This window comes from Rutilus rutilus (genome assembly GCF_951802725.1).
Source record: "Rutilus rutilus genome assembly, chromosome: 19".
NCBI classification, from domain to species: domain Eukaryota; kingdom Metazoa; phylum Chordata; class Actinopteri; order Cypriniformes; family Leuciscidae; genus Rutilus; species Rutilus rutilus.
In genome coordinates this window covers 28408213-28552391 of record NC_140232.1, presented here as the reverse complement: position 1 = coordinate 28552391, position 144179 = coordinate 28408213, and the positions used below count along the sequence as shown (strand labels likewise).

General features: G+C 36.5%; 9 protein-coding genes across 19 annotated transcripts in view; 5 read left to right on the top strand and 4 right to left on the bottom strand.

The window, feature by feature from the left end:
• Positions 1 to 32297: 32297 nt before the first annotated feature.
• LOC311278874 (uncharacterized protein) lies at positions 32298 to 37960 on the bottom strand. Its single transcript, XM_084389961.1, has 6 exons — positions 37658 to 37960; positions 37067 to 37210; positions 36234 to 36296; positions 35904 to 36113; positions 35383 to 35517; positions 32298 to 32752 (listed from the first exon to the last, which is right to left on the bottom strand). Exons 1-6 carry the CDS (start codon positions 37772 to 37774, stop codon positions 32537 to 32539), a joined length of 885 nt encoding a protein of 294 aa, XP_084246087.1. The 5' UTR covers positions 37775 to 37960; the 3' UTR covers positions 32298 to 32536.
• A 1144-nt stretch (positions 37961 to 39104) lies between these two features.
• Positions 39105 to 46104, bottom strand: slc2a6 (solute carrier family 2 member 6). The gene is made up of 10 exons (XM_084388857.1): positions 45939 to 46104; positions 45684 to 45837; positions 45390 to 45596; positions 43425 to 43524; positions 43081 to 43292; positions 40957 to 41103; positions 40710 to 40818; positions 40444 to 40617; positions 39779 to 39924; positions 39105 to 39553 (listed from the first exon to the last, which is right to left on the bottom strand). The coding sequence occupies exons 1-10, from the start codon at positions 45995 to 45997 to the stop codon at positions 39392 to 39394; spliced, it is 1470 nt and encodes a 489-aa protein (XP_084244983.1). The 5' UTR covers positions 45998 to 46104; the 3' UTR covers positions 39105 to 39391.
• Positions 46105 to 47566: 1462 nt separating this feature from the next.
• On the top strand, positions 47567 to 61774 carry kif2a (kinesin family member 2a). 4 transcript variants are annotated; one of them, XM_084388769.1, is made up of 21 exons: positions 47567 to 47789; positions 49694 to 49808; positions 50250 to 50372; positions 50463 to 50517; positions 52425 to 52559; positions 54787 to 54887; positions 55026 to 55121; positions 55549 to 55603; positions 55723 to 55885; positions 55980 to 56070; positions 56216 to 56279; positions 56366 to 56457; positions 56699 to 56841; positions 56985 to 57189; positions 57315 to 57425; positions 57501 to 57568; positions 57844 to 57927; positions 59324 to 59474; positions 60183 to 60284; positions 60461 to 60596; positions 60706 to 61774. In XM_084388769.1, the coding sequence occupies exons 2-21, from the start codon at positions 49731 to 49733 to the stop codon at positions 60789 to 60791; spliced, it is 2139 nt and encodes a 712-aa protein (XP_084244895.1). In that variant the 5' UTR covers positions 47567 to 47789; positions 49694 to 49730; the 3' UTR covers positions 60792 to 61774. The 4 variants fall into 4 exon arrangements, with proteins under 4 accessions (XP_084244895.1, XP_084244897.1, XP_084244894.1 ...); XM_084388768.1 differs by having other exon boundaries at positions 47580 to 47789; positions 49714 to 49808; XM_084388771.1 differs by lacking the exon at positions 57844 to 57927 and having other exon boundaries at positions 47569 to 47789.
• A 661-nt stretch (positions 61775 to 62435) lies between these two features.
• Positions 62436 to 73974, top strand: cept1a (choline/ethanolamine phosphotransferase 1a). 2 transcript variants are annotated; one of them, XM_084388574.1, is made up of 11 exons: positions 62455 to 62689; positions 62797 to 62903; positions 66070 to 66485; positions 68038 to 68185; positions 68729 to 68870; positions 69348 to 69432; positions 69724 to 69855; positions 70138 to 70296; positions 71206 to 71331; positions 72121 to 72281; positions 73759 to 73974. In XM_084388574.1, the coding sequence occupies exons 3-10, from the start codon at positions 66135 to 66137 to the stop codon at positions 72256 to 72258; spliced, it is 1281 nt and encodes a 426-aa protein (XP_084244700.1). In that variant the 5' UTR covers positions 62455 to 62689; positions 62797 to 62903; positions 66070 to 66134; the 3' UTR covers positions 72259 to 72281; positions 73759 to 73974. The 2 variants fall into 2 exon arrangements, with proteins under 2 accessions (XP_084244699.1, XP_084244700.1); XM_084388573.1 differs by having other exon boundaries at positions 62436 to 62689; positions 72121 to 73974.
• A 1253-nt stretch (positions 73975 to 75227) lies between these two features.
• dram2a (DNA-damage regulated autophagy modulator 2a) lies at positions 75228 to 80431 on the top strand. Of its 3 annotated transcripts, none has more exons than XM_084388577.1 (8): positions 75228 to 75373; positions 75532 to 75729; positions 76683 to 76750; positions 78380 to 78522; positions 78605 to 78782; positions 78878 to 78960; positions 79759 to 79851; positions 79995 to 80377. In XM_084388577.1, the coding sequence occupies exons 2-8, from the start codon at positions 75599 to 75601 to the stop codon at positions 80115 to 80117; spliced, it is 819 nt and encodes a 272-aa protein (XP_084244703.1). In that variant the 5' UTR covers positions 75228 to 75373; positions 75532 to 75598; the 3' UTR covers positions 80118 to 80377. The 3 variants fall into 3 exon arrangements, with proteins under 3 accessions (XP_084244703.1, XP_084244702.1, XP_084244701.1); XM_084388576.1 differs by having other exon boundaries at positions 75242 to 75348; positions 79995 to 80431; XM_084388575.1 differs by having other exon boundaries at positions 75245 to 75729; positions 79995 to 80424.
• On the bottom strand, positions 80378 to 103930 carry dennd2da (DENN/MADD domain containing 2Da). Of its 3 annotated transcripts, none has more exons than XR_014625370.1 (16): positions 103592 to 103930; positions 95710 to 95763; positions 95469 to 95546; positions 95248 to 95325; positions 93390 to 93485; positions 92380 to 92555; positions 91173 to 91285; positions 91012 to 91081; positions 90643 to 90720; positions 89857 to 89997; positions 87233 to 87381; positions 86967 to 87138; positions 86826 to 86872; positions 86634 to 86715; positions 83566 to 83814; positions 80378 to 80919 (listed from the first exon to the last, which is right to left on the bottom strand). XR_014625370.1 is itself a non-coding variant. In XM_084388570.1 (16 exons), exons 2-16 carry the CDS (start codon positions 95753 to 95755, stop codon positions 80855 to 80857), a joined length of 1644 nt encoding a protein of 547 aa, XP_084244696.1. In that variant the 5' UTR covers positions 95756 to 95763; positions 103592 to 103930; the 3' UTR covers positions 80378 to 80854. The 3 variants fall into 3 exon arrangements, 2 of the variants coding, with proteins under 2 accessions (XP_084244696.1, XP_084244697.1); XM_084388570.1 differs by having other exon boundaries at positions 86822 to 86872; XM_084388571.1 differs by lacking the exons at positions 95248 to 95325; positions 95469 to 95546; positions 95710 to 95763; positions 103592 to 103930 and adding an exon at positions 94063 to 94446 and having other exon boundaries at positions 86822 to 86872.
• A 189-nt stretch (positions 103931 to 104119) lies between these two features.
• On the bottom strand, positions 104120 to 120541 carry spag17 (sperm associated antigen 17). Its single transcript, XM_084389931.1, has 39 exons — positions 120251 to 120541; positions 119689 to 119829; positions 119535 to 119594; positions 119207 to 119338; positions 118713 to 118878; positions 118365 to 118559; positions 118004 to 118176; positions 117404 to 117565; positions 116764 to 116809; positions 115642 to 115760; positions 115319 to 115453; positions 115108 to 115218; positions 114753 to 114897; positions 114479 to 114664; positions 114328 to 114365; positions 114124 to 114222; positions 113823 to 113977; positions 113413 to 113549; positions 113220 to 113284; positions 112869 to 113117; positions 112656 to 112770; positions 112430 to 112543; positions 112154 to 112323; positions 111896 to 112010; positions 111355 to 111515; positions 111074 to 111212; positions 110253 to 110431; positions 110043 to 110175; positions 109836 to 109963; positions 109583 to 109753; positions 108589 to 108692; positions 107384 to 107514; positions 107100 to 107230; positions 106684 to 106875; positions 106004 to 106117; positions 105852 to 105900; positions 105157 to 105244; positions 104874 to 104927; positions 104120 to 104788 (listed from the first exon to the last, which is right to left on the bottom strand). Exons 1-39 carry the CDS (start codon positions 120359 to 120361, stop codon positions 104638 to 104640), a joined length of 5064 nt encoding a protein of 1687 aa, XP_084246057.1. The 5' UTR covers positions 120362 to 120541; the 3' UTR covers positions 104120 to 104637.
• A 24-nt stretch (positions 120542 to 120565) lies between these two features.
• On the top strand, positions 120566 to 136588 carry sap30bp (SAP30 binding protein). 2 transcript variants are annotated; one of them, XM_084389590.1, is made up of 11 exons: positions 120566 to 120716; positions 121847 to 121971; positions 122980 to 123024; positions 125550 to 125592; positions 129464 to 129552; positions 133046 to 133137; positions 133262 to 133322; positions 133402 to 133453; positions 133547 to 133605; positions 133751 to 133835; positions 135236 to 136588. In XM_084389590.1, the coding sequence occupies exons 1-11, from the start codon at positions 120623 to 120625 to the stop codon at positions 135412 to 135414; spliced, it is 924 nt and encodes a 307-aa protein (XP_084245716.1). In that variant the 5' UTR covers positions 120566 to 120622; the 3' UTR covers positions 135415 to 136588. The 2 variants fall into 2 exon arrangements, with proteins under 2 accessions (XP_084245716.1, XP_084245715.1); XM_084389589.1 differs by having other exon boundaries at positions 120585 to 120716; positions 135233 to 136245.
• Positions 136589 to 143188: 6600 nt separating this feature from the next.
• itgb4 (integrin, beta 4) overlaps positions 143189 to 144179 on the top strand; it is a 27298-nt gene continuing 26307 nt past the window's right edge. For both annotated transcript variants that reach the window (XM_084389048.1, XM_084389047.1), the window contains exon 1: positions 143189 to 143806. The gene's annotated coding sequence lies outside the window, so the exon portion shown is untranslated. The remainder of the gene's footprint in view (positions 143807 to 144179) is intronic.

The following is a 144179-nucleotide window of genomic DNA, read 5'->3' as shown; positions in this document are numbered from 1 at the left end:
AGAAACAATCTGTGTGGAAAATGACAAAAAACATTTCAAAATGACAGAGAAATTGGATGTGGGTTGAAATAAAAAATGAACTGTGTGAACACTTTTTGCCCCAAAATGACTGAATGTTTGGGTGTAAAAAAAATACATGAGAGGGTCTCTTTTCAAGCTATGATCTACAAAGGAATTGTTGCGAACTATAGGCTAGACTCTGTATTCAGCCAAAATAAAACACTTTTTTGACCTTTGTTCAATGAGAGTTTTTTTTTTTTTTTTTACATTTACAAAACAATTATTTTCCTGTAAAGCCAAACTTCAGAGAATCCCTGCATTGAGTTGATGAGTTGATTTTGAGAACCAGATCGGTGAATAAATCCTATTTAAGTTGGTTCTTTTCAAAGAACCATTCGATCCAGTTTATGAATCTGACTGGTTCGTTCATGAGGTCTCAAAGATCGGATCGGTTCTTCAATTAACAGCTCATTGGTGGGAAAGATCATCTGTGAATAACAACTTAAATTTCGGTCTGTTTAACAAACATTATCGTATTATCAATGTTATTAAATTAATTTATTGCATGTGGAATATAAAGTGTCATATGGGTTCACAATGACATAAGGATGAGATGAAGATGCCAGAATTTTTATTTTTGGGTTTTATTAACAGGTTTGTTTCAATATTAATACCACCAGTGATAATTGGATGTACTTTTCTATCCTTCATTATCTAGTTGTGGTTTTTCACACTATTAAATATGGCATCCTATAAATACTTCATTATCATACTTTATAAACTGGTTTTGACCAAAATTGTGAATTGTGAATAATGACCTATTTACACTGATGTGACGACAGTGGAGGTGATGGAAAAACACATTATATTAACAGACGCCTCTAGTGATTGCTTAAGCAGGACAACTTGAAAATATATATTTAAATATCACACTGCATTATTATAAATTGTTTGTGTGAAGGCAGCAAATCCAGATTTTAATAAATAAAAAAATAATACAAGCGTCTTATCATGGCACTCAGCATAGCATTTACATCCCGCAGGTCAAAGGTTGCCTCCATTGAAAATACCAATGAGCACTCTGGCAGTTCGGTACCAAAAGACTCTTGTAGCCTTGGCCAGTTTCTGTTCTCTGCTTATGAATTCAGTGCATTTATAATGTACTGAGGTCACAGGGGCACGGATGGGCCAGCTTGCTAAGGACATCAAACATCCTTCAGTGTCTTTCTCACTCTGTGTCTCTGAGAGGTCCATGCATTTATTAAACAGCCATCAGATATGCTGTGCAATCAGGCATCAGTTTGTATTGAAGTGACTGGGAATTTAAATAAAGAGGCGGGTCATCTGGGATAGTTCACCAAAAAAAATTGTGTTTCTGTCATTATTTACCAACCCTAATATCATTCAAAACCTCTGTGTAACACAAAAAAAGTTATTTATAGTAAAATATCCAAACTGCTCTTTTCCATACAATGAAAATGAATGGTGACCTCAGGCTCAGCTGTGAAGCACTTAAAAATTATGCTTTTTTTTTAAACATTTTCAACTCTCTTTGATGTGTAATGTTGCTGTTTGAACATGAAAAAGGTCTGCAAAGTTACAAAGCACAAAGTCGCTCCAAAAGGAGTTCTCTATATCAGTGCGCACTGTTTCCGAACTCCCTGAAACGCCTTGATTGTAGTCTTGAGTTTTCTTCTGGGAACGAACATGTCAGAATATTCCTCATTTAAAACATTCTCAAGTTCAGAAACTTTGTATTTTTTTACTATATTATACACTATATTTACAATATTCAGTATTTAACTACTAAATACTAAATCAGTATTTTTGTTCTCACAACAATAAACTTACAAAAAAAAAAGAATACAAATATAAAATGTATCCATAATTATAAATTATTATTATTGATATAAGAAAAAAAAAAATAAACGTAACAGATTTAACATTAACAGACACTTTTTTAGGAGTGACCTTCGGTAGATTTAAATGTTGCATTAACAGCAACTTTTTAAAAAGTCTTTTTAATACGACTTTATAACCATACTGGAAGTACTGCACTCCTCAGCAAATAATAATGTCAGCTGTGACTTTGTTACAGATAAAGAGTGTCATTAAGATTTTTTTTTCTCTTCTCAAAAACATACTATGACCCTTTGATAGTCCTCGTAAGTTGGAATCAACTCAGGATAAAGCCATTTTGAGTCAACTCAAAAACGCCTGTCAGAGCTGACTGAATGTGTTGCCTCAACAGACAGTGAGAACTAGCGTGGAATAAAAAGCGAGTTCATCCTCGAAAGCCAGAGGCTACAATTACGCGTTGGGAGAACCCCTCTCAAAAAGCCCCAAAGGACAGCAAGCGGATGTCATGTAGAACTCAGAGTCTTGTGGAGATGAAACGGGCCAAATTCCTAGTCAGTAATTAAGAGGTCAGCGATATCAAAGGAGTGTAGTATCTAGCTCTGAGCAGTTTTGTGAGGACCCAGTGAAGGACTTGTTGGCATCAGAGCTTGTTTACCTTTATCAGCGTGAGAAACCCCTTGCGTTTGTTCATACAGCATGTCCCCTTAAGGCCAAAAGGAAAGAAACATACAACGCTTCAAAGCAGAAGATTCACTTGTTGAAACAGCAATACCTACATGTATATCGGACACAGTAACTTGACAGCTATATTTTACATTTTACAATGGAGCTTACCTGTGCAAAAGTAGCAGTTACGAAGCTAGGGTGCTGAGGGTGGTTGCCAGGGCGTTGTTATGCAGTTACTTAAGTGTTTTCAATGTTTCAGTGTACTAAACTGTTCAGAGTGATTGTTGCCTATTGCTATGCAGTTGCCAGGGTGTTGCTATGCAGATGTTAAAGTGTTCACAGTGTTTAACATGTTGCTATGCAGTTCTCAGGGCGTTGCTATGCAGTGATTAAACTGTTTAAAATGATTTTTAGCCTGTTGCCATGCAGTTGCTAGGGTAATATGGATGGCTGCTTACTGGCCCAGGTCAAAAGAGTTCTCCCCTCAAGTCTAATCTTAAGAATGTTATATCATCAAAAATCGTAAGTCTGATCACCTCTCCTCAAAAAGTTGAAGAATTTGTGGTACCGCGCTCAGGTGAAACAAACTCATTACGCAAAAAACTATAAAAGTTTAATAATAACCAAAAAAAAAAAAAAAAAAAACGTTATCCTTTGCATTACTAAGCAGGAGTGCAACATTTCTATCCTGAGGCAGGCATTCCTATTTAAACACAGCCCTGAAATGGAATAAAATCTAAACCCATAATTCATTCACTCCCATAAATAGGGTATAATAGATGGTTCATTTCATGCTATCAAACAACATTACACAGCTTTGTACCTAATATTCTTCTGTCTGTGTTCTTACTTCCTGCTGATCCTCTGAGTCAGGCAATGTAAACACTGGCAGTGAGGAAAGAGAGAGAAAACAAGAAGCTGTCAGATGAACAATACATGAAATGATACCCAGATTCAACTTGTGCTTGGGGAATGTGTATGTACTGTATACGCCAAAGTGACAAGGTACAGTTTTGATTGAAACAGGGATCTGAAAAAAAAAAAAAGTATGCATCAGAGAGAGCTTTTGACTGGTTTATTCTAAGTCATACCTTGACTCATCTTGAAAAGATTTGAGGTTTGTTGAAGTCCTGCTAGGGTGTAGCCAGACTTTTTAAACTTCTTCTAGACAAACTCCACACACTTACACTGGAAGGGTCAGTCCGGGATTCATCAGGCTCAAATTGTGGAAGAATGGTTGGGAGGGAGTATGAAGAATCATTTTCACGCATGAATTGGCTCCTCTGAGTCCAGACATTAAACTCATTGAAAGTCTTTGGGATGTGGTGGAGGAGACTTTACAGAGCACTCGACTCTTGCATTGTCAATAAAAGATCTTGACCAAAACTTGATGCACCTGTTGATGGAAATAAATGTTGTGATGTTATTTCCATCAAGAGGTTCATACACTGTTGGTCAAGATCTTGAAATGTATTCTTCATGCTCCCTCCAAACCATTCTTTCACAATTTGAGTCTGATGAATCTTGGCTTTGTCATCCTGAAATATGGCCATGATATGTCTTTCCTACATGGTTGTTTGAGAAATGAAAAGCTTCACACTCCATCAATTACTTTTTGGATGGATGGATGGATGGCTTTGTAAGAGTTTTGTAAACACACAATATTGTTAAAATATCAAGATTGTAGCAGTGCTAGATTTCAGTTTCAGCACATATTTTCTCTATGCAGAAGAAACTAGAGGCTGTTTATTCCTCACTGAGATTTGGGAGCTGTGATTATCTGTTCTGCTCTTTAATGAGCGAAGGAAAGCTCAGATCGATGCATTACCTCCAGCTACCCTGACACCCTGTGCTGCTTGTCTTCCAAAAGACCAGTTCTAAGCTAGTGTTGACTGACAGCTCGTGATTCCTGGATCTCTGAAGAAGGAACCTTCAACACAGATACAGAGAATTATGGGGGACCATTTTTACTGGGTCCTCTTGACTGAGACCTCAGCGGGGATAAAGTGTCCCTCCCCAGAATCACGACAGAAATCAAACCACTTACACATGATCAAACCACTTTTATTAAGAATATAGCCTAATGATTAATTGCTGCGGATTTCCAAAAACGTCAAATAAGACCCATAAAAACACCTTTCAATCACAGCAGCTCTCTCGTAACCCATTGGAATTCAGCAAACAAGTTACATGGTCAACTTTTAAGGTGTTTTTTGGAGCTTGACAGCATCATACAATATGACCAAGAAGCAAAACCATAAATGTTATTTAATAGATATAACAATCCATTTAGTTAGTAACAGGGGGATCGTTTGAATGTAAACGATATTACACGGCCAGCTTTCAAAATGCATGAGAGAGCAAGCAATCTGTTGGAGAGAGACAAATCCATTCACTGTTTAATTAATTAGCATGTTAAATGTGGCCATTTAAATTCCACTGAAGTTCATTTCTGCTGCTCTATGGTCTAGAAAGAAAAACTATTAAGTGGACCTTTAAATATTATTTTAATTGCGGTAGTAATAGTGGCAAGTCGACGTCGTATAGTGGTAGTTACTGTATTGAAGTAGTGGTGGTAGAGAGAGAATGTATTAAATGATGGCATACATAATTATAAAAATAATAGCTACACTTGTTTGCTGACCTCAAAACATTCAAATTATCATATTAATGAGCCAGGCCTGCTTTGAATTTATGCATCTATTATAATTATAATGTTATATATTACTTGATCTCGGTGCGCTTTTGGTGAAAACACACAGAAACACCTAAAGCCAACATGAAATGCAGTTTGCAAGCAATGTCACTTTCATAATATGGTAATACTGATAAAGTCAACCATTTTAGTTTATTAGGAATAATGTGCACTGATGAATAGTTCACAATACGACCAATATGTAAGAAAGCAAAAAAAGTCTGTTTTGATTTCATGTCAACTTTAAATTAAAACATACGGGTAGGAGGACTAAAGCGTGCCCACTGAAATCGTTGATTATTTGATTATAGTTCATAGTTCACCATGATTGACCAAAAAAAAGAAAGAAATGTAAATTAGGTAACAACAACCCAATCTCAAGATATGCCCGTTATAACGCTCTTCTCCATGAATAACAGCTGCTACAATCAATAGAAAATAGTTTTGAGGGCACGGCACACAAAAAAAAAATGATGTGCCACAATTGTTTGGTGAATTCACCCTGTTATTTCTCTCTGTAGTTGGTCCTCTATGGAGAAAGTGTTTTATATTGTCAGTTGAAGTTCACTTCCAGAACAAAGAGTTACTGTGGTTGACACACTCAGCCTGATGGTAATGAAATTCAGGAAAAATCATCCCTGAAAACACTGTATCATACTCGCTATATTTGAAGCTTAACAGTAAACACATGAAAATGTTTTTTATATTTTATATATATATATAGAATACAGCTATTTCACTGTGAGATGTCAGCCTATCTGCCTCGTGGCATTGGCAGGCATGTTGTGATGTATCAGTGCCAAGGTCTGGATAGACAATAAACATTAAAAAAAGATCATAAGTACCTTTTACTGATGCCACGCCGACTGAAAAAGCCCAAACAGATCTTTGTTGGCAGAGGCAGCTTCCATATGCTTAAATAAACCATCAGAAAAGTGTTTTGTACAGATAGGGTCAGGCGGAAAGACGACGAGGGAAATCGCAGTACAAACTGTTCTTGAGATGGCAACATGTATTGTTGTTTTAAAATACTCCAAAATACATGATGATACATCAAACACGAACAGAAAAATCTCTCCCTCAAAATCTGTACCAAGGCCGATTCCCCCTGAAGAGCCAAAAACCAGATGAGAAACCTAAATCAACAAAGCAAAAATACTGAAAATGCACTTTATACATAGGCCTACTTATAAAAAATAAAATAAAAAAGTCATTATGTTAATTAAGATTTGACAGATGAAATGATGCCTTGATTGGACGTATTGTAATGAGACTTCCCATAATTCACAATTCTTGATATTTCAGAAACTAGCTGCGTTTACATTCACCCTAACAATCGGGGGTTTTTAGGGGTGGGCATTTTTTTCGATCATTGGCAGGTCTCAAAAAGGGGGGGTATGCTGACAAATAAAAATATGACATGAAAACATTTCTATGAAAACATGAATGTATGACTAGAAAAAAAATAACACTGCTAGATTATGATGCATCGATGTCATCGACATTAAAGCTGAAGAGTAAATGATCTCCAGTAAACTGAAGCCCGTTCAATGACACATCCTAATAGATTAATAATCAGATATCCTAGATACATAAAATAAACGTAACATTACAACTTGCATCTGCACGAAAGGACGTGAATGCGCATGGGAACTTGACTGTGCTCGTTTTTTTTACAGTCTATGGTTTGAAAGGGAAACTCTGGATGCACTCCCCGCTGATACACATGTAAAGCACAGAGAATACAACATTCAATTACAATCCTGTTCTCATTATAATGCTATATATGGCAAGTATTATGTAACAATTTTCCACTGAAGGCAAGTTTGTAGAGAACCCAAGCCTTGCAGTTTATTTACAAGACGTGATCAAACATAAAACAAAGGCATGGCAAGGACATGGACATGGCGCTTACCACAGTGATTACAAGGAAATAATAGGCCTACTTGACAAAGACACATGGAAAACATGAGGGCTTAAATACACAAGACTAATGACTACAAGGGACACCTGTGAACAATGAACCAAAGTTTACTAAAAAGAAAGGTTTTGTACGACTCACTTTATCAGTTAGTGTTTCCGGTGGCTGGAATTTTGTCAGTCAAAAGTAGTCGATCTCCGAATGCAACGTAATTAACTGATTCCATATGAGGAAATGTCATGAACTTGTCATTTCAATGAAAAGCATGATAACTTAGATAAAAAATGATCCGTGAATTTGTATGGAAACAAGCATTAGGAGCTTTCCATCTTTACTCTCCTCATGTTACGTTGCATTCGGAGATCGACTACTTTTGACTGACAAAATTCCAGCCAGCAACTGATAAAGTGAGTCGTACAAAACCTTTGTTTTTAGTAAATTTTGTGTGCACAAACAATGTAGTCAATGCTCAAGTTCATGTGTAGTAGAGCCCCTGGTGATACTTTGAGCACAGTTTTATGTTGTGTCGAGCCTTCTTAGTGTTTTAAAAATAGCGATTTTGATGCTATCATAGAAGTGCCCCATGCACTCCCATTCAAAAGGCATTTTGACCTAAAACGAAAATACAGTCAAACTTAAAAGTTGTGTTTCCATTCTAATTATGCTTTTGCCCGAATGTTTAACTCGGGTAGATTAACAAAAAGAGCCTATAGGTTCAATTTTGGCGAGAGTTACCCTTTAAAGCTCTTGCCTGGTCATTCATCATAACCCTTCTTCATTTGAGACAAGACAGTACCTCCACGTCGCAGTGTTTGGCTGATTACTCCGCCATTGTGATAATGCCCCAAAAAAGATGTCAAGTTCTCAACCAGCGTGCAAATCCACAAGCATGGATTAAACTGATGAAAATGCACATATATTACAAAGTAAACAAGTCACCCACTCAAATAAATATCACAACTTTTTTTAAACAGAACTTGGAGTGAGTGAGCTGTTTTTAACAACCTCTCAACTTAAATCACAGCTGCACCTCCAAACCTGCCATCAAACACCATCAGTGTTTTCCCAGGATATATGATGACTTGAGTAACGATCTGAAAAGGTGACTAATCTGAAATATGCCATTTTTGCTGTTTTATTACTGTATATTGGTTATTTAAGTAATTAAAAATGTTTAATAATGCACCTCGATGACTTTGGTATGACTTTATTTGAATAAAAAGTAGCCTAAATACATACATAAAACTTTTCCATCTCATTTTCACAAGGAAACATCAAATGTAAATATCATTGTGTATTTATATTCACAACATTAATCTGTACAGGGGACTCGCACCAAACAAGTCGACCGCATGCAAATCTTTTCACACGTTACTGTATGCTGATTTGCATACTGTTTTATCATATCATGATGCCAGTCTTCCTGCACTATTCATTTGCTTGAAGACTTCTTGGTAATATAATTCTTTTTTTCAGAACTCAAATAGTATGACTAACTTGTTTTTGTAGTTCTTGCAGTGCAAGTGAAGCATGTCTTTTAATTACATTTGCAGGCTGGGAAATTACAAGTGCCAGTTCTAATCAATGCCAAATACTGGCCATTTAAAAAACGGCCTGTTACTCTCTCATCGCCTACCACTTTGTCACCTTCAAAATTAATATGATTTTATTTCAAGTGCAAAAGATGAGTGCCTGTAGTGTAAGGAACACACAAGCTATATAAACACATTCTCTTTAGGTTATTTTGTAATTATTGCACATATAGGGGTCCAAAAGACTGAGACCCCAAGTGACAATGCAACATTAATACAACATTCATTATAAATTATATCATATAATATTGAAATATAGAAATATAAGTTAAATGATATCCATATAAAACGTCTTTATTTTCTATAACCAAGTAAATAAAAAAAATATTTAATTTAAAGTATTCCTTTTCTCCACAGTTCCTCTCTTACAGTGTACTTTTTTACTGACTTTCCAGACATTTTTCTTGAAGTAATCAAAAGTAGCATTTTTTTTTTTAAACAGAAATTTCCAATAAACAAAGCCTTGTGACTCACTTACGAAACTGAATAGGTATGGCAACACATGCTTAGGTTCTGCTCCCCTGTTATGCTCATGCATGCATAATATACTTAATAAAAGACTGATTTAAAATGTAGATGAAAGCTGAAAAATCACAGTTTATTTCACAGTTTCTTGGTTGTCATTTTCACCACACAGCACTGCAGGCAAAATTTAAACATGGCTCTCAGTTAGACAGATACACTGAGTAATTGCCCTGCTCCTTTCCTAATTTATGTGACTTTTTAAATCAGTTATCAGGTAATTACAATACCTCCTTATCAGCAAAATGGATTTCTACCCCATTAGCGCTCCAATAACTGCATGTATCTTAAGTTTGCCTTGGCAGACACCATTTATAACATCACAACACCTGGTTAAATGAGTCTGGCTGCCTCATAAAGCCATTTTCCATTAAAAAACATCTTTTCATTCATATTCCAGAGGAGGTAAACGAGCACACGCATGTTTATCTGAGACATTATCTAAATGAGGGCATACCATAGACTTCTTTTATATATATATATATATAAAGCCAATTAATTACTGCAGACTAACCCAAACTAAACCCCTAAGAGAAATTGTTTTTAAAAGTGCAAAACTTTTTCAAAATGTTTTTTAAGTGGTTTGCTTCAAGACACAGATGGTGATCCATCATTCTTAATTGTTATACAATATATATATATGAAGACTTCAGATGCAAAAGCCTCTAAGTCCGTCTAAAGCTTTTGTTTAATATTAACATTTTTATCAGGCTCCTATGTATAGGTTTCTACCCAAGTACCGGCATTTCTGAATGGGCTAAGGCTGGGATTTAGTGAGTTTGAAGTGAAAGTATTTGATGAGCTTATGTGCGGACAGCATTCACTCAATATTAATATCTCATTTTTGACAGAGGTGGCTTTATAGAGGCTTTTGCATCGGAGGTCTTCATATATATATATATATATATATATATATATATATATATAAAATTGAACATGGCATGCACAATTAAATATTCAATATAAGCTGATCAATGGGGGAGGGGCGGGCATTATTTTTAGCTGCTTAATAATATACAGCATTATTTAGCTGCTTTCTGTAGTTGTATTTCAGGTGGGGGGAGAGACAGGATTTAACAGGTTTTACTGCATTTGGGGGACATTTGGTCCCTTCAAAGATATCAATAATTTACACAAAGCCATTCAGATTTGTTCAGCCTTTAAAACTCAGTGAAAAGACCAGAGAATGCTGTAAAAATATGAATCCATTTTCCTGCTACTGACCGCATAAATAGCACACGCAGCTGAATTTACCACATGCCACATTTGTCATCACTCTTTCCTCGAAGCTTTCCAAACAAATATTAGCATTTAGCCAAAGTTGGAAGTATTCATTTTGCTTGATCTCACTTGGAAGATCATTGCTCTGTTTCAAAACCTAGCGGGCTGCCTATAGAGTGAGCATTTCACTGCGCCACAGGCACAAAAGCTGCTCCAGAAAGTAAAAAATCGTAATTATGCCTATAAGATACCTTGCCAATTTCTACAGCAGTATTGCAAATATACTTGGCAGAGAAAGCAATCCCAAAATGCAACAAGAAATGTGACAAGCTCTGTGATAAAAGATATATGAAAAAAAATATATATATATTTCAACTGATATTATTTTTGGTGTATAGTTAAAAATGATTTTGAGTATATTTGCATTCATCTAACACTCACTTAATCTTTAACAACATTAATAATTTAATTTACAATTACAATTTACAATTTTTTTTTGTGTGTGTGCAAACTTCTGCCTTTATGTATAAATTTACATATAGAATTTAAAACAATTGGTTTGATTTTTAGGTTGTCTATAGTGTCTTATTGTCACGTTGGTTGAAGCAGAGGAGGAAGCAGGATCCATGTGTAGCAGTCTTTTATTAAATAAACTCAAAACTTCACAAATACAGACTCAAGAACAAGACTCGGGAACGGAACAACCAACATAGTACAACATTAACATACACAAACAAACCAGAGAGATAACAAGATAAGACGAGACACACCTGAACAGAACTAACTAATCAATATGTAACCATAGAAACAAACAGGGGCAGAGGAAGACTAAACTGAACTAATATACAGATAACCAGACACCAACAAGAACAGAAATCAAAACAGACTGCCAGTGTTACACTTATGTTGTTAATTAAAAATATATATATTTTATTAATAATAGTATGCATTATATTATATTATATTATATTATATTATATTATATTATATTATATTATATCAAATTGTTGGCCTAGCAACATGCAAACATTAAGCTATTGAAATCAATCGATAGTGAATATTAGTATTTTTAGAATTGATCGCTTATGAGTTTCCATGACTTTTAGGATGCTGCCTTGGTAGGGAGCTGCCTATGTGAGCAATGGCGCAGCTCACGAGGTTTCAGAACAGAGCTTGTCTATGTTTATTTAATCACTTTTTTAATGATTTACTCATTCAGCAAATTGCTTCTCATCTGTTAATATCCAGCGGTGGTTTAACACAGCCGAGCGCAACATCAACACTCAGCTGGCAGGGGACGCCGGGGCCTGGGAGTTGAGTAAATTACCACCATATGAGATACAAAAAAAACTGCATTACAGAAGATCTGGGCATACCAAAGGGACCAATAAATGGTCTTGATCTCAACTGCCGTCTGCAATGAACTCTGAGAATTGCCTCAGAGATGCCGCCTCCGGCCCTCTGGAGGAGGAAGTTTGGCAGCGCGTTCGTAACAAGCTTCTGCGCGAGCGGAGCCACAAACCGTCCCTAAAAAAAGTATGCTTTTCTTGCTTCTTCGAAAGCCATCTAGAACGCTGTCAGATTAAGTTTACATAATGACTTGTCTGCACTATAGGGTAGGGGCCAAAGCCAAATTACATTCAGGCCACTGAATTTCTCCCACTTAACATAGTTATCCCTAACAGCATCTGTTCTAATTCATTTTACATAGAAATAAGGTGCTAAGACTGCTTCAATTGAGGCTAAACGCACAGTAAAAACACAAGAGCCCCATCTTGTTAGCATATACACAACGCACGAAATCAAACATTAAAAAAAAAAAACATTTAAAAAAAGCATTGCATAGTCTACCTATGAATTAAATATACATTGATTCTTAAGTTACTAATGTTATTCAGAGAAGAGCAGTGAATGATTCCCTCATTTTCTTTTGTTGTTTGATTAACATTAAATGACAGAGAGAGTCACTTTAAGACCAAATGCACAGATCATTTACGAATATTATTGACCTCCAATCCAGTAGGGGCAGCACCACGACCCATGCGTGTTGTGTTGACTCAAGAAGACCGAAAGTTGTTCCATGAACGCACTTTATCCAAAGTGTGAATCCAAAATTATTTAGCAAATATAGAGGAAAATTATGTTTTTTGCACAAACAAAGCACTTGCGTCGCAGTTAAACCACTGGAGTCACATGGATTAATTTAATGATACCTTTCCTATCGTTCTTTACCTTGCTATTTATCCCCAATGGAGGGACTGAAAGCTCTCGTATTTCCTAAAAAATATCTTTATTTGTGTTCCGAAGATGAACGAAGGTCTTACGGGTGTGGAACAACGTGGGGGTGAGTAAATAATGACTGGGGGTGATAAAATTCTGTCATTTTCAAACCCTTTCATTCATCTTCGGAATTAACTTTCATTTTACAAATTTAACTACATTGAACACAATGAAATGAAGTTGTGAAAATATTTTTTTCTTTTTCAGTTTTGTTTTTTTGATAACTTTGCCTGTGTTAATGCTAACTGCATAAAATGTTCCACAGGTGTGTATTTTTATTGGAATTTTAATATTTCACCCCCATTTCCTTTAAAAAAAAACTATTTTGAACTAGGTACACAAAATACTTTCTCTCAGCGCCTTTAGGACAAAAATGTCCCCATTGAAACCCATTAAAACTGCGATTTTTAATCCCAGTGCCATTTAACTATAAAATCATGCAATCTTTGTTAACAGACTTTCATTCTGTTGGCAAGGCTTCAAAATTTAAATTTTTTATATTTTTTACCAGATGGTGCCATTTTTTCAGGTTTCGCATAAAAAGCAAATCATCGCTTTATTGTTGTTTTCTGCTGTTTTTGGCTTATGCATATTATAGAGCCAATTAGATAAATTATGAAGCTATAATTGTGTGGGTGTGTTGGTATGGATGTCAGAGTGTGGTTTGTATGTGTGTACTGAAAATTGTATGTGTGTGTGTGAACAGTTTGAAAGAAAGAAAATCCCACCCTATGTAAATGAGTCATACCCTTGGCAGAGTCACAGTCCCTGCCATGTGAAAACTGAATAAGGTCAAAAAGTTACTGAGCTTTGAAGATTTTTTTTCATTCAAACACATTTCTTGTTACTTGTTTGCACTTTTTGTTATTGTTTTCATACAAAGATAAAAGGTGAGCTTGATTTTGATGTAGAAGTTCAGAAGCCCCTCAACATTGGTGATTGTTTTGTCTGGTAGATTTTAGTTGACACAGGTGCTCTCACAGCCAAACCTATAAATATGTGATCCTTGAGGGCCTTGTCATTTCATAGTTTGCAAGATGACGAGACGTTTCACAGTAAGGGCAGCTCTGGAGCTAGTTGTGCCCACCAACAGTGAGCAGCCGGGTAATTGTGAAACTGAAGAGTTGACTTCAGAGGATGAAGTCGAGTTTGCGTTGGAGTCTGACCCCTCTGATAGCTCTTGTTCCTCTGATGACAGCACTGAGAGCGAGGACACAGAAGAGACTACGCCACTGCCCGCATCACAACTGTGCAGTCCTGCTTCGACCTCTTCATCACCGAAGAAATCATTCAGCTTCTTCTGGAGAACACCAATTTACAGGGGAGGCGTTCTGTGACAGACTGGATTGATTTCGATTCCACTGACATTCAGGCATACATCGGGCTGCTGATTCTGGCCGGTGTGTACAGGTCCCGAAAGGAATTGACAAGAAGCCTGTGGGATGTGGAAAACAGACGTTCCATTTTCCGAGCCACCATGTCCCACCGTAAATTCAACCCCAAGCTCCACCCTGAGGTTCGGTGACAACGACCTGCACGTTACATGCACAACAAGCAAGTGGACACATCGCCTTCCCATGCTGTTCAACCCAGGCCAGGACGTCTGTGTGGATGAGCAGCTCGTCCCTTTCAAAGGCTGATGCGGAATTCGCCAGTACATGCCCAGCAAGCCTGATCTGATAGTGCATCAAAAATATGAATGCATCAAAATTAATGTTGTTGTTAACCATTGACATATCCAAGGCTGTAATATTTAAAGAAAAAAAATCTGCTTAGCATTTAGTATATGGAAATGTTTTATTATTATAATAATTTTTATAAAAAAAACAACAGTGGCATTATGTAAACAAACCAGCATTTAAAGGGTTACAATTCTGAAAATTAATGAATGTTTGGTCATTATGATTAGAGCTGATGTTGGTTCAAAAAATGACGTCAGTGAAAGTGGAAAAAAATATAAATCTATAATATTTTTAGGACAGTAACTTTTTTGAATTGATGCACAAGGGTTAAACCAAGTAAATTGAATAAGCAACAAAAATATTTAATTTTTCAATGCGCCTACTCATGTTCTCTACTTTGTGCCCTGAGAGAAAAATTTATTTTGGATTATTGTAAAGGCCACACAGGGGAAAAGGGATAAATGTGGAAAAAGCTTGAGGTCAGGTTTCTCCTTATTGTCTTTCTTCAGCCTGACTCCTCAGACGGCACTGTGCCCTTGTGCACTGTTCTGTAAATGGCGACTATAACAGCAGACAGCTTTGGTGTCCATCAGATGAGGTGCACACAGGCAGCGCTCTGCCTCGGGCTTAAGTTGGGCGAATGAGGCACGACTGGTCTGAAAGGTGGGATGGCAGCATTCAAGATCTGGAGGACACTAATGGGGCGAGCCAGCTGAGGCTGTGACAAGTGCACTGGCACCTGCGGCGATGGAGCGTCACATCACATCACCACGGGTGACTGACACGTCACCTTCACCAAATCCAGAGGACCTAGATAGGAAAGAGACGGAGAGCAAACTCTCTGAACGGCTCTGCAGGGCACAGACACGCAAACGTCCCTCTCGCCATTTCCCTCTTTTTGTATTTTTATCTCTATATCTCACTCCCTTTGACTCACTGTCTCTCTTGCATTCGAAAATGTCTGCTGGGGGGGGGAGGAATAATCTTTTGGAATTCACGGCAGCCAAACGTTGCTTGTCACAGAGAGGGTGGTATCAGGGATCAAACCCCGCTGTGGTGTTAAAAGAGACATTGAATTAATGTCTGATGTCTATCACACATCACCGGCACTCAATTGTATTGTATTCCTAAAACCAGAACAGGGAAACTATTTTTCTGTGTCTCAAAGCAGTTTCAGGTGTAATTTTTCAATTAAAATTCGGACTATAGCTATAACAAGTAACAGATCATGGGTTGTGAATGTAGCGTAAATTAAAATGTATAATAAATAAATAAATATTAATATATTAAATTATTACATTTAATGTGTGACTAATTAATAATGAGCTGTATAAATAAATGAAATAAAAAAGTGGGGGTTTTATAATGTACCAATCCCTTGGTAAATATGATCAAAGATGGCTGTAAAAAATAAATCTGCATTGTTAATCCTTTTGATATTTTATTAAAAAATTTAGCAAATATCTAACCTTTCATTGAAGTAAAAGAATTGAAAGTGGGGGGAAAATCACATTATGAAAAAAAAATTCTCTCTAAAACACATTAGGAACAATTATTTGCCCCTTTTTTAATAAATACCTTTTGCCTCCTCCTTTTTCCAAGATAACAGCTCTGAGTCTTCTCCTATAATACCTGATGAGTTTGGAGAACACCTGACAAGAGATCAGAGACCATTCCTCCATACAGAATCTCTCCAGATCCTTCAGATTCCCAGATCCATGTTGGCGCTTCTTCTCTTCAGTTCAGCTCACTCATTTTCTATAGGGTTCAGGTCAGGGACTGGGATGGCCATTGCAGATGCTTGGTTTTGTGCTCAGTGACCCATTTTTGTTTTGATTTTGATGTTTGTTTTTGGATCACTGGAAGATCCAAACATGGCCCATTATAAAATTTCTAGCAGAGATTGTCAGGTTTTGATTTTGTGTCTGCTGGTATTTGTTCAAATCCATGATGCCATGTATCTGAACAAGATGCCTAGGACCTCTGGCAGAAAATTAGGCCCACAGCAGAGTATTTCATTTTACACATGGGGTACTTTTTTATCCCTGTGTGTACCAAACCCATCTTCAGTGTTTGCAGCCAAAAAAGCTTCTTTTTTTCTTTTTTCATCTGTCCATAGAACAGCCTGTGCTAGAAATCTTATAATGGGCCATGTTTGGATCTTCCAACAGGACAGTGATCCAAAAACAAACATCAAAATCAAAACAAAAATGTGTCACTGAGCACAAAATGAAGCTTCTGTCATGCCATCCCAGTCCCCGACCTGAGCGCTATAGAAAATGAGTGAGCTGAACTGAAGAGAAGAAGCGCCAAAATGGATCTGGGAATCTGAAGGATTTCTTGTCAGGTGTTCTCCAAATGAAGTTTTATGTAACAAAGTTCGGGAGGAGCACGTTCAGGTAATCAACCAATCAGCACAAGAGGAAGCCGGTAGAAATAAAGCCTTTCCTCACCTCTGTCTCATGTCAAGTTTCACAGCATCCCTCCACCACCCCATCACCTCACTCTCGGCTGGTTTCTATCCGAGTAAAAAAGGGGGAGTACTCTGGGTTCGGGCCAAATTCCGAGCTCAGAGCCCTCCCCCGGACAGCATGCCAAATACGCTTAAAATACTACATCTGATTTCATGTACGTGTGAACTCGTGAAACTCATCAGGCATTATAGGAGAAGACTCAGAGCTGTTATCTTGGAAAAAGGAGGTTGCAAAAAGTATTTAATAAAAGGGGGCAAATAATTGTTCCTAATGTGTTTTGGAGAAGAAGAAAAATTTCATAATGTGATTTTTCCCCCACTTTCAATTCTTTTACTTCAATAAAAGGTTCGATTTTTGCTTCTTTTTTTTTATAAAACATCAAAAGGATAAACAATGCAGATTTATTTTTTACAGTCATCTTTTATCATATTTACCAAGGGGGCAAATAATTCTGACCAGCATATATATATATAAAATAAAAAAAAAACATCAGAACTCTTCAAAATAATCCAGTACTGGACCAAGTAATTTCTTCTTACATTTTTGGAAATTTTCATTCTATGTGAATATTGCCACCTATTGGGATATTTTGTAATCATGGTTTGTTTTTGTTTGTACAATTACTATACAAGATAATGAGTGTACCAAGATACACTTTCTTGCAGTTAAAACAGGAAGCAAAACGCAGGAGAACAGGAAATGGAAAGAACAACTAAACAACTCTTCACAATAAAAAGACGCAAAACAAAACCAAAAAGACACATAACGGTCACTAAAAACCCCACAACGACATTACATGATGGAAGGCTATAAACTATTTTTCATTTACTGGGTTTCAGTGGGGAAAAAAACAGAAACAAGAAACAGTCAGAGATGCAATAGGAACTCTTTTTGGAGGTGAAAAGAAGTTTTACCAAAGTTCTGACATTCATCTGTTGTACTTCTTCACTGTACTGAAATCACAGTTTGATATCTTATATTAACAGCGAGCTGTCAGACCTCTGGCTCCCCTCTGTTAAACCCCAACTTTGCACGGTTACGAGTTTCACAGTACATGTCATTTTCCATTTTTCTTCAGCCATTACTGATGTCCATATGCCAAACGCTAACAGAGGCTTGACTGCAGACAGCTGTGCCGGCTATGCGACGGCTGCCAAACACACTGACAGGGCTCTGGAGGAGGAGGGGGGGGGGGGGGGGGGATCTCAAAGTTCAAATACAACTTTAAGCGGTGGAATGAAACACGTTAACAGACACCATAATGACCTCCAGTCCTGCTCTGTGATACATTCAGAAGTCTTTCTCTTTATAATTCATATCAGTTATGCATTTTTCATGAGGTTTGTAATGGGAATTGCATCCATACTTAATATTCTTTGACTAATCCCTGAGTGCAGAGGACCAGTATGCATGCATTTTACCATGACACAGATGAGGTCTGCATTCACATTCATTGAGTTTGGATGACAAAAGCTGGACATATTTGAGGTTAGACTATCTGTGACTGTGCTGTCTGCCATTCAATATTTAAAAAAAAAGAATCAGGATGACTGTCTTAGTTTACACCATGATTTTCTTGGCACTCCCTTAGACAACTGCAATTTACTAAGACTGTTGTAAGTATCTCTTGTGGCAAGAAGCCTCCGAACAGCAGCAGACCTTCAGACAACTAGAAGTGGCTGCTGTCCAGAAAAGCGGCAGAGACACATTAGTAACCTACACACCAGGTGTGACGGGGCTCAAGTGAGCAAGTGATTAATACAGACCTCTACTGTGACAGATTCCCCAGGAAATCTGTTCGACCCTGGTTTCTGTCATGTTTCCAAACCAAAGCTTATTTGTCTCTGTGAGTGGTCAAGGAGAGGAATAAGTGTGGGTGAAAGCATATGTTACTCACTGTCTTGTTACTAAAACATGTTACTCACTGTCTTGTTACTAAAACATACGTTACTAAAACATACGTTACTCACTGTCTTGTTACTAAAACATACGTTACTAAAACATACGTTACTCACTGTCTTGTTACTAAAACATGTTACTCACTGTCTTGTTACTAAAACATACGTTACTCACTGTCTTGTAAAACGTATGTTACTCACTGTCTTGTTACTAAAACACTCACTGTCTTGTTACTAAAACATTTTTTACTCACTGTCTTGTTACTAAAACATGTTACTCACTGTCTTGTTACTAAAACGTACGTTACTCACTGTCTTGTTACTAAAACATTTGTTACTCACTGTCTTGTTACTAAAACATGTTACTCACTGTCTTGTTACTAAAACATACGTTACTCACTGCCTTGTTACTAAAACATTTGTTACTCACTGTCTTGTTACTAAAACATATGTTACTCACTGTCTTGTTACTAAAACATACGTTACTCACTGTCTTGTTACTAAAACATACGTTACTCACTGTCTTGTTACTAAAACATTTGTTACTCACTGTCTTGTTACTAAAACATACGTTACTCACTGTCTTGTTACTAAAACATACGTTATTCACTGTCTTGTTACTAAAACATACGTTACACACTGTCTTGTTACTAAAACATATGTTACTCACTCACTCACTATGCTACTCACCAAAAAGAAGATAATTTCAATATCTACAATAACATGACTTTTTTTTCCCCCTTAACTCTTTCCCTAACAGCGTTTACTAAAAAAAGTTGCCAGCCGACACCAGCATTTTTATCATATTCGCAAAACTTTCATGGCCCCCAGAATATTTTGTTGTATGACTATTTAAACAGTCAACATATTAAAATAAAGAACATAGCCTCTGTTTTTAAACAAACAATACATTATCTATTTTTTTTAATCAACACTTGAATGTGGGTAAGTTTAATTAAAAAGCTGAGAAACTCGCATTTTTGTCAAGGTCATTTTTTCTCTTCGTGGGTTCAATATTTTTCTTGGTAATGCTTTGTTTGATCACCTTAGTTTACTTATGCAACCTTCTATCTTTTTTTTCCGCTTGTTTTTGGATCTGGAGATTTCGGAAGATCTGTAACATCGCTGCCTAGCATATAACAGTGAAAACACGAATTGCTGGAAAACCTTGTCAATGGCGGGGAAAGGGTTAAAGAAAATTATGCCTATTTATAGATTAAAATCTTTCATATTTTTACAAAAAAAATGCCAGAATGATACATCTAATTTATTACTGTAATGTGAGTACAAGCAGAATGATGTATTATTTCAAATAAAAGTTTAGTAGTATTTGTTCAACTACCTTTAATTTCTGTTAATTAAAAAAAACATTGCATTACAGTATTTTTTTATTATAAAAAACAGTACTGTATTACAGTAATGAGAAGCTAATGTGAACAATTGGAAATACAAAAAAAAAATGTAAAACTCAAAAAAAAAAATATCTGTACACATCTGTTATTTTATATTATGGTAATATTGTATTATAGTAATGATAATGTGAGGGGGAAATGCGTTTGCCTTTTAAATGTCACAATGTAAACAAATAAAAAAAGCTAATGAACAGCAACAGTCTGCGCTTTATTAGCTGTGGTGATACAAACATGCTACCTTTTTATTATGCAAAGTATTAATATCACCTGGACATGTTTTTGTGAGATTCAATTTGTTGTGATGCTCTTTAGCAAAGATTAGCCACCACATAGTATAAAGGTATCGATTGACACAGGCAACACCATCTGTAAAGGATTATATAAATTAGTGCATGTGGGCCGAAGGAGTCCAACAAATGTGTTTTTCCACATGCAGGTTTTCCAGATGAAATGCAGTTTCAATCATTTTGAAATAGTTACTGATTCAGACACAGGCTAATGAGCCTTAATGATCCATTCAGCGACATCAATAACATTAAACACTTATTGCAGGAAAAAAAATCAATATCCTTTCTTTTGTGGTGCCTGAAATAAATGGCCCAAAGTGCACAAATGTTGATTTAAATAAACCGAGGTCTTGGTCATGCAGTGAGCTCTCCCGGTAACCAAGCAACCGCTGAAATACGTCTTTGAATTATAATAAGGTAAATTAGCAGTCCTGCTTCCAGAGCTCTGTAGGGCAGCCATGCTGCTCACAGCGAGGGTTAATGCGATCCCACTGAGGGAATGTCTACAGCCTGCCTACAGGAGGAGCCAGACTCCATTTAAAACCCACACAGGAACGTTTCAACCTGCGGCTAATAAGCACTACGGTTTAAGGGACCTCTGTAATACCACTTCAATCAAGTTCATATTCCCCTGCTGCTAATCTTAGCTGGCCTTGTTATTCCTCTGTAATGAGGTGATCAGTTAGGAACACTTTCCATTGTTTGTCTGCCATATAATCTGTTTACTGTTGTTCTGCTTTCAAAAAAACGGCCCCCCTTCTGCTGACACTGGGAAAACTCTCGGCAGTCGCATGCAATCCCATAACACACTAGGGATTTCAAGTGCCAACAAAGCCTAATGACTATTAAAGGCTAATCTGCAGGCATTGTTTTGGACACAGGCAGTGATTGTGGCCATTGGTTGAGTTGCATTCGCAATTGGCATTTAAAAATAAGCAGCTTGTTTTGTTTCTCATAAAAAACATTATTGAAAGACCCTGTCTTTTTCTATACATGACGTGAATACATTTTATTTGTATATAAAGTTTGAGGGCCTCGTTCAACTCGAGCAGTGCGGATTTTGTGTAAATTTGTAAAATCTTCATAATGTCATATTAAATTAAATGCAACAATTTATGAAAGAATGGTAAACAGATGTTTGCATAGAACTTAAAAGTATAAAGGCAACTGTTTGCTTCACTCATCCAGTGAAATCACAAGACAAGTTACCTCAATATTATAAGTCTTGGCAATATTTTTTTCATTACTTTAACTCAACAACAAAAAATTTAAGTTATACGAGATTCAACTAGACAAGATTAAAAAATGAGTTGTACAGTCAATTTGATTAATGAAGTTCAAAACGTAGGTTCGGGAGGAGCCTAAACATTCAGTCCTGTCAGGGCTGGACTGGGACAAAAAAATCGGCCCTGGCATTTTGGCCCAGACTGGCCCACTATATTATCATAAACACCACCCATCTTTGCACGCTCTTAAATATATGCATACCAACTCCTATTCCTTGAAACCACTAATGCCATGTAATGAGTGAGTATAGGAACGAGTGAGATTTAACAGATGAAATAAGTAGGCTACAAATTTGACATTTATTAATACAGTTGAACTATACTCCACAGTGATGAATCCTACGTTACTAAAACATGCCCCCCCGTAAGAAAATTGTGTGCATTTTAATGTTAAATTCATCAATCTGGTGCACTTTGAGAGTTCAAAATTAAAAGCTCCAACCCATATTAAGTGTGCAAATTAAACAAAGAAAAAAATCAAACCTCTTTTAGTTACAGTGTCTATTAACATTACACCTACCTACTACATAATAGGCTAATAGTTATAATATTAATCCAATGACAGTAATAGATATATTTTGTAAAACAAATGCACTAAAAAATAAAGGACCACAAATTTAACATTCAAAGGAAATATTTTTTCAAATATCTCCAACTCAGAAGTTATATAGGAACCAATCAAAACAATTTACGAAAACCACCCAAATCTGAGTTAGAAGAAATGATAAGTGAAAAAAGTTTTAAAAGGGGAGCAATCTCCCAACTTTATAAACTACTGTTATCACACTCCCCAGATAATTCAATCCTAAAATTAGAAGCCTGGAAGAAAGATCTGCAAATAAATGTATCACCAGATGAGTGGGAAATGGCTTGTAGTAAAGCACATAAGCAAACTATAAATTCTAGGTTGAGATTATTACAATACAAGTGGCTTATGCGTGTTTATGTCACTCCTGTTAAATTAAACCAATTCAATCCAAATATCCCAGACATATGTGCAAAGTGTGGAGAGGAAAAGGGAACATTGTTCCATTGTATTTGGGATTGTAGAGAAATTAGAACATTTTGGGGAGTAATAAAGCAAACTGTGAATGATATTATTTCTAAAGATCTTCCTCTGGAACCTTCTTTAATCATTTTAGGCTTGTACCCCAAGCACATAGGATATACAAAAAGTGAGATGCTGTTCATTGATATATGTTTATTACAAGCTAAAATGTTGATTGCATTGCACTGGAAAAGCACAAGTAGACCAAGTATGGGACAGTGGGTTAAGCAGATGTTGGCTACTCTTCCATTGGAACGCATCACATACTTGCTAAAAGGAAAAAAGGACTTGTTTGAAAGTATTTGGAGACCTTTCATGCTCTTTGCAGAAAGCACAGACTTAACCGAAGATCAAGAGGAGGATGACACTCATGAATAGTTTCACAGTCAGGGTGCTGCCCGTTGGGAGATGGCTAGTCTCTGTTTACTTGTGTCAAAAGGCATATTGGATATGTTATATATGGTAACATTGTATTTTGTGTTTGAGAGCGGGTTCTGTTGTATGTTACTCTAAAAGTCAAATAAAAATATTGTGAAAAAAAAAAAAAAAAGGACACTTTCATAATTAGTTTTGTACCAATTTCTATACTTGAAAGAGATAAGCACATGATCTTTTATTTTGACGGAAACTGCATCAAGCTTTTATTTTGGCGGAAAACATGGTTTACAAACGCGTCTCATTAAATTTCTAGTAAATTGCGGTAATCGTCGACTATGCAGTATGCAGATGTGGAAATAATGCCTATGTTATGGGTTCCTACACTCATTACATAGCCTAAGTGTTTTAAAAGTAGTTCTGCTTACCGCAGGCTCTACAACTCACTCATCTCTCTCCTGATCCTCCTCACTATCATCATCTGCCACAGGAGCTGATGAAGGTCAGAACACATATATTTTGACACATTTACAGTGTCTGCTTTAAGGGCCTGTTTCTATGCACATTCCTTGCTTTTCTTCTCCATCTCGCTGACTATTTTGACAGATACACACTGACACTGCTGCACGCTCGCTCACTCGTTTAAAGTTGTGATTGGGCCAGCCCAGTGTCAATCAAGAAAAGAACCAATGGGCCGCTGATCTACGCGTTTCATGGGCTGGTCTGTCATAAAAAAGACTAAAAAACTAACGCTGACTTTTTTTGACCAATGCATTACATCGGCACAAACCCAGTGCCGCCAATTAAGCAAAACAAAAGAAAAGAATGGGCCAAATTTTATGGGCTGTTAAAAGAAAAAAGAATAATAATAAAAAGTAGGCTATGTATGAGTATGAGATGTATCGGCCCAAAAAGCACGTCGGCCCACTGGGAAAGTGCCCGGTATGCCCGATGGCCAGTCCAGCCCGGAGTCCTGTCATTCATCATTACGAGCATACTATATAAGCAGCAGACACCACGTCATCCCATTGACAAATTCTTCCAGCAGCCCTCCTCCTCCTCTTCTCCTCCAGTAAATTATGTCTATCCTCTTATGCGCATCATAGGGGGGTTTTAACTCGGAGCTCAAGCCGAGCCTCGGGTTCAAGCCTGCCTCCAAGGACAGCAAGCCAAATTAGTTTACTATTAACCTTTAAGGTTAAATGGGCAGGCGAAAAATGTAATTCTTAATTTAAGGAAGCAACTGAACTTACATTAAGTCGAATTTGGTGGAATTCATTAGGATGCACCGATATGAAAATTTTGTCCGATACCGATAACCGATAATTCTTTCTTTTTCAAAACCGATATATTGGCCGATAAATCTAAATCCACATTTTTTTGAGAGCCTGATTACAAAAACAAGTCTCATCATTAAAAGCCATGTCCCAAGCACACAATGTTGCACTTAACTGTATTTTTTGTTTTTGAAGTGATTCCTCCAATCATATTTCAATCAATTAAAACAGTGCGATCAGTGCGCATCTGAAGTGTCTCAGCTGAAGGAAATAATCGATTATTTATCAGCTTTAATATATCGGCCAAATTTTCTCGGGCCGATAACAATAACGTTAAAAATTAATATCGGCCGATACCGATATGGTGGCCGATATATTGTGCAAACAAAACTGGCAAAGAGTCAAACATAGCAACCATTATCATCCATGCCCCAGTGCATGCTGGGAAAGAAGGCAAATGGGACTGAATCACAAAACCATTTTTATAGGCCTATTTAATATAAAAAAGCATTAACCCAGTTTGCATGCAGTGTACGTTTGTCAGCTTTAAAAAAATACGTTGTGAAAGAAAAGCTACAGCATTATTTACTTAAAGGTGAACTAAGTAACTTTTTTACCTTAACTGAACAGCTTCGGAGTCATTGGAATGGTTATAATACTTATTTCGGGTTGAATGGTGGTCGTTTCGCACCCCCCTGGTGCCCGTGAGCGGAAAATCCGCACTTGCAACTTTGAGCCGGCGGGCCGCCGGCCGCCGCGTCAGGAAGTGTCGCGTGATATCAGGTCTCGCGATGTAAACAATTGCTTTACGGCCAAAAGAAATCTGCTAAAATTCCGTCATTATTGCGCTCCCTCACGCTGTTCGAACCCGAATGAAGAAGACGTTTTAAAGAATGTCCCATCTGCTTTGATGTCGTTGATCTACTAGCCTCTGGTGTTTGAGAATCGCCAACGAGTTTTTACAACAGTGTTGTCAAATATCTATTCCGAAGCTGTGGGGGGAGCTCTAGAGAGAAACCTGCGATCAAAAAGCGAGAATACAGCGAAGAAATCCCGAAATTACTGAGCCCCGCTTTAAAGGTGCACTGTGTAAATTTAGCAGCATCTAGTGGTGAGGTGGCGAATTGCAACCAACAGAAGTTACGGTGGCCGACAGGAAAAGATGTCGTCGTCTGAGACAGCAGAGAGTAGACAGTTAAGCAATGAGGTTTCTTTACAAAGATAAATTAAGAAATTAGGTTTACTTAATTATTCAGTAAAACGATATGTTATTGCGAATATTATTGTTACTTGTTCATCATTGTGTCAGTGTTTTATTTAGCAAGCTTTTTTGCACGAGGAACAACATAATGACGAAACGCGTTTGTTCGTTTAGGGCTACTGTGGAAACATGTTGGCGCATTTCAATGTAAGGGGTGTAGGCCAATGTAGATAGAAATGGCTCATAGGTAATAAAAACAATGGTTCATCATGTAAGGTCTTTATACACCACTGTAAACATAAACATAGTTATGTATATGATATTGCATTTCTGTCAACAGATCCTCCTAAACATTACACAATGCACCTTTAATCTAATAATAATTTTTTTACAGTGTAGAAATTTGTTCTGCTCATGTTTCATGAAGTTTTGTATTGTGATTTGATCACAATTGAATCTGTATTGTTAGATGACATCTGGAGATACGTGAGACGAACGCTATAACGGATGTTATCAAGAAAAGCACATCTTGACTCAGGGGAGCCTTCTTTCACAGACCAAAAAAAAAAGAAAAGACAGCTCGTTTCTTATCTCTAGTAAAAAGCATCACCCATTCACTGTTTTTTTTTTTGTTTTGTTTTTTTCTGTTGTTGTTTTTTGTGGGCTACTGCTTGGAAAGGAGGACATGGACGTACCCCTGTGAGAAGCAGCTTTACAGGAAATGTGTTCCTTGATGAGAATGATCAGTCAATAAGCCTCAAAGGAAGTTTATTTGATGTGGAGCCAAAGACAGAAGGGGTCTGGCACAGAGACGAACAAGATGACACAACGTAAAAACAGAAAGACTCGTGACGTTTAATACAAGTAACTTTTTTTTTTTTTTTAATGAAACTTGTACTGTAGAATGTGCTGTGATCTGAAGTGCATTGCATGATGTCTTATTTATGGAGAGATAGGCTTCTCACGATCATGAATTTTGTGCTGACAATTAATTGATGTATAAAAATGTATAATATAATATAATTTAATATAATAAGTCAGTCTTAATAAACTTAAAATTAAATATTTGTCTACTTTCTAACAGTTTTTTTCTTTACTCCCTACCAGCTTATGACTCCCCTGCTTCTCCCTACCACACCAGATGGGAGACATACTGCACATTTGATGCTATCAAGCACTTAAATTTCTTTTCAAATTTAATTGAAAAATTTAATTGAAAATTAAACTGCTTAATTATTGCGGTTATCTCAAATAATTGCTATTAGATAGAATAACCACGATCATACAATGAATTAATAATCGTGACAGGCCTAGGATGCACTATATGCATATTAAATTAATAATCTGCCATTTTGGAAATACAAATTCGATCGTTGAGAGTGAATGGTCTACTGAAAAACATTTCCCACTCTAGAATGTTGTACTGCCACAAGGTCAAATAATAGGCCAACTGTGCTATTCTATTTGAAGGCCTTTACCACCACTACCTGCAATCTTAAAAGAAAACTGCTGAATCGGATTCATGCGTCACTGTTGTGATAGAATGGTGCACTCAAACCATCAGGACATAAATAGATGGACAAAGTGCAAATCACCAGAGATCAATTAGAAATCACAAAAATCGACCTTGTTGTGGGTGACCACTTTGTTGGCACATTGATGCTTGATTTTCATTTAACAGAGGGCGTAAAAAAACACACACAAAGGTTGCCACTCTAAAGAGCAATTCACTGAAAAATGATGGGCCAATTTTGAATGGTTTTCCTACCTCCTGAGTCAGAAAATGACCAGCGGTGAAACAGAAATAACATCTTGGAAAAACTATTTGGGCAAATCTGAATTAGGTGAAGATAAATAAAATTGTATTTGCTGAATTCAAATGTGTGGCAAAACACTTAGTCTTGATATTTAATTAGAAAAATTCTAGTAAACACTATTAAAAAAAAAAACATGACTGTTAACCTTTAACTGTCAAACTGCCAAAAATTTACATATTCATAATTTATGTACTTTACCAGTTATAAATGTTGTGGTAACAAAGTAGTAAAAAAGGACTGCAACATTATAACATAATGTGCATTATTTTATTGTTGACACAATAAAATAATGCACAACCAGGCAAAATTGTGTATTAAATTAACAAAACCTTCACAAATATCGGAATGTATTTTAATGTAATTTTATCTTATATAAGCATTTTTACATTTGGTTAATGTTAATAATTTATAATAAAATTGTTATCAGTAAAAGTTCTATGCAAAGCACATTAACATTACATTACATTTATAAGTGAAGGCTCACATTCAGCACGCGTTTTTAGTTCAAAAACAACGAAAAGCGTAGAATAGCATTGCAAATCATTTCAGTATAAGGTTAGGTACATTAGGGAAGCTGATAACCATGTCTTACCTTATAAAATTATGTTCTTATTGTATCATTTAGCCTAGTTCCCATCCAACTGTCAAACCCAAAATAGCGCGAGTTAGTAACGGAAGACGAATGATATCACGATTATCGGTTTATTGAGCAGCGCCCTCTGTTGATCAAAATAAACAACACACTGAAGTACTGTTTTTTTCTTTGGAAATGCTTTACAATAAGGTCTCATTTGTTAATTTTAGTAAATTGAACCTTATTGTAAAATGTTACCTCTTTTATGGCAACAAAACAATTACAAGCAAAAGAACAATACACTGTAGGATTACAATAGGAAATGCGCTAAAGTGTATTATATTATCTTATAAGAAGCCTATTACACTAAAGAAGTTTTACAAGCAACTAAATTCTTTGTAGAATTCTAAATATATATCAACATCTTTCTTGTAAATAAAAAAGGTTTTTATTTTCATTTAAAAAATTTAACATTTTCAAGGAACAGTAATAAAATATGAAAAGGGTCTGTTTTCAAAGGGTCACCTAAAAACACATTTTTGTTTTTGACGTCACCTTTGGCTGGACTTTATGAATCCCTTTCTGAGCTCAGCAGTTACAGTGAAGCCTTTAATCTGATAGAGATTTGACTCTCCAGCCAAAGTCATTTTGTTGTTCTCATGGTGACGTTTAGCTATGGATGTGCTGACTGGGTCTACGGCCACACTGCTCAAACAGACAGCTTGTGCTTGAGTCCCTATCACCAAAACAGTATTTTGAATTGTGGACGAACATCAAAGAAACCATGTGTCAATCCAAATGCTTCAGGCAAAGTGCACTTAAAGGTACAATGTAACGTTTTTTTTTTTTTTTTTTTTTTTATTAACACAATTTAAACGAGTCAATACATCATCAATATGTCTTCCAAAACGTTTTCTTCTTAACCTGATTCATGGTTACACTGCTGCTCATAAAACATTCCCTACTAGGCTTAAGAGATATAACCAGTTTAGATGAAAAGCGAGCTAACTATCTGAAGACGTAACTCTAGCTATACCCATTAATAGACAAGGTACTTCCTTGAAAATAAATTCCAGCTCAGCGCTATAATGCTGGAACTATAATGAAATGACCCTTCACAATAGATGCTTTACAATCAACTCTGTTAAGGCAATTTATCTGTTCAATAAAATAACTTACTCATATGTTGAGTAATAGAAATTACATCTCCGCGTCGCTTCAAAAACCCTCAGTTCTCACAACTCCGAAAAGCCATTCACTGTTGATTCTTGTTTTATTACGAGCTCTGTCGCGTTCTCTTTTTGCCAGCAGACTCTCCCCTGTTCGGTGTTTGTTTTAAATGGGTGATTCCCCAGAGGTTTGAGATTTATCTTGCTCCATGTCAACCTTTATTGCTCATTGTGACAACGAACTAACCCACTACACCATACATCCATCAAAGTGGCCGGAGCAATTTTTCTCTATATAGATATGACGAGCCACGCACGGCTTAGTGACGTATATGCGCAATTTCCAGTAAAAAAACATCCCGACAGGTCTAAAATATAAACACTTATTACAAGAGGCTTATCACATGAATCCGCACAGTAACTCTGAACCGAAGTCTCCGGCTTGGGAGGCAGGTGCGCTAACAAGGACGCTAAAGACCGTTGGCCTACGTCCGTTACACTCACTCCCATCTGGGTCACGGCACCAAATGTAATCGGTCCTACTCAACCCACTCCTAGCGGGATTCAAACCGGGGTCTCCAGCATGGGAGGTGGCCACGCTAACAAAGACGCTAAAGACCGCAGCCTCTAGCGTCAATCTCTAGTGCGCCTCTTGAGATCAGGGGAGTGAGGTTTACGCGCACAGCTCTCACTGGCCTAAGTCCGTTACAAAAGCACAACCAAAACAATGTTCTTCCACAAAATGCATGCAGTTTTGCCAAAAGTTACAGTTCAGACTGCCGGCAAAAATCAGATTTTTTAAATATCCAGATTTGATCCAAATGGGTTTTTAAAAGGCTGGATATCAAATCTAATTCAAACCAGATTTTGATGTGGTTTGGACATCATGGAACATCACAATACCAATTCTGCACAGCAACTCGACTGGGCACTTATTTGGTGAGCGTGATTATGCACCTCCATTCGTTTTAAAAGCCTTGTCACATACATGGGTATGCCTACGTCATTACCAAAGCAACCCATGCAGATAGGTTGGTTATGTCTGGATCATAGACTGTAAAAAATATAAAAGGTGCGTCCCAAATCGCATACTTGTGCACTATTCTACGTCATTTTGTAGTATAAATAGTGTGAGTAGTGCGTTCACACTGAAAATTCTAAAATGAAAAAGTGCACTTTGAGTACCCGGATGATGTACTTATTTAACCGTAAAAACTAAGTGTGGAACGTTGGACACTTTATGCACTTAACTATCGCAGCTTACATAGCGGAGGGGGAGGGGCTATCAGACTCCTATGTTGAAAGACAAAATAAACGTATAAAGTTCATACTCTACATGGCTGTGTGGCTACATAGTGTAGTGCGTCATTTGGGACGCAGCTATAATCTTATTTGATCAAGTGCAATTATTCAGATTTGCCTGCAGTCTGAACATAGTTTCCCTTTAAAACTTTTTAAAACTTAAACTGAGGGGGCACAAATAAGATCTGAGGGTGCAATGTCTCCTTTTGCATGTTATTTCAGTGGCGTTCATGTGTTTTGAAGCGCTCTGAAGGGAAGGTGGCATCTCATGCTTTCAAAGCTAGCTTGCTATAGCCTCTCCAGAATTGCCTACTCTACCTATAAATGGTTGAATACAAATCAGGCTGCATGTGGCACAAAGATAGATTTGTGGGAAACTGCTGTGCTTTGGTAAAGACGTGATGCATGGGCTCAGTTCATGCAATTAATCTTTAAGGGGCTTGTTTTTTGTAAAAAAAAAAAAAAAAAAAAAAAAAACTAGTTTATCATTAATAAAATATATAGTATTTAATTATGTAGAGATATATTTAATATATATATGAATATATATAAATATGGGAATCATTAGTGTGTGAATTTGAAATAATTTCATTGGTCCATTGCTTTGAGTGGATGTTACTTTGTTTTACCATGTTATGCAGTAAATTTGAATATTTCAAAAACTGTCCGTTTGTGTGTGCATATCGTTTTTGACCAATTTTGGCCTGTTTTCACACAAAGCTATTAAATAAGGCTTCATAAAACTTGGAATATAGTGCACAAGTCATATGAACTACTTTTATGATTCTTTTAAGGTGCTTTTGTGCACTTTGAAGCTGGAAACCTTCAGTTGTCATTCATTGTAATTGCTTGTAAAAGAGCAAGTACAATTCTTTAGAATTTGTTCCTATTGTGTTCCTCAGAAAAAAAAAAGAAGAAAAAAAATGGGATCAAAATGATGACAGGATTTTCATTTTAACCCCTTATGTGTATGAGGAAAAAGAGGGACTGAATGAAACAGCCATCTTGAACCAAGCCTGTCATCTTACTGCTGAATTTTCCAAGATAAAGAGCTTATTAGGATAATTGTGCCACATCCAAAAGTAGTTTCAGTTCTGATTATCTAAATGTAATTTAGAAATGGCATTTTAATAACAACGGTTCATGGAAAATTTACCAGCACTGTGTATTATTTGATGTAGGAGCGCCAGAGACCGTAATCTCTGTGTATGGAGCGCCATCAAGTGGCCATATTTAAAACACACACTATGCATTAACTGAGCTGTTGAATCAGATTTCTTGTGCAAAAAAAAAAAGCTCTGGGCACAGGTTGATGTGTTAATAGGTCTCTACTGCACTGTAAAGCTGTTTATTTGGGCTTTGCAGGCTCTTGTTAAGTTAGACTACATCATGGCCTTTGCTGGAAGAACAAAGTTCAATTAAGGCCAGTGTTGCTGCTCGCACAGTTCTTGCCAAAGAGACCAACATATGCATTAAGCTGCCAGTGAAAATCAACACAAGACAGGAGATGTAGCCAGAGATGAAAGATAGAAAGTATTTTAGCCCAGTTCATACAGTATATTTGCAGTTTTGTGCTTGTGGAAACCTCGGTTGTTGGATCCTAAGTTACAAAACAAATGGTTCAGTGAATATTGCAGGAGAATGACTCGACGCCTGAGAGTGTGAAAGGCAGGTCACAGACAGCTGACAAAATGTTTTTACTTTTTATGAAGTGCTCTACTCATCACCTACACTCACAATATGACAAGTTTGTCTTTATTTGTATATGTACATATGATGAAAGTGATATTTTCAATTTCATTACAATATTCATAAGTATAAATTAAAAAGAACAATTATGTACAAAGAAATACATCTATTTATTATTTATAAACACAATAACACTATATTTACAGTATAAACAGTTTGTCATAAACATCATAAAACATCATCAAAATGCACCGAATGATGTCTGCAGATATTTTCATATGACAAAATCTATCGCACATAAAGTCTTCTGTCGTTTTTCTGTACAGCACGCCAATATATATCATTCACTGACTCTGTCCTCGTGTCTTTGGAGCTCAGGTAGCCAAGAATGGAGTTAACAGCCCAGAGACTGACCCCTACTAGGCAGAAACAGAGATATGGGGTTTTCCATGCCGATGTGGTGAGCTGGGTGTGGATCAAGAAGACGACAACTGCCAAAGTCCCCTAAATGGATACAGATTCATACGTGCTTAAAGTCACCATGAAATAAAAAAATATATATCTTTTTTTTTTTTACAGAATGTTGCAGTGTTTATTATTAAAGCCCCCCTGTTGTCAATAATTGTATCCCTGAAACCAAATCTTTGATCACCAAAATGATATATTTAATTGTTTTTTCCTGTGAAAAAAATTCTTCATGCCTTAAAGTAGCTTGAATGTAACTCTACGTCCTTGCCTCATTTAGTATACACGGAACCATGAATATTCAAATTAGCCCCGCCTCCATTCACTCGCACCAGCTCAGAGATCCACTCGGCCAACTTTTACTCAAGTTACTGTAGTAAACGCTGCACAAATGTATCGCTCTTTACAACGTCGGACACATAACGGTAATTAAGATGATTAGCCTTTTGCTTACTATGCTATCAAACAGCTAATAATGTGTTGCTAATGTTACACAAACCATGTTCCTATTCGCCATCTCAGTCTGCCTTCTAAAAATCAGCATCCTTAGAAACGCTTTGAACATCATAGATCGCCAGTAAGACATATAGTTCATCATAACATCATATACATTATTCACCCACTATATTGCTAAATGTACACGATTTTTCATATCAACAGAAAAATATACCTTGATAACCTAAGTTCTCTTGAGACTCCCCTGCTTCGCAGCATAATTATTATGCTAAAGTCCGCCCACATGTTGACATTGGTTACAAGGTCTTTTTTCACTTCAGTTTTAAGGAGAAAATACTGAGCAATGGTGTTAACTGATGAATTTGCACATGGTTTGTCTTAAAGCATATTAAAAACACCACATAGACATATAAAAAAACATTAAAAGCTTAATTTACACCACAGGGTAATTTTTTTAATTCATTTGCACTCGAAATCTTTAATCACAAACGTTAACCTCCCCTCCCCCTCGAAACGATGTCTGACTCTGTTCTCTTCATAACGCGTGTCTTGGCGGACTAAATATCTTCTACTGCAAACTGGCATTCAGATCTGCATCCATTTAGTTTGCAACTTCCAAAGATCCAATCAATTACCAAAGGACAAAATGGTAACACTTTACAATAAGGTTTCATTTGTTAACATTGGTTAATGTATTAACTAACCATGAGCAATACATTTATTACTGTATTTGTAAATCTTTTTTAATATTAGTTTATAAAAATCCAGTTCTTCATTGTTTGTTCATGTTAGTTCACAGTGCATTAATTAATGTTAAAGTCCCCCTGTGGTGAAAATCAAGCTTTTAATGTTGTTTATACGTCTATGTGGTGTTTTTAATATGATTTAAGACAAACCATGTGCAAATTCATAAGTCAACACCATTGCTGAGTATATTCTCCTTAAAACTGCAGTGAACCAAAGACAGTCTCAAAAACACAGTTTGAAATCTCTGGTGTTTCTAACGTCACAAACTAACTAACCAATCACGTCAATGTGTGATCGTCAGGAGTGGCTCTCTGAGCTGGTGCGAATAAGTGGAGGCGGAGCTAATTTGCATATTCATAGAACTGCGTAAACTTAATGAAGCAAGGGTGTAGAGTTACATTCAAGCTAAAGCTTAAAAAAAAAAAAAGTTTAAATATATCATTTTGGTGATCAAAGTTGAGTTTAAAGGGATAAAATTATTGACTATACATTAATACATTATTAAAACCAAAAGTTGTATTTGTTATAGTAAATGTTGAAATTAACATTAACAAAGATTATTAAATAGCTGTAGAAGTGCAGTTTATTATTAGTTCATGTATAATGTAGTCAACTAATGAAAAGTGTTCCCGACAAAATCAAATCCCACCCTGCATTTTTCTCATTCCAGAATGAGACTCGGATATAGAGTACATCACATTAGGGAAGAAAAGACTATTCCAATTTAAATCCTAACCTTAACAAGTCCGCAATATGTTTAGAAATCATTCTAATATGCTGATTTGGTGCTCAAGAATATCTGTTATTATTATCAATGATGAAAGCAGTTGTGCTGCTCAGTATTTTTGTGGAAAACATAATACATTTTTAGTATTCTCTGATGAATGGAAAGTTGTTTTTGTAACATTATAACTGTCCTTACCATCACTTTTGATCAATTTAATGCATCCTTGATTAATAAAAGTATTAATTTCTTTCAAACTTTTGAATGTTATAGTGTATTTTTGAAGAAAAATGATTTGTCTGATTTCAACAAAACACACCTAGCAATATATACTACACTGTAAAAATTTACTTAATGTTAAAAAATATATATATATATATGACAGAATTAACCTGACTGCATTATATTACACCAACACAGGTCATTTTAAGTTTTACATGAAGTACAAATATTTCACTTTTTGCAGTTGTTACAATTTGCTTAATCGTGTGAAATCATCTGGGAGCAAATTTAAGTCCTAATGTTAACAAGTCTGCAATACACTAAAAAAATGCTGGGTTGTTTCAAGCCAAATTTGGGTCAAACATGAACAAACCCAGCCGTTGGGTTAAATTTTTACATTACATTTTTACATTACATTTACATTTTTTAACCCAACATTTGGGTTTGTCCATATTTGACCCAAAGTTGGGTTAAAACAACCCAGCATTTTTAGAGTGTATGTTCTGACAATGTGACTTACCACAGCTCGGCAGCTGAAGACTGATACTTCACTGGTTGCCATTTGTTTCTGAGTGGTAAAAGAAACAAAGCTGTCTCCAACCATCATGGCTCCAAACGCACGTGTGAGATGAAGATTATCCACAGATCCACTAATCTACAATGGATTGATACACAAAGGATTAATATCTATGGATAATAGCACCTAGATGAACTTAGGCTTCCTAACAACATGAACTTTGTGCTATACTTGATGACATCACTGTTTTCTCCAGAGCTGCTTTACAGATTTGATGAACTTTACACAGTTATTGAACGCAACTGAATTAATAGTGAACTGACCTAATGTCACTATTTTCTTTTCAGAGCTGCTTTAGCAGAATTGAACTCTGTTTGCATCACAAAATCATTATGTTCCTGTTCATCACTGTAAAGCTGCTTTGAAATAATCTGTATTATATAAAGCGCTGTATGAATAAAGGTGACTTGACTTGACTTCAATCAAACATCAAACTTCCATCAAACATAGTCCACGGTTTTTACCTGTGACCCAAGTAGCCATCCTGGAAAAACCAACCACATGAGGCCAAAAATGAAGTTGGCAAAAAAATCCATTTGAAGGAAAAACCTCTGGGGCTTTCTGAGCCGTTCAGATCGTTTCAAAGCGCCTTGCAACTGATTGTGATCCAAGATCAAAAGAATCAAACTGCTTAGAAGAAAGAACAAGAACACCGCCACATCCACCATGGGAAGCTGGAGAGTATGAGAGAACAGAAAAAAGTCAAGAGCATTTTACGTTCGTCTTTAGATGCGTACCATACCAAAGTGACTTATTATAATTAAATGCTCACATTAGGTTTTTATTTAACATACATGTCTACGATCTCTTCCTTGAATGCGTCCCTCTCTGCAGACTCCCAACAAAGAAAGGAAAGCCTGTATAAAAAGACATTTACATTTTTTATTTAATTCATTTTTTGAAAATGTAGTTAAATGTAACAATAAATACTAAATTGATGCGCCATTATACACTACAACTCAAAAGTTTGGGTTGCATTTGCTTAATCAGAAAAACAGTAAAAATAGTCATATTTGAAATATTATTACAATGTATTTTAAAATATTTTGAAAATATGAATTTTCAGCATCATTACTTAAGTCTTCAGTGCCACATGATTCTTCAATAATAATTATTATATGCTGATTATATGCTGACAATTACTTTTGATCAATATAATGCGTCGTTGATTAATAAAAGTATTGAAACTAAGTATTAGGCCTAATTTATTAAAAAATAAAATAAAGTAAAAACTACGGCTACTGACCCCAAACTTTTGAAGGCTAATGTATGAAGAATAAATTATTTGTCTGTCTTTCTTATAAACATAACACACCTGGAAATATATACTACAGAAATACACTGTTATGCAATATGACAGATTTAACCTGACTGCATTAAGTTACACCAACAAAGGTAATTTTAAGTGTTATGCTATATCTCATTATGACAACAACAACCTCTTGCATCCACTTTTTGCAGTTGTTACAATTTTAAAGGGACATCCTCCCTTAACCCTTAAAAATATATTATGTTGGTGTAATCTAATAATAGTCATCATACCACATGAAGTAGGCTATATTTTTAGATTAGGCTACCTGACAAACAATTTTTCTTAAACAATGTATATTGAGTGCATTGCACTTACCACAAGCCTTGATATGGAATGAGCAGAAAGAGAAAGGGGATGGTTGTTGCTTTTAAAGAAAATGAACTTAACATTACTGGCAACCCACACACACACGAGTGAGCGCGTTACTTCAAACTGCGCGCTCCCGTCACTGACGCTTTCCTGCAACACACGAGCGTAACGCTTTACAAAAATATTACCATAGTAACAATGATTTCAGAAAAGATTCACAATAAGTGTCTTAATTGTAATACAATAGAACAAAAAAAAAGCTGGAACTTCCAAGCGGCGTAAACAGAAACCGTTCTTGTGTTTAGACAAGGAGCGTTGCGTTTTTACAACGCGTGTGAAGTTAATGACGCGTCTGGTGCGTAAAGTTTCATTCAAATTGTTTTGAGTGAACTTGTTCCAGTTTCAAAACTGCAGTAGCCTATGGTATTGTATTGGATATTAGCTACTATGGCATTTTAAAGAAAACAGAACGTTTGCCATTTTGCAGTCATTTTCATACAAAACGATTAGTTTGCTTTCGTTTATTAACGTTTACAAACACATTACTGTATATAATTAGGCTACATGATTTCACTCACACAGCAAGTAAAGACCCACCTCTGAAGAAAAAGCCAAACTGGAACACATCCGATACGCAATGCTGAGTAGCAGTCCTACCACAAGTTCGGCTGAAATAACTTGACTTCCAATTACTTTCACCCTGGTCGTTTTCATGTTTGGTTCACAGTCCGAGTTGGGGGGTGAACAGTGTTTTCAGTGCGACGAGGAACTGCATTTGAAGCCCACTGGCTTCCAAAGCCCTCACATGCCCTTACGTCAGCATGCCCTTACAAAACCTAATTATGAAACTCACTGGAGGGGTTCCTCAGTTCTCTTAAGTAACACTGCGCTGACGGCGACTTCATGTTCTTCTGGCTGCAGACACTTTATAGGGTGTTACGTAAAAATCAACGGGAATTAAAACGTGTCCGAGGGGTGCATTCAATGTTTCCTCAGACTACTATATGGAGAAATAAGTAGTCTAAATAGGCTACGGTATATAAAATCCACACATTCACAAATAAATAAATAAATAAATTATACAATGATCGATATAGGCTATCACAGGTTTGGCCCTTCCTGATTGTGTAATGTAAGGTTAAACACCCTTATGTATCACATTTTTTGGCAACCCTTCACTCATTGGAAACCCATAAAGCAGCTTAAAGCCAAACATTCATCACATGATTTTTCCTTTAAAAAGTTTTTTTGAACATTTAAGCAACCTCTTGGATAAGATCCAGTTAGAATTAGGCTAGCATGCTGGGATACTGCAGATCAATATATTTCCCAATAATTAACAGTTAACATTCTTCTTCTTCTTCTTTTAAAAAAAAATAAAAAAATATGATATCACACAATATGATATTATTATATTGGTTGTGGCTAAATCTGCCATTCATTGGTGGAGGTCAGTTTCAGAGATTGAGAACTTCTGTTTTCTGAAACAAAGCTTTTTGTTTGAAAAATACACTTCCTAATAAACTGATCTATTTAATTATTTGGGAAAAAAGAATGGACAAACAAAAAATAACAAACAAATAAAATCATTTAGAAGGAATCAATAAGAAACAAAGAATAATAGTTGAGCATAGCTAAAGTATTAACTTCAGTGATAATCAAATAATATTAACAACACAACTCTTTATTCAGCACATGACCAAGGCCAGGATAATTTACAGAATATATAGAATGATGCATAAATATGTGGAGAGAGAGAGAGAGAGAGAGAGAGAGAGAGAGAGAGAGAGAGAGAGAGAGAGAGAGAGAGAGAGAGAGAGAGAGAGAGAGAATTTAAGTCTTGCTCAAGTCTAGCTGTGGTCCACACCCATCTGGATGAAATCATGCTTTCTTTCTGAACTTCTCTGTATCATTGTACCTTGTTCCTGGACAAACACATTTTGTGCAATATAGGTTTATTTTGGTCACACTGATGGAAACAAATGCGGAAGAGTGAAAGGGAAGTGCAGCGTCCAGTCACATGATCGTATATAAACACTGAGAAGATGGTAGACATTTAATCTTTATAGTAATATACATACATACATATACACACTTTTTAAGATAAATTAATGTATTTACATCATGGATCATTCAGACAGATAAACATAACAGTTACACACATATTGAATTGTCTTACAACAATGTGTGAGTGTGTGTGTGTGTGTGTGTGTGTGTGTGTGTGTGTGTGTGTGTGTGTGTGTGTGTGTGTGAGTGTGCATGTGCGTGTGTTGTAAGACAATTCAATATATACATTTACATTATTTTTTATAAAAATAGCATTTGGGCATTTTAATTATCAACAATGGTGAAGGTTCGGCCAGTCCTGAAATAGTTCTCAATTTCCTCCAGACTTCGGCCTTTAGTTTCTGGCACACATTTAGCAGTGAAAATGATATTCACTACAGAGACGACACAGAAGAACAGGAAAGGTGCAAAAAGTCCATAGGCTTCCTATATGAAAAGATGTGAAAAGTTTGCCTTTTACAGTTATACTGTTAAAAATGTAAAATCAGATAAGAAACAGAACCATGTATAATATGAGTAAATTATCAAAACCAGCTTGTATTATCTTTTAATGACCTTGAACAACGATGTTAAGTTCAGATATGTATCAGATAAAAGAATGAAGATTAAAAATATATCTTCATTTCCTGTGTAAAAATATATTTATCTCACCACCACATGCATGAAGAGTTGCGTCAGAACAAAGGCCGTGATCCAGCTAACACCAACACACAAACCAGATGCTACACCACGCGCACCCAAGGGTAAGATCTCTGACATTAGCAGCCATGTGATTGGTCCCCAACCCATAGCATAACCTGCATGGCAAAGTATAATCAGTAATGTTATGCTGCATGGTATTCTACATGAGGAAATAGAACTAGAACTATAATTCTATGGGCCAATTCACACTGCAGCAACATATGCCAAACAATGCAGACAGACCACCAGATTACAGTGCGTCACTCACTTCTCAGACATTTCATGACCCGACAAATGAACGTTCAAACGGCAAAAACAAGCGGTGACCACATCGACACGGGTAACACGGATCCGATAAAACCCGACGAAGTGTCTGTTGCTGTTGGTTGGCATCTGTCGGTTCACTGTGAATTGGCTTTAAAAGTAAAAACTTCTAATTCTGAAAATGATGTAACCCAGTCCCACTGCCAAAACGATGGCTTCCCTGTAAGTCCCTTTTAAGCCATTTCAAAATAATAATGTTAAGCTATAACAACTAAAGTGTCATAATAATCAACAAGTTCAAACAAAAAGATTCTACAGTAAGTAAAAGCAAACTGTACATGAACAAACAACCTGAAACTAAGCAAACTCACCAAATATGATGACCATAGTGCTAATGAGAGGAATTAGAGTCATTGGATCGAAGGCAGGGCCCGTTGAGCCTCCGTAGGCGCTCTTCAAACCCTCTGTTAAGGTAAGATTGCCATTGCTGCATGGATTGTGGGTGTACATGGTCATTGAAAGCATGGCTATAAACATCAAAAATCCTAAAGGAAGAAAATAAGATATTTTATTCATTGGTCTGTTTCTAATGAATTAAATTTACCAAGTATAATACTTTATTTTATTCTACACAAACCTGAAGTGAAGAGCAAAGCTTTTCGACCTGCTTTGTCCATCAAACTTGCTGCAATAGCGACAGAGATCAATCTTACAGCTCCCACTAATGCGGCATCATATTTCGGTGCCTGAATGACAATTTTGTTTAAAACTTTTTTGTGTGTGTAAATGTGCTTTTATGGTTGTTGTTTTTTTGTTTCATGGTTTTATGTTTTTTTTTTTTTTTTTATGGTAATAAATAGGTAAATATACTCTATGTGACATACCAGTGATATAGCTGTCATGTGGAAGATGGGCTCCAGATATACCAGAATTGGGGTTATACCAGTCATCTGCTGCAGAAATCTCATGAAGACTGAGATTAGGATTGGTTTATAGTATAAAGGGGTTTTAAGATCACTCCATTGTGCGTTCTGTTGGTGAAATATATATGTATATATATTTTTTTTTTACAAGAATAATTTTTAAATCAAACAATAATTGTCAGACCCCCATTTGAAGAACATTAAATCTTTCAATTCAATCATACAATTTGCAATTTTTGAGATAACATGTTTTGGCTTAAATTCAAATGCATCAAACATTTAAGCAGCTTTTATACCTTAAAGGATTAGTTCACTTCAGAATAAAACTTCCCTTATAATTTACTCACCCCCACGTCATCCAAGATGTTCATGTCTTTCTTTCTTCAGTCGAAAAGAAACTAAGGTTTTTGAGGAAAACATTCCAGGATTTTTGCATGTAGTGGACTTCAATGGGGTACAATGGTTTGAAGGTCCAAATTGCAGTTTCAATGCAGCTTCAAAGGCTCTATAGCCAAGGAATAAGGGTCTTATCTAGTGAAACGATCGGTCATTTTCTTAAAAAAAAAAAAAGTTAACCACAAATTCTCGTCTTGCACTAGCTCTGCGATGCGCAATGCATTACATAATCACGTTGAAAGGTCACGCGTGACATAAACGGAAGTACCGACCTAGTGTTTACAAAGCGAACGTGCAAAGACTAATTCAAACGGCATTTACAAAAAAAAAAAAAAAAAAAAGTTAAAACAACAATGGCGGACAAGTTGGAGGAGAAAATGAGATGGGGTTTTTCGCCCTACCCTACCTTTTTGGACCAGAACACGCGTGACCTTTCAATGTGATTACGTAATGCGTGGCGCATCGCAGAGCTAGTGCCAGATGAGCATTTTTGGTCAAAAAGTACATACATTTTTTTTTTTTGACCATCAAATCGGTGTACCCCATTGAAGTCCACTATATGGAGAAAAATCCTGGAATGTTTTCCTCAAAAACCTTAATTTCTTTTCGAATGAAGAAAGAAAGACATGAACATCTTGGATGACGTGGGGGTGAGTAAATTATCAGGAAATTTTAATTCTGAAGTGAACTAATCCTTTAAACTGTCTGATTATTTAAGTTTGTGATTAAACAAATGGAACAATATGAATGACCCCATTCTCCCTAATTAAAGGGTTAGTTCACCCAAAAATGAAAATTATGTCATTAATGACTCACCCTCATGTCGTTCCAAGCCCGTAAGACCTCCGTTCATCTTCGGAACACAGTTTAAATATTTTAGATTTAGTCCGAGAGCTTTCTGTCCCTCCATTGAAAATGTATGTACGGTATACTGTCCATGTCCAGAAAGGCAATAAAGACATCATCAAAGTAGTCCATGTGACATCAGTGGGTTAGTTGGAATTTTTTGAAGCATCGAAAACACATTTTGGTTCAAAAATAACAAAAACTACGACTTTATTCAGCATTGTATTCTCTTCCGGGTCTGTTGTCAATCCGCGTTCACGACTCCGCAGTGACGCTGCTGACGTAAGACGCTGCTGACGTGCGAGAAGCTAAGGATTCTGTGTCAAAACTGAAATGCAAGTCTTCTTCTGTGTCGAAATCCTTAGACATGTTTGCGAAGATTGTTTTGTTTACAGCGTGCGTCTCCCTCAGACTGTAAACGAAGCTCGGGCGCACCAGATAACACGTCAGCAGCGTCACTGCGGAGTCGTGAACGCGGATTGACAACAGACCCGGAAGAGAATACAATGCTGAATAAAGTAGTAGTTTTTGTTATTTTTGGACCAAAATGTATTTTCGATGCTTCAAAAAATTCTAACTAACCCACTGATGTCACATGGACTACTTTGATGATGTCTTAATTACCTTTCTGGACATGGACAGTATACCGTACATACATTTTCAAAACGTGTTCCGAAGATGAACGGAGGTCTTACGGGTTTGGAACGACATGAGGGTGAGTCATTAAAGACATAATTTTCATTTTTGGGTGAACTAACCCTTTAACTCTATTTACATGGCCTTTTCTTTTATGGCAAATCTGCCCTGATAACATGATGTAATCCACTGCAATGTGTACTTTACCTTAGAGTTGATACTGCGCTCGATCTTACTGAACTCAGTCAAGTAATCAGAATTGGGGCCCCTGAGCCATTCTAGCGATTTAACTGCTTTTGTTCTGTTCCCTTTCATCGTGAGGTAACGTGGGGAGGTTGGCATGAAGCAAAGCAAAATCATCATGATAATCACAGGGACCTCCCCAGCCACAGCCAGCCATCTCCACGGCAAAATCAAGCCTGGAGAGAGACCATAAAACAGCATCATTCACAAAGGATGTACAGGACAGTGCTAGGAAATTCTTGAAAGTGTTGGACAAAGTGTGTTTCATCATACAGCCAAAACAACCTGAGAAATATGAGCTCTCTTACCAAGAGCGTAGAGTGCTAGACTTCCAAAGACAGCTGTGATCTGAGGACATGAACCCAGCGCACCCCTCACAGATGGGTGTGAAATCTCTGACACATACACCTGTTTGAAAAAAAAACATCAGCTGATGTCAATGGGACCCATTAGACAGTTCATTAATTAAAATTCCATTTGTTACAGTTAAACTCTAATGTCTTATATTTAAAAGGGTCATGACATGGATTTTTTTTTATTTTTTTTTAAATGGTCCTTGAGGTTCACTTATAATGGTAATAAAGATTTTTACACAAAAAAGACCAAATATATATGCGGAAAATAGATTATTTCCAGCCCTTATTCTGACCTTCTGTTTGAAATGATCCGTTTTTAAGGGGCGGCTCCTTTAAGGCTTGTCAGTTAACGGCTAATGTTATGATTGGCTAAAGTCATTGCATATAGGAAACAGGACAGGAAACTATTTCACGCAAGTAAGTGTTTTGAAACATTATCCATATAAAACTGTCATTTACAGACAGAGCATTATGAAATTATTTACTTACGATTTGTGATGCAGCTTATCAGATCCAGTACAGTTGGCTGCTTAATCTTTCAACAAAAGTGCCTTTTGCAAACTCTCCATTACGGTGTGCCTCGTTTCTGCAGTCAAAACAATCTGCAGTCAAACGCTCTGAACGCTTTGCTAGTTTAACGACGGGAAAAATGGTCGGCGCACCCGGCGCATGCTCTAAAAAGGTTGTCCTGCTTGTGCGCGAGGTTAAAGCTGAACGCTTCTCTAGCGAGGAAACGGATCTGCTTGTGCGCAAGGTTAAAGCCCGTGAGCAGACCATCCACGGGACAAAGTGTACGCGCGTTGTGGACCCGCCTATAGGCGCACATTACTAACGCGCTCTTTAAATAACAAAAAACATATATGACTTTGGTCAATGGCGCAGTCTATTTCAGTTGCCTCAAAATAGCAATGAGCCAGCAATGCGCCAGAACACACCGTGTTCGAAAAAATGGGCGCAAATGCATTTGCTGTTTAAACAACGTGGTCCAGGATGTGAAAATGATAACTGCGTCGGGCTGAAACTAGCAGAAAACACTTAAGTTGCGCCTGCCGCTGCATTGGCGCCAGATTTATGATAGGGCCCATAATCCTCCGACGCAATCTGGGAAACCATTAAAAATAAACCATACACTTGTTTATGACTCTGAGGTCCTTTTGAAGTCTGTGCAGAGACGCAAACAAACTTTTTACACAGGATGCGTCAAAGCGAATGTTCTTTCACTCTTCCATTTGTCCTGTTGTCAGCACACTCAAGTGCCTGGACAATATCAGAAACTGAATGTGCATCTGTGTACTGTATCCAGTGTAGACAGAGTCAGTGATTATAATGGGTTCTACTTGCTTTTGACGTGACGTGACGTTCACATCCAGTGTCGTCAAACGACTGGACGCCAGTGGGTGCGGCCTATGGTGCGATGATGTATAACTATTCATTGATGTCTTGCTCTGGAGGCAGTCATGTGCAAATGTATTTGCCCGTTTTACATCACAAATCCCACAATATCCAAACGAGCCATTTTTGGATCTGCTTTGTTTATAATGAGGAGGTAATTTTAAGCTAAGAGACTTGCAGGATGTTACACAGACGTCTTGTGTGTCAAAAGATCAAAGCAAATTTGATTTGTCATGTCATGACTCCTTTAACAACATGTGGTCACACAAACATCCAATCAGTAAGCAGTCTCTACAACCGATTCATTAAAAAGGTTGCACTGTGTTTTTGAGTGAAGCCAGCAGACATGTTAAATATTTCATGTCTGGGTATTATTTCTTGCCACCCAGTGTTTTTATCTCATCAGATTCAAATCAGACTGCAAACTTACTAAAAAATACAATAAAATTGTACCGTGGCACTGTAGATTTACTAGAGGTGTGTTCATCAATCGATAAACAAGATGGACTAAAACAGATAACTTACAGGAATGGAGCCAGAGGTGATACCACCAGCGATGCCAGTCAGAAATCTGCCCCATAATAACATCCAGAAATTTTGTGCGCCCCCCATCATAAGGAGACCTGCAACAGATGGTACTCCAGACAACATGATGCTCATCTTTCTCCCAACTCGGTCATTGAGCACCATGACACTCAGACCCCCTAAGGCTGCTCCAAGGGTGAAAATTGACTAAACGAAAGAAAAGTAAAGCTAGACAGGATTCCGTATTCTCTATATGTACCTGAAAACATCTTATATATGCATAAATGATCTTACACCAAACCATGATATCTGATGGACGTCCATTTGGAGCCGAGGGTCATCACCCTTTTGAAGATGGGGGATGACAGGGGATGGGAACACTAAGGCAAATCCAAAATTGAAATTGCCCAAAACAGCTGAAAACACAGCAAGGTAGAGCCTGCCATGTCTGAAAAGTACAAACAATCAAATGAATACAATACATGACTTTTTTTTTAACCAATATATACAATAAAGGAAACCGAAACAAAACAAAACAAAAAGAGTCACCTAATTTTGGTTGGGTTGTTTCTTATTAATGTGGTGGTTTCATCCGGACAGTCTGCCATCTCTCCTCCGTCTCACTCTGCCGACTGAATCGCTTTAATTCTCGAATGGGTATTACTGAGTAAGTAAGTGAAAGCAAAAGCATATTTTGCAATCCTGGGATTTCTTTAGGTAGAGAGTGGACAAAGAATTAAGGAAGCAAACGTCAGTACTTCCTCTCAACACAGATTAGAGTACAGCGTTACGCAACCAGAACTTTTCCATCAGCAGCCACAAGGTCATTGAGAGAGAAGCTTCCAATGTAGACCAATTAGGTGCCAGAACCTGCTACTGTCAGATTTCATATGATTGGTGTAGCGATGTGGATGTTGATTCATCTCAGGGACTCGAATGATTCATTAAAACTTTTTTAAAAATTCATTAATATATAAATATTTTTTAATTTGTTAAAAATAAAAATCATTCTGACGACCGAAATAAGTCTTATTAATCCTATTAAAAATGCGTGTGTCAACCACTACAAAAGAAACTCTGAGAACATACTGTATGTGCAAGCATCATTAAACACTTTCCTCACATATGACAACAAATCAGACAACGCAACCTTTCTCTAAATTGCTGTGAACAAGATTGACTACATGATAAACTGATTGATATAGACCTCATTCCTCGTTCCCAGTACTTACTTATTTTAGGCCTACTTCAAACAACAAATTCAAACAATTGTGCATTGACATTAACCACATTTTCTTTGCCTTTTTCTCCTTTTTTGTTTTAAGTGACTTTATATGAAATACAAAAAAATGTGCAGAAACAGAACATGAATTCAAAAGGGAATCAATCCCATCCTCTCCTCGGGTCATTTTGACCCGTAATTCATTTTCGTTTGATTTTTAGAAATTGAGTGTTCACTGGAGTGGTCCAAGACATTGGGAGATTTGTCACACTTGAACCTGGAATACACAAAAATAATTTGAGTGGATTCGAGGAGTTTATGTGGTTATGTGGTAATAAAAATAGTAACAAATTCTTCGCGGGTCATTTTGAATGACCCCCAATGAATGGGAAATGTGGAAAATGGGGAATTTTCTTTTAATTTGTCAAAAATATATTACAAATCTGCTACAATCCAGAACAAACACACACAAATGAAGGCATGAAAACAAACACACACACAATTCCCATTAAAATTACGTGGGCAAATAAAAATGAATCAGTCACAACTGCAGTGTATGAAATGGTTACATTTGAACACATTTACAATGCAGAACAACCCCAAATAACAAAATATCTCCAAAAATTTCTTTAAAAAAACATGTAAGCTTTCTGGACAAAAGAAAATGTATATGGAGGGAAGCATTTGTTACAAGTATTTATTTATTGTTGATATGTGGAATATATTTTTTCTCAACTGATTAGGTAGGCAGGCTATATATCTCCAAACTAAGTTCAATGTGCCTACTTCGACTAACACATTTTATTTTTACCACACAGCAACCTTCCCGCTTCCACTGGTTGCTAAGGTTACCTAAACTGTCGATCGCAAACCTCCAGTTGCTTCTAGCCAATCCTAGTGCAGAAGGCGGGACTTGTGGGTAGAAAAAAAAAAACACGCAAGTCGGACGTCCCCCGCGCACGCGCCCTGTACTCTCTCCCTTTATGTCTCGCGCTGTGGCCGCCTCCCGGTTTTGAGCAACACGGAACAACAAATGTGAAAAATTCAAACACAAACACTGTTTTTAATTCCCACACGCCCGTCTATCTGACTATTCCCATCGTCCCATAAATGAGACATGGCGGCGACCTTCGGCAAGATCGTCGTGGGGATTTTTGTGGAGATAAAGCGCAGCGATGGTGAGTTCATATTTGGGTCGCTTGTAACCGTCCGTTAAAGTCGTTTCCCCGGTTCGGCTAACGGATGCTAACGTTACCTCACAAATACACACGGCAGAAACGACAGTTTAGGTGGTTGAGCCTGGTATAAATCGATATATGGCGCTGAGTTTGGTCTGTTGCTGCTGGTTGCCGGGTAGTTAACGAGCTTGTGTCAATCAACAGTGCAACTGTCGGTTGACGTTAGCCACCTGCTAAACCGGGTGGAGTTTGTTTAGTTATCCGTAATGTGTGCGATTGTAACGTTATTTGATTTGAGCTCAACAACATCCATGTCTTATATTGGTAGGGAATATAATCATGGAAGTCCTGGTGATTCTGGATTTAAGTGGGTTAGCCATCTTAGGTCATTTGCAAATGAATGAATGTTTTGTTTTACAGATTGGGTGTAAATAAGTGTGGAGAGAGGGAGGTTGCTGGGTTTACTCAAACCAGCTGGTTTTGCTTGGTAGTTTTGAGCCTTAAACTCACTGTAAATTTTGATTTAGCTCACTTAAGTTCACATCAGTCACTCATTTGAAGGTATGGTGACATCTGAGAGTTTACATATTCATAATAATATGGACAGATGACTCAGTAAGTGTCATCATTTGAAGATGACAAGCAAGTTCCCTAAAAGTTATGTAATGTGGGCTCAGAGATTGATCTCTTCCTAATGGCCGAAAAGAAATGCTGACAGCAGAAGTTTGGGACTGGTTGCATTATATAGACAGACATATGATTAGAGACTGATATTATATATATATATATACACACATATATTACCAATATTCACAGTTCAGAACCAAATAAAGGCTTTTGCATGTGAAGAAGTCTATTTAATGTATTGTTTGGATAACTACTCAACTTTTTAAAGAACAGCAACTTATTTTAAGGTTAAAAATGTGGCCAAAGACAGATGAAAACTATTTTTCCCCTTTACAACTTTGCATAGATTACAACGATAGTAGTAATACTACTGTTACATCATTCTTGTTGTTAAATAATACAATTCCATTGTAGTTTAAAGGTAATTAATTTAATGTTGTGTCAAAACCAAACACACATTGTTCTGAATATTTGTTATGGACACTTACAAATCATCTGTATCTTATTGGTCATAAAAACACAATACATTTGAGATGTTTAATTAAGATTAAGGCAGTAAATCTGCAATGACAATCAAATTGGTTTCTGCTGATGTCTCAGTATAGACATGTAGATTTAGGAAAAACTAGTGTAGTTTGTGTCTTGTGAGCATTCAGTGGGATTTCATTGGTATTAGCATCAATACAGTGTTGAAGACTGTCAGAACAGATTATGATTTGAACTCTTTGAGAAGGCTGTGTTATATTTAACTTGAGTTTGCAGCAAAGAAACGAATGGGCCTGGATCTGTTGACGTGTTAAACAAACCACTCCTGTCTCTTTGGGAAGTTTTGTGTATTGCGTAATAGAGATGACTGTGTTGACTCTGAAGACGAGCAGTGCTTGTGACATTTTAAACAGAGGAGGTCTCTAGTGCCTTTTACTTAAAGCAGGGTCTTGACTTTTCTTTTGGCCTGATGTTGCATGCTGGGGTTTTAAATAGCTTGTTTTATGGCAGGATAATATGTGCTTTTTCCTGCTGATGCCGCTGTTGAATAATTGCAGGGATGGTGACGTGCGATTTAGGAATAGCTCTGCTGAATAATAGATACGGAAACATGGCTGTTTGTTTTCGGTGATGCTCTGAGACTTTTCAGTAGTTGTTGATGAGCACAACTTCTGATGCAGGTTTTTGCGTTCATGCCATCTTGTTACATGACCTCTTCAAGATCCACTCAAACTTGTTTAAAATTTCAAAACATTATGAATGAATGTTTTTCATTTGTCTTTCTCACTTAGAGCTGTTGGATTTCTTACAGGGCGAATACACCAGGCCATGGTGACCTCTCTGAATGAAGATAATGACAGTGTTACTGTGGAATGGATAGAAAATGGAGACACCAAAGGGAAAGAGGTAAGTCTAGTAGCCTCTCAGCTGCCTTTGTTATTAATTATGGATGGAACAACATTCTGGTGTTGTTAGGGTGCAGTATGCCCTCAGTCAGTGGACACGTGCCGTGTTCCTTTTAAATATGAATTCTGCAATCATACCCTGGCTGGCCTGTACCTTTTTTAATATTAGGACATTCTGTATGCTTTGGTATGAGCAGTGTTATTTTAGTGTAGAGATGCTATTATAGGTTTTATTACTATTTTGAATCAGTTTTTATTGTTATATTTTCCATTTTTGTTAAAAAAAAATAAAAAGTTTTTTTTATATTTTATTTTAGTTAACTTTATTTTTTCTTTCAAAAATGTGTTTTTAGGGTTTTAGTTTCAGTTTCAGTTAACTACAATAACCCTGTTTTGGATAGAAGTTTTTTGTATTGTAATTTTCACTTTTTTTTTGTAACAGATTGATTTGGAGTGCATATTCTCACTAAATCCAGATGTTGCTGCAGAGGAAGAGATTTCCTTGAGCCCTGTTACACCACCGCCTCCTACACCCAGCTCTGTGAAAGTCAACAAAATCCCTAAGGTTTGTACAAGATCACAGTTAAATGTTGAGTTTTGCACTCTAATTGTTTGCATCTTTTGAACCTTTTTGTACGCTTTTGTTTGTGTGCAGAATCGTAGAACTATTGCACCGGGAAGAAGTGAAATCCCATCCAGAGACAACAGAGGTAATATTTGCTCTTATATGACTCATGATTAGGGCTGCACAATAAATCAGAATAATTTCTGAATTGCAGTATGCCCATGTGCGATTATTAATCTGCTAAAGACTATGATTTAATTAAGTATTAAATATGTAGTGTGCACGTGCTGGGTGCTTCAAAATGAAGGGGTGACACATGCATGTGTCAGGGTCAGTGTTGCTCAGTCTGAGGCTGTGTAGTTTTCATAGATTGCACACTCCACAAGCACTTCATCTTGTATAACAGAATTCTAATATTCAGTGCTATAATTATTCTTTGAACCTTTAGACAAAAAAAAATATATATATATATATATATATATATATATAAATAAGTAAAGTTTGCATTTGTTTTTTGTTAAGTAATATTTGATACATCAGACTTTTATAGAAAAAAATATGGAGCCCACACTTCAGTTTTAGGCCCAGAAATATGCAATTTGGTGCAGTTGTTGCAATGGGCAAATAGGAAGATGAAATTCTAATAACTTGTAATGTAAATTAATGTGATCTTTATAACAGTATAGCAGACTACTACATAAAATGCATATACATCATTTGTCACTCCTTATTTTTTCCAATTATATGTCTTAGTAAGATTTTAAGTTTTTATTGTGGGGGGTAAAACATACAATGCGATGCACCTGGGTGCATACAATAGGTTTTTCAGCAAAGTTTGAATCATGTTGAGAATTAGGGTGACCACAGTCTCGAAATTGGGAGCTTACAATACCACAATAGGTAATATATATTTACTAAAAATGCGATTGCTGTTTAAAAATCAATTTTCGCAGCCGTCATGTTCTTGCTAGAGCGGGAAAACTCCCAGCCAACGCATATGTAGATTAGTATTTTTCTGCTGATGTCGACTGGACGGAGCAAAATAATCAGTGTGGACCTCATCAAAGTCGTTAAATACAGCTACACCAGCCGGGACTTCATCTAGACACATTCTGGATAAGAAAATCAAACCTGCCAGATCCAACGAAAAAATAAGTTCAAAATGCATTGAATCCGTTAAAAACGCATTTAATGTTTGCATAGGCTAATAAAGGAAAATAAACTAGACGCTATGAGGAAATGTATTTTTGATAAAATGTGATTTTTATTTTTTTTTACCTACTAATGTAAATAAATATTTACATAGTATAAAGGCCCGTTCACATCAAGAACAATAACTGTAAAGATAACGATAACAGTATTAGTGTCCACACCAGCAAACGAAAATGTTCTGTTTATTATAAGTTCACGCTCAGTTTTGTCGTCTGCCGCTTTAAATGCTCAAGCTCTTTAAAGTAGGATGGATTCTGATTGGCTGTCATTGTTTTTGTGTTCTCTGTGCCGTTATCGTTATAGTTGTGGTCTGGACTCTGCTATTCTTATATATTTTGAATGATTTTTAGAACTGTATCTTTATTTTTATAGTTTTCACTCTTGGTTTGAACGGTTCTTAATAGTAGAAAATGTATGTCTCACTCCCGTGTTCCACATTTTCCCATAAAATCACATCTACTGTCCTGCTACAGAGCAATAACCAGGTGGTCACCCCATTAGCTGTAGAAATATGATATGGCAGGCTTTATAGGGTTAAAGTCGGCATGAAATTAACATTCACCCTATCTGTTTTATCTTATTGTGAATGATAAAAAAAGTAAAATCAACAATTTTGACCTCATATCATAATTTGTAATCAAAATGTCAACTTTTATTCAAATTAAATTACTTGTCTCAGCATACTACCATACTATGCCGGCTGGGCTGTGTTTCATAATTTGGAAAGCTGTCTACCTGAGTGGCATTTTTGCACATTACAGGCATGTTTGAGTGCTCCTGTTAAGTTTTCAGACATAGTCTGACTGTGATTTGGTGACTCTTATGTGTTCTGTTGTTAAGTTGTCTCGACTCGGGCACGGCCGGCCCAACAGCAGCAGCAGCAGCAGCCAGAATCAGCACCCCCTCCACCTGCACAACAACCCTCTCAGCCCACACAGAGCCAGACCCAAAGAGAGCTAATTCAGCAACAGAACGGTAATATGACACTCCTCAGTGCTTTTCAGTCTGTTCATGTCAACCCCCTTTTCCCCATAGGAAAACTCTGAAAGCCAAACTGAGGCCTCCTGCAGAGGATGCATGTCATGCATAAAGACAAAGCATCCTTTTGGAGTCTTTATTTTGCAGTAAACCTAACCTTGATCATCTGTTTGTATCTTGGCTCAAATCTTGTGGGGTGTGATTTGGACACCCCAGCCGTCCCTCTGAATGTCAGTGACCGTCTGTGACCGGGCAGCCTTGACATGACTCTGAACTGTCCTGATTAATCCTCTTGCTTTGAATTTATGAAGCTTACAAGAGTCTGTCTGCCGAATTAATCTGGAATCAAAATGCTCAACCTGTTTACTGTGCGCCGCACGATACTGCACATCCTTTGGCCCAGAACTACAAGCTTTCTTGACTGATTTGCTTGAATTGCTTTGCTTGTTTATTGATTCACAGATGTGTTGTGATTCTCTCTTAAACAATTCTGAATTGATCTGATCCATGCAGTGTCTATTGTCAGGTTATTTCAGCCATATTTTAATTTATGTATGCCCCTATGTTGTTGATACAAAATTGAGATGCTTAGACAATAATTTTGGAATTAGATCATAACTCTCCGAAAGTCAAATCACCAGGGGTCTCATTTATAAAGCATGCGTACGCACAAAACGGGGCTGGAAACGTACGTACGCCAGTTCCCACGCAAAGGTTGTGATCTATAAAAAACAAACTTGACGGGAGAATGTGCGCACCTTTAAGCAAACTTTGAGCCGTGCGTACGCACATTCTGGAGACAAAGGGAATTGGCGACACCGATGGTGAGCTGCAGTTAAATGTCTTTTTGGTCACTTTTAGACAGAAAATCTAAAGAAAATTAAACATATACAGAAAGATAATACAAAATATAATTTCACTCACCAAGCCTGCCACTTGAAGCAAATATCCATCCCTTCTTAAATGTCCGCGCCGGCGAGCGCGTTTGGCCGTTTAGTGAAACTGACGCAAATAACAGTTTAAATAAATAAAATAATGATTTAAACTATGTTTTACTTCTGATATAAACATTTAGATTAAATATGCCTTTAATATTTCAGGTTAAACACTTAAACATGAAATCATTACTTAGAAGTTACAACATTTTTTATATTCAAATTCAGTCAATAGAAATATTTGCTGTGGATGCGATGTTTTTGAACACTTTTCCTGTGGCGTGCTGTGTTTAAATGCTTTAACCACAGAGATAATTGCTTATCATGATAATACCAGATTGTCTGAGAAAATAGTTTCGTGCAAATAATGCCCAAGGCCTTTCTGTTTCCATTAAAAATATCAATTAAAAATACAATTCGGCCAGTGGAAAAGATTGAGAAAAACTTTCTCTGAAATGTATTTTACACTATTTGATTTATGTATTCAAAAACAAGGCAAGGATAGGCAACTACATGATTTTTATTAATGTAATGTGTCTTGTACCGTTAAACGTTATCACGTGGATGAATAATCATATGCAAATGATATGCAGATGAGGGTATGCATAGTAAAACAAGGCGTTGTAAGCTCCATATATGGTTATTTCGGGTGGAGACGCATGTGCGCACAATCTTCCGCTGACTGGGATTTATAAAGTGAATTCTGCGCAGGTTCTGGCGTACGCACGGTTTTATAAATCCGAATATTTTTTTGCGTACGCCATTTTTGGCTTTCGGGCGCACGTACACTTTTAGTAAGGTTCCTACGCACAGTTTTATAAATGAGACCCCTGGTGTCTAAAAATTCCTACCCATAGTTTAGTGTTGCAATATTCAATTGCAACAATAGTCATTGTTCAAATTGCACACTGTTTTTATGTAGATGAAATTAGATTCTGAATGAATATTAATGACTGTTATGTGGCCTAATCTTTTATTCCATGTTCTACTGATACTATTGTTTGCAAGTAATAGCAGTCATTTCAGATATGGTGTGGACAATCAAGAGCGCATAGATAAATGACTTTGGAAAAGGCTTGCTCATAGAATAGAGCTCTTTTAAGATGGAGAGGGCTGTTGGCGCTACCATGTGCCAGCTGCCAGAGGCTCTGGCTTGCCTCTATAGCCACTCTGTCTACACAAATACACACTTTTTTTTTTTTTTAGAGGGAGATACAGTGGGAGGGGGTGGGTTGTAAGAGAGGAAGCGATTGTTGGCTTTGTTAAAATGGAATTGTGCTCTTTAACAGCAAGGAGGAAGTCGAACTGTGTGAAGGAAGTTGAAAAATTGCAGGAGAAGAGGGAGCGGCGCAGGATACAGCAACAGGAACTGAGAGAGAAGCGAGCACAGGTGAGACTTCTCACCTTTCTGTCATTATATCTCTCTGCCTTGTCTCTAAGCTTCTAATTGTAATGTGTTTCTCAGGTTTGACTTATAGATTATTTCACCTGATGGTGTTCCTATTGTGAATGTGCTTTTGTTTTGAAGGAGATTGATACAACGGTTCCAAACTATGAAATACTTCAGATGATCAGAGACTTCAGAGCAAGTTTGGACTATCGACCACTAACCACGACAGATTTGGTAGGTATTAATAAAGAAATATCTGGGTAATATTTAATTTACAAAAAAAAAGGTTTTTGAGCTTAAATGAAATTTTATTCAAAAAAAATATTACCATCTTATATTTTTCCATATTTTCTTTATGATGGTAATTGTTATTTAATTTATTATTCATTGTTTTATTTTTATTATGATGATTATTTATTCCGCAAATTTTCTCTATTTGAGTTTGGGGTGGAATACTACCCGGACAAGCTGTATTTGAGATTCACTTTTTAATGATGATAATGATAATAACAGTAATACTGAAAACAAAATTACATTATTATAAAAATCTATTAATAAGAAAAAAACGATAACCTGCAATGTTTTATAATTCAGTCTTGGGTTTGTTTGTTTGTTTGTCTTTTCTACTTTGAGAAGTAAAATGTAATTCATGTTTCGACAGATTGAAGAGCACAGAATATGTGTTTGTGTTAGGAAACGACCCCTCAATAAAAAAGGTAATGCCTCAGAAAGGACAATTGGTGTACTTTAATAAAATAAAATAAAAAAGATATACCTTTTTAAAATTTTTGATTGACTTATGTATTTTGTAATTTATTTCTAATTTGTGTTGTAGAGTTGACAGTAAAGGACCTAGATGTGATCACTATTCCAAGTAAAGATGTTGTCATGGTTCATGAACCAAAACAGAAGGTGGACCTGACTCGATACCTAGAGAACCAAACATTCCGCTTCGATTATGCCTTTGATGACAGCACAACAAATGAAATGGTTTACAGGTAGAGGATAATTCATTGCTCATTAAACAAGAATATTTCTCAATATAATTGATCATTGTCAGAGTAAAATAACTTCTATCTCCTCTCTCCAAAGGTTTACTGCAAGACCTCTTGTGGAAACCATATTTGATAGAGGAATGGCCACATGCTTTGCTTATGGCCAAACAGGAAGTGGAAAAACTCATGTAAGAAGTGTTTATTTAATATAATTGAGATTTTAAAAATCCTGTTTGGATAGTTGCCACAAAAAATACCACAATACCTGTACTGCTCATTTTATATATATTAGAATAATTGGACGCAAAGCTCATCAATTGCTTTTTGTTTTAGACCATGGGTGGAGATTTTTCAGGAAAGAACCAGGATTGCTCTAAAGGAATCTATGCATTAGCTGGTAATTGATGTTTATTTGGTCCTGTAATTTATTTAATCTTGTAATTTCATTCAAACAACTCATTTATATTTGTGTCATGCACACAGCTCGAGATGTTTTTCTCATGCTGAAGAAACCAAACTATAAGAAGCTGGATCTTCAGGTTTACGCAACGTTCTTTGAAATTTACAGTGGAAAGGCAAGTGGCTCTGAGTTACATTCGCTTTCCGTTATTTGAAAATGTGTACCATTTGAAGAACTGTATGCATTTACAAGATGACTGGATTATTTTCATTTCACAAAATATGTCCATTCATTGATTTGTTTTTGATTATCAGGAGTGTTATTTTAGAAAACTAATGACTCATGGCTGTGATGTGATGTGAACTAAAGCCTATTTTTTAAAAAGGACAATTCGTTTAAAGTCTTTGTCTTCTTAGGTATTTGATCTGTTGAATCGGAAGGCTAAGCTGCGTGTGCTAGAAGATGGAAAGCAGCAAGTGCAAGTGGTTGGGCTTCAGGAACGTGAGGTCAAATGCACTGAGGATGTCCTCAAACTCATTGAAATGGGAAACAGCTGCAGGTAATACTCGCTGGGTAAAGCAATTAACATGTACACTGAATTATTTGCTGCTGATTAAAATAAGCATATCTCTAAATCGTTTCCAAAATACGATTCATGATCTTGAACTTTGACCTGAATTTTCTTCCTATTTACCATTTCAGGACATCAGGTCAGACCTCAGCCAATGCCCACTCGTCCCGTAGCCATGCCGTCTTTCAAATCATACTACGAAGGAAGGGTAAGATGCATGGAAAATTCTCGCTCATTGATCTGGCGGGTAACGAGCGTGGAGCGGACACGTCCAGCGCTGATCGGCAGACTCGTTTAGAGGGAGCCGAAATCAACAAGAGTCTGTTGGCTCTAAAGGTCAGCGCCTTAAAAATACCACACCAGAGCAAACTCTAGAGCATGGGTTGGCAACCTTTTGGTCAAGAGGTGCCATTTTGAATTTTCAAGTTAATCATTGTGATCTTGCATGTCCCAAATATTAGGAATGTATCAGAGCTCTGGGCCGTAATAAGCCTCACACCCCATTCAGAGCGAGCAAGCTAACACAGGTCCTCAGAGACTCATTTATCGGTGAGAACTCCAGGACATGCATGGTAAGTTTAAGCCCTCTTTCTCAAACATTGGGATTGGGAGTTGCTCAGCTCTAATTGTGACTGTTTCCTGCTCAGATCGCCACCATCTCTCCTGGTATGGCCTCCTGTGAGAACACGCTGAACACTCTGAGATATGCCAACAGGTGAGGACATGGCACTGTGTTGTGCGTTTATGAAAAAGAACTCTCTCGCCAATGTAGCTTCTAGCTGTTGTTTTCTTGTTCAACCATTTTGAAGATATTTTAAATATCACTAAAAATGTTGCCTTTAGTGTCTTTTAAAAAAGGAATTTTTTTATTTACCAATGATTTGACATGCTGATGGGAAAAAGTCTTGTCGTAACTTGTCTCTCCTGATTGGCTGTGCTCTTCTCTTTCTCTCTTGCTGTTTTTCTCTGTTCTTTCTTGCCTGTCTTCAGAGTAAAGGAGTTTGGGATTAGCCCCTCTGACATCCCCTTCTCTCAGGGGGGAGGAAGTCGCTCTGAACCGTCTCCTACCTATGAGTATGAGCACATGTCTATGCAGCTTCCCACCTTGTTCTCAGTCAGATACACTCCAGCAGTGTTGGGGAGTAACTAAAATAATAGTGATAAGTTATTAACTTCATTTATCAGTAGTGTAATAGTTGCCAAACTGGTTTAAAAAAATTAGCTTTTTCATGAACAAGCATTTTTTTCCATCTCATGTAGCGAAAAATGACAAACCCCTAAATCATTATTTTTTTTTTGTTATATTGTATTGCAGTCTTATAACTAAAACTCAAAACCATAATTAGTTTATCACTCAAATGATGTTTAATTTTATCGAATCACTGTGTTCTGTTTAGGGATGTCAAAAGTATCACTACCTCAAAACTGGTATCAAGTATTGCCACAGTTCACTGGTATTGCTATCGATGACAACTACTATAATTTTTGTTTCGTGAGAACCTTAGATCAGATCAGTGACTACTTCAAAAAAAGATTTACTGATTAATTTGACCCGCTCAGTAGTATCTTCATAGAATTTTACAGCTTGTTTGTATCGATATATTTAGTTAAATGCTATTTATCCATGTGTTGTGTAAATGAAGGTGATTTATTAGTTGTTAGTGTAATTTTTTTACAGTCAATACTTCTCAGAAATAATACTGTTCTGATTCAAAATAATATAATCCAATAGATTTATTATAATTAAAGTCATTTAATTCTAAATACAATCTTAAATTGATTACATTATGAGAGTAGCTTGTCTGGCCATTTCAAAGTAGCTTCCCCAGCACTGCTCAGTAGATAACCAACATCCCACGTTGGCTTTTAACTGATGCATGGAAAATAAATATTCATACACAGCAATGTGTATAACCACTGTCTGTTTCATTTTTAGACACATTGGCTGCACTCACGTCTCACACTAATGGTTGTGCTTGGTGTAAACATTTTTCATTTCCCCTCTGATGATCTGCTGTCATTTAATTTCTCTAACCCTGGGAATGTCTGGCATTTCTGTGGTGCTTTTGTCCTTCCTTCTCCTTTAGTAATAACACCTATATTAATATGAATGCACATAAACACTGTACATAATTCGGAAAAATGAGATGACACCATAAACAGTTGGCGTTAACTGCACAAATGGCTACAAGTTGTATGATACAATACAATTTTAAAAAACCTGTTTGTAAATTTTGTCACACCATGCTTGTTAAAAGTATAAAGCTTTAGACTTTTTGTACTAAATAATGTAAGGTTCTGTTTTAAATAAGGTAAGAGTATACAGTGTGACTTCAGGTTACACTTTTTTTTAGTAAGTACCCAGATTATATTGAAGCTTTTCAGTCCTGTGACCTGTGCATGGTGTCATTTAGCTCAGCATGATTGCTCTAAAAACATCATCATAAATGCTGTCAATCTGTGCATTTAGAGTGAAGGAGCTGACCGTGGATCCTAATGCTGTGACGGAGGGAATCCGCCCCAATGTCAACGCTATCAACCAGCTGGACATCATGGATGAGGATTGGGAGTTGGGTAACTCCCCTCAGAGAGATGACCTCAAACTGCTCTGTGAACAGAATGTAAAAATACATATTTTCTCCACTTTAAAAAATCAAGCTTGATGACTTTATGACAACTACTTCAATGTCTTTTTATACTTTTTAGACGTATATTTTGTGACCATCTGTCTACTTACAAGTGTGCCGCACACGTCCTAAAAAAAGCCAAAACATTTTGATCCCCCTGTCTGACTGGCTGCAGTATAGAGCTTATGCACAGAGAAACAAGTGCGCAGCCATGTTTAGAATTTTTGTCTTTGAACTTCCATTTTTGTGGTTGCTGTATATTTCTATGGAATTGCTGTCCAAGAGTAATTAGCTGGTGAAGCGGATTTACTTACTGTAGAGTTACTGAAGGTTATCATGAGCACTATAATGTTTGAAGCGGATGTCGTAACAAATGTCAGTTGACCCGAGAAGATTTTAAAACGAGCTGTTCATTCATAAATCTGTAAGATCTTATCTCCATGCTGTGGAAATTCAAACCGGAAGACCGAACACAACACAGAAAAATTCAATTACACCTCAAATCATTTTAATTTTAGTATTTTTTTTTTGTGTGTTTATAAAGGCTGTATTTGTCATCAATGTATTCATGCTTTATAAAGATAAATATTGATCAAAATTAGGCAGGCAATCGATTGGTTGCCTCACTCTCCTTTTAGATGCCGTGGATCATACACCTTCTTATTATAGGTGTGATAAAAGCTTGTGTTTGAATATTGACAGGAAGAGGAAGTCTCCCCTCAGCTCTTCACGTTCCATGAAGCAGTGTCTCAGCTGGTGGAGATGGAGGAGCAGGTTTTGGAGGACCACAGGGCTGTGTTTCAGGTGTTTGTTTTGGTTTTAACTGTGCTTTCACTCTAGAGCTTTTTAGGCTATTTTATGTCAGCGTTTGGTTTGCTGTGCTTGCTTTTTTTCCTGTTTATTTATACTGATAAGCTTCTGCCCCAAAACTGAAAAAGGGAATTGCTATTGATGATGTTCAACACTGTGTGTGCTGACAGGAGTCTATCAGGTGGCTTGAGGACGAGAAGGTTCTCCTGGAGATGACGGAGGAGGTGGACTATGATGTGGACACCTACTCCTCTCAGCTCGAGCAGATTCTTGACCAGAAGATCGAGATCTTTATTGAGCTCCGAGGTAATGCGTCCTCTACAATGAATTTTTTGTTTTTCCTTTAATCAGAAGAGTTCAATGTTGTCCTGATGGAATGGAGTATTAATGGATGTGTGTCTTCTTGTATTATCAGATAAAGTGAGGTCATTCCGTTCTACGCTCCAAGAAGAGGAACAAGCCAGCAAGCAGATTAACCCCAAGCGGCCCCGCGCACTGTAGCCTGGAACTTGCTCGCGGAGGAAAAACAAATACAAGAGTCTTGTAGGCTTCATGATAGTATTCAGAAGTATTCTGAAGAAACTCTTTGCTACTTTCACTTGTGAAATAACGCATTAGGTGATTCTCTTACAAATCAGCAGAGGATAAATAAGGGGATTTTGCTCATTAAAACCCCTGATGAATGATTAAGATTCTGAGGAAAGTGTTAGAATTTTTTTTTTTATTATTAGTATCGATTTTATTTATTTACTTTCTTATTGTAGTTTAAGGGTACAGATTTGTATCAGTTGATACATTTTCTACCCTTTGGGTTTTTATTTTATTTTTTAGTTGTACCACTGAAATCCTTCCTTCGAAGTTGTTCTTAATTGTATGCATGAACACTCAGCAACTGATTATCACTCCGTTCCCGGCATGACTGACTTGGTTCATCTGCACTTTAAATAACCTTGTTTTCTGGGGGTCCGTTTGCCGTACTCGGCACGGTGAAGGTTTCTGTTGATTGGCTGTTGTAGCATTTTACTCCGTTTCACCTTGCCATTTCTTGAAGTCATTCTAATTGAAGTTTAAGACGTTCTCAAAGAAGCATTTAATGCACTGGGGAAAAAAAATGTTGAGGTTATGTGAACGAATGTGAGAATATTCAGCAGTCATGTTAGTTTGTTGGTTTCTCAAAGACAGCTATTCCTTTTCCACATAATACTCTCTTTGCCGTCTCTCTCATCTGTTTATCTGTAGAATGCTTTTGTGCCATATCATGTTTCCTTGTGGAAAGGAAGTTAACAGTCCACCAAAACACTCATCCCTTGGTGTTTTACTTTGAAAACTTCCCAACATTCTCACATTGCCTATTAAAATGTGTAAGTGTATTAAATTACAGCAAGATTCTCATAACAAATAGGGAATACCACTTATTTGCTGCTGATGTTTTCAGTGTTGGCACCTCTCAACTCAGTGGTTGCTAAATAAAGAATTATTCAACAAAATTCTGCCTTTTTATCCTGTTTCCTTACTTTCCTTTTGATTACTGTTTTTAAGAGTACTTAAACTGGGATTTCTTGCCTTTGTAAAAAATAGTTTTATTCAAGAGATTGTGGCGACTGTCCAATAAGGTTGAGAACGAAAGTGACTCAAGGGTAATGTAGTGAGAGATTAAGTTAATAATTAAAATTAAAAAGCATAGATAGATAGGTATCTATCGATACCATTAGCTAGATACTATCTATCGATACCATTTGAGTGGATGCAGTTCCAAAGATATTGTCCTAGGGGGCGGTGTTTTATAATTTGATCCTGTTACACTGAGCTAAAAGGAAAGAAAGTTTATTTTTGTAATTTAGTTTTTGTTCATAAACAAATTGAACTATAAGGGCAGTATGAAAAGCAATAAAAGCCCTAGACCAAACTGTGTACGTGCCGTCACATTTCACTATTAGTTTCTATTACCCTTTCATTTCAAGCAATGCGTTTTGTACGCATTGCTGACATCTATAAGAAACCTAACTAACACTTTTTATTTCTGTACGAATTAATAGCTGGTTAATTTTTTGATTCCACATTTAAATAATACAATTTCAATATGAACAGATCTGCTTAATGTAATTTAAATTATATTTTATATTTTTATTTTATTTTGAAATGCCTACTTCCGGAAGGTGTTGTCGTTTCTTTATTGAAGCGCTTTTCACGCCTCTGCATCTCATCCACGCCGTTTGCGTTGCCGTCGGTTAACGATCCTTCGCCAAAGCCTCTCCCCCTTCATGCGAACGTTTGTTCGTCTTGGCATTTCCTCATCTAAGTTATTTATCATTTATTTACGAATTCAACTTTTAGCATCACACGGGCATCTCCAGGGTAATGCTGCGAGGAGAGAAGACATCTTCACCACTTAAACAAAGGTACTGTTGTTCACAACTTTATTAATCACGCTGCCTGTAAAAATGTGTTTAATGCAATTACAATTATAAACGTATATCACATTTCTATTGCCTGACACGTTTGACAGATCGCCATCAAGTTGACGACGTCACTCATCCTGCTATCAAATTGACGTCATCATCCAGTAGAAGGATTTTAATGGGCTGTTACAGATCTCATAAATACAGTCAACTGGTGAGTTCTTCATAAAACATACTAGACAGATCAATGCCACATTGCAAGGGTTTGGTTTTATTAGATCCCAATGAATCATTTCTCTTATCTTTCTGTCCTGCCCTTTTTCTTTAGTATCAGGTGTGTTTTGGGGTGGCATGTATTGTTGAGCTCAACCGAATTTTTTATGTCACATTTATAATACTACCTGAAATAAAAATGTATGTAAAATGTGATAGGGACTGTGAAGATCATAATTATTATTATTTTTATTTTTTTAGCTTAATATTTTAAGAGGCCTCAGTATAAAAGCATGGTAGAACATCTGCTATAATGAAATCTGAATTGTGTGTGTGTGTGTGTGTGTGTGTGTGTGTGTGTGTGTGTGTGTAAAAGAAAGTACACCCTTTTGAATTCTATGGTTTTCAAATCAGGACGACATAACAAAAATCATTGGTCCTTGGCAGGTCTTAAAATGAGGTAAATACAACCTCAGATGAACAACAACACATGACATATTACACTGTGTCATTATTTATTTAGCAAAAACTAGGCCAAAATGGAGAAGCCATGTATGAAAAACTAAGTTGCTGTCAGGCGCTGCTAATCAAATGCCTTTGATTAACTGATCATCAGCAAGCGTGACCAACTATATAAAAGCAGTAGTTTTTGGCAGTTTGCTGGTCTGGTGCATAACACAATGCCAAGGAGGACAATGATCTGCAATGATCTTAGAGAAGCAATTGTTCCTGCCCATCAATCTGGGAAGGGTTATAAGGCCATTTCTAAACCATTTTAAGTCCATCCTTCTACAGTGAGGATTATTCACAAGTGGAAAACATTCAACACAGTTGAATGACAGCAGTGGACTTCCCAGCAAATTCACCCCAAGGTCAGACCGTGCAATGCTCAGAGAAATCACAAAACACCCAAGAGCTATATCTAAAACTCTACAGGCCTCAATTGACGTGTTAAATGTTAAAGTTCATGACAGTACAATTAAAAAAAGACTGGACAAGTTTGGCATGTTTGAAACGGTTTCCAGGAGAAAGCATCCAATGTCCTTTGGACAGACGAGATGAAAGTGGAGATGTTTGGCCAAAATGCACAGCGCCATATTTGGCGAAAACTAAACACTGCATATCAGCACAAACACCTCATACCAACTGTCAAGCACTGTAGTGGAGGGGTGATGATTTGAGATTGTTTTGCAGCCACAGGACCTGCTGGGCACCTTGCAAGTCATTGAGTCGACCGTGAACTCCTCTGTATACCAAAGTATTCTAGAATCAATTGTGAGGCCACCTGTCCGACAGCTAAAGCTTGGCTGAAATTGGGTCATGCAACAGGACAATGATCCCAAACACACTAGCAAATCTACAACAGAATGGCTGAAAAAGAAAAGAATCAAGATGTTGCAATGGCATAATCAAAGTCCAGACCTCAACCAGATTTAAAGCTGTGGCGGGAACCTTGAGGGAACTGTGTATAAAGAAATGCCAGCAAACCTCAATGAACTGAAGCAACATTGTGAAGAAGAGTGGGCCAAAAAAGACTGAAAAAGTCCTGCAGAAAACAATTACTTCAAGTTATTGCTACTAAAGGTGGCTCTACAAGCTATTGAATTTTGTTAAATAAATAACGACACCGTGTAATATGTCATGGTTGTATTTACCAAATTTTAAGACCTGCTAAAGACTAAATGATTTCTTATTTTGTACTCAATTATGAATTTATATAGCGCCTTTCAAGAACCTAAGGACACTTTACATAATGTTGATGGATACAAATATACAGTGATCATATAACATACGAGACAACAACCAAAGTAAGCATTGAAATTGAAAGTAGACAATCAGAATCAGAAGTTCTCAGAACTCGATCTCACAGTACGGGCAGGGACATGAAGGGTGTATTCATTCTGAAAGTTAAGAAGGTGCTAAACCATGACAAGCTTTGAAACCTAGGACAAGTATTTTAAACTGAAAGCGAAAGATAACAGGGAGCCAATGCAATTGCTGTAGAATGGGAGTGATGTGAGCTGATTTTTTTGTTAAATGTAAGGGCATGAGCAGCTGAGTTTTGAATTAGTTGCAAACAATCAAGGGCTTTAGTGGGTAGGCCTTAAAACAAAGAGTTACAGTAGTCCAGACGTGAGGTTATAAAAGCATGGACAACAGTTTCAGCATCTTTGAGGTTTAACAAAGTTTGTATACGGGCAATATTCTGAAGATGGAAAAAAACAAGACTTAACAAGCTGATTGATATGGGGTTTAAAGCATAATTTAGAATCAAAATGTACCCCAATATTGCTTCTAGTAGGTGAAGGATAAACCATAACACCGTCAGTATGAATCGAGAAGTCATGTTGGGAGGAGACGAGGGATTTAGGGCCTACTAAAAGGATTTCTGTTTTTTCAGTATTCAGTTTTAAGAAGTTTTGAGCCATTATACTTTGAGATCATATAGCCAAGATGTAATTGAAGGGGGAGGAAAAACAGAATTAGGCTGAGCAGTAAGATAGATTTGTGTATCATCAGCATAACTGTAGAACTTAAGACCATGACGCCAGATGATCTGACCCAGAGGAAGCATGTAGATTAAAAATAGAAGTGGACCAAGAACAGATCCTTGAGGCACTCCACGGGAAACAGTGACAGAACGAGATTTGTGTTTATTAATGCTGATGAATTGTTGCATGTCTGAGAGATATGAGCTTAGCCACTGAAGGACAGTTCCAGTAATACCGATAGCAGTTAGATGACATAGGAGTACAGAATGGCAAACCGTATCAAAAGTGGCACTCAGGTCCAAGAGGACAAGAAGGCTGAGGACATCAGTATCAGAGGCGAGGAGGAGGTCATTCACTACTCTTAGAAGAGAAGTCTCTGTACTGTGGAGAGGACGAAAGCCAGACTGAAATGGTTCATGAAGATTGTTTTTTTTTTTTGTCCAAATGGATATTCTCTGTTGTCCCTGAGTAATTCATTTAACTATAGATAGAACTATAGATTTTTTCAGATCTTAGTGCAACTTGTTCTTTGTATGGAAATCATTTACTAAATAGCAGTTAACTATTACTCCACACCCCACAAAAACATTTAGTTAAATATCAATTCCTGTTGTCCAGTGGTGTCTAGAGTTGTTCCATATTAATTTCTGCATGCTAATGGTTGTGTTCCCATAGATCTAATCCCATAAACTCATTGTGGATTAGTCACTCACCACATCCACACAGATCCTCAGAGAAGCATGAGCTCACACAAGAGACCTGTCCGGGCTCAGCCCGATTCTGAAACCAGTTCCTCTGTGGCCCGTGACCTGACCGTGACAGGTGGAGAAGAGTGCTCCAGTCTCCTGACCAGGCTGATGGAGCTTCCCGTATCCCGTCTGTCCCGGCAGCAGCTGAAACGGCTGGAGGATCATCAGTACAGCAGTGCGGGACGGTCCCTCATGGAGTCCTTCATGCAGGGATACTGGTGCTGGCTGGTGAGCAAAGTGCCTCTCTGGATGGCTCCGAACCTCATCACTATAGTGGGACTTGCTACCAATATTATCACCACTCTGATACTGGTATACTACTGCCCTACTGCCACCGAACAGGTATGCTCATGCTTTACTTAAATGATCACTGTTTCGGTATATTGGATTATTGGTTTAAATGGATCAACTACAAATCACCTCCTAATTAATTTTAGTTTCACCTACTAACAGTGGTATAATGCAGACTATCATCATATAGTTCAGAATTTTTAGCAGTTATTTTAATTATTATTAATTATTTTAATATGAGTTTTAGTCTAATTGTCGATATTTAGCAGCATTTGCAATGGTCACCATTAGGGGTCTTAGTCATTTTTGTTGATTTGAATATCAGTTATGAATATTTAGTAGGTGTTACAGTAGTCACCAGTAGCATTTGGCCTCTTCTGCTAGTTTTAATATCAGTTTTAGTCTAGTTCTAAATATTTAGTATTGATTGCAGTGGTCATTATCAGGACATTGTCTTTTTGTTTATTTTAAAATTGATTTGAATCTAATTTTGAATATTTAGTAGCTGTTGCAGTGGTCACCATTTGTTGTTGTTGTTCAGTTCAGTCTACTTATGAATATTTAGTAGCTTTTATTGTAGTCAGAGACTTTTTCAATTGATTTCAACCGGTTTTGAATATTTTAATTATGAATATTTAACAACCCGCTATTGCATTAGGAAATGTTTTTTGTAATATAGTTTTTAGTCTAATAATTATGAATATTAAATAGTTATTGCAGTGGTCATCATCAGGACATTATCTTTTTGTTGATTTTAATATCAGTTCAGTCCACTTATGAATATTGAGAAGCTATTATTGTAGTCACCATAAGAATATGTTTTTTTGTTTGTTTGTTTAGATCGATTTTAATCTAACTATGATTTAGTGGCTATTACAGTGGTTACCATTAGGACATGACATTTTTGATGATTTATAATCAGTTTTATTTAATTATGAATATTTAACTTCTGTTACAGTGGTCACCATTAGAACAATGTCTCTCTTTTTTGTCCTTTTATGTCAGTTTTAGTTTCATTATAAATTTTTAATTGTTTTAGGGGTCACAATTAGGACATGACCTTTTTGTCAATTTTTATATCAGTTTACTTCCACTTATGAATATTTAATAGCTATTGAACTAGTCACTAGTAGGATGTGGTCTTTTAATGTCAGTTCTAATGTAATTATGAATATGAAGTAGCGATTGCAATAAAGTCTTGGCTTTGCATACCCTGCCTCACATGTAGTCTATGAAGGCCATACTTTATTATATTCTGAGCTCTACCGAGGAGATAATTGCTGTGGTCTGTTTAAACAGCGTGATAAGATACTGTGTATTGTCAGACAGCTTGTTCTGTCGGCTGTAACAGTCTTTGTTTATCAGATATAACGGTCTTATGGGTCCTGCTGTTATGGAAAACATTATGGCTATGTGTATACGACACTCTCTCTCTCCATGTACCATTAGTATTTATTAGGGATAAAATAACAACTTAATGTCCACCTTTGTGGCTGTTAGTATGAAGTTGAATGTTGGTCATTGGCTCACAAATTCCTGTGAAAAGCATCCAAGTCGACACAAATTTAAGCCTGTTTTATTTAAATTTGTCTGTCTTTTTCAGGCACCAACGTGGGCATACTTAGCCTGTGCTTTGGGTCTGTTCATCTACCAATCACTGGATGCCATAGATGGGAAGCAGGCACGACGGACCAATAGCAGCACGCCACTCGGCGAGCTGTTTGACCACGGCTGTGACTCGCTTTCTACAGGTCGGCTCACGTTTGTGTATGCAAATACAGTCGGCTACTATTATGATATATTTCTTGGCGTTACTAAAATAACATCTAGACTATTATTTAATTTAGAAAATTTGTGGAAAAATAACTTTGCTAATTCTTTTCCATCAGACATTTCTATTAGATCCAGTTCAATTCACATTTATTTGAATAGCGCTTTTCACATATCACATTACATAAGCAGCTTTATAGAAAATGCATGTTTCTACTTTATCAGAGGTGACTGTTTCAATGTAATGTCCATATGACAGAAAGTTACAGTTCTAAGATAATACAAATCATGGGGTTAGCTAAAATGATGTATTCATTTAAGCAGAAACAATGAGTATGTTAAGGCAATGATTGCATGGATCTGATGTACACTGCTTTGTTTTCCATCTCTCATACAATGTTAAAGTAAGTTCATAATCATATTTTTGGCAAGATTTCTGTGCATCCCTAAATAGATGGCCATATGTACATGCCAAATGTCTTACTGAAGCCTGTATTGTTGTTTTCTGTCTTTCTCTGATGCAGTGTTTGTGATCCTGGGCACATGTATAGCAGTTCAGATGGGTACTCACCCTGACTGGATGTTTTTCTGTTGTTTTGTGGGCATGTTCATGTTTTATTGTGCCCACTGGCAGACGTATGTTTCTGGAACACTGCGCTTTGGCATGTGAGTGAAAACTCGCCTTTTAATCGGAATTCATGGCTCCTGTACTTCACTTTCAGTACACAAAGATTTAGATTAGGGGAACACTATTTACTGTTTCCTAGTTGCTTATAAGCATGCATTGTACTAGCATATTGGCTGTTTATTTGTACTTGTAAAGCACATAATAATGCCTTATTCTGCATGACCATATTCTACATCCTTTAATCCTACCCCATATCTAAATCTAACCACTACAACCACAGCAGCAATTAGAAGTTTATTGAGGGGAGAACTCCTCGTTAATAGTGAATATGTGTTCCCTAATCTAAAGTGTTACCCAAATATTATATTTGAACGGTCTGGTCTACTCATGGGAAACCGGCAGTTTTCAGACTGCTGTTGTACTGTTGATAAAGCACTACAGATAAAAAGAATGAGATTAATACATAACTAACTTTATTTCTTCTTTTAATCTCTCTTTGCTCTCTGCTTGTGCAGAATTGATGTGACTGAAGTACAAATCTTCATTATAATCATGTACTTACTGGCTGCCATTGGAGGAACAGCTTTTTGGCAATCTGTGGTAATTTAAATCAATCTTAATTCTTTAAAAATTTTGTCAGTTGATTAAAGCATAATTATGCTCATGGAGAAATGTGCTTAATCTATATACCATGATCAGGAAATCTCTAGCTTGCTGCATGTTTTGAGGGAAATGCAGAATCCCTTACATCTTAAACATTTACGGCCCGGTCACACCAAGAACGATAGCTTATATTAGTGTCCACACCAACATTCTGTTTATTAGCACATGCTGCAGTATATGCTGTTATATAATGAACAGGACATCAGAGATTTGTTTTCAATCTTTCAGATCCCTGTGATGAATATCCAGGCTAAAATAGTACCAGCCCTTTTCACTCTTCTGGGTGCCGTTTTCTCCTGCACAAACTACTTCCGGGTTATTTTCACAGGTGGAATGGGCAAAAATGGATCAACTATTGCGGTAAGTTAAAGCTAAAGTGAGTGGATGAAAATAAAAATGACAAGGTCTTTTAATAATTTTCTGTTATTTAATTTAATTTTAATTCTGTTTAATTCTACAAGTAACCTGTTTTTTTAATTGAATTAACATTTGATAATTATATTTTTTTAAATAGTACGTGTCAGGCATTTGCATTGTTTATTATAAATATATGAGTTGCACTAAATAAAAAATTTAAAAGAAGCTTGTTACTATATGAAGTCTAAATTAGTGGCACAACTTTTTTTTTCTTTTTTTTTTTAGGGAACAAGCGTTTTGTCTCCATCCTTCCATATAGGAGTGGTCATCACACTTGCTCTAATGATCTATAAGAAGTCATCGGTGCAGCTCTTTGAGAGACATCCCTGTCTATACATCTTAGCATTTGGGTTTGTCTCGGCCAAAATCACCAACAGACTGGTGGTAAGTTCATGGCATCAGTATACTGTATTTATTTCAGCTTCACTAAATAAGTACTCTAATAAATTGCTCCTAACACATGAATACTACTGGCAGATTATAAGGCATCTGAAACAATAAACTAAGTGCAATGTACTGTTGTCAAAAATATTGATACTGAAATATCTGAAACGCTTCCAATACAGTTTCATTTGCTCCAGGTGAATATTGTTGGTGTTACAAGGCTTGAATTTCGGTGTGAGATTGCACGTATTGCGCATTATTTAACTCATTCTTGCAGATTTTGTGCTCATACCCAAAGTGCGTGCACATAAAGCCGCCTCACAGTAGCTACTAAATGTATTTATTTTTCCGCTGCTTATTGCGCTTAAACAGTCAAATACACACAATGCTATAATGTCAAATAATGTCAAAATGCCAGTCTTGGCGAGGATTCACATGAACACAGTCATTTATGTATTTAAGTGAACATAAACGCATGCGTAACAGTATAATGGATCCGTGCGTCAGGTCTTAAAGTGACAGCAGCCTAATATCCCTGCTGCCAAATTATGCAATAATATTAAAAATATCTATATGGCCATTTTTCACATGGTATCGATGTTAAAATTGTGGCTACTAGTAACTTTGGAAAACCACTAGCCACACTGGCTGGTCAGCAAAAAAGTTAATGTCAGGCCCTGCCTCTACCTGACCTTTTGGTCTTAGCTTGCTGTTTATAACTGGTAGGAAGAGTTATGCCTTGAGCTGCACGCAAGCATAAAATTGCTGTTAGTAATATTTTCTGCACATTTTAGCATAAATAATTGACGTTGTCTGTAGTTCATATCTTTTAAATATCTGTCAGACTCGAGCTGCATTAGTATCAGTTAATCTAAATGTCACTAAAATCACGTCTGGTTTGTTTTCCAGGTTGCTCATATGACAAAAAGTGAAATGCCGCGTAATGACCTGGCCTTCACCGGACCAGCGCTGCTGTTTCTGAATCAGTACTTCAACAGTTTCATTAATGAGTACTGTCTGCTGTGGGTCGCTCTGGTACGTTCAGGATCTGTCTGAAAACATTGATTCTCCTCGCTCTTTTGAAATAAAGAGCTCAGTGTAGTATGCAGACACACTTTAATTTTCACATCGCAATGCTACTTCCACGGTCTACTGAGACTGGTTATTGAAACTAAGTTGAAAAAGAGGTCATTCAGAGACAGTCAAATGAAATTAAAATGTACACTATTTACTTTCTTAATAAATGTCTCCCGGATGACATAATTAAATAACACAAAATATTGATTTGAGTTTAAATATTTTATTAGCTCGCCAAACGCAAAACTTCCACCTCTCATTGAACATCCTGTTTCACCTAGAAATATGTCTGAATACAGAAGCAAAATTGATTGTGAATGAGGTTTCGCATGGAGTGCCCCAGTTATGCTTTTTCAGTTTAATATAGCTGTTTGTGAATGTAAAGGGTCTACAAAGTTATTGTCTCCAGAAGAAAGAACTGATTCTGATCTGCCTGAAACGAGGCGTCAGGAATTCTGGTCTCACTTCCTGTTACATATGTATGTAACAATGTAACACATTTGCATAATGCAAATGGTCTTCATTGGCTGCCCGCGAACAATGTCTACTTTGACCCGCCCTCAAACACTGTAGTTGTAGCTGAGCCTGGTAGATCATGGCTCTTTAACTTTAGGAAGCTGATGATCTTCACCTATATTTAACCTCAAAAAGCATACCTCTTAAAAAGGTTTGCTGCTTTTAAATTTTTCATCTTGCAGTATCAAAAATGCATATGCCATGCTTGAACGTTTTCCTTTTTGCTCGTAGGTGCTGTCGGCGTTTGATCTGGTGCGGTACTGCGTGAGTGTCTGTAACCAGATCGCCACACACTTAAACATCCGTGTCTTCAGCATCCAGCCTCCATCTCCATCCAGAGTTCAGGCAGACAGCAAAAATCACCACTAACCCCTGCTCCTCAAACACCTCCAGTAGGTCACGCACTTCAGTGAATGTGAAACACAAATCACAGAGACCGAGCCCAAATGGCTGCAGTTACAAACTTTGTTCTCGTAATGAAGAGAGGATATTTGAAGGCTGAAAGGGAATGTTAAAAAGAATAGGCATCCAACGGTTATAACACCATTCAGTTGTCAGTATTGCAATGTTAGATGACCAGTTTTGTTTTGCCATAGTTTGTAAGTCAAAGAATAGAAGATCTGCCACAGAGGCCACAACTATGAATGTCCAAAGTATTTTTCCGTTTTAATGTTTGTTTTGTGTTTGTTTTGTTTTTGTTTTGTTTTTTTTGGCCAGCAGTGTATAATTTATTCAGTTTACGACCAACGATACATCTGAATGTAGTTATGTAATAATTACAGAATGCCATAGGTATTAATTGTGAACTTTGCGGCCATTCGCTTCTAAATGAAATTTGAACCAATTTAAACTTACACACCAGTACACATCACTGTTGCCAATATAAAGCTGTGCTGCTGCCTGAGAGCTTTCAGAGAGGGAAGAGATAACGTTGACATGAAAAACAAGCCACAGGTGTTTCCATCAATATCGCAGAAACATCAAGAATTTCACATAATGCTAATTCAGCCTCTCTGATGTCATTCGGTTAACTCATTCATACAGTATGTGTAGATACAGTTTTTCTTTCTATGCATATGTTTCTTTGTGTTTATTGTGTTTTGGAGGGTATTATTATTATTACTTAGGTATGTCCATGTCACTAAATAATAAAAAACTGTATTAGAAACAGTATTTTGATAGTGCCATATTTTCCTAATAATAACTGGGCCCAAGAAAGACGTCTAGAATGGTTATGAGTTACACTGTACATATGTGAACCTTTAATAATAGATTATTAAAACCTAAAAATCGTGTTTGTGGTCTAAATACTTTAGTTAATGTGATAACCTGTGCTAAATTATTTTTGTGCCTTTAATTTGTCACTGTCGTTATACTCCTATGCACAGTAAAAGTTGGACTCAGCGATTTTGATATATTTTTTTTTAGCCTCTCGTGTAAATCGTATTTTGTTTGTAAGTAAATTATGTTCACAGCATCAAACTCGAGTCGACAAAGATGCAATTTCATACTCCTGCTTGTTTCATTGAGTTCTTATAGCTAAATCAGTCATTATATATATATATATTTTTTACCTTCATGTCAATTTGTTTGAGGAAACTGGATTTTTGAGACTTTTATTTTGCAAAACAATGGACATAAACCCTGCAGTTCTGTATCGGGTGCTTCCAATGGTAGAATATGAACAGAGTGGCCAAGCTCAATGTAAATTTCTCAAAACGCGTTATTGTTTTGCATCTACCTCTGAGCAGTTGCTTGTACATGTTATTTTAGTCTATCAGTGCGAGTTTTTGATTGGAAATGTTTTAATCCTGTTGTGAATCTTATGTCAGTGGGTTTCTGTGTATTTGTGCTTCTCCCTTTTTTAAGCATCATCCGTTCACCGGGGCCGCGCTGAGGTCAACCAAAGTTGCAAGACACACATAGTTGAAGAAAATGATGTCTGTCGCTGCAACTGCATTTGCATATTTGTATTAATTTGTACTTTGACCAGGATTTTGTTGTTTTGTTGATTTACAGCAAATACCTTTCTTTTTAATAGATTAATGGTCATGAAATAAAGATTGTTATATTTATGTTAGCAGATTTCTTGATCACTGCCTCAGTTTGTTTTAGTATAATTCTTGTACTAGCAAAAACACCATGGTTTTTGTACCATAGTAGTACTGTGGTATTCTTTGGAGTGCAATGCAAATGTTTTTTGTTTTTTTGAGCATCATAGTGTAAAAATAAATGGTAAAACATTAAAATCATGTAAATATAAAAGCAGCTAGTGGGAAGTATGTCTTCTGTGAGGGCTGTAGTGATATGGCAAGTACTGTATTTTTAACATGGCAAGATATTTTAATATGCTTAGTGCAGATTTAAGGCCTGTTCACGCCAAGGACGATAACTATAACGGTAACCATAAAGACATAGTTTTAAAAGTAGTTCTAAATATAAAAGAATAGCAAAGTTCGCACCACAACTACAACAATAACGGCACAGAGAAACGGTATGGTTGGAATCACTTTCAGAACGAACATTTTTTTTTTTTTTTTTTAACTGAGTGATGAACGCTAAAAACATTAACAGCCAATCAGAATCCATCCTGCTTTAATAGCGCGAGCATTTAAAGAGGCAGACGACATATCCGCTGCTAGTGTGGACACTAATAGTCATCGTTATAGCTATCTTTATAGTTGTCGTTCTTTGTGTGAAAGGGCCTTTATTCTAAATAACCAGTTAATATTTTCTTTATTAAGTCATGCATGTATTTGAAATTTCATTGGTATTTTATTAAACTCCAACTGTGTATTGCTCTGCTTTTTGTAAATGAACAGTGTTTGTCTTTCATGCTAACAGTGACAGTCATAAAGTATTTCACAAATGAATCATCTGCATTGTGGAGCAGTTACTGCCCCAAACCCTAACCAATAGTGTTTTGTGAGGCCTTTCTGAGCACAGTGGCTCTTTCCAAGTGGAAGACTTCTTAATCCAGAATAAAATCCCTGCACTTATTCTACAATATTATAAAACTGTTGATATAATCGCCTTCAACAAACTGAAACATTTCACAATATTACTTTTTTTTTTACTGTATTTTTCATCAAACAGATTGAGCATAAGATACTAATTTCACAGACATTTATTTATTTATTATTATTATTCCAAACTTTAGACCATCAGCGTAGCCTATATGTAACATGCTGGCCTTCAGAGGTGACCGTGTGCAGAGGACACACTGAGTGCATGCGAGTGTTCATTTCTCTGAGTGCAGAAAGTGAAATCACGCTGAATGAGTGTCAGCTGACTTTGGTCACAGGACTTTAGGGAGAGCATCTCACAAAAACACACCCGATCAGTGCAAGACTTCAGATTCCACAGGCACTAACCCACTCTGAACTGCTATCATGTTTCTTCTCTCTGTTTCTGTGTTTGTGCACAATAATTTCTGTGTAACTAATTCAGCTTCATCAGGTGATGTTCATCTCCTTTTCAGTTGGTAAATGCTGAGCCTCGGTCGACCTGTGTTTGCATGAGGAAATAAGAGCGTTGGTTTTGTTCAGTTTTGATGTGAATCCTGTCCTCAATGTGTGTGTAACTTTCTCTGTTTCTCTGTTGGGTTGATTTGACCTTTAAGCTCCATGTTTCATGTGTTAGTGATTCTTCTTCATGTTGGTGACCTCAGTAAGTGAGTTTCCTCTGACCGGCCCTATGTGAGGGCAGTATGTGGTGGTTTCAGCGGGGGCTTTGTGCTCTACCGGTGGCTCTGGTTACCTGGTCATCTGCTACGTTGCTCATCTCTTATGCCACAGCGGTCGTGTTGGGCCATGCTGACCTGCTCTTTCCATACATAAGGTAAGATCCTGAGAGATTGCCGCTTTTTCAGTTTTATTTGTACCAGATGTCTATGAGGAGTCATGCATCATTTTAAAGCTGAACACAAAAGAATATATTTTGAAGAATGGCAGTAACCAAACAGTCAATGGGATTGACTTCGATAGTATGGGGAAAAAATACTATGGAAGTCAATGGTCTGGTTGCCAACATTCTTCAAAATATCTTCTTTTGTGTTCAGCAGAAGAAAGAAATTCATACAGGTTTGGAACAACTGGAGGGTCAGTAAATGATTGACAAAAATGTAATTATTGGGTGAACTATCCCTTTAAGATTTAAAAATAGTCAGTGAGAAACATTTTATGGAGAGCAACCTTACTGAATGAATTAGGGTTGTCAAGTATCTGTACTTCAGTACCAAGTCTATACGAAAATGTTACAATTACAGCCTTTTAATGTATTATTTACTAATTTCATTTAGTTAATATGCATTATTTTCAAGTTGTAAAATATGTTTTAAAAAAATTATTAAAACAAAACCCAAAACCCCAAAAATATGGACAAATCCAATCCTTGGTTACAATGTTCTAACTATATTTTTTTTAACCCAAGTGTGGGTTTGTCCTTATTTACAACCTAGCATTTTTTTAAAGAAAAATTAGTAAAAAAAAAAAAAAAAAAAACATGAAATTTGGCTGGTGTTTGTACTTACTACTGAAATTTTGGTAACGTGCCAATCCTAGAATGAAACCCTGGAATGTATAGGGTGAAAAATCGTGCATTTTATAGCATTGTGTGTATTCACTATATCACTATACTATATTATAGTATAGTATTCACTTTTAAGAGTTTGATGGCTGTAGATCAGAAACATTCTGTGAAACACCACCTTTTTCTTCCAGATTTAGTTGACTGATTCAAAATCTGTTTTCATTTCCATCTGTCATACTTTGCCTTTCTCATTTTGCTTGTAGTGACACGGGCACTGAGGTTCCTGAACGCTGTGTGTTTGGCTTTATGCTGTCAATCTCAGCTTTCTTAGGTAATGCCGTGCATCTTTTCCACTAGAGTTCTGAATTTTTGCTTCAGATTGCTACCAAAGGGTTTTAGTTCACATTTTGTAAAATGTTCTTACAGTTGAAGTGTTGATGTTTGCAGCGCAATATGTGACCAGAAGGGTAAAAATGATGGTTAGTTTTGTCAGTTACTGGTTAGATTAGCATTCTGCCTGCTTTTAATCAGACACAGAGATAAAGTAGTGCGTAAGATTACATTTATTTGAATGAATGAATTATATTTATTTGAAATCATTATCGAGAGATATGAGAGATTAGTGTGTGAATTACCTGCGTTTTTTCAGTCTCTCTCTATTAACATCGCAGCTGTGAGTTTAACTTCAAAAACAAAACCCCGTCGTCACTGAGAAATATAATGTAGCGATACAGTAGCAAAGCTATTTTGTTCCACTTTATTTTGATGCTCCACTTTAGACATTCTACTAACTAGAAGTAACTTGTCAACTAACTCATTGGTATGTGTATGTGACCCATTAAACGGTTTTATTGCACACCTTCCAGCCAATCAGAATCGAGTATTCAGACAGACCATGCAATAAATAACTTTATGAATTTTATTTTATGTTTTAGTATAGTACAGTCAAATGAGTATAGGCTATAAGAGAGAGCAGGGATAATTGTAATCCTTTTAGGTTATTACTAATTTATTGAGAAAATGATCCACCTAAAACTATGAAATGTTGCCTCAAGCATCTTTGACATAGTAACAGCTCAATTATAACTTAAAGGGATAGTTCACCCAAAAATGGAAATTCTGTCATCATTTACTCACCCTCCAGTTGTTTCAAACCTGTAAGAATTTCTTTTTTCTGCTGAACACAAAAGAAGATATTTTGAAAAATGTCTGTAACCAAACAGTTGATGGACCCCATTGACTTCCATAGTAAATTTTTTTCCTACTATGTAAGTCAATGGGGTCCATCAACTGTTTGGTTACAGACATTTTTCAAAATATCTTCTTTTGTGTTCAGCAGAAAAAAGAAATTCTTACAGGTTTGAAACAACTGGAGGGTGAGTAAATGATGACAGAATTTCCATTTTTGGGTGAACTATCCCTTTAATGGAGTCGGATAAAAATGAACTAGAATTTACCAAAGCAGATTCATTCATTGCACCCATGCTTTGTAAATGAAAAAGCTCACCAAAATGATTACAAAATTAAATGTTTTGTTTAAAAATGGAGACAAAATTATTAGTATTACAACTTTTTTTTGTAATACTGCAACCAAATCAGGCCAAAAGTCAAGTCAAGTCAAGTCACCTTTATTTATATAGCGCTTTTTACAATACAGATTGTATCAAAGCAGCTTCACATTGATAACATGAAAAAAATACAACAAAGTTTGGTTCTAGAAGAAAATTGCATCATCATCCACCCTTAATAAGGCAGATCAATAATATCACAAAGCAAAAAGCAAAACACATAAAACATATGTAACTTCTAAAGGGGAGATAACTTGAGAATTGTGTATGTTTGATTTATTTTTGTCCAAAACTAAAACCAAAGATGTTTTTAAAAAACGTCAGCGTGGATATTTTGGGAGGATGTAGAGAACTGCATCATTTCCGCTTTGATCCCATTTGTGTGTTTGCAGGATTGGGCACCATGTATGTACGATATAAACAAGTTGAGGCTTTAATCGCGGCCTCTGAGTCGGGCTTACAGCTGCTGAACTACACAGGCCTCCTGATGGGCATCTTCAGCACTGTAGGGATGTGTGTTGTGGCCAACTTCCAGGTGAAACCCACACTTTTGATTCTATGTTTAATATTTCTTTCTCTGAAACTGTCAGTGTAATGTGTTTTTTTAATTATTTCAGAAAACAGATATGATATCCATCCACCTTTTTGGGGCGGCGTTGACCTTCGGCCCTGGGACATTGTATATCCTGGTTCAGACCGGCATGTCATACCGCATGCAGCCGCGTTTCCATGGCAGAGAAATTCTATGGGCACGTATGGCTGTGGGAATGTGGACGCTCATTAGCATAATTGCACGTATCCTTTTCCTCAATATATGATTGTCTGTATTTATTATTAGCCAGTTGTGCCAGTACTTACACCTGTTCTGCTTCTTTAACTAAATCTGTCAGTTTTCATATCCTCTGTGCTAATGTATGACGACCTGCCTGGTGTGGATGTCACTAATAAGTTACACTGGCGGCCAGGGGAGAGAGTAAGACAGATGATGCGCTTTACTTTTAATATTTCAAATATACTACCTCATCACAATAAAACACGAGTCGCATGATGATGCTCCAGAGCGGTGTCTTCGAAAGCCTGGTGAGAAATATAATAATAAATGCATCTCTAGCACAGTGAAGGATAGAGGAGTTTATCATTGTGTGGGGTGCCTTTTAAGCTGCTGGTGTTGGTGAGCTACTTCACTGTGAAAAGTCATTTAATGCTTTGGAGAATATTGCAGAATGGCTTGCTTTCCAGAAATGAAAAGTTATCTGAAGAGGAATGATCAGATGTTATTTTTTAACAAGACAATACTCCTGCACAAATTGCAAAGACAACCAAGAAGTGGCTTGTTCTCAAGCCCATCAGGCTCATGTTTTGGCCTGGTCAGAGTCTAGACTTGAACCCTATAGTGAATATTTGGTCACTCACATTAAACTCAAATGAACTGGGAGACATATTTCAACTACTCATGAACTATTTGAAGCTGTAAAAATTGGGTGTAACAACACCGTTGACCAACTTCCTGTAAAAAGCTGTCTGCAAGTTTACCCACACACTCACAGCTTAAAAAATTCAAGAAAATAAAGAGGAAGGCTATTCCGTGCCAAGTTCATTTATCTACAGTATTGGTGCAAATCTTGTTAATCAGTGATTTAAGACCACTAAAAAAAAACACTAAATATTTTGTCATATTTGGCTTGGTCCCTTTTTTCCCCCCCCAGGAGTGTATAAAACTGATTGCTAATGGATATGTGTAGATGTAAATGCAAACTGTACTGTATTTTAGGGTTTTATACCACACCAGGTCAGTGCTTCAGCAGAGTGGTCTCTGGCATTCTCCTTCATCTGCTTTTTCTTCACGTACATGCGTGATTTCCAGGTATGATCACCAGTTCATAAGTTTAAGTCATCTTCTCATACAATTTAAACACATACACACACTGTATGTTAAATTCTGTATATTTTTGTCTATATATAATCGTAGTTTAGCATAAAGTTTGAACAAACCGTGTTTTTGACCAGAAAATCACTCTGAGGGTTCAGCCTGTACTTCAGAGTAACCATCTCTACGATTATCCTCGCTATGAAGAGCGAGAGCACGTGCATCATGAAGAACGCTCTCCTCTACTGGCTGGTGCCATTTGACAGACACTCTGCCACCTTGCGTCTGACATCGGACACTGCAGCCGACATTCACTGGAGGTCTACTTCACAAATCTGAATGTTCCCAGAGAAACCTTTCATGTTCACGAGAAGCTTCTGTAATGATACATTTTCTCGCCATGCTTTTATGTAATATTTTGAAAATATCAAGGGAGACTTTTTCCAGGTATAAATATTTGACACAAGTTGTATCAGCATAGTTACATCACAAATGTGAATAATGCGAAACAATCACTTTAAAGTAAGTGTTTTTTCCTTTTAATTTTAGAATAAACACATTGCAAATTTGGACATCTTTCAGTGCTTTTACAGTAATTTGTGATGATCTATATGGAGATGAAATGTTCAATTTAATTTCATAGACTGAATCTGTGGTTTCCATTTAAAATGCATTTAGAAATGTATGTTTTTCAATTCAGCATGTTTCCACTGGCTCAGTTTCTGTAACATTGGACATTCTAGTCTAAACGTTTCTAGCTAAAACAAGCCTTACATACATAAATACAGCAGCTTATCACAAAATAATTACCCCCCGAGACCCGACAAGACCCCAACACAAATGACAAACAGCAGTAAAAGTCTGACAAATCGAACACATGAGAACATAAATAAAAAATAATCTGACATTAAATTCTATCTACATTCCTTAAAATTATTTTACTACAAACTGATGTATTTCACACAAGATTTACAAGCCGGTACTTTGGTGAGAGCTTCCACTAGTGTTTCTTGACTTTCTCTCTCATCTTTGTCTGGTATTCAGCAATCTTTTTGTCAAAAAACCCTGGAAGGAAAGGAAAAATAATAACTATTAAGTTAATAGTTGTATTATTATTATTACATATTTCATTATTATTCAAGATCATTTTATATTGGAACCATCCTCTTCTCAAGCAAAATCACCTTCTTTGACAAAATGACACCAGAACATTCAAATCTGTGTTTGCGCTGCCGCTGAGCCAGAGAATGTATAGGTATGACCCATGTATTGGTGTGAAACAGCTTCACAGTCTTTTCAACCACACAGTTTCTGTGTTACAAATATTTATATTATCACAGAAGTACTGGGATAAACGTTTATAGTTTGGATATAAACACTGATGTCTACGGAAGCGATCGATTTAGAGCAAATCACCTTTTGAAAGTAACTTGGCACTTCAAAAAATGATTGTATCAATTACATCGTTTCACCAGTAGGTGGCGACAAGTGACTGTTAAATGTATTCATCACTGAATCATTCATTCAAGAGATTCGTTCAAAAAGGCTGATTCTTCCAGTACTGAAGTATTTACGTGAGAGTCATTGAATCATTCATTCAGCCCGTTTTAATTAATAATTCATTCAGATTAATTAAACATTTAAAATAGAATGCAATAGAATTTTGTCAGGACCTCTATTAAAACCCTCTGGGCTTCTTCGTATAATAGTCACACTTAGCTTCCTCCCGCCCGAAAACGGGCGAAGCCTTAAAATCTTACTTTACTTTTTCCCAGGATAACCAATCAAATATATTTTTGTTCTATAATGTTTTCTGATTATTATTTAGAATTTTTAGAATTTTTTATGATAGTTTGCATTAATTATATAATTTTTATTAGCTATTTTTTCCATTAGAATTAATATATATATTTTTATTTTATTTATTTTATTTTATTTTTCAATAAATGCAACATTTCACATCAAATTAGAGTGCAGGCCTAAAAAAAAAAATTTTCAAGTGAGAAGAGCGCCACCTAGTGGCTTCAAAATTTATAAATTTGTGTCATGTCCTATAACCGACTATAGGCGGCCTATAGCTTTTTTATTTATTTATTTGATTTATTCCCATTCGGAAAGAAAACAATTTATTACTAATCAACCACTGAATGGAACACCACAAATTATATATCATTTTAAAGCTTAGGATCTCAGCTTTTTAATGCATCTAATTACATTTATTAATTCCTAACGAGTGCTGAGTAATCCCTCTAAAACCAAGTGTACCGCCAGCAGGCGCCACCTAGCTGCGAAAATATTCATTACCATATTTTTCAAAAATCTTGCCTTGATTAACACAAAGTTGATGTCATTTGAAAGCTTAGAGTCTGAACTTTACAGTGAATGTATCCACTTTGAAAAACTCTTAAGTATTGCTGAGTTATTTGCTGATAAATAGAATTTCTTTTTTTTCATAATCTATAAAATAATGTACTGCAATGTGTCAAAAACATCATACAGCTCATGAAACATTCTCAGATAATTGAAAATGGCACTTCATTTTTTACAGCATATTATTACAATTAAAATGAGCCCAAAATTAACATAATCTATTGCTTTTATGACAAGATATTCTTCATGGAGAAAAAATTGCCCATGAGGGGGTGTCAAAGACTGTACAAAAAGGCTGTCTCTTTTCAAAATGCTGTAATTTTTGATTCCTTTATCCAAAAATTATTAATTTTTTATCCAGATGCAGCTAACATGTAGGGGGACTTCACTAAAAAAGAATTTTCCTCCTACCTTATTTCCTTCCTGAGTTATTCCATGACAAATAAGAAAGATATGCAAAATCATAATAAAAATTATATATATATATTGTCTTTTATCCGCCGTTTCTTGGCAGGACAATGTCCAAATGTAATGTAATTTATATTTTCAAAAAATTTAAAAAGAGTTCTTTCAAACGATACCTACCTTTTGACTCTCCTTGCTATAGTTTTGGAGTTATTATGATTATATAATTTTTATATAGTTTGGGGCAAAATTTGCTGTTTCAGTCTTACCAGTTCATTTCTCTCTGTGTGTGTGTGTGTGTAGGTGTGTGTAGGTGTGTGTGTGTGGGGGGGAGGGTGTCTTTTTTGCACTCTTGATGTTCTAGAGTGTCACCCCTTCATTGCTGAACACTTTTTTTCAGCACAGTGGCTGATCTGTAGCTTGTACCACCAAAAGTTTCTCTGAGTTTTCCTATTTTTTCGTATTTCCCATTCATTTCCTATGTCGCCCGTTTTCGGGCGGGAGGAAGCTAAGTGTGACTTTTTTTTTTACGACCCTTTAACATATCAGAATCATCTCCTTGATTTTTTTGTGTGTTCATATAGGTAATAAAAGAAAAGTCACCAAGTTTCACCCCCATCCGATGAAGCAAAAAAATTAAACAATTCGAAACGTTCAGGTTTTCGCCCGTTTTCGGGCGAAGAAGCCCAGAGGGTTAAATTGCATGATATTTTGTTTAGTTTTCTGTTCAGAATCGTGGGAGAATCATGACCTCTGTTTGAAATAGTGATGTTCAATTTATCCAGAATCGTGCAGCTCTACTCGCAGTGTGACAAATATTCCATGTGGCCTCTTAATTAATAGGTCATAAAAAGTAAAATAATAATTACAAAAGAACTATCAATAACTACTAATTTACTGATCACTGCTAATAACAGTAAGCCAAAGGGGTCTCACCTGTGCCGTCCTGAGAGACGGGTCTTTGTTCCATTTCCTGAACGAAGAGGTCAAACATCTGCGTCTGTACGAACTTCTTTACAAACCGGCGCGTGTTCTTGGATTCAATAGCTTTACAGAAATTTGCTTGATGGAACTCGCCCCGCTTGTCTTTGCCATTCCGCACGATGTGTTTAGCGAAGTGGCCGACAGTCTTGATAAAGAAAGGCAGGAAAGCTTCTGGGACCACTCGATTCAACTCCTCAAGACCTGAAGTGATGAATGACACAAATACATGGACTATTAGTTTTAAATAACCGTGTGAGGAAAAATAAACCAGATTTATACATTGTTATGAGTGGATTATATGCAGTTTCTGGGGTGCAGTTGCAACGTTCTGGCATCTCTTGCGGCTGTGTGAATATGCAACTACAAGTTTAATCCTTTTGGTGTCCGCTATTTTCAGAAGTAATATTAGCGTTTAAAGTGTGTCCGGAAATTTCCAACAAACAAAGACAACAGAGGCGCAGTGTTTTGTTTTTCGCTCGTAACATTTTGTCTAATTTTTGTCATAACAAAATCACTTGTAAATATTGCAAGTTGTGGATTGCGTTTTTAGGCTTATTTACAAAAGGCTTATTTGGGATAACTTAGGCTTGTTTGATGTGGTACGTATTTTGAGCTTATTTGTTAGACTTATTTGTTAGGTGCTGGGTTTTCTAACGAGATTAGGCAACACTCTTTAGACCGTTATGTATTTGGTAAGATTTGGTAATTCATGTCTGTAGCACAAACCGATGTGGGTCAATTTTACGCGCCACCATCCACACTGATGTGTTTATTGCGTCTGTCACATGACAAGCGAACGAAGAACTCGTCCGAAATCGAACACTTCCCTTCTATATAGTATGCGAAAAACAGTAAGGCAACTGAGCATTATATCCTAATACATAGGCTGCGTCCGAAATCGCATACTCTCTTGAGTAGGTACTTATTTTGAATGAGTAATTACTTCACAACCGCTAACAAAAAGTATGTTCTATATAGTATGAATGTGTGTAGTATGAATGTTTTTGCCTACTCTTTTATGAGTACTGTGAATTCGGACATACTGCTCTTGTCACTTACTGTATTTTGCCTACTATATAGTAGTGAAGTATGCAATTTCGGATGCAGCCATAGTATTCGAAAAACAGTAGGCGAAAAGTTCCCAGATGACCTACTACTTCAAATTCAAATGTAGTACCTACTCAGAGTCTCAGACAGTACGCAATTTCTGACGCACCGTTGGGGTTGAACTAATCTCACATGTTTTTCATAATTTATCTTTGGCTGCTTTATAATGATTTCCTAACTTGAAATATGATCAAAGATTGCGTATTTGGACAGAAATTTCATATTGAAAATATAACATAAATGAACGAATTTACTTGAATAAAGATCAGTTTATTTGTCTGAATGTGATTCAAAAATCAAGTTAGTAAAATGATCCAGTCTTCCCATCGCATGTACGAGTGATTGAGCACTTGAACGGTCCACTAGATAGTGTGTATGCACCAAACATTTTCATCAGAGCTCATGGTCAATGTCTTATTAGGGGTTCATCCAAATACTTAACTGACAAAGTCGGTATGAAACGAACGTTGCGAGTCTTTTCTTCCCTGTTGTGATGTACATCAGAGTGAAACAGCTTCTCGAACAAGAAAAAATGTAGGGTGGGACTTGATTTTTGTCCATCGGGAATTGGGAATTGATTTGATCATTGAATGGTTGTGGTTTGCTATTGCTGTGATGTCATGTGAGTGACAGGTTCACACGTCCTCGCACCAGTAAGAGGGAGGGGAAGTTATTTTGATTAAAGGTGCCCTAGAATTTGAAATTGAATTTATCTTGGCATAGTTAAATAACAAGAGTTCAGTACATGGACATGGCATACAGTGAGTCTCAAACACCATTGTTTTCTCCTTCTTATTTAAATCTCGTTTTTTGAAAAACACCCCGGAAAAATAGGCGAATCTCCACATAACACCGACTGTAACGCAACAGTCGGGATCATTAATATGTACGCCTCCAAAAATTTGCATATGCCAGCCCATGTTCAAGGCCAGGCGGAACTTCGCAGCCGAATCATCGTCCGAATCATTTTTCTTCGAGAGACATCATGGCTTGCAAACGAGCGAAGCATGGCAGTTGCTCAGTGTTTGGATGTACAAATGAACACAAAGGTATTTTTTTAGTTCCTTCATCCGAGCCTCTGAAGAACCAGTGGGTTATGTGCATGTCTGATGAGTAATTGTTCAAGTTCAGACAGATAATCTTTCTCTCAAAGTCGTTCAATACTGTTTATGCATCAGTAAATCAAGCCAGTGACTAAACGATCAACTTCACGTCGTTTCTCTTAGCAGGATGAAAATAATCTTACTTAAACTGTGATTAATATACAGATAGCGATCAAAGAACAATCCCTTTCCAGTCGCCCAAGCTGTCAATCACACAGCGCGAGTTTATCTGGACACTTGCCAAAACTCGTTATGAAATCAATGACGCTGTTACACTGCACAACGAAGCTCTTACTGTACGTACATCATGTTTGCATTGGTGAAATCATTAGTGAGAGTGCAGAAACTGCGTTGCAATGATAAGATCTTCATTCACGTGATCAACAGGCTTACACTGAAGTCTCACAGCAGCCAATCACAGCAGTGGGCGTTTACACTGAAGTCTCACAACAGACACGCCCCTTCAAACAGAGCGTTCAAATCAGAGGCTAAAATCAGGCTAGGAAAAATGCCTTTTATTTCTAAATTATAACAAATTTTGATCAAAAAACATACTAACATTATAAGGGCCCCCCAGGAAACATTCTAAAATAATAAAATAATCCATGCAATGGGACCTTTAAAGATTATGATGGCACATGAATGAATAACAATAATAATAATACATTTTTAATAAATAATGCAATATTCCATAAAAATAAGAACTGTCAATATTGACTTCATGGTGACGTATGAGCAATGAGAAAAAAAAAAAAGCTTGCTCAAGCAAACTCCACTAAATATAAACAAGGATACAGAAAAGTTACTTACTTGATTTCTCATTTTTGGCACTGAGGGCCTGCTTGATTTCCTCTTTGAGTTTGTGAGGTAATATTGTGTCCTCATCTCCCATCTGTTTGGAGAAACATTTCAAACACAGTCACCCACAATATATTCATCAGTCACTTTTCATGGCAACAAAATAAAAGATGTCCTCTATGATGTACACATGAACTTACACACTTGATAAATGTCTCCTTCCTGCCTTCTGATAAGTCAACAACAAGCAGCTGGGTGAGTAGATGAATTCAGATGTCAGCTTGCAGGGTTTGAAATGTGAATCGCTTGTAATGTTTTACCAGTGTCAGGAGTCTGGTCACTCACCTCAGTCTGGTCAGTGACCTGATCTGCGAAGCGTTTCTGGACACCCAGCAGATACGGTGTGGGTGCCATGATGACGTCAATTAGGATCTCTGGAACGATGGAAATGAGCGTGTGCTGCCAGATGAATGGATGCAGGAGAACAGCAACTGCATGGATGACCTGAGACAATGTCCTGCAGACACATCGTATGGGTTTGATCAATGTTATACATATAAATTGAAGCGATACCTAAAACTTGTGTGTGCATGTATGTTTTGTTTTCGTACCCGAGCTCCTCGGCGATGAAGATGATCCTCCGCTCAAGTACAGCAGCAGCAAAGACCTTGAGCACCGCCTCATCTGACAGGCATCTGAACAATGTGCTGAAATCTACATGCTCCAGCCAGGAGTCTGTCGGACGAGTCAAACTGATGATCTATAGAGAGAGAAATGTATACTTTATTATAGGTAGATGTTTTATTATAAAGAAAGAATATAACTGCGCGCACTTAAAAGTAAATTTTTCAAAAATAAACTTAAGAGAGTGTTTCTTTATAAAGTATTTTTCCTTAAAGGAGCCGTATGTAAGATTGTGGCCAAAACTGGTACTGCAATCACTTTCAAATTACTGTAGAGCAGTGTATCCCCTCCCCCTCCCCCTGACTCGAGGTTTCCAGATAGGCTGCAGGATCCAACACGAACGTTTGTAGCTGCAGCTGTGGTAACTAGAGCTGAGCTGGCAACCCGGATACCGAAACACTACTGACTTCGTGATTGGTAGATAGGTGGAGGGTGGCGCTTCAGGCCAAAACACAAGATGACAACATCAACATCAGTTGAGGGCTGCAACTTCACTTTTTAAATGACAATATCCTGGCTGTACTACTGTTGTTAGTGATATAAGTATTTGAAATGAACATGATTTCTTAATGTCTAGTGACATATCAGGGCCATTTTATGATTAATTGAAATACATTTCTTACATACAGCTCCTTTAACGTGCACCTCCAAATGGTGTGTTTGCTTCAATACTTTGTAAAAGGTTTTGTTTTTGTTATAAAAACAGTGTTGAGGCATAACTAAAAGTAGTGATGCTACTAAATTAAGCATTTTTTGTGACATTGTATTTGTGACTTGAGGCAAAAATACTCAGATTCGTCTTCAGCAAATGTGTTCTGATGGTTTACCCCAATGAACTGGTACAAAATGATCTACTGATTCATTCGAATCATTTCTAAACAATGTTTTTGTCACTGTTTTCAATACAGTAATATAAATTGGGTTAGATTAGTTGTATATAGTCTAAGCTGTTTTAAGCCTAACTATTTTTGTGCTGCGCTAAATAAAACGTTATTTTTAAATAAAAAATGTATGTCTGATATGTTATTTCATTTAAAGAAAATTGCTTTTATGTAGCTAACTACCTTTACAAATTATGAGTACCCTGAATTTTTCAAGTTAGTTTCTTGCCGATGGATGGATGGATGGACAGAATAGATGACAGACAGATAGACAGAGATAGAACGACAGAATAATATATCACAAATAAATATGTTATACTAATGTAAGTTATGTGCAGATCACTTGAATGTAGTGTTACATAGAAAATGTGCTGGAGGAGAAATTTAAGCAGAACCAAGTCAAGTTTGTACAAGGCATGAGGGCATACCTGCATGAAACAGCTCGTCTTTGACCCTTTGCCCTGAGCTATTACGTCACTTACTTTAATTTCCTGCAGCTTTGACAAAGCAGAGGAGGAGTGTGTTTGTGTATAGCATGTCTCTGCCTGCTTCTCTGCTTGTTTGGAATTAGAGATGTATTACTTTACCCCTCTTTTAATGTACTGTAATTAACTGTAATTACTGGGAAAAAAACATGGTAAACCAACTTTTATTCTCTTGCACAATTTTACACCCTCGTTTAATTTCCACTTCCTTTTTGGTTGGAAATGATTGACAAATACCAGTTTTTCAGTCTATGCTGTTGACGCAACTGCTGTAAATACAGTGGAAATGGAAAGTGTAGCAGCTTCTGGTTTGCTCAACTTCACTTCGATATGTAATTTCTTGGAAATAAACACATTGTTTGTGTGAGTCATTGTTCAGTAAACGATTTCAGGACTAAAGTGTGGCAAAAAATGTTGCATTGATTACATATTTTTGCTGGCCAACGCTGAAATGAACATCACCCTGGTTTCCTCGACAAAAAAACGATAGGATTTTTCCACTGGCTTTTGGGATACTGTAAGAAAATACGGTCTGTCACTAACAAAAGCTTCAGATTCTTGCACATTTTATTCATTGTGATAATCTTCACAAATTAATTTTAAACCATAAATACAATCGGAAGAAGCCAAAAGTTAAACTTAGGCTATAAACTAACTACACCACGGTCACATGACACTAAGTTTCCGCCGACTCTTTCAGTCTTAGTTTAAAAACATTTTCCCTATAAATGTTCTTGTTATAACAGTTTGCAAGAGCATGATTATAAACATGTAACAACAAGGCTGTAAAAGTGAATGAGTTTTCCTGTTCGGCTGATGACGTTTAATGTCCCTGACAGCCTCTAGTCTCATTTAGACACTTGTAAGCAACTGCCTTTTTCAAGACACGTAAAAGCTTTAAAAAAACATAAGTGGGCATTACTGATGTATTTTATATAGTAGAATAAACCGTGAAAATATCTTGAGCTTGTGTTCACCACAGACCTTATTTCAAGCATTAAACCTGAAAAACTTTTTTTTTGTATTTTATTAGAATAAAAAAATAACAGGGATGAATATACGCATGGATGCCTCTCTATCCAGCTATTTTTCTATGCAAGAACATCCCATAGGAAACATGCAGGATGGGTTTCTTAAGACTGAGTAGCCATTCAGACAAATTGTAGTTTTATCTCTAGTTCTTACCTCAGTGCCTCTATCTGGAATAAAGCTTTTGATGTTAACAGTGTGTCCAGGGGCAGGAAAAGCCGCTTCCCTGAGGCTCTGCATAAATGGGTAAATCATCGCCATGGAGATCTTTCTTCGTTGCTCCACCTCATCAAAAATCTAAAAAAAAATAAGCAGACAGATTAAACAATTTTACAAAAACAGTACGCAGTTGAACGGTTTTCAACTGATAATAATAAGAAACAATATATTTTTACATTTATTGAGCACAAAAAACATCATATTAGAATGATTTCTGAAGGATCTTGTGACACTGAAGACTGAAGCAATGATGCTAAAAATTCAGCTTTGCCATCACAGGAATAAATTACATTTTAATATATATTCAAATAGAAAACTATTAAACTGTAATAATATTTCACAACATTACTGGTTTAGTGTATTTATGATCCAATATATATATATAACACCATATATTTCTGAAGTATAAGCAACAACTACTTTACAAACATTCTGAATGTCCATTTCTTTAAGATCACATTAGCTTGTCCTGAACAAACAAACTCATTTCCAGTCATGACAGAGCATTCACCCCCGGAAAAAGTACCTGCACAAAGTTCAACTTAAACAAACAAAACATTCTCCATAAACTGAAACGTTGAGCTCAACACGTCAGACAACCCATTTTCAGACACTGAAGTAATACGTAGTCAGAACAACAAATGGCAAATCTCTCAAATATAGATCAAAACATGAAGTACAAAGACATTTACATTGACTGTGCAGTAAATTATGCTGTTTTACCTTGGAAAAGAGTCCAAAGCAGGCAACATTACTGATGATACAGTAGGCCTCAGGCAGGCGAGCACCCTTCCCATAAGGCTAAACAAGAAAAGACAACAACAAGAGAAGTGAGCACACACTTAAATTGCATATTACATTTCTTGACCTTATTTGTACGTCTTCCCATGCATTACAAAAAAGAGAAACATGGTGCTTTCCCTGTTGCTATGTTGCTGGTTGATGTTGGTGGTTGTTAGCGGCTTGTTATGCAGGTTTAACACTTACAGGGTTATGCAGGATGAACAGGGTTAGGGATTTGTTCCAATCATTAACTGTAAGTATGAGCAAGACTAACGGAAAGTATTATAAATAAGACCAGTTAACATTTACCAGCAGCCTCCTACAGTATCCATTCTTCCTCGACCCATCAACATCTGTAAGCACGAAAGAGAATGTTTCACTGTGAAATAGAGAAAAAGAGAGAAAATGAAAGATGCAGTTTCTGCCTACACAGGGCATGCTGGGAGAAATAATGTGTGTGGTCACAGTACCTGGGATATTCTGTTAGGGGTGCCCAGTTAACACCCTCTGGAAAGCAAAAGAGTGTGAGCGCCTTTAACGTCTTCTCCTCCTCCTCCCTCTGAAATCGCACCATTCCATCCTTCTGTGCTCATTACAAAGTGAAAAACACTCAATTAATATGCATCAGGGACAGAAAACGTCTACATGATCATCTCTTTCATTAATATTGATCGGATTAAAATCAGAATGACAATGAATGAGCTATTTAAACATTATTTTCACACATTTCTGCCCTGAAGTTGTCATTTAATCTAACAAAATTTTTTTTTATTTTTTGTAATGTCTAATGGCAGTGTCTACACTATAAGTTTTCACTATAATAGGTCTTTCTTTTTTTTTTTTAAGAGCTAGCCCTATATTAAATATAATGAAGTGTGTATGTGTGCGCACTGCTCATTTTAACCTGTAGAATCGGTAAAATGTCACAATTATGGTCCGGATGGAACCAAGCCAGGGTCCGGAACAATATCAATGGAAAACCAGTGCGGTGGAATGCAAAATCACATGTGAACGACCCCTAATAACCCAGCTAACACATACAGTATATGTTCTAAGAATAGTTTGCTAACATTCCCATTAGGTTATGAAATGTTATTTCTGAAAACATTTAAAATGCCCCGTTAATGTTTTTCTGGTTATGCGAACGTTAAGGGAATATTCAATTTTATAATTTTGCAAACATGTTATATTTGAACGTTCTGAACATTCAGAAACATTTAAAAAAACATTAGACAACATTATTAATGACCACATAACTTTGAAGGAACGTTCTATTAATGTTACTGGAAGAATGTTTGATCACAACTTTGCGAAAACCTTGCCAGAACGTTAACCAAAGTTCTGGGAACATTCACTGTTAGCTGGGAATGTGGATCGTGATCTGTTGTAACATTCCTCCTTTGTATGTCACTTTTGATTTAAATCTTTAATAAAACAATAAATGCAATACAGTACATCGAATTGTTATTGAATGGAAATAGTTGCTACTACATTGCTGTGAAAGTACTGAAGAGTTAGAAAGCTCAGAAAAGGATTGCACTGATAGGCTAACTAATCACGCTTGCTTATTCACATTCTTAGCCAGAGGGGTTAGTATTCACAGCTGAAGTGTAAATTGTTCTTTCAGGCATTATATGCATGTGTCTGCATGCAGAGCACTCGGTTTGTCTGTGTCACCTTAGGGAACTGATAGATGATCTGTGGCTCATATACCCCATCTGTGGTCTTCTTAGGCCGAACCACCACCAGATATTCAAAGAAGAATTGCCCGCTAGCGTAGCGCTGCTCCTTTGCCTTTTCTTCCACGGCAGAGAGCTCTGTGGTAGCAGGTAGATCTGGTTCCTTACTAGTTCCTGCAAAAACAAGCCTATGTTAGCTTTGTGATGTATTTACTGAGGCTGTTTTCATGTCAACGCAGAGAAAATATAACAAAAACCAACTGTTTATAAGTGTCCGATTTCTGAACTATCTAAAAAATGCGGCTCATCAGAAACAGCACTTGAAACGCTGAACCAAACAAATTAAGAGATGAGAAAGAAGGAGCTCTTCTGTGAATTTCCTCAACATTTCCTTTTGAGCCTGCTTTTTGGCAGCCTCCCCCAACAGAGAGCAAACAAAGCTGACAGGAATACCTTAGGAGTCCACTAAGTCAGAAAGTCTTGTTCCAGCTTGCCTCACCATACAAACCCCCAATGTGCCTATATACAACAGAACAATAACTGCTGCTCGTAACTGAAAAGACAAGAAGTGCACTAAGGAACAGATGCAAACTGTGTGCTCTGACTGACTTTGTGAACTTCCTCGTGACTTCATAAATGAATTTCAAACGAACAACATTGCAAGCAAATCAAGTCAAAACCAGTTCGAAAGACTTTAATTCTTTTAGGCATTTTGCCCTACTTAAACTACGAGACTGGAGAATGAGTCATGGTGAAATGTTTTGACAAGGTTAAGTACTTTTATATGCAATATAAAGCCAATGACCACAGCTAAAGATAACAACGTTTGTTGTGCATTCATTAAAACTGCTTTTTGGCACTTAAAACATACATAGAGTAAGATTCAACAAAATGTATAAAAAATAAAAGAGTAAGATTCAACTAAATTTCTAAAAATAAAAGGAGCTGAAGTAGCAAGATATGTGTTTGTAAAGATTATTAAGCAATACTTAAATAACATTTCCTCACTGTCTTTGTTGACTTTCCCACGGAAAGACGTAAATAAGGTACTGAGCCTCTTCATGGCTCCCATGTCTTGTTGATCTTCACCTGCAAGAAAGACACCTGAGAAAGGACAGTACAAAACACAACAATTAATCAATTGCAAACACACAAAATTGTTTACCAGGAAAGCTCAGATATGTTCCCAGAAATGCACTGACAACTAACCACATTTGCTTGTTCACTTTCTTAGCCAAATATGTTAGTTTTCACAGTTGCAGTGTAAATTGTAATTTCAACAAATGTAATTTATTCTTTCCCACGTTACTCTTTTTAGAAGTTCTTCACCAGATATCAGGTCTTGCTAAACCTGCTTTGTTGTAACTTAAGAAGCTTTCCATATGCCAGTTAATTAACAGTAAAACAATATCCCTGATACAATATTGTGACCGCAATAATGTATTCAACCAGTCATACCAACACCAGATAAACCTAACTGACAAAAATATCACGTTTGCTTCTAACACAACATTGTACAGCCATAGATAGATAGATAGATTAAAGCAAGAGAAAAATAGGATAAAATAGGCTATAGAAAAAGGTGGCAACCTTCTATCGGTCCATTATGTGGATTAAAGGAACATAATTTAAACAATTCTTAAAATTTTCATTATACAGAATCACTAAAGATTTAACTTACTCCGGTGTTTACGCAAGTTTGCCTTCGTTCCTCTTCTTTTGACACTAATTCCGTTCATTTCGAATCTTTCAGTCTTTCCCACGGACGCAGCAAGAACACTACTGAGTGAGTGAGCGGCACGCAGGAGCCTGCTGTATGCTTGCTGCTCATTCGTGAATTGCGGAATCAATTGTTCTTTTTTTAAAACGGATGTTCATTCGAACCTATTCGCAAAGCGTTCGTGAATCACTCGACTGTAAGAGAGAAGTACAAACAAGCCTAACTTTACGTAATCGAAAGCATAGTGATACGTGGCTTAATTTAAACAAATACCAGAAGAAGGAAAAAAAGAATACCGCGCGGGGATGTATGTGTAAAAGCTACAGAACACTTAAACTAAAGTGTGAATCATTTTAACTGATTTATTGAACTGAACTGTTCGAACGAACCGATTCAGTGAACTGAAGTCAAGGGCAGATCGGAATCACTGACGATTCAAGAGTTCTGAACTTTAGTGGGAGTTGCTTCTTTTCTCTGCTCTTAATAGGTTCAATATACAGTTCTTTAAAGTGTATAAATGTGCAGTGTTTTTTCTCAGACGTTGCCTATGAAATTGTGGCTTATAAACATATAACTACTGACTATACATTCAACATTATTTTATTATTTTCTTTGTCTTTATGAAATAGGCCTATCAATATATTTTATGTGGAGTATTATTTTAACATTTAACTGCAGGTATACTTTTGGGCAACATTAGTGTGAACAAGCGGTGAACAAGCGGAATAATGACAGCGGTCATCATTCAAATGACATTTGCTGCCTTCTTGCCCATGTGTTTCTTGTAAAACAGATTTTCCTTTCAGTGAGTCTTTTACCTGGTTAAATAAAGGTTGCAAAGTAAGTTAAAAATAGGCTACTTGGTTGTCTTATCTGATGGCTTAATTTAGATTGATACTTTGGTATAGTAATCCACAAAAAAACATTCTAGAGGCATGTTTTTCCATCCCCCTCAGAAGTTATAGACTAATTTTGTGTAGCCTATAGACCACAAGTGCTTATAAGAGCCTTAATGAACATCAGTTCTGAAAAGAGGTTTATTGCACATATCAAAAGCAGACAGATCCCTTTTCTACCCCAAACTGACAAGATGAAACAAATGCATTGGCACGAAAGTCAAACAACTTCAAAAGGTGAAAGTTTTACCTTTGTTGGTCTCAAGTCCTCCATCTGAGAAACTTCGTCTCTTATCTATTTCGACACCATCTTCTCCTTCAGACCTTTCTGTAGGCCAAGACAGACCGCTGAACTTTGTGCAAGTGTAAGTGTTAATTCATCTGAACGCTTTTCTTTTAGCCTTGCAGTCTATTTACAAAGCAAAGACCATTTGGCTAGGTAAAGAAAGGTGTGTAAACTGAGCGACTCACGTTCACGTCGATCGCCTCTGAAAGAAGAAAATAATCTCCTCCTGAAAGGATTTTCTCCTTCATCCAGTGGCAGTCTAGCTATATAGTCAAAGGACAAATGAAAAGATCAGGAATCTTTTCTTGACCTTGTAACGCGAGAATATTTGGAGCACCTTATACTGCTCATATGATCCATGTTAATAAAAAAATTAAGAATATTATGATTTATTAAAATTGATTTAAATTCATAAACTCTACTTACACCTAGAACGCACAGAGGAGAACATCCATCTCTTGGATGATGTCATTGTGTTACCTACAAAACAAAACAAAACAAAACATGTATGCACTTGGTCATCAAGTTCTTTCCTCATAACAGGGCAATAGCTATTTATTATCTCATTTAATATAAAGCAAGAAAATTTGTTGCAATTTGGCTAAAAATATTTCATAGAGAACCGTGCCTTATGTTAAAGTCGTCGTTCCTTAAATGTGAGACACTTCCATTGTATTTTCCCAAGGACTAAGGTCATAGTCCTCATGGTCCTTCAGTAAATATTAACTTGGCAACTCTTCATCAGTAAGAAGTCAAACCACACCCTTAAAAGCAGGTGTTCAGAGATCACAGATATGATTACCCTCATACCTGCTCCATCGCAACGACAAAAGATATTCCATATTCCTATTTTATGAAAAGCTCACCACAAATATATCATGAACACGTGCCAGTTGTAGAGGAGAACGCTTAAGAAAAGTTGCATGTGTGTCTATGTTGAATTTGTTTGTCTCCTAAGTGGAAAACTCTGCTATTTTCCATATAGCTGCAGTAAAACCACGTACAGGAGCATAGAATTGCCATGTGGCTACAATGTGATTCACAAATGCATTAACCATGGAAATGATTTCCTCACAACAGGATTCAGTAACTCTGTTCTCTGCACTTTTATCGCGCTCCTTGAATGAAACATTGGTGTGGAAAGATTTTAAGCCATGATCACACACCTCATACTCACATTCCCATGCTGGCTCCCTGTTACAACAACTGGATCAAATTTGCATCACAGTTGTAAAACCCCCTCACCTTTGTTAGGGCATGATTGAATTTACACATAGCCATCTAAATGCAGCCACAGATGACATCATTTGATCTTCACACAAAGTCAAATTTGCATCTAGCTGATTCTGCCTCACAAAATGTAATGCTTAAGTCTTTACATCTAGATTGAATTATAACTGTGAATTGCATCCAGTAATTGTTTGTTTTGTTTTTCTTTTGGATTTACTTAAAGGGATAGTTCACCCAAAAATGAAAATTCTGGGTTTGCAAGTTTCGATCCCATAGAAGCCTATGGAGGAGTGATCCAGCTCTCAGATTTCATCAAAAATATCTTAATTTGTGTTCCGAAGATGAACGAAAGTCTTACGGGGTTGGAACAACATGAGGGTGAGTAATTACTGACAGATGTTTCATTTTTGGATGAACTAACCCTTTAATCACTAAAGTAATTTTACATTTTAAAATGTATGTCAGTATTTCTCATTTTTACCCAAGTACAAATATTTGTATTCTCATTCATGCTTTTGAAACATTTCTGAAACTTATTTGGTTTCTGCTTATTTGTATTTTGTCGATTTGACTTGCAACAATGTTTTTGGACATTAATTCAATTGAATCTCTCTGTTAGGTTACACTGAATATTTTGCTGATACTCTTCATGAAAAAGGGTTTAAACCAGCAATTTGTTGTTTTGTTATAATGCAATTTATTTCAATGTTTTCAGAAAACAATGTAAGAGCGTGCAAGATCTTCTTTTATTCTCGCCGTGACCATATTTTTAAGTACATCAATTTAAGGGATTTTTGCCAGAGACTAATTTTAATCTGAACATATCAAACCTCTGACCAATGACAAATGTCATATGTATGTTTTTGCTGTGCTATATCCTCTTTTAAATCACAGGATCCCTGCTACCTAAGTTCATATCCAGTCCTATCTCAAAAAGAGACAGCTCCCAGATTGCTCTCCCACTGTCCCACTCGTTTGCTCCCAGATTCAGTGCCTGTTCATGTGGAGGTGTGAAGTATTGATTTGCATATCTATGAACGGTGCAACACATTTGATTGAGCCTCCTCTTGCAGGGCTAAAAGGAGAACAAAGACTGAAGACTGACCAACTGCTATTGCAACAAGCCATTGACATTTACACACAACAGAAAGCATGTGTTTATGGACTGTGCCACTTTTGGACTCCATGTGTGTGGCCAACGGTGCCAAGGGGGGAATTTGCAGAGATATTTCAAGATATTTGAAATGAACAAAGACATTTGCTTTACTGTTTTCCACCCCCTCTTTCCACAATGACCGTTTGGAGTTCCTAAAGGCACAGAGCAGAGGGGGCGATAGTGATAAAGGCCTGTAGGCCAAGATATGTGTACATCGGGGGTCGATGAATTGTCACACCTTTAGTACAATGGGGGAACCCTTCTTGGCTTTGGGTCTTTCTCTCCCCTCTTCTCTCTCTCTCTCTCTCTGGTAACATTTTACATATATGCTGGGTATAATTCATGGTATAAGTTATTATCATCTCACACATCTATTTTGTAACTATTTTAAGTGTAACCATGATCATATAATGTCATTAAACCCTTTCAATTACAAATAATGTGCTAACTAGTTTTGATTTGCAATTGACTTTAAAGTGCTACAATATCTTCACTTTATATAGCAAAGCTCTCCCACATATTTAACTATTGTAACTGCGCTTTTTTCCGTCATTGGTACAAGTAGCAGTGGGCGGTAAACATGTTTTTGCCTACATACTGGAACACTTTCACTCTTCTAGACCACGTTACCACAGGAAGTATCAGACTTATGATGGGCGGTGGCTTTATGTTAAAGCGCTTTCTACATGCATGCTGTGAAGCCACTTGCACTTGTTAAAACAATCTGCATAAGAGTAGTTTTATATAAATTGTTTGTCCAATGTAATGTAACAGAAAAAATCTGTAAAAACCTACATTGGGGGAAATACATCAGTAAAAACCTGTTAAATTGTTAATTGTCAGTGAAAATAATTTTACATTTAATCAGGCAGTAAATGTAAGTTTACTGAAATACTCTAAAAAATAATTACTTCAATCAGGGGTGGCCAGTAACAAAGTACATTTACTTGAGTACTGTAGGTAGCCTACTCTTTTTGAGATCTGTAACCGACTTTACTTGAGTATTATTTTTTCTGGAAACTTTTTACTTTAACTTCACTACATTTGAAAGACAAATATCGTACTTTTTACTCCACTACAATTCTGTCAAGGTCCTTGAGTAGAAAGTAGTAACGTCAGTCAGGGCCTGTCAACCCCATTTTCATTTTCAACATTGGGTTTGGTCTTTAAATGCAAATTTTGTCATTGTTTTGGAGCACACTAGCTTATAGATAACAGTAAGGCTGACATATTCATACTAAAAGCCAAAACACTTTTCATTGAGATTTTAAATAGGGGACTATTTGGGTGAACAGCCATTTGGGTGTACAAAACCATTGTGGTAGTAAACCACTACTGGAACTGTGTTCTAGAAACACATTTTAAATTGATATGAGGGTATAGGGTCACATTTTGGACACAACCAATATCTGATTAACGTGAATGTTATTACTAATCTTCTCGAATAGATGTCGTCCATTTATTTATTTATTTTACCTCGTAGGATGTTACAACAGGCTCCCTTGTCAAATGATCAAAAGGGACAGTAAAGACATAAAGTAATGTTATAAAATATTTATATTTCAAACTAATGCTGTTTATTTGAACTTTCATTAAAGAATCCTGAAAAAAGAAAATATATCACATTTCACCATAGCATATTCGAATGACTTCTGAAGGATCATGTGACACTGAATACTGGAAAAATTATGACAGGAATAAATTACATTTTAAAATATATAAAAGCAAAATGATATTTCACAATATTACAGTTTTTACTGTATTTTTGTTCAAATAAATCTAAACTTTTGAACAGTGATGTATAATTTATCATCATCAATATTGTTAATATTGATTTTAAAAATGTATAAAAATATACAGTCACAAAACTGCCTGAAACATTGTCACTGCAATAATATAATATTAATATTAATTGACTAATTCATAAATAGTATACAGTTCTGTCCTGGTAAAGCTCGTGTTTATTCCCAAAAAGAATCCCCATCCTCTCCCATACATTTATTGCCATGTTTTCGTGTAAGACGTGGTCGTTAGTAAACTCCGGGTCTTTTTATAGCTTACTGTATTCCCCACAGGATGACCTCAGGTCAGCAGTAGGTCTTCCTGTTGCCCCAATGACTCCGTCTCAGCAGTTATGTGGGAATATTTTGAGGATGCACTTCATGACTTTTATATGTGGCGGTTGTTCAAACCTAGTGTAGATTTGGACTTTAGATTTATCTTATTTCAGATTCAGACAGTGGCATCGCTGTTGTTGGGTGCCATATTTTCAGTGTAGGCCTAGTTCAGAAATGTTCCTCTATTCACCTTTTTGTCCAAGATCTCCTATTATAATAAAACTTTGTCAAATCTCTTTTTAGGCCTAATAATGATGCTTGGACAAATCTCTTCACACCACACAGCTGTTTTTATCCTACAGCTCTTAGCTAACAGGGAACGCTTTCAGAACTTTGGCAAGGATATCTCAAAATTATGAACAAACATTCTTCCAATAACGTTTTGTTTTAACTTTGTTAAAAGTTATCTGGTCTTTAATAACTTTCTCAAAACGTTAGCACAAAAACGCTACTCATATGTTCATGGAACGTTTTTCTGAAACATTTAAAAGTTGTAAACGTTACTTGTTACAGATGGTTTCAGAGAACAATCAGAAATAAAGTTTTTATAAATTAATAGCAAAACATTCTTAAGATATTTTTGTTAGCTGGTCAACATTTATCAAAAACCACTTCTATACCTTTTGTCCAGTTGTTTGTCTCTTTAGCAACATAAAAATCCGATTGCAACGCAATAATAAGATCTGACCTCAGATCAGGCTGACCCAACATTCAAATCATCTTGCGAAAGGTAATGTTTACTCAAGAATACTGTAGCTCTGAGGAATGCAATTCTCGTTTAAAGAAGACTTAGCAAACAGATGTTCCTGCATGTCTCATACACCTAAAACACACTCTGACCCTCTGACTTACTGGAATAACATGTTCATTTAGAAGCACCTTGGAGGTGGCAATGCTTTTCAGGATTAGTTTGAACTTTTAGAAGTTAAAGGGATTGTTCACCCAAGGTAATTATTGCTTAAGTAGCCTATTCGTGTGAGATTAGAAGTAAAACAGGGCACAAGCATTAGACTGCTTTTATGGTTATGTTTTGGACAGTTGGATTTGTGATCACTACACCAATTGTTTTACACACACAAAATCATAATAATAACTATTATTATAAATTATAGGCTATACATTCATTTATGAAATTCATCTGTGCAAAATCTGATTTTCCATCTGCCTGTCTGCATTCTCAAGTTCAGCCACAGACAGCCAGTCTTTGATAGAGAAATCGCCCACAGGAGGCGGGTTTATGTAGTAGTTTAGTCAATGCTGTGAACCATGTTCACGATATGACATAAAATTTAACCAATCAGCGTCCTTAAATCTAACGAACCACTGCTCGGCTCTCCAGGCCGGACTCGTCTACTCTTTTGGGGTTCGATAAAACAAATCAGTGTCACTTGTAAAGTTTTGATGGATGGCAATTGTAATCAAGGTAAAGAATGATTAAAGTGACGTACAGGAGTCTTAAATTAGGCACACGCGAGTCCGTTACTATTAATGCGTAACAAATCGTGTATGTGCCCTCTGCGTGGTGATAGCTAACGTTAATTGCACGAGCACATTTCAGTATGGTCGTATCTCTGGTGAGTGTTTTATAATGGATATTAGCTGAAGAAGCGTATTTTTTATAGGAGCTTGTGAGGGTAAGTGGTGTTTATGTACATATCAAACACTGAAGTACAGACACGAACTCTCACTCGGACAGAGGAACTGTTCACTGATGACAGTTTCGAAACATTCATAATGTTTTTAATTTGTGTTTTGGTGTGTTTAATAATTCTGAACGGATCCGTATACTATCTATTTGCAGTCTGGTCAAGGCTGGTATAGTGGTCTGATGGCATCTCTATGTGGTCTGGTTTGGTATCGCAGCCACTTGTAGCTCTAAACAAATGTAACATTTATTTTTCCCTCACAGTATCTTCTGTTGCACTGTATACAAAAAAAAGTGAATTATTAAAATTAAAACGTATTTTTTTATTTATATTGGAAAAAAAGCTTGCAGAAAAAGTTTTGTGAGGATCATCCTCAAACTTAATCCTGATTTCTTAACATGCGCAGAACACCATGCTGGACGAAGGCGAGTTGCTAGAATACCAGTGCAATATCTAGGCCGGTTTACAAAACAGACTGGTACGATTTAGGTCCGACTAAATAATTGACTGATATCGAGCTTTTAAAGTGCATGTAAATGCACATTCATATTTTACTCAGCACAGAACTATAACCAATGACACAAACTGAATTGGAATTTGAGAAGTGCTTTAGATTGACTGTGGACTGGAGTGCAGCGGTACATGTCAGTCAGCAGACAAGCATCGACACGTGTGCGGTACACACCCTTACCTTCAAGCAGGCTATTATTTAATCATACTTTCTCCTTTCTGTACAGGAGGGCTGTTGTTCAGCACGGCAATGACAAAGCAGGTACAATTTGGCACTGTGTGTAAAAATCCTGCTTGTAACATGACATAATTCTTACATTACACCCCAGTCTCGTTTTCTTTTGGCACAAGTCATAAAACAATAACCTCTATTACCTTTCAGGTCTAGAAGAGGGACTGACTATCATTCTTTAGACCAATTCCCTAAACAATAAAAACACAGAACCAATGTTGCCCCAACCTCTAGAGGGCAATATAAGTACTATATGAAAGTCACTTTATGTTTATTTCTTCTTTTCCATAGGTTTGAATACTGTAAAGTAACAACCAACCCTTCATATATGGATATGCTAGCAATAATATTGTTGAAACATGTTAATGGGATCATGCAACATAATGTAAATTATTCAGTGAGCTTCCAGTACATCAACGCTAAAATGTGTTCTTAAAGGGATAGTTCACCCAAAAATAAAAATCTGTCATTACTCACACTAAAGTTGTCCTAAACCTGCATAAAGTTCTTTTTTTTTCTTCTGTTGAACATAAAGAACGATATTATGAAGAATGTGGGTAAACAAACGGTTTCTGATCCCCATTGACTACCGGGGGAAAAACGGTAAAATACTATAGATATTAATGGGGACCAGAAACTGTCTTCATAATATCTTCTTTTGTGTTCAGCACAAGAAAGAAATTCATACAGATTTAGAACAATTTGAGGGTGAATAAATAATTACAGAATTTTCATTTTTGGGTGAACTATCCCTTTAAGAGGAAGTTGTTGCATTTGAGCTGTTCTCACCATAGAAAGTTCAAAAAAGCTTGTGGTATAAGTAAAACTCAGTTTTAAAGCTATATATATATATATATATATATATACATATATACATATTGTTATGTTTTAATAAATCCGTTGCATCAGACACTCTGGTTGTTTGACTTTACTAGTTCTTCCTGTCACTCAGGAAACTCAAGTCTTTCAACAGACTGTTTCTCCATAATGCAACATAGGCAAATATTTAATTTTGCATTTGAAATTTTCATAAATTGCCTTTAATCTGAGTTTTTGTGCAGATAAAAACTTGTTCAGACTGCTAAGAGCACACACACACACACACACACACACACACACACACACACACACACACACACACACATATATATATATATATATATATATATATATATGTAAGTAATCAACATGTCAAATGTTGACTACTTACTGCCTCTACGGTTACTATGCATTTCCTTAATGTTTCCTGTTTGTTAATTTCAAACACATCTTGCTAACTTCAAATAGCTTTCATGTTGTGAACTGACGTCTTTAACAGGTGTTTCTACGAAATGAAAGCAAGCATTATGGGAGATCAAATGATATTACGCTCATGTGGCTTGTAGGACAGAAACACGATGTGTTCAAGGTGACTTACCTTGCAAACTCGCTCCTGTGTCTCCGATTTGTAGCTTGAGAAGGTTGAAAATCCTCGGTTTGATTTGATTAAATATTTACCACATCACCTCAGTGTGTTAGCAAACAGGTCCACAGAAAAATACGTTTCATGCTCTTCTAACCTGCTGAACCAGTTTCTTCTATTTCTATTTTTTTTTTCCCTCTATTTACTTTCTCTAGACCCACCTGGCACTAGTCATCTCAATACCAGTCTTTGTCCTCTCTCAGTCACTATACAACTGCATTGCATGTGTGTTTGCTTTAGTATGAGTCTTGAATCACTTTGCCGCTTCTGCTTTCATTTAGAGGAAGTGTTCTTGCAAGAGAAGAACCGAAGCGGAGTGACTTACAGCAGTGAGGGGATTTCCTTGTTTCAAACACTGATGCTTATCAGGCCTTTCTGTTACAGGTGTATCATTTACAGAAATAATATTCTACCATATAAAGTTTGTTCACTGAGTCTGAGATTATAAAAAAAAAAAAAAAAGCCATCACTGAAAGGTGATCATTTGTGGTTTTAATTGCAATTTTAAAATGAGCACATCTTCATGGGCACACAGACTTGTTTACAAAGCACAGCACGTGCAGTTTTTATGTGACATCTGCCTAATCATTCATGTAGATTACTAAGCATTTCCGTTCACACACATTTAATGACAGCTAATAATTAAAAATGAAAATAAATCACTTTTAAATAAAAACATTCAAAATAAATCTCTTAAAAATATGAAATCTACTGAAATAAGTTAAAATGTCAGGATGAACTTCAAGCAGTGTTATTTTACTTTTTATTATAGTTTTTTTTATTAATATTTGAATTATCTTTTAGTTTTTTTTTATTATAGTTTAATTTGTAGTAATTTCAGTTAAAATGTGCTTTTGTCATTTTATTGGTTAGGTTTAATTTATTCTTGTTTCAGTTTTTAGCTTCAACTTAAACATTTCATTTTTGTTTAATTTAGTTTTATCAAATCAAATGTTTTCTATCAAATAAACAATATTTGAAAGAAAAAGTTACAAAGACAATCAGATAAAATGATTACGATTGAATATGCATTTGGCGGTACTAGCCTCATCTGTAAAGAGTGCAATTTCCTTCGGCTCAGGGTGAAAGTATGGAGTAACAATATGGTGTCTGAGTGCGTTGCGGTGTCTTTTCTGCTCCTGGAGTTCTTGCCTGAAGGTTGGACAAACAAAACATCTATGCATCACCCATTTTGAGCTTCTAAAACCGAAACCGTTCAAACAGAATAACTGTTTACCTGTTCTGGTCAACCCTGTTTTCCCACTCGGACTTTTGCTTCTTTTTACTGACGCTGTTAAAGCAGAAGTTGAAAGCAAATCTTACAAGTGCAATTAGTCACCTCACAATTTCCCACTTCCAGTCATATTTTATGTGGTCTATTCTTATCTATGAATTCTAATAGATTTTACCTACTAAAATGTTGAGCGATAAGCACGTTTTGAATAACTCTCATTCAGGTCTGCATTTAGAGATATTATATTTGTCAATAAGATGAGTAAATACTGAACAATACCACTTACAACAAAACTTTCTGTTCTGTCTTTTCCTGTAGGGTGTGGGGATGTTGAGCTGCTCGCACTGCTTGAGTATAGAGAGACGCCACATCAGCTGGAACAGGAACAAAAACAGACAAACTGTGAATGTGAGACCACTGACAGAGCTAACAATCATACATTTACTTTTTTTACTGCCGTTTAATATTGCAGAGCACAGATCTTTAACACTCTCCAAACTCATAATTTAAACAAAATTGTGGATTATTTTTGATACATTTTGTAATTCAATAATCTGTGCATCAGAGGGTTAAACCATAAATGAATGATTAAATAAAGTGCTATTATTATTATTTTTAAGAAAAGTATTAAAGGGATAGTTCATGCACCCAAAAATGAAAATCCTGTCATGATTTACTCACCCTCAAGTTGTTCCAAACGTTTTTTCTTCTGTTGAACATAAATAAAGTCAGTTGCTGGTCCCCATTGACTTCCATAGTATAGAGAAAAAATACTATGGAAGTCAATGGGGACCAGGAACTATTTGGATACCAGGCAGCATTCTTCAAAATATTTTCTTTTGTGTTCAACACTCAAACCGGTTTAGAACAAATTGAGGGTGAGTAAATGATGTTGGGTGGACTACACCTTTAACTTCTTTTTTAAACAATAAATATAATTAAATATTTAAAATGTATGTTCTAATAAATAAATATTCTCACCTGAAAGAGGCTTTATCTCCATTTCAACCGGAGGATCTACAGCTTCAGACTAAAACAAACCATAAAGTTTAAATGTATTTAAGCCAGACTAGCACACAGACATCTGAATTTCAGAAATTCATTTAAGAATATGACGTTGGATCTTGTCTGACCAGTACAAGCTGCAGTAGATCATTCTGATGAACCTTTTCCTCTGCTGTCCGAAGGTCCTTCAACTGCATCTTCTCCCATTCATTCTCTCTCTGTAGCAGCTGCTCCAAATATGCCTGTTTGATTAAACCCATAGAGCAAATATATATACAGTATATATATATGCTATATTTTTAAATATATTTCAAAATAGTCAAAACTATATTTTTTTATATATTGTCAGTTTAAATATATTAAAATTGTTCAATATATATATAAACATTTTGCATTTACCCTCAATGTATTTTAAGATTGGAAATGGTATTTTCTTGACCTTTAAAGTACATTTTATAAAATATTTTGGCATTTGAAGGTTTGAACAAAACGATTTTATTAAGCCACACTGTTTTCAACATATTTAGCATTAGCTTGAAATATATTCAGGTCAGAATTTTTTTTTTTTTTACAATATGGGAAAATAGTAAAATATAAATATGGTTATAAATGTTTAAATCAAACCACTGCTCTGCGTAAACTTTTAAAAAAATTACATTTAGTAACTGGTCAGTTGACGAACAAAGTAGGTTGAAGGGAAGTGAAAAGAGAACACTGCTGAGGTCTGGTAATAATGTGGTTTTAACATCATACTATAATAACACAGGAAGGTTAAAAAGGGTTAACTTTGTGACAGGAATTAGAGCACCTTGACTCTGTCTTGTAGTTTCCTGCGCAGTGATTCAGTGACAGGTGGGTGCTGGGTAATCTGGCGCACCAGCAGCACGTCAGGGCACTCCAAAACTGGTTGAATGCGGATGGAAGAAAACTTCAAGGGTTTCTCCTTTAACTCGAGACTACAACCAAGAGTGGTACCAAAAGGGGGGCCTGGAGTCTTCTTCTAAGCACCAGAGATGGAAGCAAATCATCAAGGCATCATGAATGACTCACACTAAACTGCATACTCAAACACATAGGCATTTCCAAACATGTTTGGGAGCTAAAAAAAGGGATATTTAATGTGGATTGGTTTTGACAATATAAAACACACTGGTTGTTTGTTCCAAAGTTAACACTAAAAGAAAGTTTCCATCTAAGATGGAACACCTATAGATTACGAATTACCTCAGATGCAGGGAATGACTCCCATTTCCTGGATTTGAGGTTGATGGGAATGATGTCGTCATCTTGGTTGGATGAGAGCCAGTGAGTGCTGATCTCTGGGCAGGGCCTTAGGAGAGTGATGCCAAATGATTCTGAAGAGAAATCAATGCAGGAGAACAATAATTGATATTTTACTTGCTGCGTTTATGCAAACTTGCCTTAAACAACATTTCAAATGGATTGATGTAGAAAATACAGGCTCTACTGGCAACATCATGCACAGGATGAATGGAAACTATCCTCACGTTGTGAGTCTGGCAGTGGGTCAGTGAGAACGGCGATAGAAGAGTCACAGTAAGCCTTCTGTAGGAGATCTTCCATATCTTGCGCTCTCAGCAGCTCTGAGACTGACCCGTCCTCATGTACCACAAACAACCTCAAAATGACAACCGAAGAAAAAGTAACAAGTCGGTTTTTCATTCTTCACTTGGAATGCAAATACATTGCAATGTAATTTAAGTAAATACACTACTGTTCAAAAGTTTGAGGACGTTTAGACTTTTAATAACTCTTATGGTCAACAAGGCTGCATTTATTTGATCAAAATATAGTATTTTTGAATGTAATTTATTCCTGTGATGCAAAGCTGAATTATCAGCATCATTACTCCAGTCTTCAGTGTCACATGATCCTTCAGAAATCATTCTAATAGGCTGATTTGATTTCATATTGTTAAATTTCTTATTAACTTTGAAAACAGTTACTTAATATTTTTTGTGGAATGTGTGAATACTTTTTCAGTATTCTTTGATGAAGGTTCAAAAGAACAGTGTTTATTTGAAATAGAAATGTATTTGAAATGATAAACGTCTTTACTGTCACTTTGGACCAATTTAAAGCATCCTTACTGAATAAAAGTGATCATTTCTTTCCAAAAAAATCTTACTGTTTTAAATAAATTTTTCTTGTGGCCTAAAACATTTGTACGGTACTGTTTATGGACACAGAGAGAAAAGCCAATGATTGCACAACATATCTGTGAGTGACAACATAAGCATTACATAAAATAACTACATTAAAAAAGTCAACATTAGAAGATAAAAATAACAGTCGATCACTGCATTCTGCAGCCAATTTTGGTCTAAAATGACCTCAAACTGTAGTCCCTGATTTCCTACACAGCTGTTCTAGTTTTGTTTCTCTGTAGCCATTAATCATTAATAATCTCTTAAGAAAATCTGCTTGTCTTAAATGGGATAGTTCACCAAAAAATGAAAATCCTGTCATCATTTACACACTCTCAAGTTGCTCTAAACCTGCATGAAGTTCCAAAAATGATGTTGGTAACCAAATAGTTGCTGGTCCCCACTGTTTTCCATAGTATAGAGAAAGAAAAAAAAATACTATGGAATCAGTGGAGACCATAAAATGTTTGGTTACCAACATAATTTTTGGGTTGACTATCCCTTTAATTTTAAGTGACCTTGGTTGTGTTTTCTGAGGGGCTTACCTGGGTGGATGTGTTTTAAAGCCAGCATTCTGTTGGAGCTCTATTTCTGTCTCTCTCATTTCTGATCTGTTACTCGTGACGGTGATCTGACCATCTGCATTGACCTGCACACAGCATTAAAATGTTCTGGGTTTTTATTTTGAATGACCAGGATACAAGAGTCTGTTCAATATAAAAATAAATGTTTCCCATTATTGAAAATGAAACACAAAAACTTTAACTTAAAAACCTTAATGAAAGTTAAAAATGTTGTCTTGGCAAGTACTAAAATGACTAAAACTGATTTAAAATATATTACAACTATATAGAATACTAGAAAAGCACATAACAAAATATAAAAATAAGAGCCAACTCAAAATATTTAACACTTTGTCACTTGTTTACATCCTCTCAAATGTTTAAAAAATCATTTTAGCTGTAACATCAATTACAATATGTTCACACAAAACAAATATTCTTGACTTTGTTAGCTACACTTTTAATTGACAGGGTTTCCACACACACACACACACACACACACACAAAAGACTGCGCTTGCAAAAATAGTTGATGAAATAACCAAATGAAATATTTTAGAGCTGACCATAACTAATATATATATATATATATATATATATATATACATTATAGAAATTTACATGACTGTCCTGTCATGTAAAAATCTAAAATTTGAAGGTTTTTCATGATCATGTGGAATCTAAAATTATTAATATGATATCAAATAAAAAATGTGAGACATTTTCCTCCGGTTTCCAGACTAAAATGCATGTTTGAGCTGTTTTAACTGTAAGAAACTTGCACTGGCATATCTTAAAATATGTCAGTGCCATTGTTTTGTCTCAAGATGCACACCAGTAATGTTTAATATATAGGGCATGTTTATAAAAGCTACTTAAATGCCCTAACTGAACTAAGGCCTAATCCTGTCTTAATCTAAACCCTGCCTGTGAAACCGGGCCTTCATGTTTACTATAAACATTATCATGGAAAGTACTTGAAAGTAGTTCCCCTCGGGGTCCGTCACGTGACAGAGGACATCTGCTCCGTGGTTCATTACATATTGGCCTGGTGGGTCTTTCTCTGGTCCCTCTTTAGACTGATGAGATGTGTACACCGCTCCACCATCCTTATCAATATGGAGGACACCACCATCACGAGGAGAAATCTACATTAAATAAGATGGAGGAGGATTTACAAATGGTGTTCACACATATATCTCACAGATATTCTTCCATCTATCCTCTTACTTTATATGATCCATGAGCAGTTGCGCTGATTGAAGTGCCATCCCCGAAAAAAACATCACATGTTCTTCTCTCACAGTTCATTACTACCGTTGCAAAATCAGCTTTCTCCACCCTAACCAGTTTTTCTCCTGAAATCAGATTAAACTCTTACTTACTGACGAGACTGTATGAACTATTTGTGATAGTACAGCATGACGACTCTTGCACCTGGGAGCAGCTGTTGTTGTAGCTCCCCCTGCTGGTAGAAAGTGGTAATACGTGTTCCATCTGCGTGATCTACTATCACGGTTCCATCTTTCTTCAACACAGACAACATTTTGTCCTCTCTTGTGACCACAACCTATACATAAAACATTTGTATTACAACAATCATCTACTGACACAGAAGATGTTAGTTTTAATTGACGAGGCACTCACTGTCCCACTAAAGGGATCTGTAGCATGATAGGCCAGTATCGGCTGCACTTGGACTTCCTTCCCTGCCACAGTGGCAATTCTTAGGCCAGAGGGGGTGGTGGTGGTCCAAGAGCCTCCAGTAATCTCAACATTGTTTTTTGGTTTTTCATTTTCTATAGAGATTTGTTCTCTAGCCTTGCCTGTGAACCACAAAAGAGATTGTATATGGTTTGAGAGGACATTTCATTCATGTACACAACTGTTCAAAAGTTTGGGGTCAGTAATATTCTTTCTTTTTTAAAGCAATTGATACTTTTATTTAGCAAGGATGCATTAAATTGATCAAAAGTGACAGTGAAGACATTTATAAATAAACATAAACAAATAAATGCTGTTCCTTTTCAGCTTTCTGCTCATTAATGTATAAAATGTATCATGGTTTACACAAAAATATTAAGCTGCACAACTGTTTTCAACAATGTTAAGAAGAAGAAATGTTTCTTGAGCAGCAAATCAGCATTTCTGAAGGATCGTGTGACTGGAGTAATGATGCTGAATATTCAGCTTGGCCAACACAGAAATAAGTTACATTTTAAAATATATTAAAATATAAAACAGTTATTTTAAATTGTAATAATATTTAACAATATTTCTGTTTTTAATATTTTGATCAAATAAATGCAGCTTTGGTGAGCATAAGAGTTTTTTGACAAAAACAAAAAAAATCTTACCAACCACAAACTTTTGAATGGTAGTGCATACATAGTGTGAATAAATAAATCAGTACCCATAGAGGTTTTCAATATTCGAAGAGATGTGTACATGTGTTTGCTAATTGCTACCTTTCTTGTCTTTAGTGTCTTTGCTATCCACTGTCAGCTCTTTGATAGGCTCCGCCTCCTTTAAGGGCATGTGTGGAACCAGCACACACACTGGTCCAGAGTCTGGACTCGTACTGACTGTTCCGTCTGCAAACAGGACCTGAAACATACACACATATATATACTGTATACTTCCTCTGAGGTCATGATTTCATTAGGAGTGTGCTTTTTGTGCTATATTATCTGTATTATGTAGCAAAAAAGTGCATTTCTGACGTGCAATCGTGCGTATATGTGAATACCTCAGTAGATCCACCTCTCTTGTGTTTGATGACAGTCCCTGTGCCGGTGATGACCCTGGAGACCTCAGTGTGTGTGCTGAAGTCTGGGGTCGGGTCTGAACTAGATCCAGCATTATAAAATCTCTGTCGTATCCGAAGAGATCGGACACAAGATTCCCCATCTAAAAAACACAGATATTACCTTATGGCTGCTCTCTGTGCTTAAAAAAGGGTAGGCCTATTCTTCAATCTTAAAGGCTGGTTCTACATTTAAAGACAGTCTACAAAATATATTTTCATGAAATGTTTTTTTATTTTTTTTATTGATCTTTTTGCGATTAATACAGACTAGAAATAAAATGTTTTGTACGGGTCATTCCTGCTGTGCAGTTCCTTTTATTAAGTTTTATATGATAAAAGAAAACTAATATAAATTCCTTCTTTTATTCATTATATTAAGAAATAATTTAGAGATATGAAAATGTACTGCATCGAAAGAACCTTATGGTGCATGAATTTTATGTACTCAAGCTTTTTATCTATAAAAATGAAATTATCTCACCTGCTGAGTCCTCAAAATCAAAATGCAGGATAAGTCCATTGGGAAGAGATACATGTAGATTCAGGAATGGTGGAGGAGAGGAATCGTCCATCGGCTCACGATGTACCTCAGGTTCCTAGGAAACATTAGTAAGGGAGTTACTATAATTTAGTTATGATAATCAGCCTAAAATAATTTGCATGCTAAACTAACTTACACCTAACTAATGTAAATCCTTACTAACCAATTTTTTCCCATTATTATTATTTGTCCAATCACCTGTTCCTGTTGGTCTGTACAGAGGGCACTAGGCACAGTGAGCTGGAGAGCTTGACTTTTTGTTTTATTCGGGCTGCTCTGACAGAAGGAGAGTCGAATGCCATTGGCCAGTACAGCATAAAAAGAGCCATATTTCTCCGTCTCACAATCTGGTTTGACTCCAAGAGTGGCTGAATTGGGCAAAACAACATGTGTAAATATTACAAAATATATATAAGTGATTTGTACAGAATGAAATTGGCTAAATTACATTACATTTACGTTTGCAACACATACCTTGTTTAGTGAACATGTCACAATCCTTAAGTTTGTCCTCTTTTTTTCTCTCAGAAATGTTTGTGTAGAACTGATGGCCATCCTTCTTCACACAAACCTTCACTTGTGTTATTCCTTAAGATGGAAAGCAATCATATAATTAAGGTATAAAAGTACACAAATTATGTACAAAAGCAAATGTATATTGTGCATGCATGTATATTTTTGCATGTTTGATTTCTCAAACCTTGTGTGAAGTGAAAACTCTCCACGTCTATTTGTCCTCCGTCACAGGGATAGAAAGACTGAACTTTGCCAGTGACCTGCACCAGTTTCCCATTTAAACTGTAGCCTGTGAATACCTATGTGAAATAAACAAACATTTAGCCAATTAATTTCAAACTTAGCACCATCAATTCTAGACTATAAGCATTTTATGTGGTTATATATATTTTCAGACATCTGTTTTTCTCTCATTTGCTGGTTCTTCAGGCGTCTCTGGAACATCTCTAGTTTTGTCTTTAATAGCCGAGCTGGGTGTTTTAGACATGATGTCTCTATTCTTTCTTGAGGACACTGAAGTCTTCTTGTTCTCCTTTACAGAGTCAGTGCTCTCTTCTACTTTTGGTGTTGCTTTTCCTCCTTTTTCTTTCTTTGTCTTTTTGGATTGCTCCTCCTCCCTTAATCTCTCCTGGTCCATTTTCCATGCCTAAAGTAAATACATCAGAAAAAGGACCAGTGTAAGGATCATGAAATCTGAAAATGTGTATAACTAAAATATTTATATGGTACGATCAACATCTCAGCTCACTTTGAGTGAATCCTCTCTTATATATGGTTCTAATGTGTCTGAGCTTGGGGACTTCACTGGAGAGTCTAATAGAAAGAAATTCAATTTTAAACATACACATCATTATATCCATCGTAACATATTTTCATATATATGTGATGTCATCTACATGATCCTGCTCATTAACACATATATTAGACATAAGATATGTTGCCTGTATTTCTGCCAGCCTCTGAAGGGGTTTGGATGGGAGTTCTTTCCGCCTCTTTCTTCTCCTGCTCCATCTGCCATTTTTCCTCTTCCTGTCTGGTCCATTCACTGATTGAGTCTGCCACATATTCCAAATAATTCCTACAAGAATAATATAATATAATATAATATAATATAATATAATATAATATAATATATATCAAAATAGAATTATTTTTAAATAGAATTATTTCACGGTTCTTAGTTCATTCCAGTACTGTCAACATATAGGAAAACTTGAAATTCATAAATAAATCTTTTACATTTTGATAGTGTAAAAATGTTTATAAAAAAATATGTTAAGCAAATAAATGTTGAAATAAATTAGCTTAGGGTAATTGTACCATGTAAAACTTTTAAGATGAGACAAAGTACCTGAAGCCCACATCTGTGTGAAGTGATGTATCCCAGAATTCCTTGCAACTCCTCTGAGGGCTCATGGGATTGTGGCAGATGATATATGTGGCATTGTCTCTGGCACAGTGAAATGTGTCCACACATCTATAAGTCTCAGATGCAGACTGGAGGACCTGAATATGAGAAGAGATTACTCATTTGTCATTTTTTAATAAAAATTTCTCATAGATTTTCAAAATATTATATTGAAATTAGAATTATATATTATATTATAATTATATTGCAAAAATATTATAAGCTGAGATTTGAAGGTGGGTACCTGGGGGAAAACAGAAGCACTGTGCTTCTCTACAAAGTTCCAGTGTCCCAGCTGACGAATCAAGGTCTTCTGGAGATCTGTTACAGTTACTTCATTATCCTATATAAGTTATTAGGATATTAAAAAACAATCACTTGCTAATGATAGTGTCAAGATAAATGTTTAATTTACTTGTATAACGTTACATTTTTATTTCAATCATACCGTTGGTTCGTCAGTCCCAGCATTGTTTTTTGCTGATCCTTTAAAAATAAAACAACTGATGTGTACAATTAAAGACTTCAACGCTGCTTTAAAAATATTTGTTTAGAAATTGAATGAATTTGCAATGAATGATCTTGTGCTGGTTTCACACCTTGTGTCCTGCTGTTGCTCCAATACAGGTGTTTGGTGAATTCAACAGGGTTGTCCCATGGTGTGGGGTTTGAAAGGTTCGATTGAGATCTTTTAATACAGCCGTTCTCATCCACTGTAGTCAAAAGCATGCTCTCAAACACAAACAGCTGGAGAAGCCTCTGTAGCTCAGACCAGCTCAGTGACTCTGGAGATACACATTAAGTTATCACATTAGGAAGAAAACTGGACTATAGGTCCATTTAAAACAGCAAGTCAGTGTACTTGTTTCTCACCATCAGTGCAGAAGTGCATTAGCTCCTGTGATCTGGCCAGTCTAACAGTGGTGCTCTCAGTGTGTCTGAACATCAGGTTGGTCCACAAAAGGCTTTGCTTCATGATGTCTGCTTCAATTTTGACGACATCAAAACCATCCAGGATCTGCGACATATGAATAAGGATTTTATTTATATAACAGTTGTTGTCAGTTGCATCCATATGTATTTACATACTGTTTATAGGTGACTTAAAGCTTAAATATGCTTGTTTGAAACATGATCGATGTATCCAAGAGGGCAAATGTACAGAATAAAACATTTGTGTGTGCTTTCAAGCATTTATGGGAAACAGTTTGCATATTCACACGCTCACAGGAAGCTGAAGGAGTCTCCTCGCTCTCTCATCATGGTGATTGAGCAAGAGAGGGTGTTTCTGATCTGCATTCATTGGGCTTTTATGCAATCCAAGATCCTCCATGAGTTCCTGCCATCAAACAAACAGATTATGGCAAATATAGATTGATTTTGATTTAGAAACCCAGTGACTTTTGTTGTTGTAGCATTGGTGTGAGCAGGCATTTTACCTTCTTGTCTTTTTCATCCTGTGGCAGACTCAACACAGATGAAAGCATATAACTGATTAGATCTTGGTCTGTTCTATCAAAGTGCTCCTCTGAATCAGCTGATCCTGCATTGACATCCTGTTCTGAGGCCACCACCTCGACATCACACAGGAAGAAATTTAGCAGCCAAATTTTAAAAGAACTTAACAGCTTGTTAAAGGAAATGTCAGCACTTATTTTTGTCTCTTTAGTCTGTTCACTCATGTTGCGAATACAGTTTAAGGTTAACAATCTTCTATCACTTTAAATTAAAGGTTATATTGAATCCTACAAAGTTCCCTCACCTGCTCCAGCATGCAATGCAATACAAGAGGTACAGATGTGATTTCAGTTGGAATCCTGTCCAGTAGGTCACAGTAGTATCTCATATCAACCTCTGTGCTCTGAACAGGAGACTCTGGCTCTGCCGAGGAAACTCAAAGAGTCAGTTTAAGACGTCAGTTTTGGAGCACACACTGACACAGCAGAGAACAATATATGTGAATGAGCACAGGATTTTGTGCTCTTATTTTGAATATATATTTTCCTAGTGTTAGTCCTGCCCATTTGCAGGGTCCGCTTCATCTGAATTATCTGCACACACACATTGGATTTGGCACAGCTTTTACACCGGATGCCCTTTCTGACTTCCTCCTTCACTGAGAATGCTGGGACAGTCACACACACTCATAGGGCCAATTTGGCACATTCAGTCCACTGAAATATTATTACAGTTTTTATGGTAACACTTCACAATAAGGTTTCATCAGTTAACAAGAACAAGAATGTTCATTTCAACATTTACTCATACATTTAAAAGTAATTATTTGTTTACATTAGTTAATGCACTGTGATCTAACATGAACAAACATTGAACTATATTTAACTTTAACTAACATTACTGTAACATAGATTAATAAATACTGTAACTAATGTATTGCTCATTGTTAGTTAATACATTAGTTATTAATGTTAGTTACATGTTAGTTAACAAATAAGACCTTTATTGTAAAGTGTTACTGTTTTTATTAATATATGTATTATGTGTGTGTCTGGTCCTGGTAAACCCTACGTTATGGGGACAAAATGTCTCCACAAAGATGGCAATATTCCCTTGTGGTGACATTTTTTGATCCCCGTGAGGAAAACAGTGTTTTGAAAATGTAAATATGCAGAAAGTTTTCTGTAATAGGTAGGTTTCGTATAAGTGGATAGAATATACAGTTTGTACAGTATAAAAAACCATTATGTCAATGGAAAGTCCCCATAAAACATGAAAACACAACATATGAGAGTGTGTGTGTGTGTGTGTGTGTGTGTGTGTGTGTGTGTGTGTGTGTGTGTGTGTGTGTGTGTGTGTGTGTGTGTGTGTGTGTGTGTGAAGGATGTAATGGTAGAACCAAAGCTCAGTGTATCATTTCTTGTACCAGGGACTTCCTCTGACACTACTTTCTTCCTTGGAGTTTGTACAACCTAAAACATAAACCATGATAAATATCAGCACCAAGAAACCAACATGTACATCCTGCCATAATACACTTCTGAAATTAAAGCCCCCCTGTGGTGAAAATCAAGCTTTTAATGTTGTTTATGTCTATGTGGTGTTTTTAATATGCTTTAAGACAAACCATGTGCAAATTCATAAGTCGACATCATTGCTGAGTATTTTCTCCTTAAAACTGCAGTGAACCAAAGACAGTCTCAAAAACGCGGTTTGAAATCGCTGGTGTTTCTAACGTCACAAACTAACTTGTAACCAATCACGTCAACGTGTGATCGTCAACCAGTGGATAAGTGGAGGCGGGGCAAATTTGCATATTCATAGAACTGTGTATACTAAGTGAGTTAAGGGTGTAGAGTTACATTCAAAGTATTTTAAGACATGAAGATTTCTTTCAAGGAAATGTTTTTAAATATGTCATTTTGGTGATCAAACATTAGTTTTAAGAGATACAATTATTGACTACAGGGGGACTTTAACTGATTATAAAGTTGTTGTTTTTTAAATCACTGGCTAGTTTATTTGGCATATTATCAGCACTGTTATCAGTAAAGGCAGTCGTGTACCTCAGTGGAGCTCTGCGGTCGGGACTGCGGGATGGCTCTGCAGGCCAAAGGCACCTGGATCAACCTCATGCAGCTGAGATAATGGCTGTACTGTCTTCTCCAGTCCAGGCTGTCATACACCAGACACGCCACACTCTCAAATATAGCAGCTCCAAACGCCAACTACAGACAGTAGTGGATGATAGTACTATAATGTAATATGTAAACTTCTGCAGACAAAACAATGGCACTGACATTTTTAAGATATGTCACTGCAAGTTGCTTTCAGTTAAAACAGCTCAAACATGCATTTTAGTCTGGGACTAGTTTAAACCATGTCTGTCTTTACTTGAGAAGCATAATGACATCAGATATTTAGTTTTGTTTTCTGGGAAAAAAAATCTAAATAAATTTTTTAATTTTTTTAACCAATTGGCAGATATTTTTATCTTGTTTTAAGCATAAACTCATTTCATTTGGACACATTTTTCAGAAAGCAAGATTTAATGTCTTAAGTCATTTTGCTTCTCCTATGTATCTTGATTTAAGAATGTTTGTACTAAAAAACAAGACAAAAATTCTGAGTAAAGTGCAGTGTGGTACAAGAATTTGTACGTTCACCATTTCTTCAGCATTGTCTTTGTCCTGCGGCAGCAAATGGATCTTCACGCTATAGTTCAACCTGGCCACATCACTGAGTCTGGATCCCATATTCCCACTGTTCAAGACTTGATCCAACTGCTCCCAGAACACATCTAGCTCCTGCTGCCTTCTTTGCTCAAGAGTTTCAACTTCTGAACACAGAGCAAGTTAAATCTTGGTGACTTTAAATCCTGATTTTGTATGTATGCAAATGTAACATCAGCCTTCAAATTTGAGTACAAATACAACTACATCTCAAACACCAAATCCAGCAAATTCTGCATACACTATGTAAAATAATTTGAAAGGAATAAGTGCAATGACATTCTTAGTAACTTGCCCTGATCTTCAGGTGAGTGAGGGTTTTCCTCTGCCGCTGTTTCCGTTGTTGCCTCTAATTGGTCTTCTCTCTCTAAGTTCAGTTTTATAACATTGGACACATGGATTCCCAGAGAGTCCAGTGCAGAGATCAGATGAGGTTGGTAGAATCCCACTATCAGGATGTAGTGCTCTGGCCCATCATCAGGCTCATCATCTGGACAGATATGTTTAAACTCAATATTAAAACACTATTTGCAACCCATTTCACTTTCAAATCTGACCTATTTCCAGGATATTCAACCAGAACCAATGTTGTTGTTTTTTTTGGTAACTGGATTCCTATTAAGTAACCGTGATCAGGCCTCACCTATGTATTTGATTGTATTTTCCTCTTCCCCTCTGCGTTTGAGTTTGGTGTCTTTGGTTGGAACTGGAGGCTCGGCAGCTTTTTTCCCCTTTGCTGCTCCTTTACCCCCCTGATCCTTGCTGGCAGAATTCAGGCCCGCTTTAACATGAGCATTCTCCTCTACAGCCTTAAATATACACACTCTGTGTTACTGTTTATCAGAAAACATAGGTATGATAAAATGTTTGCATAGTATATTTGATTAGAATTTTGCAGAATAAATCTGTGTCATCACATATCAAGTGTAAATGTAATTCTACCCTGCATAATATAATATTTTTTCCATAAAGTATTGTTCACAATCTGGTTATCAGTCTTAAAAGCTTTCAGTCGTATACCATATTACAAAAACCGAGTGTCTATCTGTTTATTGTAAAGAGAAACAATAGAATAACCATGACATGAGTCAACATATATTACAATACATGCTTTAGCTGATGGTGAAAAGCTCTCACCTTCTGCTCAGCAGCCCGTCTTGCAATGTCATTGTTTTTGATGGTCAGAAGCTGGAACTTTATTAATTTTGCCATCAGGTTCACAGTAATTTCCTCTCCAACATCCATCATAGACTTTGCAAGTTCAGTCACCTACAGAAGCACAAATTACTGAAACCATAAATGGACAACATAATTTTACATTATTTTGTCATTTTAACTTTCTAACTGGTTAAATGTGTCAAAAGACATTATGAAAATTATGATTATGATTCTACAATAAAAATCTATACATTATTTTTAACACTATACCGAGATTACAATTTGTCATGGTAATGACAATACCCACCTCAAAAAACATGGGACCATCTTTAGTCTTTCTGGTCTTTGGATTTCCCAGTTCATTGATCTGTGTCACAGAAGATTGGTTTATTTACGACAACTGATTCTAATATTTATTTTATTTCATTACTTCATTAATGAAATATAATTTGATCAGAAACCTTTTCCAGAGTGTCCACCCAGGACAGCACGCTGAAAAGCTTGCGCAGGGGCTGTTGGACGGCCTGCTGGAGGGCGTTTATGAGCTGTTCGTCCTCGGCTCTCTCTACCTGCACCATACACAGACTGGCCCTCCAGTCATTCTAGAGTCACAGATGATTTAGATGAGGGGAAAAATACTTCTTCTTTTTTTTTGTCTGATGAAGCAATTCTATATTCTGTAGTGTTTACAAGCTGTGCACTGGCTTGTTGGCTATTGCTATAAGATTTAGCAATGAATTTGTTTAAAGTGATACACGAAAACAAATGGATGTCAGGGACTGAGAGCATTAGTCACCATTCACTTTCATTGAACCTTTTTTGTAATATACAATGAAAGTGAATAGTGACTGTGACTGTCATTCTGCCTAACAACATAATGGTGAGTAAATGATGAGAAAGGACAGAGTTAACGTTATATAAGAAGAAGAAGAAGAACAACAACAACAACATTAAGTTGAGCACAGTGAAGTAACGTTAGAAATTTCAAACATGTCAGTTTATTAAACGCCATTTATATGTTACCTCCTCAAATACAGCATCATTAAGAGCCGTTTGCCAGCTTTTGTTAGCAGCAGCTGTCCCAGTTGGAGTTACTCTAGACGGAGTAATACTTTTATTCCGTTTGGGGGGCATATCAACTTAAAATTACACTATAAATATAGCGCCTCTTGTCAAAAACACTGCCAATAAGAAATTAATTAGTTATTATTCTATTTTTTTACAGTGTAAATTCTACCATAAGTTTGCACGTCCGATCAAAGGTTTTAAAAGCGTCGTGGTAACCTATGGAAACCAAATAGGCTTGCGTCTTCTACGCGACGCGCGTTTCGAAACGCCGAGCGTGCGCAGATGAAATATAGACCATAACGTCACTGATGTGCGCCAGCGCTGAACATGGCGAGCAGTAAAAGAAGTGCGCTTCTCTCTTCACTAGCTGCTTATGGGGATGATTCAGAGCAGGATTCAGATCCAGACACAGATGATCAAGGTATAAGCTCTAATGAATGTTAGGAAAAGCTTGTAAATACTGGGGGTTTGTAACACTGATGGCTTTGTTGTTGTGGTTAGGTTAACGCGCCGCTACAAATGACAGCGAATGCGATGAAATAGACAATATGTACATGTAACTTAAATAGCTTATTTTGTGAAATATATTACTGTCATGAGCTGAACTAGCTATTTCTTGATGGTTGGCTAGTAAGAAATTATTATTACGACGAACACTTGGCCGTGGAGTGCTGTAGAGGGCACTACGCATAAAGAGACTCGGTCTCTATTTTATTTACTTTGATAAAGATTTTTTTTTAAGCTATGTTCTTATGGTACTTTATGTAATTTTTAGTGCTGGGCGACGATTAATCGCATTCGCATCCAAAATAAAAGTTTGTGTTTACACAATGTATGTGTGTGTAGTAACGTTACTGTGTATAATTATTTTGAAATACAGACACATTTCTGTATATATTTAAGAAATATTTGCATGTATATATTTATACATAATTTATATTATATCTAAATATACATATTTTATATAGAAATAAAACAAATGTTCTTAAATATACATATGTGTGTATTACAAAATAATTATACACAGTACACACATACACATATATTATGTAAACACAAACTTTTATTTTGTATGCGATTAATCGTTGCCCAGCACTAGTAATTTTATGCTTGTGGCGTTCTTTGTTACGACTGTAAAACGATTGTAACTTGGTGTTAACCTATACTGTCATCAAAAAGATCTCATATTAATGTATTATGGATTTACAGTAGCAACAATAACTTGTAATAACTATAGTATATAGGGTACCGTTGTAACTATATCCAATTAAACTCAAAATCATTTGTCACGTTTTTTTAAACAGTATTTGGTTATTTCATGTGATGTGGAAAATCATACCTCTGCCTTTATGTATTTATGAATTTTCTTATTCAGTTTGTCTCTTCCTGATCTATATTATATAATGTTAATACATTTCAGTGTTTGCTTTTTAAGTGATGATAAACTGGTAGTATGTCGTAACGCCCCTTGATATAATCAGGAATGGAAGTCAAGGTTCTTGTGAAAATCTTGACGAGTGGAACCGAAAATGGTTACTTTTTGTTCTGCAGAATCAGAATCTCATGGTGGATTGGTGTCGGCTAGTTACGGAGAGGATGACGTGAGTCGTGTGGAGGAGCCAGATGAGAAGCCCTCGGAAAATGAGGATAGTGATGAGGACAGCACTAGAAATTCGGTCAGTTTTCACCATATCTTTTTCAGTGTAGGGTTTTACTAGTGTCAGACCATTTCATCCACATGGAATCCTATTCCTCAAAATTATCCTTCACATTTTTATAGGACCTTTTTTATCATTATTTTTTTAACAAGAGGAGACTAGAGGCAATTGTAACAAAAGGAAATTGTGGCACAAATGGTTGCAAACAAAAATTAACAAATTACTGAGATGAGATTACTTGATTTCTCACTTAATATGAAATATTTAACATTTTCCAGTACATTATATCAGTATAATTTTATTTATATATACTGGATATAGATATAGATATCGATATACTGTAGATATATATGTAGATATATGTAGACATATATATATATATATATATATATATATATATATATATATATATATATATATATATATATATATATATATATATATATATATATATATTTGTTTTAAATGCACATTATTTCTGACAGGTAATAGAATTAATGCCATATAAAGGTTAGAAACTATTTCATAATACGACTACACTCTGATCTAGTTTTTCTCATTGTTAGTCATTAAAGCCTGGTTTCACAGACAGGGTTTAGGTTATGCTAGGAGTAGTAGCTTTTATAAACTCACCTTAGAAAAAAAAATCTTGAGACAAAACAATGACACTGACATATTTTCAGATAAGTCAGTGCAATTTGCTTTCAGTTAAGACTGCTCAAACATGCGTTTTAGTCTGGGACTAGGCTTAAGCCTTGTGAAACTGGTATATAGTTACTTTTTGCACATATGCTTTTTATATTAAAAGATCTCAAAGTAAATTTACTATTGCCCCTCTTCTGGTAATTTTAATTTATTTTCCTCTAATTCAACTTTGATTATTACTGAATTCCCAGTCAGAACTGAATTCCCAGTCATTCTCTGAGAACCATGGTTGTAACTTTGCACACCTGAAGGGGGAGCTCTTGAATATTGTTTGGTAATATGGTTATGTGACTTTGGTGACCCTGTTTTTTTTTTTCATAGGAAGAGGAGGAGTCGGACTCAGGGCGGACCCAAGATGATGTGAAGGTATTTGACCCTACCTAAATTCCCTGTTCTGGGTATCAAACTCAAGACACACCCTTCCTAAATTTACTGGAGTGTTATGATTGATCTCAAACCAAGAGAACACTGCATCACTCCATCTGAGGAACATGTGTGTTTGAACTTGCATAGAAGGGACGTATGAGTAGTACAGCATGTCCTTAATGTTTTTGTTTTTTTTTGCCAATTTTTTTTAAACATCAGGTTTATGCACACTGCAGGTACTTTGAAATGTACTTAGCTGGTTTCAGTGTGTTTAAAGGTTTTTTTTTTTTTTTTTTTCTTACACAACAACAGTACTATGTTGGTACCTTGATATTTTGATGATATTCGATGATAATACCATGGTACTCTGATAATATTTGTAATGTTTTGTGTATGTAGTAACTGTTGCTGTAGTAACTAACAGAACTGAATGTACACTACCATTCAAAAGTTTGGTACAGTAACGTTTTTAAATGTTTTTTATTTGATCACAAATACAGTAAATAGTCATATTGTGAAATATATTTTTGCTGAAATTTCAGCATCATTACTCCAGTCTTCAGTGTCACATGATCCTTCAGAAATCATTCTAATATGCTGATTTGCTGCTCAAGAAACATTTCTTATTATTTAATTTTTTGGGAACTTTCTATTTGAATCTTTGAATAGTTTGTTAAAAAGATCAGCATTTATTTGAAATATAATGTAAAAGTCTTGACTGTTACTTGACAATTTAATACATCCTTGCTGAATAAAAGTGTGGTATTTACATGGTGCTTTCATGATAGTTTTAGAAAACACATTTATGTTGCTGTTTTATGAACAGTATTTCTCATTATTAGTTTGAATATCTAGAATCTAAATTCTAAAGTAATCTTAAAGGAATTCAGATGTGCAAAGCACTGCAGTGGCAAGTTATTTCATGCACTGAAATGACTTTTTCACAATAGTAGCTTGTGATGTTGCATCAATTTAGAGCCACACCCCAGAGAGAGAACGCTGTTCTTCATCATCGCTAAATGATATAAGACATGTTTTGGAATGAAATGATTAAATTATGATTGCTTAATAAGAACGTTTTCAAATGTAAGAGTTATGGTGCTTTTTCTTTTTATGTGGGTTCAGTTCATGTTTGTCCTTGACTGTTTTTTCACCCCAAAAGTGACAATTCTCATTTACTCGCACTCTTGTTGTTCCAAACTCATTTGGTGGTGTTTTTCATTAGGCCCAAAAAGGGGAATTTTAAAGAATCTTTTTTACAACTATTTTCCACACAAAAATAAAAAAGAAAAAGAAAAAAAGCAGCATTTGTGTTTGGAATGGCATGAAGGTAACGATTTCTTTTAAGCGCAGGCTGTAATCTTCACTTGCTTAAGTGTCTTATAACTTTATTATTCAGAAATTTGTTTTGTCTTCAGTGTTGTTAAAGTGCATGCCGGGGCATGACAATGAAATAGCGAGGGGTAGCTCCTTTAACCCGTGGTCCCATTTTTGGGCTAATCTAAATGAAAAAGACCCCTTTTTAGGCAGGCCCCCTGCCTCAGTGGAGATGGATGGGTCCTTTTTTTTGTGTCTAACATTGTTTTGCCATAGTGAGTTTTCAAGTGAAAGGACTGTTGTTAGGATTTGCGCTTTTGGCTATAAGAGGTTCATCTCTCAGTGAGTCATCTTTCTCTCTGTGCTGTCCTAGACACATTTTCTACTTGGGCGCTTTTACGAGACGATTCTTCCATCTGCACATTCTGTTGCTGAGTGACTGTATCTGAGATTGTGTAAAGGAGGACAGTGAACAGAGGCCCAGTGTATTTTTTCAGCCTAGTTTTACTACTCTGGGCTTTTGCACTTTTTTACACGCCTTGGGTTTTAAGCTTTCCAGGAAAGACATTTTCCCCTGGTTTCACAGACAGGGCTTAAGACTAGTCCTAGACTAAAATGTAAGTCTGAGCTGTTTCCACTGAAATAAACTTGCACTGACTGATCTTAAAAATATATCAGTGCCTTTTTAGTTTTAAGATGCACATCGGTAATGTTTTTTTCTAAGCATGTTTATAAAAATTACTTAAATGTCCTAATTGATCTATGGTCTAATCCTGGCTTAGTCTAAGCCCTGTCTGTGAAACCGGGCCATTGTGTTTTAAAAGCTACAGCAAAGGATTAAACCTATTCTCTTCTGAATCGCTAGTAGTGTATAAAGACATGCGTTAATGAACACTTACATTACGCTATATTTACGTAAAAATACTTGAAAATAAAGAAACTGTTTATCCTTGGACTTTTCTGTTGGAAGTTTTTGGAGCTTACACAAGGGGGTGCTAACACTTTTGTTAAATCAACAAACAGGCACCGTTATTATTTGACGCTGATATTGCCAAAATGGCCAAATATCATCTGATTAAATGGTTTTAACAGTATATCACTTGGTTTATCGTAATTGTGGATGGATGTACAAGCTTACTTGAAAACACTTGAAATCAATGTATTATTGATTTTCAGTATGTGTTTTTTTACCTTTTCTTCTATTATAGGATGTCCTGGAAGTGGAGGTTAAAGACCCCAATGAACTTGTTGGTAAGTATTAAATGAATCATTCCCTCATCTTCAAGTAAAATATCTTTCCAAAGAGATGGTAGAAAGCATTAATGTGTGTTTGTGCTCCAGCCAACATGGTGCAAGAAAGTTGCTGAGGTGTGTGTTTGTGTACCTTGGCCGTGCCCAGGAAATGAGTGATCCAGGTTGGATTGCTTCAGTTCTGTTTTATGGCAACTCTGTGTGATATTAGTTTGATTATAGCGAGACCTCAGGATCGTACAGCACTTATAATTTAATGCTTGCTCATCAAAGTCATGATTTTTCCTTTAATTTTTCTATGATTGCATTTTTCTTTTTCCACTTAAGGCCCATTCACACCAAGATTGATAACTATATTAGCGCCCACATCAACAGATGATATCGTTCTGTTTATAATGAGCTCCCAATACAGTTATGTTGTATGCCGCTTTAAATGCTAGAGCTTTTTAAAGTCAGGTGGATTCTGATTGGCTGTCAATGTTTTTATCGTTCATCAGCTGGAAAAAATTGTTCTGGAAGCGATTTTCCAATTTCCAACTAAAGGCCCATTCTCACCAAGAATGATAACTATAACAAAAACTATTAGTGTCCGCTTCATGCACGATAATGTTCTGATTATAATAAGCATGCCCTGCAGTTTTCACCTACTGTTTTAAATGCTCAAGCTCTTTATAGTTGGGTGGATTCTGATTGGCTGTCAATATTTTTATCGTTCATCAGCTGGAACGTAGAGCGAGTACGTTCTTCATGAAAAAACGTAACAACGTAATACATGCAGCCTGCACTAGAAGTTTGGGCCCCTAAACTTTTATGTATAAAAACTGTATTTATAATGCCACATATCTTTCTGATGCACTCAGAGCCAGAATATTCTACTTTTACAATTGTTGGGAGGTACTGTAAACAAGACATTTGGACGAGTAACTGAACGTTCCACTTTGTCTTGTTTTTCTTCACATTAAAATGTGAAAAGATCAGAATAGACCGTAGAAAGGAAGGTCTTGCTGGAGACTCAAAGATTTGCTTTGTGGTTGGGAGACAGAAGATCTTTACATTCGGCTCTAATTTTCCCTCCTTCTCTTTTTTGGAGTCTTTCTGAGACTGGAGTTGGTGTATGGGCTTTGTGTGTGATGGTGCCACTTGTTTGGGAGAACACTGAGTTCTGAAGATGCCTGAGAAATGAGTCATGTACAGTTAACGCGTGATTACTCTGATGGAGAGGAAATGACAAATGGGGAGAGATCTGCTGCTCAAAAATCAGCTAAAATCGCACTAAATCATATCAGGAATAAGAAAGCTGGCTTGAGAGCAACAGTGGGGATTTTAGGGGTTTTATAGAAGACCCCTGCCTTGCCAACATTCCTGTGCACACTTGCTGCCTGCTGCTACCACATTTACTCTAATCACACTATAATTAAGACATGTGTGAATGCTTTATAAAACACAGCTTTCAGACCAACTACAGTTGAATCCATGACAGCCACAAAAACAATCGCAAACTTTGACCAAAGTTTTTACACTTTCTAAGTATTATTTGTGTTTGCCTTTGTTCTAGTTCTGCCATGGCGGTTGCTAATTGGGTTGGAGAAAAAAATATTGATTTCTCGATTTTAATCAATTCTCATTTTTATGAACCGAAATCGATTCTTAAATGACAAAGAATCTCTAAATGAGTCTATGCTGTTTTCAGTTTTCAGAACATTGTAGCTCACCTACAGTACCATCCAATAAATCAAAGAAGCTTTTTTTTTTTAAACTTTTGATATGAAATAAAGTCTCAGATTTCAAATTCTGTCCATTTTATTTATGAAATTCAAACAATAAATACCATTTTGGCTCTCTTTAATGTGACATGGCAGGTCACAGATTAAGCGAAGCAGCAGCACGAAGTGCACGTGTCATGTACGGATCATCTTTTCCACTTTACTACTACTATCATCAATGCCAAGGAAAGACGTCAATAAAATGGCTTATCAAATCGCAAGATTGTGAATCAAAGTTTAATTGAATAATGAAATCAATACTCAGCCCTAGTTGCTAGGGTGTTCTGGGTTGTTTTTATGTGGTTGCTATATATATTGCAAGAAACATAAAATATATTGTTCCTATGTATAATTAGCCATCAATAGTTTTATATTTATCCATTATGTCGTTCACAATGCTTAATGGGAGTGTAGTTCTTTTCACCATCAAAGCCATTAAGGAGACAGCCTTCTACCTTTGTCTTTTTCTCTTATTTTCAAATACCTTTTTGTCCAATTTTGCTTCAAATCAAAGTTTGTAATGTTGTTATTCACGTTAAAAGAACAGGCAGAATACCACGATCACTGAATAAGTGCGCTGGCACTGTTGCACTCTTTGACACAGGTGTGTTCTTTTTTTTTTATCCCACAGTTTATGGGACTTATTTTTCCTTTTTTAACATCCGCCTGGTAAAAAATAGCAAATCTGATCACTTGTCCTCCTAAAGCCTGTCATCTTGAGAAGCTGCATAATTTGAGGTTTCATTTATGTAGGAGTTATGAGTCGATTTTCAATACTTAGGATTAGGAGTTTCTAAAATCCCTAACCATAAAAATGAGCAATAATAATAGTGAATTAGTTAAATGCTATCTGTGTGTTCTATTCTTTTCTACCTCTTTAGAGTAGCTCTACATGTGTCCATGATCTGTTTTGCCAAAGGGTTTGCCTCAAATGTTCAGTGTGCGCAAGGCAATTCTTATGAAAAATGATTTTACCTTTCCGAAATTCCGACACCTCAGCAAGTTTCCATCGCTAGAGGGCCTGTTTCTACATGTTTGTCTGTGTGTGTCTGTGCATTGCTTTGGGAAGTGTGCCACTTCTAGAGTGCTCCACCCAGCCCTTCCCTGCTTATGTGTGTGTGTGCTCGTCTGTCATGTGTTTTAACAAACGGAGGCATGTTTTGGCCCACAGTCGTTGCCTCAGACCTGTCCAGAACAGCAGCCAGGGGGTGTGAGAGAGGCAGATGGGGTCGGAAGGGTGTGTGGGATTGAGAAGAGAGGAGGTGAAAGGGAATTCGGCAGTAGCTTGTTCCAACCAGTATGGTTTGAATAGTGTTCACTGCTGCATGTGTACGCAACCACAAATTCCATTTCTCCGTAATTTGCTCCAGAGATGTCTGACAGACTGCTGATAGACACTTCTAGTTTGAAGGAATAAAGAAAAAAATACAGAATACAGTTCTCGCAAATGCTTGCGTAATTGTAGTAGATTACTGTCATTGTAAAAATGTGAAAATAAATATTTTCGCTTGAGGTTATAGTTGCATATGGAATCCTGAATATTTGTGTGTTTGGAAACTTTATACCGCTGATGGGAGAAGGATTTTCTTCATGATTTTTTTTTATTTTTTTTTATTATTTATAGTTTTTAGTATGTGCTCACTTATTGTGAGGCAATCACTTGTTGGCAATAATTTTCGTTTGTATGAAATATGTAAAAATCAAAGACAAATTTAATTGCACAACATAAAGGCCTATTGAAACATATTTTATAAAAAAAAATACCAAAGAAAAATTGTAACTTAAATAATTATAAATAAGCTTTTTATATATATATATATTTATTAGTATAAATACAGTATATACACACACATCATCCAATACCAATATTGGATGAATACCAATTACCAACATGCATATTAGATATAACATGCATAGCAATGCCCTGGCATCCTAGCAGAGAGTTTGCATGGGCAAAGCACAACAATATTTTCTTGAAAAAATTTAGTTTGTTTTTATGAGCATATGATTGTCATTACTCTATTGCAGCACACCTGTTTATACTGTAAAGTAAATTGTAACATTCATGTATTTAATTCTTCAAATGAGTATTTTCTTCTTCTTTATAGCACAGTTTTCGGAGAAGGTACGGAACATGTCTCCTGACGAGATCAGAATTCCTCCTGAACCCGCCGGGCGTTGTTCCAGTCATCTGCAGGTGAGATTGTTGCTCTGTTCTGTTTGAGATGTTCTTGACTTGCTGCCATGGGCTCCAATGAGAGAACTTGTTTTTGAAAGATGCTAGTCTCAGCTGCTATCAGATAGCTTGCACGCTGACCATTCACAGGCTTATGCATATTGCACAAACAAATAACAAGACTGGGCCAAAATCAATTCTATACGATTGTTTGGCTGCTATGCAATTTCATTAGAGTCATTTTTACACCCAAAGCTGTGTTAAAGACTGCTGCACTGATCACATGTTAGTGAGCTCCTTTTAGTTATAAATTAGATCCTAAAGGACACTTACATTTGTGAAAAATCTGAACTTAACCAATGATTTTTGGACATACAGAATTTTTGACAGAAGTCAACACACTTTCCACTCCTTTTGTGGAAATTGTTGCATGATTATTTGAATGAGCGCTTATTGACTTTGATCGTTTAATCGGCTGCTGTACAATAATTTCAAATTTGTACATAAACATGATGTTATAAAATAGTTGGTCAATTTAAATGTCAGTCAGATGGCCTCTTCTGTAACACTTTACAATAACGTCTTATTAGTTAACCTGAACTACAGAATTTTTTAGGCTAGTCTTAGGTAAAGGTAATTTCATCATGTACTAATAAATGTTTTCAAATAAAAGGGTGTTTCTGTTAACATTAGTCAAGGCACTGTGAACTAACATGAACAATCGTATTTTTATTAACTAATATTAACAAAATTATGCATGCTGTAATAAATATTTCGCTCGTTGTTAGTTAGTTTAGGATGTATGCTTCAAAGTAGACCTGACTTTATGCCGATTGTATTCTCATGCTGAAATAGGGTTTTTAATTAATCATCATCCGTATAAACAAACACTGTCTGTTACTTTTATTTGCATAAATACTTGAAGCTAAAGTCTGGGTTATTATAGTTAACTAAAACCATAAATTCCATTACTTCAAATAAAATAAATGTTTTTGTTTTTTTTTCAGCTGTTTGCTAAGACAAAATTTCTCATTTTCATTTAGTTTAACTTGATGTACTACAATAACAAACAGAAATATAGTATAATGTGAATTATATAGACACAGTTTTATTATATAAAACGAATAGCACAACAAAATGACTAAACCTTTAACTAAAATGAAAATGAAAACAGGAAATACAAAAATAAATACAAAATACTGGTTGAAAATGAATAATAGTATCTTAATTAAAGGGATAGTTCACCCAAAAATGAAAATTCTTACTCACCCTCATGTCGTTGCAAACCCGTAAGACCTTCGATCATCTTCGGAACACAAATTAAGATAATTGACTAAATCTGAGAACTTTCTGCGTTAACATAATCCGTGTGACTACAGTGGTTCAACCTTAATTTTATGAAACTACGAGAATATTTTGTTTGCAGAAAATAAAACAAAACCTTTCTGGGCCTTGAAAAGTGGTAGTTGCGTTGCTGTATGTATATGGAGCCACAGAAAGCTCTTGGATTTCATCAAAAATATCTTAATTTCTGTTCTGAAGATGAACAAATGTCTTACAGGTTTGGACCAACATGAGGGGGAGTAATTAATGACAGAAATAAAAAAATTTGGTGAACTAACCCTTTAAAGGGGTGGTTCGGGATTTTTGACATCGGACCTCATTTTTAAGTCAGCCTGGTTGTTATTCATCAGTGGAGACATTTTTTAAAAAAAATTATCCAGTCCTTATATTTGGATAGTTAGCCGATGCTAGGCTAGCGCGAGTCAATGGTATATGTTAGCCAGCCATTAAAAACCGTTTTACCCACTCCACAGTGCACCAAACGCAAATCAATTATAACACTAGACTATCGATGTATATGTCCGTTGAGAGAATAATGTTAGAAATCAAACTTACCTTTCATCTCAATGATCCCAAAGGAACTAGTTTCTCAGCAGCTGCGGAATTTTACTTTGCTCCGGTTAGTAATGCGGCAAAAAGTAAACACAGAACAGAAGCTCACTCGGTTGCCTAGGTAATCAATATCACTCCGCTGCTGCTGTAGACAAGGCTTATGATTACAGGGAACAAATTATAACTAATGCAATGTGATGAAAGGTAAGTTTGATTTCTAACATTATTCTCTCAACGGACATATACATCGATAGTCTAGTGTTATAATTGATTTGCGTTTGGTGCACTGTGGAGTGGGTAAAACGGTTTTTAATGGCTGGCTAACATATACCATTGACTCGCGCTAGCCTAGCATCGGCTAACTATCCAAATATAAGGACTGGATCATTTAAAAAAAAAAAATGTCTCCACTGATGAATAACAACCAGGCTGACTTAAAAATGAGGTCCGATGTCAAAAATCCCGAGCCACCCCTTTAAATTAAAAAGACACAGGCTAAAACAACATAGACTGTGAATGCAAATAAACAGTATGATTGGTGCTTCTCATTCTTGGCGAATTCTGAATTTTCCAAAGCATTTTATTTATTTATTTAATTTTTTTCGTATACCAGCTGAAAAACATTCTCTCAGCTGCTCTGTTTTGGTTGGACTGCTACACTACACTTTGTCATCAACAGTCATAAAAAGAGATCATATGAGTTCATTGTTTTAGTTCTTGGCAACGTGTTTAGAGCACATGTTCAGATCCTGGCCTGCATGTTTTATCTCAGGGTGTGGCACTGGGGGGCTCAAGGGGGTGGAAGTTTGTGGGTGTCAGTCTTTCAGGTGTTTTGCCTCACCCGGGGGTAAGGACTGGCAGTTTGCCCTATATCATGCAACTTGCGTCCTGTCAGAACATGTCCAGGGATTTAAACATTTGAGGTCAGGGATGTCAAAACCATGTTGATGCGTAGGTCATTTTCAAACATATTTCTTATGAATAAATATTAACAAACCACATTATTCTAATCTCATTCTCAAATTTCTTATTAATCATAGCACTTCCTGTTATAGCTCTGTCTCATGAGCTGTTGGGGCAGGTGTACACGGGTGCGGTTTTCACACTCAGTACTGATAGATGGGATGTGCTTTTCCACGTCATGATTAATATCCTGTCCTTGTGGCTATGCTTTTATCGCTGCTCAGACATGATCCTCATTCCCTTATACACCTCAGTTGGTCTTCCTGCTAACTTTCTTGTAGTCCGTTTTGTACAAATGAAGATCAGTGTCTTAATTGTCAACAAAGGATTTTTAAATTTATTTGACTTCTTGGAATGTGAAGGAAAACTGAAAATGGCACATCTCCAAGTGCTTCTTGGAGTCCGGTTGTCAAAAATCACCCTCTAGTTCTAGAAACTCGCAGTCGTACAAAGACGTTATTCATTCCTAGTGTCTCACAACAAGAGAGGAAACAGTATTTTTCTTGTTTCGTAGTGCACTTTTGACATAAACTTGCATTTAAAATAAAAAAAATAGACAATTTGTTTATTTGGGAAGATCATGCATGCACTTAATATCAATAATGATAGGAAAAATAATTAGATAATAAGACTGTTGTACCTTTTCTGTTTGTAGGAAAAGATCTTTAAACTTTACGAGCGGAAGCTTCATGGAGACTTTGATACAAACAGCCATATTCAGATGAAGAAAGAGTTTCGCAACCCAAGGTCTGGAGATAACAAGTTTTAATGACACACCATGCACCAGACATAACCTGAAGCTGATTATATTTTGATACTGTTCAAAGTACTGTTATTTGTTTGCAAACTAACCATGTGTTTGTGTTTATAGTATTTATGAGAAGCTAATCCAGTTCTGTGGAATTGATGAACTTGGAACCAATTATCCAAAAGTATGTAATGTTTACCTTTTAATACCATGTAAACACACATTGCTGTTTTAAAAAAATGTTTGTGTTTACTTCTCCATAGGACATGTTTGACCCCCATGGCTGGTCAGAGGATTCGTATTATGAGGCACTTGGTAAATTTTGCTTAAAATTAAATTTGACGTTTCAACTCATATGGATTAAATTTATTACATCTGTTAACCATTTGTGTGCTATTCTCTCCACAGCCAAAGCTCAGAAGGTAGAGATGGACAAGCTGGAAAAAGCCAAAAAGGAAAAGACCAAGGTTAAAACCTTGAGGCACTCCACTTATTATTATTATCATTATTATTTTTGTTATTTTTTTATATATATAATATTAAAAGGTTTGTTTCTTCTATATGGGCCAAAACCTCACTGACGGTTACAATGTTTTACCCATGTGTCTTTAGATTGAATTTGTGACGGGCACTAAAAAAGGCACCACTTCTAATGCAGGAGCTCTGGCCACAAACGCAACAACTGCCTCATCCACAGGTACAATGCATGATTGAGTGTTTTAAGCAAAAATAAGGGCTTTAAAAATGTAAAGTGATGAAATTGCAACATATATATAGGCAATGTTATTGTTGTATAATAACAGCCTGCCCATACTTATTATTATGATTATGATTATGATAAAAAGAAATATATTACCAAAAAAGACCTCAAGGTTTAAGGCTTTTACTATTTAATATATATATATATATATATATATATATATTATGCTTTTTTCCCCAACTGTATTATTCAGCATTTATAAAAGAGAAAATCTGTCCTTTTCTTTACTCCTAGTGTGTCGCCACTATGATAATAGTTGCATAAGCCATTTCTAGTTTAATGATAATGAAATTCAAATGTTTAGGGCTGTCACTAACGATTATTTTGGTCATTTGGTACATTATTGGTTGATTATTTTGACGATTAATCAAGTAATCGGATACACTTTTTGCGGTAATACAAATAGACCTAAGCGAAGAACAACCATTAAAATGACTTAAAATACATTGATATAATAACAATGAGTCAATAATAATTGGTTCAAATAAAAGTATCGAAAAGCTAGTAATCATATTGTTGTATTGAACAACACTGATAAAATACATAAAATACACAACTTATGTTCATCATGTATTATAATAAATGCCTCCAGAGGGCACCAACAGAGGGTGATTGTTGTTGTTACACTTTACAGCATGATCAAATCCTTGTTTAATATTGTCCAAACAAGATTGAATTAAAATCTCCAATTAATCTTTGCTATTTGGCCAGTTCTTTATGATAGACATGCTACATCCACTGTAATTTCTTGAAAAACAACAACATGTGGACATCAAAACATGCAAACTCAGAGCGAGGGTTTGAACTTTTATTTTAAACCACGATGAACAACAGTTTGCTTGTTTAGTAATGTATTGATGTATTCTCCTGTGTTGGCTAAGGTTTATAAATGATTGACGTTACATATCTGGTGAAATGGTGCACGTTGCATTCCCAGATGAACATTATAGCAGCATTTACTGTGAGCGGAGCCGCGTTGAGACGCTGGAAGAAACTCGTAACTTGCATGCATGTAAATAATCCACATGCTCCTCACCACTAGATGCTGCTAAAAATCACACACTGCACCTTTAAATGGTTTTGATGTATCGTGCAGCCTTGGAAAAGGTCTAATAATGCCGTCCGTGGAATGCACCACTTCCGTGTTTTGCCAGTTAAACGACATGGGCAAATTGCAATAGAGAATTTTTTTTAAATCAAGTTCTCTAATTTAATTGAGGAATTGTGACAGCCCAACATATTTTGAATTATAATTCAGTCTTTGTTGGTTAGTGTTACTGCAAACAAACCTACCATTAGTTCTAGTTGAATTAAACCTAAGTGCTATGACCCAGCAGATGCTCAGAAGAGGAAGAGCAAGTGGGATTCAGCAGTGCCAGTGACCCTGGCACAACCCGCCCTCCTCACCACCACTGCCACCCTCCCTGGAGTCGTCTCTGTGACCACAACAGCCAGCGGCACCAAGACCACTGTCATCTCTGCAGTGGGAACCATTCTCAAAAAAGCTAAGCAATGACATGGAAAAAAAGTGTTGAAAATCAGTTTGCCAGATTGATAGTCAATGGCAGTGTCACGTGGAAAAGTAACAGGTCCTGCTGTTTTATTTGAGCAACAGCCGATTTTAACTGTCTGGCAACTGGAATAGATGGTCTTTATCTCATTTTCAGAAAGAGAATATTTTTGGATATATCTTCATAACGGCATAATTGTTCCAGACATTTGTGTTCAACTTTGACTAGCTATTTCAAATGCATTCATCCGATGGTTGATACTTTTTTTTTTGTATTTAAACTTCTTGGTTGTCTTTGCCCAGATGTTTTCCATTGATTTCATGTATGTAAAAACTATCCTGCAGCTGTCATGCATTGCAAGTCATCTGTTCATGTCCAACATATGAAAACTCTTTCAAACTTGCAACAAATAGTCATTTTGCATTTTATTTTTCCTTTTAGTAATCATTAATTGTTTGATAGATGACCAGTCAGGTTTGCCTTCTATCTGTTTCCATTTTCATGTTCTTGGATAGGTCACGTCACACAGAACACCTATTAAACATCACTGGAGTCTTCATTCAGTATTTTATTACAACAGATCAGGGCTATTTGACTGTATTATTGCATTTGTGTAGACAGAAGGTGGTCTTATAATTTGGTGCAAGTTCATTTTTACTCTTTTTCTTTTCCCCCTGTCATTTCTGTCTTTTATTTAATTTTAGCATTGCAAGTAGGTTTATTTTATAAAACATGTATATATTAAAACGACTCTGTGGCTTCTCTGTAGCTCAGCAGTGTAAAAATAAATGTTTTTTTGTATAATTGCAAAACTGTTGAATTTATAAAACTCTGCTGTGTTTAATTCAATTCCTCTGGGATGAAGAAATAGAAATGGGATGTCAAGGTTGTGTTAAATAACTTTTTGTGGATGAGGAATGTGTTTTTGGGTTCTGAAATTGAAAGATGGTGTGCATATACTAGATGGAGTACTGATTTATATCTAAGCGATACCTTTTCCATTCTGAACTTGAGCCATCCAAGCTTTTGTTCAAGCTAAGAAATCCTGTGCAATGAGATGATTTTCTGGCACTTTCCCTTGGTCATATTTAAAACCTTCTGCTGAGAATGTGGGTACAGCCTAGTTAAAGATCCGGGCTTGATAATCAGAAGGTTGTGGGTTCAAACTTGTGTCCCTTGATCTAGACACTTTACTCTAAGTGGTGGTTACTTCAAAGCCCCCTTCACAGAGATTCCGGAAAATACACTGATAATGTGTCCTGGGATTGTTTGATTTTGGTTCATTCACAATTGCCAGTGATTTTCCAGAATTCACACACATCCCATAAAGACACGTGACCTCGCTCTGCAGCTTCTTAAGTTTGCTTATGATCTGAGTTCAGGACCAGGGTTGAGAACCAGTGCTCTAAGTGGACTTCTTTCAGATAAAACCTTGTGCAAATGATCAAATTAGTATGTTACTTTAGAACATATGACATATGGTCATTTTTTTGTAAAACCATAAAATGGTTAACTTACATTACTATTCAATAGTTTGGGGTCTATGCTATATATATATATAGAGAGAGAGAGAGAGTTTTTTTTTTTTTTTTAAGAAGTGTCATGTTCACCAGGACTGCATTTATTTCTGCAATTTATTTTGACCAAAAATGTATGCACCTCTTGATGAAAATAAATGTGATGTTAGTTCCATCAAGTGGTGCATCAGTTTTTGGTCAAGATGTTGTATTGTATTCTTCATGCTCCTTCAACCATTCTTTCACAATTTGACCCCGATGAATCTTGGCTTTGTCATTCTGGAATATGGCCATGATGTGTCTTCCTACATGGTGGTTTAAGAAATGCAAAGCTACACACTCTGTCAATTAAGGTCAAAAGAACTGTTGCCAAACATATAACATGCTAGAAACATAATAATCACAGCAATAATGACCCAGTCATATACTCTTAAGTAATTGCCTATTTAAATCCAAACTGTGCATTTACTCATTTAAGTCACATTTATTTATATAGCGCTTTTCACAATACAGATTTTTTTCAAAGTAGCTTTATAACAGGAAAATGCAACAAAGTTTGTTTCCAGAAGAAAATAGCGTTACAGTCCAGCTTAAGTAAGTTCAGTGATATTTCATTTTGTTGTAAAAAAGTTATTTAGTTCATTTATATATATAGCCGCTCTGGAGAAAACCGTGATGTCATCGTCCAGTTCAGTTCTCATATACAGTGAGGAAAATAAGTATTTGAACACCCTGCTATTTTGCAAGTTCTCCCACTTAGAAATCATGGAGGGGTCTGAAATTGTCATCGTAGGTGCATGTCCACTGTGAGAGACATAATCTAAAAAAAAAAAAATCCAGAAATCACAATGTATGATTTTTTAACTATTTATTTGTATGATACAGCTGCAAAAAAGTATTTGAACACCTGAGAAAATCAATGTTAATATTTGGTACAGTAGCCTTTGTTTGCAATTACAGAGGTCAAACGTTTCCTGTAGTTTTTCACCAGGTTTGCACACACTGCAGGAGGGATTTTGGCCCACTCCTCCACACAGATCTTCTCTAGATCAGTCAGGTTTCTGGGCTGTCGCTGAGAAACACGGAGTTTGAGCTCCCTCCAAAGATTCTCTATTGGGTTTAGGTCTGGAGACTGGCTAGGCCACGCCAGAACCTTGATATGCTTCTTACAGAGCCACTCCTTGGTTATCCTGGCTGTGTGCTTCGGGTCATTGTCATGTTGGAAGACCCAGCCTCGACCCATCTTCAATGCTCTAACTGAGGGAAGGAGGTTGTTCCCCAAAATCTCGCAATACATGGCCCCGGTCATCCTCTCCTTAATACAGTGCAGTCGCCCTGTCCCATGTGCAGAAAAACACCCCCAAAGCATGATGCTACCACCCCCATGCTTCACAGTAGGGATGGTGTTCTTGGGATGGTACTCATCATTCTTCTTCCTCCAAACACGTTTAGTGGAATTATGACCAAAAAGTTATATTTTGGTCTCATCTAACCACATGACTTTCTCCCATGACTCCTCGGATCATCCAAATGGTCATTGGCAAACTTAAGACGGGCCTTGACATGTGCTGGTTTAAGCAGGGGAACCTTCCGCGCCATGCATGATTTCAAACCATGACGTCTTAGTGTATTACCAACAGTAACCTTGGAAACGGTGGTCCCAGCTCTTTTCAGGTCATTGACCAGCTCCTCCCGTGTAGTTCTGGGCTGATTTCTCACCTTTCTTAGGATCATTGAGACCCCACGAGGTGAGATCTTGCATGGAGCCCCAGTCCGAGGGAGATTGACAGTCATGTTTAGCTTCTTCCATTTTCTAATGATTGCTCCAACAGTGGACCTTTTTTCACCAAGCTGCTTGGCAATTTCCCCGTAGCCCTTTCCAGCCTTGTGGAGGTGTACAATTTTGTCTCTAGTGTCTTTGGACAGCTCTTTGGTCTTGGCCATGTTAGTAGTTGGATTCTTACTGATTGTATGGGGTGGACAGGTGTCTTTATGCAGCTAACGACCTCAAACAGGTGCATCTAATTTAGGATAATAAATGGAGTGGAGGTGGACATTTTAAAGGCAGACTAACAGGTCTTTGAGGGTCAGAATTCTAGCTGATAGACAGGTGTTCAAATACTTATTTGCAGCTGTATCATACAAATAAATAGTAAAAAAATCATATATTGTGATTTCTGGATTCTTTTTTTTAGATTATGTCTCTCACAGTGGACATGCACCTACGAGGACAATTTCAGACCCCTCCATGATTTCCAAGTGGGAGAACTTGCAAAATAGCAGGGTGTTCAAATACTTATTTTCCTCACTGTAGTGGTGTCAATGCAGGCAGATCAATATTATTGTTGAATATTAAATTAAATGTTAAATTTAATGTCCCCAACTAAGCAAGCCAAAAGCCAATGGCAACAAGGTGGAAAAGGGCGACAGTGGCAAGGAACCCAAACTCCATCAGGTGGCAGGATGGAGAAAAAACCTTGGGAGAAACCAGGCTCAGTCGGGGGGGCCAGTTCTCCTCTGGTCAACCAACGAACAGTGTATGATTATGATCCAGGCAGCATTATAGGTCAGAAGTCAGATTGGATTAGAACAATCAGAATTTTATCCAGTTCCATCCGGTTGAAGATTGGAGTCATCACGCCGATATGGAGACGGGTTTGTTGAGGATCAGTGCCGATGGCTGTCGTGTCGATGAGGCCTTCACAGGGGAGAGTCTAGTTGACACAACCTCTGCTGACACTTCAGGGATGCGTTGTATTATTATAAATGCTTTCTTCTCATTTCAGTTGTTTAGCAGACATTCAGAAATATAATTAATTGCCTTTGTTTTTGCTGCTTCTTAATTCTTCCTGGTTAAAAGAAAGCACTCTCCTAATGGCCCGTCAAACTTTATTTCTGTTCAAATGCAAGGCTTTATGGTTGTAACAAAGAGTGTTTTTTAAATTATTATTTGACTTTTTCATGGCCCCAGGTAAATCAGTTGATGCACAGGAGTAAGTTTGCCAGCTGAGATTGAGAGATGGGGATTGAGCGAGTGCTGTATGTGCTAATTGTGCGTCAGGGTGACTCAGATTGAAGACACACCCTGTACAGGCCCTGACTCCACTGATCTACAGTTGAATCCGGCCATGAAGATTTACTCATGCAGTGCACATAATTATAATGTTGTTACCAACTATTTAAACATGCATAGTGATTCATTGAACTACAACTTGACCATTTTTTACCTTCCTGTGTTACTGTAGTGAGAGCTAGTAATTAAATTCTACCCACTAGTCATATGTTTTTGCCAGTATTGTAAACACATAGCACTGTTGCACTTATTCAAATATAGGCCTATATTCATTTTCAGAAGGCAAGTAGAATATAGGGGGGAGGGATGTTGGATCATGAATATAGGCAGAACCTATAAACTTTCATATTGTACTATTGTTGCAGATTTGTTTTGTTTGCAAGATCCCATCATGCATCATGGCATTAAATAAATTACAGTTACTATTCTTAGTATAAGCTTGACACCTTTTTTAAAAGTATGGGGTTGGTTTTTTATGTTTGTGAAAGAAGACTGCATTTTAATGATCAGAAATACATTGAAAACAGTAATGTTGTGAAATAATATAATAGTCTTCAGTGTCACATGATCCTTCAGAAATCATTCTAATATGCTGATTTCCTGCTCAAGAAACATTATTATTATCAATGTTGGAAACAATTGTGCTGCTAAATATTTGAATTATTTGACGAACAACATATATAAAATCGAAATCTTTTGTGATATAAATTAATTGTAAATAAAAAAAGTATTATTTCCTTTAAAAAATATTACTGACCTTGCACTTTTGAATGGTATATATACCTATATCTGCGAGATCATGCATCTCACTCACAGGACGTACTGGACTTCCAATTTTGTGATGCGTAATAGGACAATAAACTTTTTTTTTTTTTTTTTTTTTTTGCGGGGCCAAGTAGCCTATAGAATTTTGCTCTTTGGAGTCTGACTCTTCTGAGTTGCTACTTTTTGGTCTGCCTTCAATGACACAGCTAGCTAGCCGTTTTCATTTGTCCAGCCTGATTACAAATAACAAAAGAAAGTAATAAATTCTGAGGGAATCTTTTGTCATGTAAATGATGGAGACGTTTGCCTCGCAAAAGTGCGGTTGCCAAAAATGTGCGTAATGCAGTCCAGGGCGTTTGCAACTGCAAGGAAAATGTGAATTTATAAATGCATGAATGTTTGTGTGATACAATATTTGAGCTGACTCGGAACCCGCCAATGATGCCCACAGATGTTTTCTAGGCGCTCGCTGAGTTTTGACACTGACTGAAGCGACAGCGGTGAAGACTGAAGAGGTGAGGTAAATTTACTTTTGTTTGAGTAAGTCATGATCGTGTTGAATATTGCAAGTGTTGTGTTTAAACTGTTTGCAGCAGTTGTGTGCTTCATGGGTGGTCGGATCCTGAGAGAAAAGTTTGTGACGGTTGAGGGGGAAACAATTTGTGCTTGTGCAATGTGGTATAATATGTATAAATAAAACACATGCTCAAGGGCTGAAAGATACATAGAGCATCCTGCTATGAAACGAGTTACCTTTCTTTTACTATATTGTTAGGCTACTTCAATAAAACTGTGTTAAATTGAAATTAGTCACCACTGTCGTCAGCAATAGAAATGAAACAATATATAATAACAAATATTCTGAAAGCTTCTTACACTTGTAAGAAGAAAGGCATGTGTTTGTTTGTAAACGTTATCTTTAGCAGATATTATTTAGCTGGGGAAGGGAAATCCAGAGAGGGATGCTCTTGACAATATTTATTTTGGAAATTGTGTCCGAAATTGGCAGAAGATGCAAACATAAGACATGTTCCAAGGGCAATAAACAAGACTTACAAAACTGTAGGCTAATATCTGGTAGATAATTAATTGCCCTTTTCAACTGATTCATTTGTATCTTTGTGCCAATTTCTTTGGAATGCAATATGATAATATGAATTCAGTGTTTAAACAAAAGGACTTCTGAATGTGAATTGGATGTTTCCCTCAGGCCATACATTGTTCTTAATGTACTTTGATGTTTAAAAATAATAATAATCCAAGGGAAACATTTAAGCACGCAAGGAAATGCACTTGGAACTTTTCTTGATGTCCGGCAGTCAGAAATGGCAATAACAGCTAAGGTTTTCCACAGGTCATCCCCGAGGGACAGCTGTACCACACACATCCCTTTCTAACGTTTCAGTGCCAGGCAGTCTGATTGTTACTTGGGGAAGGACACACCTTGTTTCTGACTCATTGTGTGTTTAGTGTTATGCATCTGCCCTGCGGGAATGTGGTTCCCATGATTTCTCGTTGCCATGGTTTGTCCATGTTTTTACTGTGTGTTTTCAGCTTGTGAATTTAGTAAGCGTTGGAATGAATAATTGACACCTGGTCTGTCTATGCATCATGCATCGTTCTATCGGTCTCTGCATTTATCTTTCCCTTTATATAATTTTCTATCTATCTATCTGTCTATCAATTTATCGAATATTGGAAGGGCGTGTGATCATAAATATTGGAAGAACTTTTTCAATTTCAATTGGATGTATTATTATTTGGTTTGCAAGATTTATCATGGCATTAAATAAATGACAGTTACTGTTATAGGATTAGTTTGCTGTTTGTTGGCTTTATGTTTTTTTTATTTTTTATTACAGATAGGTATTTGTTGTTGAGGTTTTTATTAAGTCAGCTGTTATAATTTTTGAGATTTGTGTTTATCTATCTGTCTGTCTGTCTATCTATCTATCTATCTATCTATCTATCTATCTATCTATCTATCTATCTATCTATCTATCTATCTATCTCTCCGTCTGTCTGTCCTCTCTCGCTGTCGCACTCTTTCTCTCTCTAAGCTGATCTGGACGAGGTCACTGACCTGGTCTAGTTGTAAATGGAAAACTGTTGCTTTGTTCCTGCTGCCCAGGAATGCTTGTTTTCACCACTTACTCTCTCTGTCTCCCTGTTTCGAACGCTGTCCCTGTGTGTCTCTCCTCCTCTCTCTGTCTCACTTTCTATTTTCCCTCTTGAATTAGGGCACATTTTTGTGGCTGTGACATTTGCAAGACTTCAAAGGCAATGCTCAGTAAGCACTGTTGAGTTGTTTTGAGTGTGTGAAGCCTATCGGATTGTGCATGCCTCTGGGTTTAGTTGGTTGCTTTCAAAACTATCCTCATTGTCTTAAAGTGAGATAGGGCACATGTTTGTGTGTGTAGTACCACTGTAAGCCATGTGGAGAAATTAGTGTGGCAATGATTCTTTGTACCCTGCGGGCAATATATCTGCCTGCCACTCCCTGTGCAAGGTCAGTTAGGGCAGGGTTTCTTCACTCTTTCCCTCTATTTCTCTCTCGCTCTCTTTTCCTCTCCCCCTTGGGGAGGAGCTCTGACCTGTCATTCTCAAGTCCACACAGGTGAGAGTGCTGCTAAAGGAATTTACAGAGAGCAAGCGAGCAAAGGACAGAGGGAAAGGTGGAGCAACCTTGTTACCTCACAAAGCCAGAGAGAGAAAGGAAGGGTGTTGCCTGCAACCCACCTGAACAACTTGAGGAAAAGAGGAGGGACCAGACACACATTCACTCTTAAACACAAGTCGGATCTGGAGGAATATTCAGTCGATTTTGCACAGCACAAAGTGGGATAGGAGGGGGACGTTTTCCTGCAAGCACAAGAGTTCCCTGTTGCTTGGATTTGTGAAGACGCAGGTGGAAAACAGGTTCTTTTCCCCTTTTCGGTTAATCATTGGACAACAGGGAGAGTATTAAGGATTTTCTTTTAGAGAACTTTGCTGTTTCTGTGTGGACTCTGGGACTTGGATTGGGAAACAACAAACTAAGAGGTTTGTGAGATCAACAATCTTTTTGTAAAGCCTCACAGTCCTCCATATATTTTGTAAGGCTCTTTTTTTTTATCTCTCTACTTCCCCTTTACTCTTTGCTTGCTTGTGTCTTTTTGTTTGCTCATGTTTGTCTCTGGCAATATGAAGAAGAGAAATCTTTGAATCAGTTTATTTTAGTTCTTTGAAGTCTGCACACTACTGTTCAGCTCTTTTTGTTCTTCGTCTTTTCTTTAATATTTTTCAAACTAAATCCTCATGAAGATATGAGAGGTAAAGAAGGTGTTTGGCTGTTGGTTGTTATGCCTTGTGCAAGGCTGCACCATTAATTTGCAGTTGTTAATTTTCTTATATATTGTGACCATGTTTGTTTATG

Coding starts and splice junctions, on each gene's coding strand:
- LOC311278874 (XM_084389961.1), bottom strand. CDS start 37,774: ATGAAAACGACCAGGGTGAAAGTAATTGGAAGTCAAGTTATTTCAGCC. Junction 36,114..36,233: donor AAGGAAGAGATCGTAGACAT/GTATGTTAAATA, acceptor CATACTCTCCAG/CTTCCCATGGTGGATGTGGC. Junction 35,518..35,903: donor GATGGCTACTTGGGTCACAG/GTAAAAACCGTG, acceptor AATCCATTGTAG/ATTAGTGGATCTGTGGATAA.
- slc2a6 (XM_084388857.1), bottom strand. CDS start 45,997: ATGGCAGACTGTCCGGATGAAACCACCACATTAATAAGAAACAACCCA. Junction 40,618..40,709: donor AGCTTTGCTCTTCACTTCAG/GTTTGTGTAGAA, acceptor TTCTTCCTTTAG/GATTTTTGATGTTTATAGCC. Junction 39,554..39,778: donor AACTCTTCATGCATGTGGTG/GTGAGATAAATA, acceptor CTTTTCATATAG/GAAGCCTATGGACTTTTTGC.
- kif2a (XM_084388768.1), top strand. CDS start 47,729: ATGGCGGCGACCTTCGGCAAGATCGTCGTGGGGATTTTTGTGGAGATA. Junction 57,928..59,323: donor GAACCGTCTCCTACCTATGA/GTATGAGCACAT, acceptor CTGTGCATTTAG/AGTGAAGGAGCTGACCGTGG. Junction 60,285..60,460: donor ACCACAGGGCTGTGTTTCAG/GTGTTTGTTTTG, acceptor GTGTGCTGACAG/GAGTCTATCAGGTGGCTTGA.
- cept1a (XM_084388573.1), top strand. CDS start 66,135: ATGAGCTCACACAAGAGACCTGTCCGGGCTCAGCCCGATTCTGAAACC. Junction 68,186..68,728: donor CTGTGACTCGCTTTCTACAG/GTCGGCTCACGT, acceptor TCTCTGATGCAG/TGTTTGTGATCCTGGGCACA. Junction 68,871..69,347: donor GGAACACTGCGCTTTGGCAT/GTGAGTGAAAAC, acceptor CTGCTTGTGCAG/AATTGATGTGACTGAAGTAC.
- dram2a (XM_084388576.1), top strand. CDS start 75,599: ATGTGGTGGTTTCAGCGGGGGCTTTGTGCTCTACCGGTGGCTCTGGTT. Junction 78,523..78,604: donor GTGTTGTGGCCAACTTCCAG/GTGAAACCCACA, acceptor TAATTATTTCAG/AAAACAGATATGATATCCAT. Junction 79,852..79,994: donor CGTACATGCGTGATTTCCAG/GTATGATCACCA, acceptor GTTTTTGACCAG/AAAATCACTCTGAGGGTTCA.
- dennd2da (XM_084388570.1), bottom strand. CDS start 95,755: ATGACATCATCCAAGAGATGGATGTTCTCCTCTGTGCGTTCTAGGT. Junction 91,286..92,379: donor TCATCTATCAGTTCCCTAAG/GTGACACAGACA, acceptor TAATGAGCACAG/AAGGATGGAATGGTGCGATT. Junction 87,139..87,232: donor TTCATCGCCGAGGAGCTCGG/GTACGAAAACAA, acceptor ATGTGTCTGCAG/GACATTGTCTCAGGTCATCC.
- spag17 (XM_084389931.1), bottom strand. CDS start 120,361: ATGCCCCCCAAACGGAATAAAAGTATTACTCCGTCTAGAGTAACTCCA. Junction 118,560..118,712: donor AAATACAATCAAATACATAG/GTGAGGCCTGAT, acceptor ATATCTGTCCAG/ATGATGAGCCTGATGATGGG. Junction 115,219..115,318: donor AGGATGAAAAAGACAAGAAG/GTAAAATGCCTG, acceptor GTTTGATGGCAG/GAACTCATGGAGGATCTTGG.
- sap30bp (XM_084389589.1), top strand. CDS start 120,623: ATGGCGAGCAGTAAAAGAAGTGCGCTTCTCTCTTCACTAGCTGCTTAT. Junction 129,553..133,045: donor GTTGTTCCAGTCATCTGCAG/GTGAGATTGTTG, acceptor TTCTGTTTGTAG/GAAAAGATCTTTAAACTTTA. Junction 133,323..133,401: donor TTGGAACCAATTATCCAAAA/GTATGTAATGTT, acceptor ACTTCTCCATAG/GACATGTTTGACCCCCATGG.